The sequence below is a fragment of the Pristiophorus japonicus genome, chromosome 22 (assembly GCF_044704955.1).
Source record: "Pristiophorus japonicus isolate sPriJap1 chromosome 22, sPriJap1.hap1, whole genome shotgun sequence".
NCBI lineage: Eukaryota > Metazoa > Chordata > Chondrichthyes > Pristiophoridae > Pristiophorus > Pristiophorus japonicus.
Window position 1 is genome coordinate 58510314 of NC_091998.1, and position 144179 is coordinate 58654492.

The following is a 144179-nucleotide window of genomic DNA, read 5'->3' on the forward strand; positions in this document are numbered from 1 at the left end:
TCATACGCTTACTGGGGTTTCCCCTGCTGAACTACTGGTGAAGAGAAATCTCAAGACCAAGCTTTCTCTTGTTCATCCTGATTTGAACGATCGTGTTGAAAACAGACGTCAAAGTCAGCAATGGTATCATGATCGTGCTGCTGTGTCACGTGATATTTCTGTTAACGATCCAGTTTATGTATTGAACTATGGTCAAGGTCCAAAGTGGATCGCCGGTACTGTTACAACCAAGGAGGGTAACAGAGTGTTTATTGTCGTGCTCAAGAATTGGCAAACATGCAGGAAACATGTTGACCAGGTAAAACTGTGGCACACGGATGAACTGGAACCGTTTGAGGAAGATGCAGTCGGTGACCAACCAACCAATGTTCATTCATCAGAGGAGTCTGCTGTTGTTCCTGAACCTGGACCTTCAGTCTCTGATGTGGTCACTACCACTCCCATCAGATCTGTTACTCAGCCTTCAGTCACAACTGACTCAGAATGCTTGCCTGGAACTAAAGTTGAACTGACATATGAGTCGAGACTGGATCAACTGGGCCTTTATACACTGGAGTTTAGAAGGATGAGAGGGGATCTCATAGAAACTTATAAGATTCTGACGGGACTGGACAAGTTAGATGCGGGAAGAATGTTCCCGCTGATGGGGAAGTCCAGAACCAGGGGACATAGTCTAAGGATAAGGGGTAAGCCATTTAGGACTGAGATGAGGAGAAACTTCTTCATACAGAGAGTTGTTAACCTGTGGAATTCCCTACCGCAGAGAGTTGTTGATGCCAGTTCATTGGATATGTTCAAGAGGGAGTTAGATATGGTCCTTACGGCTTAAGGGATCAAGAGGTATGGAGAGAAAGCAGGAAAGGGGTACTGAGGGAATGATCAGCCATGATCTTATTGAATGGTGGTGCCATTCGAAGGGCCGAATGGCCTACTCCTGCACCTATTTTCTATGTTTCTATGAGACGATCAACTCATGAACGGAAAGTCCCAGACTGTCTTAATTTGTAAAAAGACTGATATTAAGATCTTGAAAGGGGGATGTTGTTATGTATTGATGCCTGGGGTCACCAGACACCAGAGGGCGCTACTGTCAGAGGTCATCGTGCTGCATGTGCGTGTGCGCGGTCACAGGTGTATATAAAGGCGGGTACTATGTCACGTGGGTACTTTGGGCACGAATAAAGATGGATCAGGTTTACACCTGACGCAGTTTACAGTAACAAGGCTCTTGAGTCATTACAAGGAGAACTGTGAGGAGACTGCCTGCCCCCACTCGAACTCATACAGCTCTGTATAGAGCACACTTACCTGGAAATGTCTGAGGAAAAGTCTGCCCTGGGAATGAAGCCTCACAAACACCCTCTACCACCCTCTCAATATCTCAGCTCGCACATAAAGAAGGGTGATTTGGGCAAGCAAACAGTGTTGTTAAGCAGTAACCCATTGTGCGTTAGCTCCTTTCAGAGCGGAAGAAAATGGATAAAAAAAAAATATTTCTCTGCCCTTGAAACTGATAAACAGAACCAGTCATAGAACGGGGTGACAGTGAAGTCTTTGACAGCATCCTCTGACAGCTCAGGTGTCTCGGTGTCACCAGGCTTATATTCATTGAGAAAATGATGACAAACACTGTTGCATGAGAGGTGTTGCCCACAGACCCTGACGTCCCCTCTCTGCCCTAACATTGCTGTGCACTTTCTTTTTCCTCTTTCATGCAACGTTCAAAGACAGGCAGTGCTCAGGCTCTCTCACTGTTAAAGCTGTTCCCCTTTGTCAGGAAGACAAAGCACATCCCACTTGCATTGTGTCACACTGTCAGGCACAATTATCAGCTGACAGGACAGGACAGCAGGGGGAGATGGGCGCTGAATAGCGCATGATGGAAATAGGCTTTTGAGGAACATGCCGGCACGGGGTTAAAGGGCGAGCAGGGCAGAAGGGAGAGTGGAAATGGGAGGTGGGGAGACAAAAGAGGGGGATGAACCAGGAGCTGACAAGCAGAGGAGAAATAAAAGACAGAGACAGAGCAAAAGACAGAGGAAAGCTTCTGTAGAGAAGGCAAGATGCCCAAGAAGCAGATGGTTCAGAGGCGGACTGATGAGTGAAGAGAAAAAACAAAAACATCAAGGCTGGACATGACAACACAAATAGATTTATAGATTAGGAAATAGACTGCCAGTTCTCCCAGTGACTCAGTTGACACAGGCAGTGAAGAGCTGAGACATTAACGCCAAGAAGTCCCAGGTTTGATTCCAGTCTGTGCTGACTTAGCTGATGCCAGCTGGTGCAGCGGTTTGGATGTGACAATTGGCTTCAACAGCTCTGGGTAGAGAGGTGAAAATCCAGTGAGTCCTGCTGGAGAGTGCGCTTATGTGGACATAGACTGAGGGCAAGATCAGCCTAGATATGATGCCCTTCATGGTTGATAACAATATTCACTGTCTAGGCTCACACATATAGATTGGCTCTTTACATGAGATACTGATGGGCCAGCCGTGCTTATAGTCCAGCAAGAATAACTTCTTCAGAGAGGAGGGGAGAATATGAACAGGGAAAATGTCATTTACATTTTTTTAAAAGAATATTGCGTTAATATATTGATGTGAAATTCTCCTGAATTAAACTTGTCAAGTCAACGAGAAAGCTCTGAAAGCATTTTCCTTCAAAACTGAAGCTCCTTACCTCCCTCAGACTTCCCTCTTCCTTACAGGTTTTTAAAACCAATGTTTAGCATCTTCTAACATCTACTTCCTGATTTACTTCATCATCTCTCCGACTCTTTCAAGCCTTGGTGGTATCCTGTAGTGAGGACCTTTGCACCTCGAATCTCAACGCCGAGAGCATGCAGAAATCAAGTGCAGACAACGGAAAGAGCGTGCGGCAAACAAGCCCCACCCATCCCTTCCCTCAACGACTATCTGTCCCACCTGTGACAGAGTCTGTGGCTCTCGTATTGGACTGTTCAACCACCTAGGAACTCACTTTAGGAGTGGAAGCAAGTCTTCCTCGATTCCGAGGGACTGCCTATGATGATGATGATGACCCGAGATTCTCAATTTAAAAAAACTCACCTCACAGTACCCGTGAGGAGAGTCAGATGCTGACTTAGCAAACAGGTATTCTGTTACATTCTGATTCTCCAATGCTATTGACAGATAGCAAGAGCAATCTGAGAAATGTTACAAAGGTGTAACCACAGAGACTGTGGGAGGGACAGCAGGGGCAATCTGGGAAGTGTAACAGGCAGGAGAGGGTGTCATAACCCATGGTAAAAAAATCCTCCTCCTCCAGAGGTTGCACTGAGGGAGTGCTGCACTGTTGGAAATGCCATCTTCCGGATGAGATGTTAAACCGAGCCTCTGTCTGCTCTCTCAGGTGGATGTAAAAGATCCCATGGAACTACTGGAAGAAGAGCAGGGGAGTTATCTCTGGTGTCCTGGCCAATATTTATCCCTCAATCAACATCACTATACAGATTATATGGTCATTATCACATTGCTGTTTGTGGGAGCTTGCTGTGCGCAAATTGGCCGTGGTGTTTCTTACATTACAACAATGACTACACTCCAAAAGTATTTCATTGGCTGTAAAGTGCCTTCGGGCGTCCGGTGGTTGTGAAAGGCACTATATAAATGTGAGTCTCTTTCTTTCTTTTACCTGTGCAATGCAAGAAAGGGAATTCTCAATTTGGGATTAGGATAGTGTAAGAAGATGTGAAGAAGCTGCAGAAAGACAGAGAAATAAAAGGCTATGATTTATTTTTATTAAGGTAAATAACCTGCTTACAGTGTTAAAAAAAAGAAACTTGGAATGATGCCACCAAACGACTTGGTGCTTTAAGTAAAGTACAAAGGGTCGCTCATCCCTGACTATCATCACTCGTCACCTTGACAAACACGCTGTGCAGGGAGCAGGCCTTGCATCCACCCCCTCCCTGAGGAGCCCGCAGCCCATTCCCAGTTGAAGGGAGGATGCATGAGGGGAGCTGCTGACTGTGATGAGGATGGGATAGCACAGACTGGGGGGGGGTGGGGGGGGAAGAACAGGTGAATAAAGGCATTCCAACAGGAAATAAAGCATCGAATCCCATGCATTTATCAGAAACCTGGGACAACTTGCGCTCAGATTGTAAACACAGTCTTCAGTCCTCTACCAAGACCCTGGAGCTGCTCACCGCTGTCATGTTGTGACAAAATAGACAGTTCCCGGTCTCCTGGTAGCTCAGTGAGTTTATACAGCGAGCCATAGAGAGCAGGAGGATCCCAGGTTCAATCTTTCATCTGCCCTGAGCTAGTTGATCTGTCAGGAGCTCGGCAGTGATCTCTACAATTAGACTCACTGCCCCCGGGATAAACTAAATAAAAATCAACCAGAGTTTCCAATCCTTAAAGAGAATGACAATCAAAATTTTAGCATGAACTGCATAACAGCATATAGTCTAGTTGCTAGAACGTTCTTCCTGCTGGAAAGTGCAGGTGTGGACATCAGGGGAGGACAGGGTAAGGCTCATGTGTTCTGCCTGTTGCAGTGGAATAGCCTGCTGACACTCATTGTCTGGCTCACATATGAAGAATGGTGGCATGCCAGGAAACTGGAAGGTGCCTGGTGTTCATAGAACTGCTTGCCAGCATGACTCAGTGCCATTATATTGGTGCGGTGCTCTATTCAGAGCAGTTCACTAGTGTAGAAACTGAATGGCTCATTTTACATCGCCAGCTGTGATGTGCGATCCAGCCCTGGCTGTTATTATTTTTCCCCAGACTGCGGAGCTGAAGGGGGGTGGAGTGGTGGGTGAATTAGGGGTCATCCTCGTTTTGCTCTTATCAGCTGTGGCTGGGTGTGGAGACACTTAATGCCACTTAATCAAACCTGCCCTCTATTGGCTGAGCATTGAACTGCAAGTTGAAAGGGCTCCTGTCCCGCAGTGATGAATGATTCCAGCTGATGACACACTAAAATTACTGTCTCTCCAACATTAAGCTACAGTGGACTTGACTGAACTCTAAAATTTCACTTCATTACTTCGATATGAACCTGTTTTTATGTGAAACCAGCAAAGTTCATCTGTCAAATGATTCAAACTTGGGATCAGCTGGTATTTTATAGCCAGATCCCAACTGTGCATCATCTTCTGTCTGGACTGAAAAGGTAAAGAGTTCTGGAGTGAGAGAAGCTACAGCAAAAATTGATTGGAATCTTCATCTGTCCTCTGCTATCTCGTTCAATTGGGGAATCACAGGTAAGCCTGATCTTGTCCTTGGTGTATTTCTGAGGGAGTGCTGCACTGTCAGAGGTGCTATCTTTCAGATGATACTTTAAACCAAGCCCCCAACTGCCCACTCATGGCACTATTCGAAGAGCGGGCAAGTTTTCCTGGTGTCTTGGTCAATATTTATCCCTCACCAACATCACAAAAATAGATTGTTGTTTGTGAGAGTTTGCTGTGTGAAAATTGGCTGCTGCATTTCCCACATTACAATATAGGGTGCAAAGAGCTCTGGGATATTATGAGATCATGAAAAGTGTTGTGCAAATGCAAGTCTTCTTTCTTTCTTTCTCATCGGTTATCTAAATACCTATTCCTTCCAGCAGGAGGTACCTCATATTGATCAGGAGCAGGAACCCTGACTGGGGTTTCACTTTCTTTGCCCAGGCCAGATGTAGGGCCTCTCCTGCTGCCCCAACTGAGAGCTACTAACTCAGCAGAGTTCAAGTGTGGAACTTGGGACCTTCCTGCTCATTGCAGCTCATACCACACTGAGGGGTGCATTTACCCACCGAGACACCGATGCGTTTTCTCCCCCATTCCATCACGGAGAGTTCACCATCTACCACAAACTTGGATAGTCAAAGAAAGTTCTGGAAAGACAAATAGTGTCATTACGATATGTGATTCCTCTGTTATCATTATGTAATTATCTGATTCCACTCGACTCACTAACCACAGCAAATCTGTGTTGAAGGAAATTTGTAACATTTGTCATTAAGTGGAATTTAACATACTGTCATTTATCTTCTCACGGCACTTGAGTGACAGGCGGGAGCTGGCAAGCTGATCGGGCGATGTATCATTCACACACACCAACCTGATTAAATAAAGGCGCAAATGAAGAGATACCGTTCAGTGCCAGCTGTTTCTTGAGAATATCAAGTGTGTTGCAATTAGTGATTAATAAACAGAGTGTGTGGAACCAGCACATCTTACAGCACTTTCCCTCCAGTTTGTTTGGCAATGTTTAAAGGGGTAATGTCCTTGCAAAACAGACCTTACTCTCCCCGCCTCTTCCGAAGGTGCTAGGTTCCACTAGTACAAATTACTCTCTAGTATCTAGCCAAAGAAGCCATTGGACAAGTGTGAGGCCAAATAGTGTGTGTCAGCAGGTCATTGTAGCATAGGGGACATGGCAGCCAATCCTCGTCCACGGTCAACGTTCCAGCAGGAGTCACTGGCTTGTGAGCAGGAGCAGGAACCCTGACTGATAGTCACTTTCCCAACCCTGAGACACTAAGGCCAATTGTAGCATCCCACTAACTCAGCACAGACAAGGGAGCAATAGTTCCTGGTCCACATGTCTCAACTGCTCAATGAGAAAACTCATTGAACCATCAAGGAAATGCACTTTCAATTACAGTGTCAGCATTAAGCATACCCAGGTCAGGAAAGACATGGTCATTAAATACAGAGTAAAACTCTTTCTATGCTCTCCCATCAGGCACTCCAAGTCAAGTACAGCACAATTTAAATGTAGAGCTGAGTTCTCTCTACCATGTCCCATTAAGCAGTCTTTAGTTAGGCATTGTACCAATATACTAATGGCTTTTATTGTTCAACAATTTAAAGTGGAGTTAGAGAAATACACAGACTATAGAATATTTCCTAATTCAAAGTATTCACGGAATCAGTCCTAAACCTTTAATCTTGTTCCATTTGTCAATCCGTTTGCAGGGGGTGTTGGCCTCGTGCTCTTTAAGTTCAGAAATATTCTATTGCGTTTGTGCACCAAGTTTTAGAGCAGCGTGACAATGAATGTGGCTCGTGGTGTGTGTGGGAATGACTAGGCCTGAGACTAAGAAAGTGCGGTTGTTGGGCTTTGGAATTATCTGACTCATGAACTAGAAGGATCCATAGGGAAATGACTTGGAACCCCAGTTCTGTGAGACGCTTTTAAGAACAGAGGCTGGTCTACAGAGCACAGGATAATAAATGTGTGTCCCATAGGTTACACACACATCACCGATATAGAGTCTCATTAATTTCTACAGAACATAAAGTCAGAATTTCAAATTTTTAAAAACTTTTTGTTTGTTTATCAAGACGAAGAATGTCAGTGCTGGAATTGGAACACTTTCAATTACAGTGTCAGCATTAAGCATACCCAGGTCAGGAAAGATAGGGTCATTAAATACAGAGTAAAACTCCTTCTATACTCTCCCATCAGGCACTCCAAGTCAAGTACAGCACAATTTAAATGTAGAGCTGAGTTCTCTCTACCATGTCCCATCATGCAGTCCTTAGTTAGGCATTGTACCAATATACTCTCCCAATACAGTCCCCTAAGCCTCCCACAGAAGAATGCCTCCTACACACATTTCTCCATGATTGGCCCCATCCTATGATCCTTGGGCCTCTCTGAGTGAGATTACCTGTTGAGTGTTGAATTAGAGATGGTTTTGTGGCCCAATGCTCATTAGAAACTGGACAGAGAGTACCTAAACACATTTCACATAGGTCCCCTACAGCCAGCAGATAGAGGAGACTTTCAGCCATCAGTCAGGCTTGGTTTTTAGGAAATGAATGCACCACATTTGTAATACTTCCTAATAAATACAGAAACCAGTCAGAAACAGCTATTACTGAGCTTCAAACTTAGATAAAACATGTAAACGAAATATTGTGCTTAACCAAACACCAGAAGCCGTGTAATGTTCTGAGCTCAGGATCGATGACCAAATCTAAACAGGAAAGAGCAGAATTTTTAGGATTTTAATGGCCAGGTCTCACTGATAGCCCAGACAAAACTGGTGCAAAGAGGCAACTAGCTGGCAAAGATCTGGCAGCTTTCAGGTTGCCTGTCGGCACTCAGGTAAGTTGCGGTTAAGGGTTCTGTGGGCGGGAAGAAGGCAGGGGCCCAGACTTTCCTTGTGGAGCCCAGAGAAGCACTCTTGCTCTTCCTGGTCCCTGAAAGAAACATTTTTTTGACTAACCTTTTGAACCCTCCACTGGTCAGAATTTAACTCCCATTCTGCCCTGTTTCTACTGAACGGAAGGGGGTTAACCGTCCCTTTAATTGTTTCTTGACCCCATTGATAGTGTCGGTCTCAATGTTCTTCTTCAAAACATTATTCCATAACTTGATCAACCTTTGGATGAAAAAGTTTTGCCTGAATTCTCTTTTCACTCTTAATTTCCTGATTTTCAACATGTCCCCGGTACTTAAACTCTTCACCACGGTGAATAATTTGTGTGAATCAGTTTTGTTAATTCTATTTATAATCTTGAATACTTAATTAGATCTGCACAACCCGACTCTTTTCCAAAAGAAAGCGTGTAAGTGATTAAAAACAGTTGGATAACTGAGAAGGTTATTGCAACCATTAACAGGCTGTGAAAGTATCAGTGTCACAGTAAAACCGTCCAGTGACTATCCTTCCACTCAGGAAGAGCTTCTTGCTCCATAAACTTCAACCAAAACTCTTCTGCTTGTGCCCTAACTCTCAACAAGTCCCGTTCACCCATCACCCCTGTGCTCTTTGGTCTATATTGGCTACTGATCTGACAATGCTCAATTTAAAATTCTCATCCTTGTGTTCAAATCCCTGCATGGCCTCGCCCCCTCCCTATCTCTATAACCTCCTCCAGCAATAGGTAACGGCATCAAACAGGAAATTAGAAATGCATATAGCAAGGGTACTACAGTAACCATAGGTGACTTTAATCTACATATAGATTGGCCAAACCAAATTAGTAATAATACTGTGGCAGATGAATTCCTGGAGTGTGTACAAGATGTTCTTTTAGACCAGTATATTGAGGAGCCTACTAGGGAACAAGCTATCCTAGATTGGGTATTGTGTAATGAGAAGGGGTTAATTAACAGTCTTGTTGTGCGGGGTCCTTTAGGGAAGAGTGACCATAATATGATTGAATTCTTTATTAAGATGGAAAGTGAAGTAGTCCAATCCGAAACTAGGGCCCTAAATCTAAACAAAGGAAACTACGAAGGTATGAGGAATGAATTGGCTATGACAGATTGGGAAGATTCATTAAAAGGCATAACGGTGAATAGGCAATGGCTAATATTTAAGGAATGAATGGATGAATTGCAACAGTTGTACATTCCTTTCTGGCATAAAAATACAAAAGGAAAAGCGGCCCAACCATGGCTAACAAAAGAAATTAAGGATAGTATTAGATCCAAAGAGGAGTTATACAAAGTTGCCAGAAAAAGTAGCAAGCCTGAGGATTGGGAGCAGCTTATTCAGCAAGAAAGCACCAAGAGATTGATTAAGAGGGGAAAAATAGAATATGAGAGTAAACTTGCAAGGAACATAAAAAGCGATTGCAAAAGTTTCTACAAGTACGTAAAAAAGAAAAAGATTAGTGAAGACAAATGTAGGTCCTTTATAGACAGAAACGGGAGAATTTGTAATGGGTAACAAGGAAATGGCAGAACAATTAAATAAATACTTCAGTTCTGTCTTCACGGAAGAGGACACAAATAACGTTCCAGAAATGCTAGGGAATCAAGGGTCTAGTGAGCAAGAGGAATTAAAGGAAATGATTATTAGTAAGAAAATAGTGCTGGAGAAATTAATTGGTCTGAAGGCAGATAATTCCCCAGGGCCTGATGATCTGTATCACAGAGTACTAAAAGAGGTAGCCATGGAAATAGTAGATGAATTGGTTGTCATCTTCCAAAATTCTATAGATTATGGAACAGTTCCTGCAGATTGGAGAGTGGCAAATGTAACCCCACTATTTAAAAAAGGAGGGAGAGAGAAAACGGGGAACTACTGACATCAGTAGTAGGGAATATGCTGGAGTCTATTCTAAAAGATGTAATAACAACACACTTAGATAATATCAATGGGATTAAACAAAGTCAACATGGATTTATGAAAGCAAAATAATGCTTGACAAACCTACTGGAGTTTTTTTTGAGGATGTAACTGATAGAATAGATAAGGGAGAACCAGTGGATGTAGGATATTTGGATTTTCAGAAGGCCTTTGATAAAGTTCCACATAAGAGGTTAGTGTGCAAAATTAAAGGACATAGGATTGGGTGTAATATATTGGCATGGATTGAAAATTGGTTAACTGACAGGAAACAGAGAGTAGGAATAAACGTTTTTTTTTCGGGGTGGCAGGCAGTGACTAGGGATCAGTGCTTGAGTTCCAGATAGTCACAATATATATAAATGATTTGGATGAGGGAACCAAATGTAATATTTCTAGATTTGCTGACAACACAAAACTAGGTAGGATTGTGAGTTGTGAGGAGGATGCAAAGATGCTGCAAGGTGATTTAGATAGGTTGAGTGAGTGGGCAAACACATGGCAGCGGCAGTATAACGTGGATAAATGTGAAGTTATCCACTTTAGTAGGAAAATCATAAGGACAAAGTATTATTTAAATGGTGATGGCTTAGGAAGTGTCGATGTACAGAGGGACCTGGTGTCCTTGTACACCAGTCATTGAAAGCAAACATGCAGGTGCAGCAAGCAGTTAGGAAGGCAAATGGTATGTTGGCCTTTATTGCAAGAGGATTTGAGTACAGGAGCAAGAATGTCTTACTACAGTTATGCAGGCCTTGGTGAGACCACACCTGGAGTATTGTGTGCAGTTTCGGTCTCCTTACCTAAGAAAGGATATACTTGCCATAGAGGGACTGCAGCGAAGGTTCACCAGACTGATTCCTGGGATGGCAAGACTGTCGTATGATGGGAGATTGCGTCGACTAGGTCTGTATTCATTAGAGTTTAGAAGGATGAGAGGGGATCTCATTGAAACATATAAAATTCTGACTGGGTTGGACAGACTGGATGCGGGGAGGATGTTTCCCCTGGCTGGGAAGTCTAGAAGGGGTCACAGTCTCAGGATACGGGGTAGGAAATTTAGGACCGAGATGAGAATTTTTTCCACTCAGAGGGTGGTGAAGCTGTGGAATTCTCTACCACAGAAGGCTGTGGAGGCCAAGTTACTGAATATATTTAAGAGGGAGACAGATAGATTTCTAGAAACAAAGGGCATCAAGGGGTATGAGGAAAAAGCGGGAATATAGTGTTGAGATAGAGGATCAGCCATGATCATACTGAATGGCGGTGCAGATTCGAAGGGATGAATGGCCAACTACTGCTCTTATTTTTTTCTATGTTTCTACAACCCGAGATGTCTGCACTCCTCCAATTCTGGCCTTTAGTGCATCCCCGAGTTCCATTACCCCACCATTGACGCTGTGCCTTCAACTGCCTGGGCCCTAAATGCTGGAATTCCCTCACCAGTTTTTTTTCCTCCTTTAAGATGCTCCATAAAATCTACCTCTTTGACCAAGCTTTTGGTCACCTGTCCTAATATATGTTTATGTGGCTCGGTGTCAAATTTTGACTGATAATGCTCCTGTGAAGCGCCTTGGGACGTTTTGCTACATCAAAGGCGCTATATAAATAAAAGTTGTTGTTGTTGCTGTGAGCCAACAGAAGACACGCCCATCTCTCAAATAGCTGGGAATAATAATGCCAGATATCATCAGCCACTACAGACATATCAGTGGACACCAGTTCGGGGGGACATCTCCAGAGTCACCTGAAGTGGGAGGGACCGTGTACATTTACAGTTTGTTAGGAAACCAAGGTGAAGGAAAGGTGCAGCACACCGCCAAGGCTGAAAACATTAAACCACAAAACAGCGTCAATCCGAAAGTCGTGGTTAGGTGGCATCAAAAAGTGGAATTTAAAAGGTGTAGAGTGCCAGAGGAAGGGAAGCAGGGAGATGAGGAGTTCCGCCGTTTTGAGGCCTTAGAAAAGAATGAGTTCTCAAGTGATGCAGTGAGACGATTTAAGGACAGGGAGGAGGAAGAGTGTGATTTTAGATCTGAGCAGGAAAGCTTGGCTCAGCACTCGCAATGGTCACAGAGGTTAAACCGAGATATTAGAAAGCTCCCGAGAGAGGAGTCTATGAGATTTTGCGTAATTCTAAGATTCGTCCGTCGGCTATTTTAATGGAGGCTTCTTCACTCGTCTGTTTTAAATTGGTTAATGCGTTCTCTACAAACTTTTAAAGACTGCTCTGTAAGTGCCCCCCGCCCTCCCCACACACACATTTCTAGCCTAATGTGTACATCCAAACTAGGGTCTCCGACCCAAGCATGAAGTGGCCTTTACTCTCTCCAGTATCCAGGCACCTGCTGTGTATTTCCAGCAGTCTTTGGGATTTTACCGTTTGTTCCAGCCGGTAGCAGTCCGAATAGCAACAAAGTACAAGATGCGGTTTGTACAATTCAATTCTCCCTCATTCTAACTTGGATCTCTGAGAGGCCAGTCCAGGGGATCGCACAGAACTTTGCTAAAGTAGAATGAATGTGTACGGAGCCCGCTGTCTCGGTGATTGCTAGTTAATGACACACCAGTATCAATCCCACCACTCTACTTCACAAAATCAACCCGACAGAAACCCTCTGAAGTACAGTAACATCGGCCAACTAGATCGTAGGATCAGAGACAAGCGCCGGAATCGGGAGAAACAAGTTAGAGAATGCAGCAGACAATTTCAACTAAATAATATCGCTGGCCCTCTGTGTTGGGAAGGAGCTGATTATCTTTATTCACCTATCACCGATACACACTCACAAACACACAGTCCCAGGGACACGCATAAAGTTCATCTCTCTCACACACATTCTCATATACACCCGCCTACAATACTGCTTATTGAATATATTGTAACGCCCGTTGCCTTGTGAATGTCATGGTGCAATACAATTCTGGATTATAACCAGTTAGTGTCCCAACTCCCAGATATGATGCGATCCCGAATTCGCACACGCTGCGAACAAGGCCCATTAACACTATCGGGTGCAGGTCAATCTGTAATCAATGAAGTTAACTCGCTGAAAAAGTCGTTTGCTGTCCAATTGCTGAGCACCGGAATCAGTTCTCTGTGAGGGATTTGTATACAGGAATAAGTGAACCATACCTCAGTGAATATAGAGGGCCAAACTGCCCTTCCAAGCTCCACGTAAATATTTCTAATTATTCAATAACCCTTGGAATTGGAATGTGACCTCACTATGTCTCTATTATGAGAGACTTCATTTTACTCAGTGCTGCCTGCTGTATTTGACTCTTTGTACAGCTCATTTGTTTTCGTTCTTATGCATCTTGCTATTTCCTCCCCTCCTTTCTTCCCCCTCTGATCTCCCTCCTGCACACTGTGTTCCAACCTTTACCAGTTTCAGTTCCCAGTGTTTTAGTCTCACTGTTTCCAGCCTCCAGCTCCGGCGGGCTGCGGGTGGGAGACGGAAAGCCCAGCCCAGTGTGCAACCGATCTTGGTCTCAGCAAACAACTAACCAGTCATTGCAGCAGTGTTTCCGATGGTCAGGGTCCCTCCCATTTAAACCCTGCACTTGTCCCGTGTACAGACAGTGCTCTCTCTCTCTCTCTCCATGCAAAGGCTGCTCTCACTGCAAGATAGATTTCAAAAACAACCCGTTTCCGAGTGCTCCCCTGATCAGTGACACTCGCAGCTTGATCGATTATGACTCTTAAATCTAATTTTCGATTGTTTGTGGAGTTTGGATGTATTTAGGATTTATTCAGTGAAAAGTTACACTTGGCATGCGTGGATTCAGGATTGATTCCAGGGAGTCTATTTTAAAAATCTATATGGATATATTGTATCCACTCCCAATCCCAGATCAGATATAAAATACTCTTCAGGTAATTCAGCCTCGGGGATGCTGTGAAGGATTGATGTTAAAAGCTGTTTTGCAAGCTGGAAACTGAATTCTCCTCCTATTCAGGACGGCCCGTCTCCCGCTCGCCAGGACCCACTTCCTTCCTATTTTGCGCCGAATTCATTTTGAAATATCACACGGGATGGCCCGAGAGAAGATTTGAAAGTTGGAGCTTGCTGAGCCTGTGTCTTTAAAGCTCACAGGTTAGTGAAGCATGTCACTGATATACCCAGCCCCTTCCTAAATCCAAAAGCAGGCGAGCAGCCAATCGCAGCTCTCCCTGAATGAGCAGCCGGCTCCTGCACCTCGTCCTGTGGATAAAAGCAGGCGGAAGTTTGCACTCGGTACAGGATCTGAATCGAACCGCTTTTGAGAAAAGAAGCGATTTACCCCCCACTGTAATAGTCAGAGGCAAAGAGACTGGGCGCTAACTGGATTACAGATATGAGTGGATTCGAACTGGCAGCAGGTAAATCATTATAACCTGGCAAACCACCAGAAGGGAGATTCGTCTGATTAAATTCGAAAACGATTTCGTGAGAAAATAATAATGCAAGTGTAACATTAGATTAACAGTGAATAGAATGGGTTTGTAATTATTATCGGGATCGACAGTTAACCATTTCATGTATTAGACAGGAGCTTTGGTGAATTTAAATGATTGCAACGGTGAGAGAGGGGAGGGGGGTCTGCGAAATAGATCGCCAGGGAAAGACTGAAGGAATCAGGAGCTTTAGAGTGAGCTGTAAATCGGGCAATTCGCTCTTACATACCCTCTACTTTCTGTTCCATCTACAGATCTATAGTGTGTCCGCACTTTGTTGTTTAAACGCCTCTCTGTTTGGGTCCCTGGATGCATAGGATACCCAAGTGAGCCTGTTACAGAGGACAGAAACTCCCGGACCCTGTTTAGTAGGCACATCTCTCCGTGTGTTATCTGCTCGGTGGACAGCGCCCAAACCATCTTCACCTTGAAAGAGCAGCAAGGAATGTCCCATAGCACAGGACGCTCAGGTACAGCACCACCTTCCTTTAGTCACAATTTGCACCCGCGACATCCGCACAAACCGTTCCCAAGGCCCACACTTGTACCTATTACTGTATCTCCTTCGTTCCACGGCATGGTCATCCCCCTTCACTTCTCGGTGGCTGTGGTTTGAAATAGGTTATAAATGAATATTACTCCAGTGTAAGTGAGTTAGTTACAGCGCAGCACAGAAAGAACATTGTTTACGGCGTGTGAAAAGAATTAGATTTAAATTGGAGCTTCATAAAAAAATCCAATTCGACTAAAAAGTGATCAGTAATTGCTGTTCGGTTTATGTATTGGTGGTTTGGTGATAGTTACCGAGATTTAGCTCTGCCCGGAGAGAGGTGGAATAATATTAGGAATGTTTAATTTGTATTTTCAGTCAGTACAAGTGAGAAAGTAATACTATTTTATGCAAGGTACAGTGTGTGATTATACCTGATGCCCAGGGCGGGATTGTACCTTATCCCCAGGGCGGGATTGTATCTGATGGCCAGGATATAATTGTACCTGATACCCAGGGTATAATTGTACCTGATGCCCAGGGTATAATTGTATCTGATGCCCAGGGTATAATTGTACCTGATGCCCAGGGTATAATTGTACCTGATGCCCAGGGTATAATTGTACCTGATGCCCAGGGTATAATCGTACCTGATACCCAGGGTATAATTGTACCTGATGCCCAGGTTTTAATTGTACCTGATACCCAGGGTATAGTTGTACCTGATACCCAGAGTATATTGTACCTGATGCCCAGGGTGTGACTGTACCTGATACCCAGGGTATAATTGTACCTGATACCCAGGGTATAATTGTACCTGATACCCAGGGTATAATTGTACCTGATGCCCAAGGTATAATTGTACCTGATGCCCAAGGTATAATTGTACCTGATACCCAGGGTATAATTGTACCGGATGCTCAGGGTATAATTGTACCTGATGCCCAGGGTATAATTGTACCTGATACCCAGGGTATAATTGTACCGGATGCCCAGGGTATCACTGTACCTGATGCCCAAGGTATAATTGTACCTGATGCCCAGGGTATAATTGTACCTGATACCCAGGGTGGGATTGTACCTGATGCCCAGGGTATAACTGTACCTGATGCCCAGGGTATAATTGTGTCTGATACCCAGGGTGGGATTGTACCTGATGCCCAGGGTATAATTGTGCCTGATACCCAGGGTATAATTGTATCTGATGCCCAGGGTATAATTGTACCTGATACCCAGGGTGGGATTGTACCTGATGCCCAGGGTATAATTGTACCTGCTGCCCAGGGTATAATTGTACCTGCTGCCCAGGGTATAATTGTACCTGTTGCCCAGAGTATAATTGTGCCTGATGCCCAGGGTATAATTGTACCTGATGGCCAGGGTGTGATTAGCTCTAGTACAAGTGTGTAATAATTTTATTCGTCGGGCACGGGGTTAGATTGACTCTGGTACAATTGTGTAATAATTGTACTAGTCAGATTCAGGGTGAGATCGATTCTGGTACAAGTGGGTAATAATTTTATTAGTCAGGTACAGGGTTGGCGTGTATCTGATGCTGTGTGTAATAATCTTACAGTCGGGTTCAGTGAAATTGCACCTGTACGCTCAGCCTTAACGTTTTGGAGTCAGGTGATATGGTTCATAATGGCAAGGAAGTGTAGCTTGTTGAGTTCCTGTTTGGTGAATTCTACATTCTGGCATCAATCGTAGCTGCAATTGAAATTCACGGTGGAGTGCAGAATTAAAGTGTAGGTTAAAAATGCTTCACAGCACAGCAAGTGGTTTTTAGTCAGGGAGAACCACAAGTGCTGAATTCCAGCTGATACCCTGTGTGTGTGTGTGTGTGGTGGCGGGGCGTGGGGGGGCGGGGGGGGGGGTCCGTTAAATGAAATCAGCCGCTTTGTAAAAATATTTGTTCTGTAAAGGATTGCTTTCCCCCACTGTTGCATCGGTTTGCGTAATATTCGAGCTGTTGTCTCGATAACACCTTAACCCAAATCACCGCCTGAACAATCCGATTGGGCCCAGTTTGTTTCAGCACTTCGTTTTATTCTTGTTGAGATGTACAGTTGTAACTTTAGGTGAAGTTTTGGACGGGTGAGAGTATAAACATTGGAGTCAGGTCTCCCACTGTCCTCAGTGTCCGTTTACTCCCCGTTTAAGCGGTGATTGATTTGCTAGTTTTGTTGCATGTAAATTCAATTTTAAAATATTACCCTAGAATCCCACCGCATTTTTAAATTGCAACAGCACAATTCTTGCAAACCCTGGCTGTAATGGTGCGAGTTTAGCCTCGCGGCTAGATTGAAACCTCGTGTTAATTTGAGCACAAGCCCCAAGTACTGAGTTTGTGGGTTTGGACGAATTTGTAAGATTTTCCCTCTTTTTTTTCATTAATGATAATAAAACAGTTTCATTTAAAAAACAATAAAGGAACGAAACAATTAGGATAAAGGAATCTTCTTTCTGACTCTAGGAAGGGCTCCAGAGGATAAATATTGTCGCTAACATTTGCAGGGCAGTTTAACAGCTCAAACCTACACTGGCCTCAACAAATAACCACGGCCGCCCTGTAAGATTTGCTCTGCAAGGGTTGATCCTTCGGATGCCGTGCACAGAATGTGTTATGTTCTCTACAAGCAGGGTTTGTTTAAGTAATCTATAATGGAGTTTAAAAAAGCGGCCCCGCAGGGGAGATGCGTCCTCGAGCCCTTCATCGAACGGATGGAACAGGTTTCTGGTGTTGTCCAGCTCCTACCCCGCTCCTGGTTAGATTCAAACACCAAACTGAATAACACTGGCAATACTGCAATGTGAACGCTCTGCCGGCTACCCAGACCCAGAGCGTTGGTGAAGGGATAGGTAAAGTGGGAATGGGCTGATATCTGCTACAGAATGAATGGAAAGAGCCACTGTGTGTAAAGGGAAAGACTGTGGAATGGGCACGGCTCAGATGTGTTCACATTAATAGAAACATCGGGTTAATTCGCCGATATTGAGTACATAAAGCGGATTCACGCTGATTTATTAAACGCTGCCGGCTCACACAGTCCTTGGCTGATATTATGCTAGGTTGAATCAATCAATGTTAAACTGGGTACATGAAAATTAATTAACGATTTTATATTTCATCGTAAAGTCCTCAAATCTCGTTAAAAGTTGTCGAGGTTTTACCGAATTGTTGGCAGAAATACTAACCGACTTGGTTAGGCCTTGGGATTATCTTTTTATTTAAAAAAATAATTTGAGTGTGAAATGAACACCACATAACTGTGAAAAGGCAAGGACCCAAGGTTCCCCGGACTCCAAATATCTGTATTTGGAACCAAACTATAGCCAATTGTGGGGCTGGCAGGGACAGCAGTCCGCGGGCACACTGAAGGGCCAGCTTTCACCTCACTCCCGTGAAACTGCTGCACCACAGCAGGCTTAGTCTAAAGGATCATTTCTGAATTCTACAAGTAATTCTCAGGGACGGGAACGTGGTGTTCCTAGGCTGAACTTGTACCCGGGCGGCCCCGGAGTCCTGGCACTTAATGTTATTTAGACCGGCTTTCCTTATTTTAGTTACTTGCCGGCTTATTTGTAGCAAGTTTGTGGAATTGGACCCAGGGAATCAGTGGGAATGTTGGTAGAAATATTGCAGTCTGTCGGGTTCAATATCGGGCTCCAATGCGGGAGCTTTTGTTTCTGATCAGAAAGGGTAACTGATGTGAAATGCTGGTGCAGGTAGTCCGGCCATGTGAACGGCAGGTACCGGTGTTCACAGCAGATACTCAAACCCTATTAACTGGATCCATGTTTAGAATGTTTCCAGCTGGTTTCCGAATACCTAGCCCTGCTTATTCGGGCTTCAGTTCGTTGTACGAATAGCTGGAATTCTCCCTTTAACAGCCAGTTGTAATTAATGCTAATTTTTATGTACATTTTCGTAATTACAAATTCGTTTGATTAAAAATGTGCGGGCCCCTGCTGGCGGTTTGAATGAGTGGGCTGGGCGAGCCAGGCTTTGCTGTGTGTTTGCAGCCTGGTAAACTGATGGATGGAGGGATGGCTCGGCGGCTCTCTGACAGATCCCGGCTCGGAGAGCAAGGGCCGCTGCAAACTCTGCCACTTACTGTGTTTTTACAGAGTTCATTGCAAATAGCAGTTATTTCAGGAAAGTGACAAAGTGATTGATGATCACGCTGGACCGGTGTTGTATCAGAACAAGCGGGGTTCCTATCCCTCCTAAGCAGACATTTTCTATAAAATAAACTTCAGTTTACAGAAACCAGACTGCCACAATTATTCATTTACCGATTCACGCTCATTGCTTTGCAAACTAAAGCGGGTTTACACGGAGGATTCGTTGACAATGTACCCCTTTCCTCTCAATTTAAACCTGCAACTCGGCCATTTCTCCTTCCTCGCAACTCAGTGAAGTTTGCGTTGGTGAAATGTCGAGTGTTCGGGTCCCAGATGCCGAGGGGGGCTGTTTGAAACATTTAGCTGTTGTCTACCCAGCGCTTTTACTGATACAACACTGAATAGCTTCTAAACGGTGACATTTCGTCAACCAAAGAGCGGCCAGGAGACCCCAAACAAGAACAAACAGATAAAAAATGTTCGATATCGGAAATACAACAGAAGATGCTGAAACTGCGGAGCAGGCCAGGCGGCACCTGCAGGCGACCAGACAGGTCCATATTTCTGGGCTGGCTGTGTTCTAACTGTGAACGGGAAACAAATGGGACTATTTCCAGCGCTTTCTGTCTCTATAACAAGGTGTTCGCCGTTATTAGCCCCATTTCTCTGGGCTTTGCTTTCCTTAGATTCGAGCGGAGAATATTGCAATTCCATTACCCGAATTCGGAAAGTTTAACTGGCTCCGGGACACAGAAAGCGAGCAACAAGTCCCGCTGCTCCGGGAGCTCCGCGTTCCCGGGAAGCTGCCGGGTTCTGGACCTCAGATGCTGACAGATACACCTCGTCCGGTCGGCGAGGCCGGTTGGGGAGATTTCGCAGCCTGCCACTCAATAATGTGTCTTAGCTTCCCACGACTGGTGTCACCAACAGCTTCATTTGATGGAAACCTACCTGCGGGACCATTCTGTACCTCAATCTCTGATCCTCTCTCCAAGAACTCAGCATAGTTATGAATTCTGTATGTTGTCGATTTATTCTAAAAGATCAATTTGAAAACAGGCACTGTTTATCACGGTGAGGTCGTCTGTACCGTGTTTATTATCATTAAACGAGAATAGGCGCCCGAATAGTCTCGCCGTTAGCTACCTGTACAAACACAACTTCATCTATCCACATGCTGTAAATGTAATTACAGTTTCATCTCCAATGTAGAGAATTGCTGAAAATCCTTTACTCCACACGCAAAACAGGATCGAGCAATGTAATTTATATAATAATCCACACCCTCCTAATTCTTTGTGCCAGTTTAAGGAGAAAATGGTCCTATAACGCAAACCCCAACCCGTTCAAATAAATACCCGTTGATTGCGGAGTATAAAATATAGAACAGTAATGGATCATCAGAAGAGATAGGTGTACACATTGGACTGAAGATAGGGAAGGGAACAATGCTACAGTCAGCCGTAGTTCGCAGTTAGAGAAACGATTTAACGAGGAGCTGGGCCTCATGAACAAGGGACTGAGAACTTCGGGTGTCACATAAATAAATATACGCGATAAATCAGCAACATATTTGCTGAAGAATCTTATTTTATTCCAATATAAATAGCGCGGAATAGCAAGTAAAATGATGCGGGATGCAGGGAGGGGAGCGCGGCTTTGGGTTCAGCGCTGCCTGGATTTAAAGTCAATCATAAAGTTTGACCAGAATCTGTGGCCAGTTCTGCCCCCACCCCCTCCCTCTTCCAGTGCCACCTGTACACCCCCAGTGTGTGCTCTGTTCTCCCTCACTGCGCTGCTCGATCCGTGTAAGGAAGCGGTTTAAATATACATTGTGAATTATAATAGAAACGGAATATGTTGGAAATAAGGGGGGGGGGGGGTCGTATCTAAAAGAGGAATGTTAAGTTCTTTTAGTCTCTCAATTCTACACTAATCTATCCCAGAATGATTTCCCGAGCGAGGCGGCGGCACTTTAACGCTTTTCATTTTCACAAATTATGTTTGGAGTAAAAATGTTATAATCTCGGAGTCTGTGTCCGAGTGTGGTAGTCCAGGGCCGGCAGCTTTACTAACAATGCAACAACAGATAGTGGAGTCTTTTCCATGTTTCAGCTTTCCGTTTTTGCCAAGGAATGAAGTTGTGGCCAAGGTAGTTTATACTGGGGTGAACCTTGATCCAAAGCCCTTTCCTGTGTGCAGGATCTGCACCTTTTCCAAGTGGAGTTAGGGAATTTGTTCATGACTATTGATGGGAACAATTCCATCTATCTGCAGTGTATATATTTATACACACACACACACACATACATAGGCAGGGTTATTATCCAAATCTGTCGGGTAGCAGTGAACGGTTGAAACAGATTTAATCCCATTCACAGGATCGCCGGTGTTGGATTTATCGAAAAAACGCACAAGCAGGACACAGTTTTTGTAATAACTGCTTGAAAGGGGAAGGAAGGTATGAGTGGATATCAGGCAGATGGAGCAGGTGTGTGGGGTGGGCAGGAAGCTCAAGCAGAGCTGGTGGCCGGGTCTGAGCTATGCCCAGGGGAAGCTCTCTGTCTCTATTCAGGCCGGCTCCTGTTGCACTGCCCCTGGGGCTCTGGTTTCTTCGCGAGCCCTCTGATTTCTCGACCTTACCATGGGACAAATGACAAGTATCAGGTCAACACAGCCTTTATTTTCCTTTAATTTCCGCCGCGCGATTGAAATGGAAATCAGAGGCGAGCCGCGCAAGAATGGGTTAACGAGGCAGCGGCGGTGAGCAGTGAAGCAGAGAGGACGCAAATCTATCAAAGTGAGAGTAATTATAAAAAAACACAAGGGGGGTGGTGAGGAGGGAGAAACAGAGAGAGACACGGACAGAAACAGAGAAGAGAGCAGAGACAGAGAGAAGAGCAGAGACAGGCAGAGAGAGAGGTGTATGTATGTGTGCAGAGGGTGAGAGCAGATACAGAGGAACAGACACACGGTCAGACAGAGAGAGGTGTGTGTATGTGTGCATAGGGTGAGAGTAGATACAGGGGGACAGACACACGGTCAGATAGAGAGACGTGTGTGTATGTGTGCAGAGGGTGAGAGCAGATACAGATGGACAGACACAAGGTCAGACAGAGACAGAAACAGAGACATAAAGACCAGAGAGAGTGGCCAAATAAAGGTAACAGAGGAATGAAAGGCAATTTGCAAATGAGGTGTGAAGATATAGAAAAGGGGCAGACAGGCAGTAAGAACCCGCAAAATGAAAGAGATAAATAAAAGTGAAAACAAATGAGATAAAACCAAGGATGGAAACATGTATATCATTGGGAAATAGAACCATAGAATGATACAGCACAGGAGACCATTCGGCCCTTCATGCGTGTGCTGGCTCTTTGAACGAGCAATCCAATTAGTCCCACTCCTCACTCTTTCTCCATAGCCCTGCCATTTTCCCCCTTCAAGTATTTGTCCACTTCCCTTTTGAATGTACATCCACCACCCTTTCAGGCAGCGCAGTTCAGATCACAACAACTCACTAAGTACATTTTCCCCCTCATTTCGCTTTTGGTTCTTTTGCTAATTATCTTAAATCTGTGTCCTCTGGTTACCGACCCTTCTGCCACTAGAAACAGTTACTCCACAAAACATTTTATGATTTTGAACACCTCTATTAAATCTCCCTTTAACCTTCTCTGCTTTAAGGAGAACTGTAGGATCTTAGTTTCTAAGAGGAACTTTGTAAACTTTTCAATCAATTCAGATGCCGTTATTACAGCAGATTCCCACCAAGTAGAAACATAGAAATTTACAGCGCAGAAGGAGGCCATTTCGGCCCATCATGTCTGCGCCAGCCGACAAAGAGCCGCATGGCCTTCGGTCTATTTTTATTCCAGTTGATCAGTTTATATACTGAGTAAATCTGTTCAATGTACGTTTTCTGTGACAACAAAGATTTTGTCTCCCCAATAGAAAGGGGCCGCAACCCCACCACTATTTCAAGGGAGTCAGGTTTCATAGTGCTGATTTAATCCTCACCTCAAACTACCGAACATAGATTTTCAATTTTTTTTTGGACCTGATGAAGTTAAGGAGTAAACTAGAAGGCCAACATTTGCAGACAGATTAAGGGTTAGATTAAATGTCGATGTTCATGGTTCTGTATTTCTGATTTTAAATCATATTTAAAATATCCTGACAAACTGATGTCTCCTGTGGTTTTGCATAGCTGAGGTCCTGGGGTCAAGGCCTGTACACAGCCAGGAATGGCTTGTAATGGTCCTGGGGTGGCACCATTTCATAGAGCTTGTTCTGGGCCATAATCATCAGGCAATCAGCTCACCTTGCTGGATGAATACCTTTTAATAATGTGACTAGTAAATTTAATTTAAATTCTTTAACTCTCCTCTCAATTTTCTCCAATTCCCTTCCCTCCAGAAGTTGTTAGCTTGCTAGAGTTTGGTTCTACAGACACAGACAGACCTCCAGTAAATTGCCAGTTGACCATTCTTCATGTGTGAATTCATTTTTGGGAGCATAACATTAGATCCCCATGCCCTGACTGATTTCACCCACTTTTTGAAGCCAAGAGCGAGGAAGCCAACTGCAGTGTCCCTACCAAGACCAACTAATTCAGACCACTCCTCAAGGCTGCTGCCTTCCTGCTCTGCTGTGCTTGCTTGGGTTTATGGGATGTTCTTAACACTGAGGTTATAAATCTACTTCTGAACCTACAATGCTCTAGTTCATATGTGAACAAATTAAACAACACCTAGAAAAGCTGGAGGGAGATATGGTTCAGAGCACTATGCCATAGAAGAGTTGTAGCCAGGGTCAGGCCCTTAACTGTTGTTGGCCCTATTAAGGTTGGTCCCAAATGGAATGCAGGTTGTGCCTCATGGGAAATAGTTGATCACTAGTGTAGTGTGGTGTTTATGTTACTGGACTAGAGGCCTGATTAATAATCTAGAGAATGTGAGTCCCACCATGGCAGCTTGAGAATTTGAATTTAGTTTAAATAATTGGAAAAAAAAATCTGGTTTCAGTAAAAGTGACCCTGAAGCTGTTGGTTTGTTGTTAAAATCCAACTGGTTCACGAATGTCCTTTGGGGAAGGAAATCTGCCATCCTTACCCAGTCTGGATTATATGTGACGCCATCCCACACCAATGTGGTTGATTCTTAACTGCCCTCTGAAGTGATCTAGCAAAACACTCAGTTGTATCAAACCCCGACAAAGAATACAGCAGTTCAAAGTGGTCCGCCACAACCTTCTCAGTACAACTAGGGATGAACAATAATTACTGGCCTTACCAGCGACTCCCGCATCCTGAGAATGAATGAATAAAATAAGTCACTGTAAATTCTAGTAGTAATTCATTCAAGAACAGCATTACCAGCGCACCGGGAATGTAACTTCTGCCATCTGCCCTCTTAGACACGGGGATGTAAGAAGGGGAGGAAGTTCACACTGTTTTTAAAAAAAAAGTTAAAATTAATTCAGTTTAATTATTGGTCAGTGCTCAAGCAGCAGGCAGGTAGATTTGGCCTCACTGTCTCTGGGAGAGGAAAACCAATCAAGTTTCCTGCTGCTGACACACATGATCAACATTAGATCCCCACGCCTAAAGCAGAGATCCTTGATAGTATGTTGAAAGGTCTGTTTTTACATTGAGTTAGGACAGGGTTGTACTCAGCTGCAATGCCTTCCTGCATGATCAAATAGCCTGCTGACACTCGGGGGCTTAAATTTCCCCCCGCCGAAAACGCGGTGCATCTACCAGCAGTAGATGTGGTGGCCTCTTGCGCGAAACTCCGCTCTTCGGCTTTTTTTTCCCGAGCAGTCCGGAAGTCAGTCATAATGGGGGCAGAAGTGCGGCGATGAGCGGAAGTTCGGTAAGTAGAGCGGCGGAAGTGAGGGGCGGGCCGAGTGTCCCCCGCTGTCACTCAACAGCACAGCGCTGATGACATAATCGCGCTGGCGAATCACCACGTCTCTCCCCTTCACTTAAAGGGGCGAGCCGCTGCAAGCTCTGCAATTCTTTAAGTTAGATCCACTGGGCCACCAGGGAGGGTTTTGGCCGGGCCAGCGGCCTGGCACCCAAGACAAGGTGCCAGGCTGCCTGTTGGCAGAAAAAGCTGTCGGTGGAACCGAGCGGCGGGAGCAAGATTTTCAGCGCGAAATTTCGCGTTCGTGGGGGACACATCGGCGGTGCATGCTCTGATGATGCACTTAGAACGGATTGGCAGCGGCGGAGTGGTAGTGGGGGCAGCAGGTTACCACTGGGATAACGCATGAGCGGAATTTTCAAAATGGCAGCCATTCGACGTAAAATCGTCAGCCATTCCATTCTACTGCGTGGCCACCAATTTCCGGCGGTAACAGGCCTTAAGGGAAGGGGCAATTTCAGCCCCTCAGTGCCTAGGCTCACATATGAAGAATGGGCACTTGGAATTGTATCACAGGAAGAGTTACCACCTTCAGCAGAGATGGGGAGAAGACTAGTGGAAAGTGTCTTCAAAAATTAGTTCTAAAAGTTGCTCCAATATATGTCAAAACCACACTGAGTTGAATGTGTGAGTCTGTTGATGCTGAGGCACTACCTGGTGTCTGTGCTATTGAGTGAAAGCTCGAGTTAAGCTGTGTTTAAGATAAATCTCGAGCTGGAAAGTGGTTAACATTTCTAGAACAGCAGCTTCACAAGGGGGAAGGGGATGAAATTCCTGTGTTAATGAAAAATGAGTGATTTACTGTTTTTCTGCATAATTAGTCGCCTGCTAACAAATTATTGCTTTGAAACATGGAATTTCTGAGAACATGGTTTCATTGGTTCAGGGATGTCCATTCTGCAACCCCCCAAGCTCTGGCAATCTGGTCCACAAAGTTCAGTCGTACTTCTCCTTGTACTTCCTATTTCCTGGTTTCCAGTTTTATTCTTGTGGGGACCTGGAGATTTTAAAAAGGGCTGTATATAATCCTGATGCCTCACTGTTAAATAAATTCTCAAAGCCAGATGAATGGAGTTGAGGTAGAGATCATCCATCGATTAATTGACCCGATTTGGAACAGGCTCGAAGGACTGAATGGCCTACTCTGTTCCGAATCAAAACACCAAGATCTGTTAATCATCATCATAGGCAGTCTCTCGGGGTCAAGGATGACTTGCTTCCACACTAAAAATGAGTACTCAGGTGACTGATGAACTCATTTTAAAAGGTGGAAGGTGCCTGTGCATGAATTCTTTTAACGTGAGGTGGCCGTTGCATACCAGCCACTACACGGGTTTGATGGAGCAAGGTCTTAGTCCAGTGGCAAGGGAATCCAAGACGACTGGAGACCAGGCTCCACTGCATGTGCCAATACACAACACATACACACAAACTCAAACATACTCCTACTGTCCTCCTTCCCACGGGACCTCTCTCTACGTGGAATTCATAGTACGCAATGTGAGCCTCACAACCTCACAGCCTCCCTATTGTCCCAAGCTGCGCCTTCCCTTGGTCTTGTCCATGCTGCTCCACCTCTAGGCTCCGACCTCTCTGCTCCTCGTCCGTCCTCTCTGCTTCCGATCTCCGGAAAACACGGCAGCCAATTTGAACATAGCAAGCTCCCACAAAAAGCAATGATATAGAAACATAGAAATTAGGTGCAGGAGCAGGCCATTCGGCCCTTCGAGCCTGCACCGCCATTCAATAAGATCATGACTGATCATTCAACCTCAGTACCCCTTTCCTGCTTTCTCTTCATACCCCTTGATCCCTTTGGCCGTAAGGGCCATATCTAACTCCCTCTTGAATATATCTAACGAACTGGCCTCAACAACTTTCTGCAGTTGAGAATTCCACAGGTTAACCACTCTCTGAGTGAAGAAGTTTCTCCTCATCTCAGTTCTACATGGCTTACCTCTTATTCTTAGACTGTGACCCCTGGTTCTGGAACTCCCCAGCAATGGGAACATTCTTCCTGCCTCTAACCTGTCCAATCCTATCAGAATTTTATATGTTTCTATGAGATCCCCTCTCATTCTTCTAAATTCCAGTGGATACAAGCCCAGTTGATCCAGTCTCTCCTCATATGTCAGTCCTGCCATCTCGGGAATCAGTCTGGTGAACCATCGCTGTACTCCCTCAATAGCAAGAACGTCCTTCCTCAGATTAGGAGAGCAAAACTGAACACAATATTCTAGGTGTGGCCTCACCAAGGCTCTGTACAACTGCAGTAAGACCTCCCTGCTCCTATACTCAAATCCTCTAGCTATGAAGGCCAACATACCATTTGCCTTCTTCCCCACCTGCTGTACCTGCATGCCAACCTTCAATGACTGATGTACCATGACACCCAGCTCTCGTTGCACCTCCCCTTTTCCTAATGTGTCACCATTCAGATAATATTCTGTCTTCCTGTTTTTGCCACCAAAGTGGATAACCTCACATTTATTCACATTATACTGCATCTGCCATGCATTTGCCCACTCACCTAACCTGTCCAAGTCACCCTGCAGCCTCTTAGCATCCTCCTCACAGCTCACACCTCCACCCAGCTTAGTGTCATCTGCAAACTTGGAGATATTACATTCAATTCCTTAATCTAAATCATTGATGTATATTGTAAATAGCTGGGGTCCCAGCACTGAACCCTGTGGCACCCCACTGGTCACTGCCTGCCATTCTGAAAAGGACCCGTTTATTCCGACTCTCTGCTTCCTGTCTGCCAACCAGTTTTTTTATCCACGTCAATACATTACCCCCAATACCATGTGCTTTAATTTTGCACACTAATCTCTTGTGTGGGACCTTGTCAAAAGCCTTTTGAAAGTCCAAATACACCACATCCACTGGTTCTCCCTTGTCCACTCTACTAGTTACATCCTCAAGAAATTCTAGATGATTTGTCAAGCATGATTTCCCTTTCATAAATCCAAGCTAACTTGGACCGATCTTGTCACTGCTTTCCAAATGCGCTGCTATTTCATCTTTAATAACTGAATCCAACATTTTCCCCACCACCGATGTCAGGTTAACCGATTGATAATTCCCTGTTTTCTCTTTCCCTCCTTTTTTAAAAAGTGATGTTACATTAGCTACCCTGCAGTCCATAGGAATTGATCCAGAGTCTATAGAATGTTGGAAAATGATGACCAATATATCCACTATTTCTAGGGCCACTTCCTTAAGTAATCTGGGATGCAGCCTATCAGGCCCTGGGGATTTATCGGCCTTCAATCTCATCAATTTCCCTAACGCAATTTCCTGACTAATAAGGATTTCCTTCAGTTCCTCCTTTTCGCTAGACTCTCGAACTCCTAGTATTTCCGGAAGGTTGTTTGTGTTTTCCTTAGTGAAGACAGATCCAAAATATTTATTCAATTGGTCTGCCATTTCTTTGTTCCCCATTATAAATTCATCTGATTCTGACTGCAAAGGACCTACGTTGGTCTTCACTAATCTTTTTCTCTTCACATATCTATAGAAGCTTTTGCAGTCATATAAATGACCAGATCATTTGTTTTGGGACTTGGTTGAAGGATAAATATAGGCCAGGCTACCAGGGGAACTCTCCTGTTCATAAAGAAAGGAAGAAGAAAGACTTGGATTTAGATAGCGTCTTTCACAACCACTGGACGTCTCAAAGCGCTTTACAGCCAATGAAGTACTGAGGAGGGTGCAGCGATAAGTTGGGTGAAGTCATGGTGGGAAAGGGATTTCTAAACCAGGGCGAGATGTTTGGATTTGAAGTCAACGGAATTTATGAGGAGTTGGTAGTTTGGGACAGGATGGGGGAGCAGAATTTCGGACAAGTTGGAAGTTAGTGTAGGGAGGGGATTGAGAGGCCAGCGGGAAAGGAGTTTAAATAAAGAAGTCTCCAGGTGCCCAAAAGTGATTCCAGTCTACCAAGTTTAACATAACTTAGGACCAAGGAGTAGGCCATTCAGCCCCTCGAGCCTGCTCCACCGCTCAACGAGATAATAGTTAATATATTAATATTATTTGTTAATATCAACAACAAGATCGCAAGATCATAATGGATGAGGAAGACCATTCGACTCATTTTGACTCATCCATCCAGAGAGATCTTAATGTCACCCCACTGTAGCATACAATTGTTTCTTAAGGGAATAAGGGGTTATGGGGAGCGGACAAGGAAGTGGACCCCCCTCCCCTTCCTTCCCTCCTGAGTCCATGATCGGATCAGCCATGATCGTATTAAATGGCAGAGCAGGCTCGAGGGGCCGTATGGCCTACTCCTGCTCCTATTTCTTATGTTCTTATGACTCCAGTGATATTGGCTCAATTTCATTATCTGTAACCTTATTCCATGTGTTGATCTCTCTGTGAAGAAATTCTTCCCGATATCTGTCCTAAAATATCTTTCTCTAGGTTGAACCTGTGTTCCCTTGATCTACTCCTGCAGTTTAATTTAAATTAATATTTTGGGTTAACCTTTTCTATACCCCTAACAACCTTATAAAACTCTAAGATAACCTCTCAGACGCCTCCTTTCCAGGCCAAAAAGCTCAGTCTCTCCTCAGAAAGTGGATCCCTTACACTGGGGTTGAGTCTTGTAGCTCTTCTCTGCACTGCCTCAAGCACTTGAATGTCTCTCTTGTTTCTTGGTGACCAGGATTGGATACAGTATTCAAAATGCAGTCTGACTAGAGTAGACTAGATCATTACCTCCTCTACTGTTTTGACTGTGTGGTTCTACATGATCTTGGCTGTGTTGATTGCTATTCTGCATTGGTTGGACATAATGAACATACAGTCTATTAAGACTGCTAGATCTCTTTCAGCTTCATCTTTAGTTATTTCAACAATGGTGTACTTGTGTTGTCTGTTTTTCTTCCTGTGTGTACCACTTTCCATTTCACTGCATTAAATTTCATCTGCCATCTTTCTGACCATTTACATATTTTGTGCAACTCACTTGGCAGCTTCTGAGCTGCATCTTCCGAATCCACTGCCCCTCCTAGTTTGATATCATCTACAAATTTGACCAATTTGCATTGAATTTATGTAAATTAGAAATAGTGGAGCGGCCCCAGCATAAAGCCCTGAGGCACCCCACCTCATCCCTCCACAACCCCCCCTCATCCCTCCACAGCCGCACCCTCACCCCTCCACAACCCCCTCACCCCTCCACAACCCTCCTCACTCCTCCACAAGCACACCCTCACCCCTCCACAAACACACCCTCACCCCTCCACAACCGCACCCTCACCCCTCCACAACCCTCCTCACACCTCCACAACTCCCCCTCACCCCTCCACAACTCCCCCTCACCCCTCCACAACTCCCCCTCACCCCTCCACAACTCCCCCTCACCCCTCCACAACGCCCCCTCACCCCTCCACAACCCCCCTCACCCCTCCACAACCCCCCTCACCCCTCCACAACCCTCCTCACCCCTCCACAACCCTCCTCACCCCTCCACAACCCCACCTCACCCCTCCACAACCGCACCCTCACCCCTCCACAACCCTCCACAACCCTCCTCACTCCTCCACAACCCCCCCTCATCCCTCCACAACCGCACCCTCACCCCTCCACAACCCCTCACCCCTCCACAACTCCCCCTCACCCCTCCAGAAGCACACCCTCACCCCTCCACAACTGCACTCTCACCCCTCCACAACCGTACCCTCACCCCTCCACAACCGTACCCTCACCTCTCCACAACCGTACCCTCACCCCTCCACAACCGCACCCTCACCCCTCCACAACTGCACTCTCACCCCTCCACAACGCCCCCTCATCCCTCCACAACCACACCCTCACCCCTCCACAACCCCCCTCACCCCTCCACAACCCCCCTCACCCCTCCACAACCCCTCCTCACCCCTCCACAACCCCCCTCACCCCTCCAAAACCCCCCTCTCCCCTCCACAACCGCAACCTCACCCCTCCACAAGCACAACCTCACCCCTCCACAACCGCACTCTCACCCCTCCACAACCCCCCTCACCCCTCCACAACCCCCCTCACCCCTCCACAACCCCCCTCACCCCTCCACAATCCCCCTCACCCCTCCACAACTCCTCCTCACCCCTCCACAACTCCCCTCACCCCTCCACAACTCCTCCTCACCCCTCCACAACCGCACCCTCACCCCTCCACAACCGCACCCTCACCCCTCCACAACCGCACCCTCACCCCTCCACAACCGCACCCTCACCCCTCCACAACCGCACCCTCACCCCTCCACAACTGCACCCTCACCCCTCCACAACCCCCCTCACCCCTCCACAACACCCCTCACCCCATCACTCTGACAATTAATCTGATCCTTCAACTGGTTACTTATCCATTCCCAAGGTCCATCCTGAATCCCCACAGCTTTGAGTTTAATGAATAGCTTTTCAAAGGTTAAAATCCTTTTGGAAGTCAAGGTACAATACATCATGGGGCTTGCCACAGTCCACTTGGGTTGTTATTTTTGTGAAAAAGTCGAGGAGGTTGGCCAGGCAGTATCTTCCCCTTCTGAATCCACACTTACAGCTGATAACTCGGTTATTTGTATACAGATAATCCTCAGGTTTACTCCTGATAATCAATTCCTTTACTTTGCATGGGGTGAAAATGTACAAATTAATTGGAACACAGATTTAAACTTTGCATGTGACTGCTGAGGGTCTATGGGATGCAGCCAAGTGACCACGCTTGGACAACCCTGCATTAGAGGATTATTAATTATGGAGAGAAGTAGGAGCTCTCTCCTCTTTTTATGAAAAGAAGAATTTGGATTTTTGTAAGTCTCTTTCGAGAGAAACATTTAAAAATAATAATTGTATGATTCTGTACATCTCTGTGATTCTAGTTTCTGCTCCTGAGTGCTATGTTTCCACCATAACCGAATGCTGTAAGATAAAATTGTATGTTCAAAGGTTATGGAGCTGCCAATGAGTTAAATGCAGCAAAGTTGGTGGTTGCTTTACTCCATGGCTACCATTTACCAGATAGGAACACCTTCCAAATACTAAATCCTAATGTTGAAATCAACACAGTCTCCAACTCTTAACTCATTCTTGCCTCATCTCCCTCCTGCCATTTGAAGGCATTCAAAACCCAAGCTAGATGTTACTCAATCACTATTTCCTGAAATATATCATCTTCTTTCCTACTTCTTCCAACCTTGCTGATGCCCAGCGCTGTGGGCGTTGGCCCTTTACCTCAGCTTCTCAACTGAAGAGAACTTGTTTGATACTTGACAAAGTGAATTAGAACTGTGGGAGCAAACGTTACTTTATGATTGGTCAAGAACCATCATCAAGCTGATTTATAGCACCGCAGTGTAACCAATAACTCAACCTATAACCAGAGGCAGCTTCTGACCATACAGTCCAGGCTCTGCCTCTCTCTCAGAACTTTTATAGTAATTGAAAAATCCTGAAATAAAAAATATTGTATCTTAACATAATTTTCCCAAATCTGCGGCACAACGCTGAGCAATGACCTGCAGAATAGTTTATTTCAGACAGAAGGAGACCCATGGGATCTTCTTGCAGCCACCCCAGTTCCAGAAGCATCTCAGCAGCTTGCCACCAGTGATCTAGTCTGCAGCCCCACGTGACGAGTGACCCAGTCTCCAGACCCACAGAAGCCAGTGACTAGGGGCTAGATTTTGTGCTTATTGCCCAAAAATGGGTGTTATTTCCGGCGTGGGCGGTAAAAAAGGATTTTCAGATCACTGGCTTTTCATCCACTCAAAGCATCTAGTCTCCATTTTTGAAAATGGGCTTTACCGCGAGCGATATGAAATGCGTGGTAGCGTTAAATCTCGCTGACCTTCTGCCGTAAAGTGTCACCGTCCTTAGCAACGGCATGGAAACGCTCGATTCCCGCGATTCAGGAGGGCACGGGTCATCATGACATGTGCAGAAGAGGAGACAGAGAGAGAGGGAGCTGAGAGGGACTGAAGGCGTGTGTGGCATGGTATGTGCTTGTCTGGCTGTTGTGAGAGGCATGAGGGAGATTCACCAGCAGCAAAAAGCCTACTAATCACCAAGAATGTAGTTGGCACCGAGTTTTTGTCCAACAAATAAGATATAACATGGAAGAGATGGTGGAGGCCCTGGAGCTGGTAGCCAGGAACACTGGTGGCAGAGGGCTCCCAGTGGTCCCGGAAAGCGGCACTGCACCCCAAGGTGCCGCACCTCCATTGCTAACCACACATGAGAGCCAGCAGCAACATCTTGTTTCTGGCTCGGAGCACGTTCCCATCTTGGGACTGTCCTCTCCTGTATCTGTTCAAGCAGCGTTTCGGCCATCATCCCCCCCCCTCCCCCCAATGAAGCATCGCCTGAGGAGTTCCTCGGCCAGGCGACTTGGAGTCAGGAGGAAAAGGGGAAGGGGTAGAGGTGAGGAGGAGAAGCGGGGGGGGGAGGAAGGGTTGGATTTTACAGAAATACTGATGATTTCAGACAAATGTTCGGTTTAAATGTGTTTTATTTAACAAAACCTTGTTGCACATTGGCTCAGATAGCTGCACCGTTACACGCTGGTGATTCCTTAAAGTCAAAGGGTATAATTACAATTAACTTCAATCAACTTAAACATTAACTGTCACCAAGGTGATGCCCACCATTGATGTATCACCTGCACACCCAGCAGTGTGTCAGCCTTGTAAATAACACCAATGTTCTTTCAGGCAAAGCGATCATTGATGAGCTCCTGACGCAAGGCTCTTGCAGCTATCATGCCATCACGGGCCCTTTCATGCGGGGATTGGGGGGGGGGTGGGGGCGGGGGCATGGCTTCAGCGTCAGCCTGATTCTCTGGGCCAATGTCAGCATCTGCCTCCTCGTCCTCCTCTTCCTCTCTCTGGTGAGGTGGACTGTCAGACTCATCAGGCAATTCTTGTCCCCTCCTGATAGCCAAGTTGTGCAGCATGGAGCACACCATCACGAATTGAACTATCTTCTCAGGGTGGTCCAGGCATCAAAAGCGCTGCTTAAGCACTCCAATGGTTTTCTCCATAATATTGCGAGTGGCTCTGTGGCTCTCGTTGTATCGCCTCTCGGCTTCGGTGTGGGTGTCACGCAGGGGGGGTCATCAGCCAGGTGGCGAGGCCATATCCTTTATCACCAAGCATCCAGCATTGACCTTGTGGCTGATTGTTAAACAAGTCAGATACAGTGCTCTTACGCAGGATGTGAGCATCATGGATGCTGCCCGGATATTGAGCATTCACTGCCAGTATAATTTGCTGGTGGTCGACAACCAGTTAGGCATTCAGGGAGTGGAATACCTTGCAGTTCCTGAAAACCTCTGCATCCTGAAAAGGTGCCCGCAGCGCGATGTGCGTACAGTCTATTGCTCCCTGCACCTTGGGGAAGTTTGCAATTCTGGAGAATCCTAGAGCCCTCTCACTCTGTGCCTCCCTGGTCATAGGGAAGTTGATTAAGTCCTCCTGCATGCGTACAGGGCTTCAGTGACCTGTCGAATGCAGCAATGTGTGGCATGCTGAGAAAGTCCGCAAATGTCGCCAGCTGTGGCCTGAAAAAAACCCGAGGCATAGAACGACAGTGCTGCGGTGACTTTGACCTCGACAAACAGTGCAGTACTGATGGTGCTGTCAGGCTGCAGATTTCCCCTTATCAGCTGACATACCTCAGTGATAACCTCTTTGTGGAAGCGCAGTCTCCGAAGGCAGGTGGTGTCGGGCAAGTCGAGGTAAGGCTGCTTCTCCCTGTATTTGCGGGGGGTGTAATGTCTGGTCCTCCTCATCAGTCTGGCACGTCTTACATTGGGCACATAATGCTGTGGAGCGTATCTTTGGGGATCTCAAGTCTGCTGCATGTAATTGGTCATCAAGAGAGGGTGAGAAAGGACTGGCCCCATTGCAATAGCTCTCTGATTTCCACCGATTGATCACAAACAATGATTGTCCCAACGAAGACACCTATTAAATTCCAATCGATCACACTATGGTCAAGATGTTTGTAGAAATGTTCACATCAACTCCAACGACCTCCAGAGTACATCCGAACTCCCCCGAGGTTGAAGCACAGCAGCCTTTTAAAGGATGCAACATGTAATGTAGAACATGGCATCCATAAAGCTGTGATTAGTTCCGGTTAGTTCCACTTTTTCTGGGCGGTTTTTTGGGTGAGTGATATTGTGGGTGATATGTGTGCGAGGTGGTGAAAGTGATTGCATGGCCGCTAGTTTTGGTAAATATGCTCTTTACGACAAAAAAAAGTGGGTGGGCAGTATTATTTTTTCCTGGCGTTAAGCACATGGGGAAAGTAACGCTCGGCGATAGGTTTCCGAAAAATGCCCGTCAGTTTCCATTTTGTGGCTAAATGGACGATATCTGGGCATTATACGTCATTTCAGCGTTAAAATGGGCGTTAAGTGAGCGTTAAGCATGCAAAAAAAGTGGAGGTTCAAGCCCTAGGTCTCTTCACTGGATGTTTTTTAGTGAGATGAAGCACATAATGTTGTGAGAATAATGTTTTTGGAGGTAAAATGAAGTCGGACACTTTAAACACTCAAGATATTTCACTAGTGTACTTACTGAATCAACAAAATTTCAGATCAGTGACTGCAGTCACTCAAAACCTACCAGCCCCAGGGAAACAAACAGTTTGCTATGAATGTTTTTGCTGTAATACCGCTGATGAAATGAGCATTTTACTTTGGCAGTCAATTACATTTTTAGAAAGGTTTGTAAGCAAATTGCTGGTTTGTCACTCCTTTCAGATTATGCAGGAAATACTCATAGAGTTATTATCCTACATCCACTTCCCCCAATTCATCCATCATTCCCGCTCTTCAGTTATGTACAGTGCTTGTAGTTGTGGCAAAATAAGAATATAGTTTGTAACCTTTGGTTAAGTTGCTTTGTGGAGGAAAGGTCGACTGCCAAGGAGTTCATTCAAAGTCTGCTCAGGCACCTATTTTGTGAAGTGAGAGGGTGCGGCTTGACTGGGAAATAGATTTTTTTTGTTTTCTTCGTAGATATACACTCTGAACAAAGTCAATCAGGGAGAGGATTGCAGAGAAAATATACGGAAAGCACTTTGCATGGTAATGTAGTGTGACATGTGTGAATGTTGAACCCCTTTGAATTACTATTTATACCAAATTATTTTCAGAGATTCCAGATGAATTTAAAATCTTTTAATTTTATATTCAGAAGGTTACATAACATTTGGAAATCCACTGTGCAATTGGGAAGGTTCAGTGGTACACTGAGATTGTGGGAGAATTCACTGGTACACTGGGATTGTGGGAGGATCCAGTGCTACACTGGAATTATGGGAAGATTCAGTGGTACACTAGGATTGTGAAAGGATTCACTGGGATTGTGACAGGATTCAGTGAGTCAGTGGGTGAATTCACTGGAACACTGGCATTGTGGGAGGATTCACTGGTACACTGGGATTGCAGGAGGATTTACTGGAATACTGGGATTGTGGGAGGATTCACTGGCATTGTGGGAGGATTCACTGGTACACTGGGATTGCAGGAGGATTTACTGGAACACTGGGATTGTGGGAGGATTCACTGGGTTTGTGGGAGGATTCACAGGGACACTAGGATTGTGGGAGGATTCACTGGGTTTGTGGGAGGATTCACTGGGACACTGAGATTGTGGGAGGATTTATTGGAACACTGGGATTGTTGGATGATTCACTGGAACACTGGGATTGTTGGATGATTCACTCCCCCACCCATATTCATGGCCACTCCCTTAACCATGCCATCTCTCACGGCCTCGCGATTCCTACCTTGTCAATTGCAGATAAGGCCATGTCTGGCCATTTCCTTATAGCGCTGTCCACCAACATCCTTCTGTGTCCGCCCATGGAACAAACTCTCCAAACTCTGTTACAACTGTATATATCAACTCCAAACTGTCCAGCATTTGGTCCTTCATTCACCATGACATTGCTGCTGTCACCGATCTGCTCAACCACACCTTCACCACCATCTTTGATGCCATAGTCCCTATTAAAACCTTACTCTCTCTCACCCTGGCCATTCCCTCTGGTACGGCCCTCATCATCACTCCCTCAAATCCAAGGGGTGCAGACTGAACGGATGTGGCGGACAACTGATTTAGCCATTCACAGCCAGATCTGGCTGGAGCACAAAGCATTTTCGGGTTTTATTCTTGTCTGTCAAAACTGCTCACTATTCCAGGATAATTCTGGAATGCAAAGATAACCCTGGGCTACTATCTCTACTGCGAACTGTTTTCTCAAACCCCTCTCCCCTTTTTCCACCACACTCACCTCCAACAAGTATGAGGAGCTCATGGACCTCTTTGTCTCAAAGACTGAGACCATCCAATCAGCTGCCTTTACCATTTCCCTTTCTTCCCCTAGCCCACCAGGCCAAACTTCCTCTGAGATTTCCCCCTGCCCTAGCCCTGAACTCGCACCTTTCTCCAGTTTCTCTCTGATCTCCCCTCTTGAGCACTCCATCCTCATCTTGTCCTAATCCCTTGACCCTATTCCCAATTAACTGCTGACCACCCAACTTCCTTTTCTGGCTCCCATGTTAACTAACATTATTAACAGTTCTCTCTCCTCTGGTACTGTTCCCCTCTCCTTCAAATCTGCCATAATCAATCCACTCCTCAAAAAACCCAACCCTTGACCCCACTATGCTTGCAAGGTAGCGCCCCATCTCCAACCTCCCTTTCCTCTCCAAAGACCTTGAATGTGTTGTCACCTCCCAAATCTTTGCCCATCTTTCCCAGAACTCCATGCTTGAATCCCTTCAATCTGGTTTCCGCCCCTGCCACAGTACTGAAACGGCTTTTATCAAAGTCACAAGTGACATCCTTTGTGACTGTGACAAAAAGTAAACTATCCATCCTCGTCCTTCTCGACCTGCGTGCAGCCTTTGACATGGTTGACCACTCCATCCTCCTCCAACACCTCTCCACCATCGTCCAGCTGGGTGGAACTGCACTCGTCTGGTTCCATTCTTATCTATCTAATCGTAGCCAGAAAATCACCTGCAATGGCTTCTCTTCTCACTCTGCATCGTTACCTCTGGTGTCCCCCAAGGATCTATCCTTACCCCTCCTATTTCTCATCCATATGCTGCCCCTTGGCGACATCAGCCAAAATCACGGCATCAGTTTCCACATGTACGCTGACGACACCCAGCTCTACCTCACCAACACTTCTCTCAACCCCTCCATGGTCTCTAAATTGTCATACTGCTTGTCTGACATCCAGTGCTGGATGAACAGAAATGTTCTCCAAATTAAATATTTGGAAGACCAAAGTCATTGTTTTTGGTCCCCGCCACAAACTGCGTACCCTAGCCACCGACGCCATCCGTCTCCCTAGCATCTGTCTAAGTGTGAACCAGACTGTTCGCAACCTAGGTGTCATATTTGACCCTGAAATGAGCTTCTGGCCACATATCCGCGGCATAACTAAAATCGCCTATTTCCACCTCCGTAACATTGCCTATTTCCGCCCCTGCCTCAGCTCATCTGCTGCTGTCACCCTCATCCATGCCTTTGTTACCTCTAGACTTGACTACTCCAATGTACTCCTGACTGACCTCCCACATTCTACGCTATGATCACCCCTGTGCTCGCTGACCTACATTGGCTCCCGGTTAAGCAATGCCTCAATTTAAAAATTCTCATCCTTATTTATAAATCTCTCCATGCCCTCACCCCTCCCTATCTCTGTAATCTCCTTCAGCCTCACAACCCCCTGAGATGTCTGCACTCCTCAAATTCTGCCCCTTTGAGCATCCCTGATTGTAATTGCTCAACCATCGGTGGCCGTGCCTTCAGCAGCCTGGGCCCTAAGCTCTGGAACTCCCTCCTGAAACCTCTGTGCCTCTCTACCTCTCTTTCTTCCTTTAAGGCGCTCCTTGAGACCTATCTCTTTGATCAAGCTTGTCAGAAGCTTCACTGGGACAATGGGATTGCGAGAGTATTCACTGGGATTGTGGGAGGATTCACTGGGAATGTAGGTGAATTCACTGGGATTGTGGGATGATTTACTAGGACTATTGGAAGATTCACTGGTACACTGAGATTGTGGGAGGATTCGCTGGGAATGTGGGAACATTCACTGGAATTGTGGGAGGATTCACTGGGACATTTGGATTGAGGGAGGATCACTGGCCCACTTGGATTGTGGGTGGACTCAACGGAACAATGGGATTGTGGGAGGATTCACTGGGAAACTGAGAATTCAGGAGGATTCATTGGGATGTGGGAAGATTCACTGGGACACTGGGAATATGGGAAAATTCAGAGAGATTGTGGAAGGATTCACTGGAATTGTTTGAGGATTCACTGGTACACTGGAAATGTTTGCGGATTCACTGGTACACTGGGATTGTGGGAGGATTCACTTAGATTGCACCGGGATTCACTATACTTTGGGATAGTGGAAAGATTCACTACAATCCTACAATCCCAGTGAATCATCCTTCAATCCCAGTGAATCCTCGCAAAATCCAAGTGGAGTGATTCACTGGGATCATTGGAGGATTCACTGGGATTGTAGGAGAGTTCACTGGGACACTGGGATTGTGGGAGGATTTACTGGATCACTGGGATTGTGGGCGGATTCACCGGAACTATGAGGTAGTGGAAGGATACACTGGGATTGTGCAAGGAATAACAGTCAATGGGATTTTGCAAGGAATAACAGGGATGTGGGAAGATTCGCTGGCACAGTGGGAATGTGGGAAAATTCACTGGGATTGTGGGAAGATTCACTGGGATTGTTTGAGGATTCACTGTCACACTTGGATTGTGGGAGGATTGACTGGGACATTTGGAGGATTCACTGTAACACTAGGATTGTGGGACGATTCAATCTACATGGGATTGTAGATTGCAATGGAATGCAGAACTAAACCGTGGCAGATACTTTCTGGTATTGGAAAGGTTTAGTCCAGAATAAAAAATTGACAGTACTAGAACTCTGGTAATAATTGTGATAGAGGGTTAACATTTTATTGCTACTTGATCAATGTATCAAAGTACATAAATAAACCACAATAAGATACACTTGCTCTTCGGTAAAAAAAATTCTGTTTGATTCACTGGTACAATCTTGGTGAATCATCCCACAATCCTAGTGAATCGTCCCAAAATTTCAGCGGTCTGTAGGTTAATTCACTGGGGCACTGGGATTATGGGAAGACTCACTATTAAACTGGGATTGTGGGATGATATCATGGGAATATTCACTGGTACCCTGGGATTGTGGGAAGATTCACTGGGACTTTGGGATTGTAGGAAGACTTGTTGGGATACTGGGAAGGTGGGAGAAAACAACGGGATAATGTGAAGATTCACTGGGAATGTGGGAGGATTCACTGGTTCACTGGGATTGTGGGAGGATTCACTGGGAATGTCGGAGGATTCACTGGGATTCTGGGAGGATTCACTAGAACACTTGGACTGTGGGAGGATTCACTGGTAAACTACGATTGCTGAAGCATTCACTGGTAGATTGGGATAGTGGGAGGGTTGCAGGAGGATTCACTGGTACACGGATTGTGGGAAGGATCACTGCAACACTTGGACAGTTGGGGGATTCACTAGTACACTGGGATTGTGGGAGGATTCACTGGTACACTGGGGCTGACAGAGGATTCACTGGTATACTGGAATTATGGGAAGATTCACTGGCACACTCGGATTCTGTGAGGATTCACTGGTATACTGGTATTGTGGGAGTATTCACTGGTACACTGGGATTGTGGGAGAATTCACTGGGATTGTGGGAGGATTCACTGGTACACAGGGATTGTGGAAGGATTCACTGGGATTCTGGGTGGATTCACTGGAACCGGGGGAAGATTCACTGCGATTGTTGGAGGATATACTGGGATTGTGGTAGGATTCACTGGGACACTGGGATTGTGTGCGACTTCACTGGTACACTGGGATTGTGGGAGAATTCACTGATACATTGGAATTCTGGAAGGATTCACTGGGACACTGGGACTTTGGGAGGATTCAGTGGTACACTGAGATTATGCAAGGATTCACTGGGACACTGGGACTGTGGAAAGATTCACTGGGAATATGGGAGGATTCACTTGTTCACTGGGATTGTGGGAGGATTCACTGGGATTCTGGGAGGATTCACTGGGACACTGGGAATGTGGGAGGATTCATTGGAATTCTGGGAGGATTCACTGGGACACTGGGATTGTGGGACAATTCATTGGGAATGTGGAAGGATTCATTTGTTCACTGGGATTGTGGGAGGATTCATTGGGATTGTGGGATGATTCATTGGGACACTGGGAATGTGGGAGGATTCATTGGGATTCTGGGAGGATTCACTGGGACATTGGGATTGTGGGAGGATTCACTTGTACACTTGAACCATGGGCGGATTCACTGGGATGCTGGGATTGTAGGACAATTCACTGGGAATGTGAAAAGATTCATTGGTTCACTGGGATTGTGGGAGGATTCACTGAGACACTGGGAATGTGGGAGGATTCATTGGGATTTTGGGAGTATTCACTGGTAAACTGGGATTGTGGGAGGGTTCATTGGTGCAGTGGGATTGTGTGCGGCTTCACTGGTACACTGGGATTATGGGAAGATTCTCTGGCACACTCGGATTCTGTGCGTATTCCCTGGTACACAGATATTGTGGGATGATTCACTGGTACACTGGGATTGTGGGAGGATTCACTGGTACACAGGGATTGTGGGAGGATTCACTGGGATTTGGGAGGATTCACTGGTCCACTGGGATTATGGGAAGATTCACTGGTACATTGGAATTGTGGGAGGATTCACGTACAATGGGATTCCGGGAGGATTCACTGCAATTGTGGGAGGATTCACTGGGATTGTGGTAGGATTCACTGGGACACAGGGATTCTGGGAGGATTCACTGGGACACTGAGATTATGGGAGGATTCACTGGGACACTGGGGCTGTAGAACGATTCACTGGTACACAGAGATTATGGGATGATTCACTGGTACACTGGGATTATGGGAGGATTCACTGGTTCACTATGATTGTGGAGGAATTCATGGGAACACTGAGATTGTAAGAGAATTCACTGGGATTGTGGGATTACTCACTGGGATTGTGGAGGAATTCACGGGTACTCTGGGATTGCGCAAGGATTCACTGGGATTGTGGGAGTATTCACTGGTACACTAGGATTGCGTGCGGCTTCTCTCCTACACTGGGATTGTGGAGTAATTCCCTAGTACACTGGGATTATGGGAGGATTCAGTGGTACACTGGGATTGTGGGAAGATTCACTGGTTCGGTGGGATTCTGGGACAGTTCACTGGTACAGTGCTATTATGGGAGGATTCAGGTGGTCACTGTGATTATTCACTGGGATTGTTAGAGTGTTCACTGGTACACTGGGGTTGTGGGATGATTTACTGGGATTGTGGGAAGAATTCACTGGAAGACTGTGATTGTGGGAGGATTCAACGGTACACTGGGATTATAGGAGGATTCACAGGGACACTGGGATTTTGGGCGGATTCACTGGAACTGTGGGAGTATTCACGAGGATTGTGGGAGAATGCATTGGTACACTGGGATTGTTGGAGGATTCACTGGGACACTGGAATTGTGTGCGGCTTCACTGGTACACTGGGATTGTGGGAGAATTTTCTGGTACACTGGGATTGTAGGAGGATTCACTGGTACACTGGGGTTATGGGATGATTCACTGGTACACTGGGATTGTGGGAGGATTCACTGGTACACTGTGACTGTGGGAGGATTCACTGGTATACTGGAATTGTCGGAGTAGCCACTGGTATACTAGGATTCTGAGATGATTCACTGGTACAGTGCTATTATGGGAGGATTCAGGTGTGAACTGAGATTATTCACTGGGATTGTTAGAGTGTTCACTGGTACACTGGGATTGTGGGAGGATTTACTGGGATTGTGGGAAGAATTCACTGGGAGACTGGGATTGTGGGAGGAGTTAACGGTACACTGGGATTATGGAAGGATTCACAGGGACACTGGGATTGTGGGCAGATTCACTGGAACTGTGGGAGGATTCACTGGGATTGTGGGAGAATGCACTGGTACACTGGGATTGTTGGATGATTCACTGGGGCACAGGGATTGTGTGCGGCTTCACTGGTACACTGGGATTGTGGGAGAATTCACTGGTACACTGGGATTGTGGGAGGATTCACTGGTGCACTGGGGCTGTGGGAGTATTCACTGGCACACTGGGATTGTGGGAGAATTCACTGGTACACTGGGATTGTGGGAGGATTCACTGGTACAGTGCTATTATGGGAGGATTCAGGTGTGCACTGAGATTATTCACTGGGATTGTTAGAGTGTTCACTGGTACACTGGGATTGTGGGAAGAATTCACTGGGAGACTGGGTTTGTGGGAGGATACACTGATACACTGGGATTGTGGGGGGATTCACTGGGATTGTGTGAGAATTCATTGGGAGACAGGGATTGTGGGAGGATTCACTGGTGCACAGGGATTGTAGGAGGATACTCTGGTTCGCTGGGACTGTGGGAGGATTCATTGGTACTCTGGGATTGTGGGAGAATTCACTGTACACTGGGATTGTGGAAGAATTCACTGGGATTGTGTGAGAAGTCATTGGGAGACAGGGATTGTGGGAGGATTCACTGGTACACGGGGATTGTGGGAGCATTCACTGCTACACTGAGATTGTAGGAGGATACCCTGGTTCGCTGGGGTTGTGGGAGGATTCACTGGTACTCTGAGATTGTGGGAGAACTCACTGTACACTGGGATTATGGAATAATTCAATGAGACACTGGAATTGTGGGAGGATTCATTGGGATTATGGGAGGATTCACTGGTACACTGGTACTTTCAGAGGATTTACTATGAATGCTGCAGGATTCACAGGGATTCTGGGAAGATTCACTAGATTGTGCGAGGAATCACTGATAGACTGGGATTGAGGGAGCATTTACTGGGACATTGGGATTGTGGGAGCATTAACTGGGACGCTGGGTTTGTGGGAGGATTCATTAGTACAGACGGAGCATTCACTAGTACACTGGGAGGATTCATTGGTACACTGGGATTGTGGGAGGATTCACTGGGTTTATGGGAGGATTCGCTGGGATTCTGGAAGGATTCACTGGGACACTGTGACTGTGGGAGGATTCAGTGGTACACTGGGATTATGGGAGGATTCACTGGTACACTGGAGTTGTGGAGGAATTCATTGAAACACTACAATTGTGGGAGGATTCATTGGGATTGTGGGATTATTCACTCAGATTGGGGAGGAATTCACAGGTACACTGGGACTGTGGGAGGATTCACTGGTATAAAGGGATTGTTGGAGGATTCACTGGGTCACTTAGATTATTGTAGGGTTCGCTGGTACACTGGGATTGTGCGAGGATTTACTGGGATTGTGGGAAGAATTCACTGGGAGGCTGGGATTGTGAGAGGATTCAATGGTACATTGGGATTATGGGAGGATTCACAGGGACACTGGGATTATGGGAGGATTCACTGGTACACTGGGATTGTTGGCGGATTCACTGGTATCTGGGATTGTGGGAGGATTCACTGGGATTGTGGGAGGTTTCACTGGTACAGAGGAAGCATTCACTGGTACACTGGGATAGTGGGAGGATTCACTGGGATTGTGGGAGGATTCACTGGTACACTGGGATTCTGGAAGGATTCAGTGATACACTGAGATTACGGAAGGATTCACTGGGATACTGGGATTGTGGGAGCATTCACTGGTACTGTGGGAGGCTACATGGGGGATTGTGGGAGAATACACTGGTGCACTGGGATTGTAGGAGAATTCATTGTTACACTGACATTATGGGATGATTCAGTGGCACACTGGGATTGTGGGAGGATTCACTGACACACTGCGTTTGTTGGAGGATTCACTGGGACACTGGGATTGTGTGTGGCTTCACTGGTACACTGGGATTGTGAGAGGATTCACTGCTACGCTGTAATTATGGGATGATTCACTGGTACTCTGGGATTGTGGGATGATTCACTGGGATTGTGGGAGGATTCACTGGTACACTGGGAATTTGGAAGGATTCAGTGATATACTAAGATTATGGAAGGATTCACTGGGACACTTGGAATGTGGGTGGATTCACTGGTACACTGGGATTATGGGAGGTTTCAGTGTTACATTGGTCTGTGGGAAGATGTACTGGTACACTGCGATTATTCACTGGGATTGTGGGAGTAGTCATTGGAACACTAGGGCTGTGGTAGGATTCACTGGCATTGTGGGAGTGTTCATTGGTACACTGGGATTGTGGGATTATTCACTGGGATTGTGGAGGAATTCACAGGTACACTGGGATTGTGGGAGGATTCACTGGTCCACTGGGATTCTGAGAGAATTCACTGGTACACTGGGATGTTGGGAGTATTCACTGTTAACTGGGATTATGGGTGGATTCTCTGGGACACTGGGATTCCAGAAGAATTCACTGGGATTGTGGGAGGATTCACTGACACACTGGGTTTTTGGAGGATTCACTGGGACACTGGGATTGTGTGCGGCTTCACTGGTACACTGGTATTATGGGGGGATTCATTGCTACATTATAATTATGGGATAATTCAGTGGTATTCTGGAATTGTGGCAGGATTCACTGGGATGATGGGATGATTCACTGGTATTGTGGGAGGATTCACTGAGATTGTCACAGGTTTCACTGGTACACTGGGATTATGGGAGGCTTCACTGGCACAGAGGGAGTGTGGGAAGATTCATAGGTACACTGGATTTGTGGGCGGATTCACTGGTATAGCGGGAGGTATTACTGGGATTGTGGGAGCATTCATTGGTACACTTGGATTATGGGAGGATACACTGGCACACTGGGATTGTGAGAGGATTCACTGGTACACTGGGACTGTGGGAGGATTCATTGGTAACACTGAGATCTCCAGAGCATTTACTGGTACACTGGGATTGAGGGAGGATTCTCTAGTGCACTGGGATGGTGGGAGCATTCACTGGTACAATTTGAGTATTCACAGGTACACTGGGATTGCCAGAGCATTTACTGGTACCCTGGGATTGTATGAGAATTCACTTACACATAGGGATTGTGGGAGAATTCACTGGTACACTGGGACTTTGGGAAGATTCGGCAATCATAATGCCATTGAATGTCAAGGCTCAGTGTTTAGACTCCCTTGTTGAGATAGTCATTGCCTGGCACTTGTGTGGCGTGAATGTTACTTGCCACTTATCTGCCCAAGCTTGAATGTCATCCAGGTCTTACTGTATGCAGGAATGGACATGTCCATTATCTGAAGAGTTGTGAATCACAATGACTGAGCAGTGACTGGGGAACTGGGATTGCTGGAGGATTCACTGGGACTGTGGGACGATTCACTGGTACACTGGGAATGTGGGAGTGTACACTGGAACACTGGGATTTTGTGAGAATTCACTGGCACACTAATTGTGGGAGTATACACTGGTACTCTAGGATTGTGGGAGGATTCACTGATACAGTAGCAATGTGGGAGGATTCACTGGAATACAGGGATTGCTGGAGGATTCACTGGCACAATGGGATTGTGGGAGGATTCACTGGTACAGTGAGATTGTGGGAGGATTGACTGGTACACTGGGAGTGTGGTCGGAATCACAGGTACATTGGCATTGTGAGTGGATTGACTGGTACACTGGGATTTTTGGAGGAATCACTGGTACACTTGGATTGTGGGTGCATCCACTGCTAAACTGGGATTATGGGAGGATTCACTGGTATACTGAGATTATGGAGGGAATCAGTGGAACACTGGGTTTGGGGGAGGATTCATTGGGATTTGGGAGGATTTACTGGGATTGTGGGTGGATTCACTGCTACAATGGGATTGTGGGAAGATTCACTGGTGCACTGGGATTGGGGTGGAATCTCTGGTACATTGGGATTGTGGGAAGATTCACTGGTACACTGGGATTGCGGGAGGAATTACTGGTACACTGGGATTGTGGGAGGATTCAGTGGCACAGTGAGATTAGGGTGGATTCACTACTCCTCTGGGATTGTGAGAGGATTCACTGGTACACTGGGATTGTGGGGGGATTCATTGGTAACACTGAGATCACCAGAGCATTTACTGGTACACTGGGATTGAGGGAGGATTCTCCAGTGCACTGGGATGGTGGGAGCATTCACTGGTACAATTTGAGTATTCACAGGTACACTGGGATTGCCAGAGCATTTACTGGTACCCTGGGATTGTATGAGAATTCACTTACACATAGGGATTGTGGGAGAATTCACTGGTACACTGGAGCTTTGGGAAGATTCGGCAATCGTAATGCCGTTGAATGTCAAGGCACAGTGTTTAGACTCCCTTGTTGAGATAGTCATTGCCTGGCACTTGTGTGGCATGAATGTTACTTGCCACTTATCAGCCCAAGCTTGAATGTCATCCAGGTCTTGCTGTATGCAGGATTGGACATGTCCATTATCTGAAGAGTTGTGAATCACAATGACTGAGCAGTGACTGGGGAACTGGGATTGCTGGAGGATTTACTGGTACACTGGGCTTAAGTGGTGAAATCATTGGTACACTGGGACTGTGGGAGACTTCACTGGTGCACTGGGATGGTGAGAGGACTCACTGATACACTGAGAAAGTGAGAGGATTCACTGGTACACTGGGATTGTGAGATGATTCACTGGTACACTGGGACTGTAGGAGATTTCACTGGAATTGTGGGTGGATATACTGGTACAATGGGAGGATTCACTTGTACACTGGGATTGAGGGAGAATTGTGTGGTACATGGGACTGTGGGAGGATTCACTGGCACACTGGGACGATTCACTGGGACAATGAAAATGTGGGAGCATTCATTGGTACACTGGGATTGTGGAACGATTCACTAGTACATCGGGATAGTGGGAGGTGTCACTGAAGCACAGGGATTGTGGGAGGGTTCAGTGGAACTGTAGGCGAATTCATTGGTGCACTGGGATTGTGGGAGGATTCACTGGTACACTGGGATTTTGGGAGGATTCACTGGTACACTGGGATTGTGGGAGGATTCACTGGGGCATGAGACTGTGGATGAAACACAGAAATTAGGTGCAGGAGCAGGCCATTCAGCCCTTCGAGCCTGCAACGCCATTCAATAAGATCCTGCTTTCCTGCTTTCTCTCCATACCCCCTGATCCCTTTGGCCGTAAGGGCCATATCTAACTCCCTTTTGAATATATCTAACGAATTGGCCTCAACAACTTTCTGCGGGAGAGAATTCCACAGGTTAACCACTCTCTGAAGAAGTTTCTCCTCATTTCGGTCCTAAATGACTTACCCTTATTCTTAGACTGTGACCCCTGGTTCTGGAACTCCCCAGCAACGGGAACACTCTTCCTGCCTCTAACCTGTCCAATCCTGTCAGAATTTTATATGTTTCTATGAGATACCCTCTCATTCTTCTAAACTCCAGTGGATACAAGCCCAGTTGATCCAGTCTCTCCTCATATGTCAGTCCTGCCATCCCGGGAATCAGTCTGGTGAACCTTCGCTATACTCCCTCAATAGCAAGAACGTCCTTCCTCAGATTAGGAGACCAAAACTGAACACAATTTTCTAGGTGTGGCCTCACCAAGGCTCTGCACAACTGTAGTAACACCTTCCTGCTCCTATACTCAAATCCTCTAGCTATGAAGGTCAACATGCCATTCTTTACCAAGCCTGCTGGACCTGCATGCCAACCTTCAATGACTGATGTACCATGATCCCCAGGTCTTGTTGCACCTCCCCTTTTCTTAATCTGTCACGATTCAGATAATATTCTGTCTTCCTGTTTTTGCCACCAAAGTGGATAACCTCACATTTATTCACATTATACTGCATCTGCCATGCATTTTCCCTAACCTGTCCAATCATCCTGCAGCCTCTTAGCATCCTCCTCACAGATCACACTGCCACCCAGCTTAGTGTCATCTGCAAACTTGGAGATATTACATTCAATTCCTTCATAGAATCATAGAAAATAGGTGCAGCAGTAGGCCATTCAGCCCTTCGAGGCTGCATCACCATTCAATAAGATCATGGCTGATCATTCACCTCAGTACCCCTTTCCTGCTTTCTCTCCATACCCCTTGATCCCTTTAGCCATAAGGACCATAACTAACACCCTCTTGAATATATCCAATGAACTGGCATCTACAACTCTCTGCGGTAGGGATCATTGATGTATATTGTAAATAGCTGGGGTCCCAGCACTGAACCCTATGGCACCCCACTGGTCACTGCCTGCCATTCTGAAAAGGACCCGTTTATTCCGACTCTCTGCTTCCTGTCTGCCAACCAGCTTTCTATCCACGTCAATACATTACCCCTAATATCATGTGCTTTAATTTTGCACACTAATCTCTTGTGTGGGACCTTGTCAAAAGCCTTTTGAAAGTCCAAATATACCACATCCACTGGTTCTCCCTTGTCCACTCTACTATTTACATCCTCAAAAAATTCTAGAAGATTTGTCAATCATGATTTCACTTTCATAAATCCATGCTGACTTGGGCCGATCCTGTCACTGCTTTCCAAATGCGCTGCTATTTCATCTTTAATAACTGATTCCAACATTTTCTCCACCACCGATGTCAAGCTAACCGGTCTATAATTCCATTTTCTCTCTCCCTCCTTTTAAAAAAAATGATGTTACATTAGCTACCCTCCAGTCGATAGGAACTGATCCAGAGTCAATAGAATGTTGGAAAATGATGACCAATGCATCCACTATTTCTAGGCTGCATCCCAGAGTACTTAAGGATGTGGCCCTATCAGGCCCTGGGGATTTATCGGCCTTCAATCCCATCAATTTCCCTAACACAATTTCCTGACTAATAAGGATTTCCTTCAGTTCCTCCTTTTCGCTAGACCCACAAACCCTTAGTATTCCCAGAAGGTTATCTGTGTCTTCCTTAGTGAAGACAGATCCAAAGTATTTGTTCAATTGGTCTGCCATTTCAGAGGACTCACTGGTAAACGTGGATTGCAGGTTTCCCTGGGATTGTGGGAGGATTCACTGGTACATTGGAAATGTGAGAGGAAGCACTAACGATGTGGGATTGTGGGAGTCTACACTTGAACACTGGGAATTTTGGAGGGACACTGGGAGGAATCACAAGTGCACTGGGATTGCGGGAGGATTCACTGGGATTTTGGGCCAATTCATTGGTACACTGGCATTGTGGGAGGATTCACTGGTACACTGGGATTGTGGGTGGATTCACTGATATACTGGGACTGTGAGAGGATTCACTGGGACAATGAGAGGATTCACTGTACACTGGGATTGTGAGAGGATTCACTGGTACACTCGGGGTGGAATCACTGGAACACTGGGATTGTGAGAGGATTCACTGGTACTCTGGGCTTGTGCGAGGATTCACTGGCACATTGGGATTGTGGAAGAATTCACTGGTACATTGGGATTGTGGGAGGATTCACCAGTACACTAGGATTGTGGGAGGATTCACTGGTACTCTGGGACTGTGGGAGGATTCACTGGAACAATGATATTGTGGAAGGATTCACTGGTACACTGGGCTTGCGGGAAGATTCACGGGGATTGTGGGAGGATTCATTGGTACACTGGCATTGTGGGAGGTTTCGCTGGGATTGTGGGCGGATTGACTGGTACACGGATTGCAGGATCATTTACTGATACACTGGGCTTGAGGGAGAATTCATTGGTCCACTGAGTCTGTGGGACGCTTCACTGGTGCACTGCAATTGTGAGAGGACTCACTGGTACACTGGGAGTGTGAAAGGATTGACGGGTACACTGGGATTGTGAGGGTATTCACTGGTACACTGGAACTGTGAGAGGATTCACTAGACTTGTGGGTGGCTATACTAATACAATGGGAGGATTCACTGGTACACTGGGATTGAGAGAAAATTCTGTGCCACATGGGATTGTGGGAGAATTCACTGGCACAGAGGAAGGATTCACTGGGACAATGAAAATCTGGGAGCATTCACTGGTACACTGGGATTGTGGAATGATTCACTAGTCCATCAGGATAGTGGGAAGATTCACTGATACACCGGGATTGTGGGAGGATTCACTGGTACACTGTGACTGTGGGAGGATTCACTGGGACTCTGGGATTGTGGACGATTCACTGGTACACTGGGGCTTGTGGGAGGATTCACTGGTACACTGGGGCTTGTGGGAGGATTCACTGGTCACTGGGGCTTGTGGGAGGATTCACTGGTAGTGAGATTAGGGGGGATTCACTGTAACTGTGGGCGGAATCACTGGTACTCTGGCATTGTGGGCGGATTCACTGCTACTCTGGGATTGTGGGAGGATTCGCTGGTACTCTGGGATTGTGGGAGGATTCACTGGTACACTGTGATTGTGGGAGGATTCACTGGTACTTGGCATTGTGGGTGGATTCAGTGGGCTTGTGGGTGGATTCACTGGTACACTGGGATTGTGGGAGGATTCATTGGTACAATGGCATTGTGGGAGGTTTCGCTGGGATTATGGGCGGATTCACTGGTACACTGAGATTGCAGGAACATTTACTGGTACACTGGGCTTGAGGGAGAATTCACTGGTGCACTGGGATTGTGAGAGGATTCACTGGTACACTGGGATTGTGAGAGGATTCACTGGTACACTGGGACTGTGGGAGGATTCACTGGAATTGTGGGTGGATATACTGGTACAATGGGAGGATTCGCATGTACACTGCGATTGCCGGAGCATTTGTTGGTACACTGGGATTGAGGGAAAATTCAGTAGTACATGGGACTGTAGGAGGATTCACTTTCACAGTGGGAGGATTCACTGGGACAATGAAACCGTGGGAGCATTCACTGGTACACTGGGATTGTGGAACGATTAACTACTACATCAGGATAGTGGGAGGTGTCACTGAAGCACAGGGATTGTGGGAGGATTCAATGGAACTGTGGGCGAATTCATTGGTGCACTGGGACTGTGGGGAATTCTCTGGGACAATGAAACTGTGGCCGAATTCATTGGTGCACTGGGATTGTGGAACAATTCACTGGTACACCGGGATTGTGGGAGGTTTCGCTGGTGCACAGGGATTGTGGGAGGATTCACTGGAACTGTGGGTGAATTCATTGGTATTATGGGAAGATTCACTGGTACACCGGGATTGCGGTAGAACTGGGACACCGGAACTGTGGAGGACTCACTGAAAAACTCAGATTGTAGGAGATTTCCCTGGGATTGTGGCAGGATTCAGTGGTACACTGGGCTTGCGGGTGGATTCACTGGTACACTGGGATTGTGGGAGAATTCACTGAAAAACTGGTATCGTGGGTGGATTCACTTCTACACTGGGATTGTGGGATGAATCACGGTACGCTGGGATTTGGGATGGTTCGCTGGCACACTGGGATTCTGGCTTTATTCACTGGTTCGCTGGGATTGTGGGAGGATTCACTGGTACACTGGGATTGTGGGAGGATTCACTGGTACACTGGGATTGTGGGAGAATTCACTGATACACTGGGATTGTGGGAGGTTTCACTGGAACTGTTGGCGAATTCATCGGTGTACTGGCATTGTGGGAGGATTCACTGGTATTGTGGGAAGATTCTCTGGTACACAGGGATTGTGGGAGGATTCACTGGCACACTGGGATTGTGGGAGGATTCACTGGTACATTGGGATTGTGGGAGGTTTTGTTGGTATTGTGGGCGGATTCATTGGTACATTGGGATTGAAGGAGGATTCACCGGCACACTGAGCTTGAGGGTGAATTCCTTGGTACATGGGACTTTGAGAGGATTCAATGGCACACTTGGACTCTTGAAGGATTCACTAGTGCACTGGCACAGTGGAAGGAATCACTGGTAATCTGCAATTGCTAGAGTATTCACTGGTGCACTGAGATTGTGGAAGGATTTACTGGCATATAGGGATTGTGGGAGAGATCACTGGAACACTGGGATTGTGGGTGGAGGCATTGCTACATTGGAACAGTGGGAGTATACACTGGAACGGATTGTGGGAGGAATTATAGGGACACTGGGACTGTGGGAGGATTCACTGATACACTGGGACTGTGGGAGGATCCAATGGTTCGCTGGGATTGTGGGAGGATCCACTGGTTCGCTGGGATTGTGGGAAGTTTTGTTCTGATTGTGGGTGGATTCATTGATACAATGGGAGGATTCACTGGGTTTGAAGGAGAAATCCTCGGTACAGTGGGATTATGGGAGGCTTCACTGTGCACTGGGATTGTGGGTGGATTCACTGGTACACTGGGATTGTGGGAGGATTCACTGGTACACTGGGATTGTGGGTGGATTCATTGGTACACTGGGATTGTGGGAGGATTCCCTGGTATTGCGATAGGATTTACTGTGACACTGGGATTGAGAGAGGATTCACTGGTACACTAGGATTGTGGGAGTATTCACTGGTACAGTGAGATTGTGGGTTTATTCACTGGTTTGATGTGATTGTGGGAGGATTCACTGGAACACTTGGATTGTGGGAGTATTCATTGGTTCGTTGGGATTGTGGGAGGATTCTCTGGCAGTCTGGGATTGTGGGAGGATTCACTGGTACATTGGGATTGTGGGAGGATTCACTGGTACACTGGGATTGTGGGAGAGATCACTGGTACACTGGGATTGTGAGAGGATCCACTGGTTCAGTGGGATTGTGGGAGGATCCACTGGTTCGCTGGAATTGTGGGAAGTTTTGTTGGGATTGTGGGTGGATTCATTGGTACAATGGGATGATTCACTAGGTTTGAGGGAGGAATCCTTGGTACAGTGGGATTGTGGGAGGCTTCACTGGTACACGGGAATTGTTGGTGGATTCATTGGTACACTGGGATTGTGGGAGGATTCACTGGTACTGGGATTGTGGGAGGATTCACTGGTACACTGGGATTGTGGGAGGATTCACTGGTATACTGGGACTGTGGGAGGATTCAATGGCACACTTGGACTCTTGAAGGATCCACTAGTGCACTGGCACAGTGGAAGGAATCACTGGTACTCTGCGATTGCTAGAGCATTCACTGGTACACTGGGATTGTGGGAGGATTCACTGGTACACTGGGATTGTGGGGGGATTCATTGGTACACTGGGATTGTGGGAGGATTCACTGGTACACTGGGATTGTGGGAGGATTCACTGGTACACTGGGATTGTGGGTGGATTCATTGGTATACTGGGATTGTGGGAGGATTCACTGGTATACTGGGACTGTGGGAGGATTCACTGATATACTGGGACTGTGGGAGGATTCACTGGTAGACTGTGGGAGGATTCACTCTTACCTTAATAGGGTGTCTCTTTTCAATGGTTTAATCTTTTTTGCATTCCACCTCGAAATTAGTGGAGCAGTGTACTGCCGTTAACACCCACTATTTCCCATTAATTACTGGAGCTCTGAATTGCAGCACACTGAAACAACAAGAACATGAATATTCGGTAAAAATGCTAATAAAAAAAAACCTTTTGTTTTGTGAATTTTATGCTTATTGTGGTGAGGAGTACTGATGCTATGGAATGGAACACTTTCCATTTCAGGAACCAAGTGTCAGCATTAAGCACTCCCATATCAGGAACAGCACAAGAGTGGAAGCAAGTCTTCCTCAATTTTGAGCGACTACCTATGATGATGATGACAGCACAAGCTCCCTCTACACTGTCCCATCAAACACTCCCAGGGCAGGTACACCACGGGTTAGATACAGAGTAAAGCTCCCTCTACACTGTCCCATCAAACATTCCCAGGGCAGGTACACCACGGGTTAGATACAGAGTAAAGCTCCCTCTACACTGTCCCATCAAACATTCCCAGGGCAGGTACACCACGGGTTAGATACAGAGTAAAGCTCGCTCTACACTGTCCCATCAAACACTCCCAGGGCAGGTACAGCACGGGTTAGGTACAGAGTAAAGCTTGCTCTACTTTGATGCAAATTTGTGCCCCAGCTCCAACCTCAGAAGAGTGCACCAGACTACCAGAGACATTTTTCCATTTTCCACACCAGTCATCCTGCAACATATTTGTGTGAAATTACCGATTAGTGTTGAAATTACACAATTTTACACTACATCAATGCTCTGAACAGGTTTGTGCAGGTATTGCTGTGAATGTGAATAATAGGCATCAGTTACCTGTATGGAATTGTTAGAAATAATTTGGTTTCAGTCCACATTGGAGATTTGTAGCCTCAAGAAAGTGTTTTTTAACACTTTAAACTCTTTTGTTCACTTTATGATTTACTGAAAATGATTCATTTATTTTAATTCATTCTGATGTTTCTTAAAATTCATAGCAACTAGAGGTAATTTTCTGACCTTGTACTCCCAGTGGGGAGTTTGTATGTAAGGTTTACACGTTCAAAAATTAATCCTACCAAATGTCCACATTTGCTGAGTTCCAGTGCATGTAGTTTTTAGAGATTAGAAGAGTAATCTATCTACATTGTTTAACAACATATCATGTGAAAGGTATTATTATGTACTATGCTAAAACTGTAATCAGAGTGTGGAGGTTAAACAGGGAATAATGGCTAATTGGGAGTGAATTCCATGGCTATAATCTATTGACATCACAAAGCATTGCCCAAACACAGAGATCAGTTTGCACCCTTCAGCTCCCTCAGGCTGTTACTTTTTGTAATTTTTACTGTTTCAGTTATTGATGGCGATTTGATTGATGTTTGTCAGTTTTCTCCCCTCTACTAGATACCTATAGGCATGCTTATTGGTAGGATATAGTCCCACAGGCCCTTCCAGTACCTCACCCAGGTCTCATTCTTAACATGTGAGCCTACACAGTGAGTAATGACAGGCTTTTCAATTATAGGGAAAATCACAGCTGAACCCAATCCCATCTTCACCTGATGCCCACACACAAACACCTTACAGCAGGAGTACCTGGATAGAGAATAGGTGCAGTAACTCTGGCTGACTTTTCCTTCCCTAAGAGGTGTTATGTAGCACCTGTAAATCTGGTCCAACTGAGATCAGGTACAACAGCACAGACGGGTTGGAAGCTAGGGACTTCCTGGTCTCTGTGTCTCAGCACCACATTACATTAACCAGCTGTGCCATCGGGGAAGCCTTTACTGAGTTTTTAAGCTCTGTTTATCCCAATGACACTACATGTGCTTTATTGAAATGATTCTCAGAAATGATATTACAATGGCTGAATGGTCAATAACCAGAGGGTACAGATTCAAGGTGATTGGCAAAAGAATCAGAGGTGACATGAGGATAAACGTTTTACGCAGTGACTTTTTAGCATTTGGAATGCATTGCCTAATAGGGTGGTGGATAGGAGATCAAATTGCAAGAACATGGGGAAAGAGAGGGTTAGTGGGACTAACTAGATTACATTAAGAACATAAAAAATAGGAACAGGAGTAGGCCATACGGCCCCTCGAGCCTGCTCCGCCATTCAAAAAGATCATGGCTGATCTGATCATGGACTCAGCTCCACTTCCCCGCCCGCTCCCCATAATCCCTTATCATTTAAGAAACTGTCTATTTTTGTCTTAAATTTATTCGATGTCCCAGCTTTCACAGCTCTCGGAGGCAGCGAATTCCACAGATTTACAACTCACTGAGAGAAGAAATTTCTCCTCATCTCTATTTTAAATGGGCGGCCCCTTATTCTAAGATCATGCCCTCTAGTTCTAGTCTCCCCCATCAGTGGAAACATCCTCTCTGAATCCACCTTGTCAAGCCCCCTCATAATCTTATACATTTCGATAAGATCACCTCTCATTCTTCTGAATTCCAATGAGTAGAGGCCCAACCTACTCAACCTTTCCTCGTAAGTCAACCCCCTCATCCCCGGAATCAACCTAATGAACCTTCTCTGAACTGCCTTCACAGCAAGTATATCCTTTCGTAAATATGGAAACCAAAACTGCACGCAGTATTCCAAGTGTGGCAACCAGTAACTAGTGGGGTGCCGCAGGGATCAGTGCTGGGACCCCAACTATTTACAATCTATATTAACGACTTGGAAGAAGGGACTGAGTGTAATGTAGCCAAGTTTGCTGACGATACAAAGATGGGAGGAAAAGCAATGTGTGAGGAGGACACAAAAAATCTGTAAAAGGACATAGACAGGCTAAGTGAGTGGGCATAAATTTGGCAGATGGAGTATAATGTTGTAAAGTGTGAGGTCATGCACTTTGGCAGAAAAAAATCGAAGAGCAAGTTATTATTTAAATGGAGAAAGATTGCAAAGTGCCGCAGTACAGCGGGACCTGGGGGTACTTGTGCATGAAACACAAAAGGATAGTATGCAGGTACAGCAAAAGCCAAATTTTTGCCCACTCACTTAGCCTGTCTATGTCCTTTTGCAGCTGGTGTAGACTCACGCTGTACTATTCTGTGATTCATATGCTTGATGTAAGGTGTCCGCCGGGGCTCAGTGGAGCACTCTCATCGCTGAGTCAGAAAGTTGTGGTTTCAAGTCATACTCCAGAGACTTGAGCACAAAATTCAGGCTATCACTCAGTGTAGTACTGAAGGAGTACTGCACTGTCGGAGCTGCCGTCTTTCGGATGAGATGTTAAACTGAGGCCCTGTCTGCCCTCTGAGCTGGACGTAAAAGATTCCATTGCACTATTTTGAAGAGCAGGCAGTTCTTCCCATTGTCCTGGCCAATATTTATCCCTCAACCAACAAAACAGATTATCTGGTCATTATCGCATTGCTGTTTGTGGGACCTTGCTGTGTGCAAATGTTTGTCACATTTCTACATTACAGCAGTGGCTACACTTCAAAAGTATTTCATTGGCTGTAAAGCGCTTTGGATGTTCTGAGGATGTGAAAGATGCTATATAAATGCAAGTCTTTCTTTCTATTTACTATTTTAAATAATGATGAACATAAAAAGAAATGTTAAAAATAAATCTGGATGATGAGCAGGGTTGTGGGACCAGGTACTACACTGTGTATTGGTGCCAAGTGACTTCCATCATGTCAATTTTCAGTTTGAATCTACCAACATTTACGATGTGCAGTGCTGTTACCAACTTGTTTCGATTTGTCAGTTTCTACACACAAAAGCAGAGCAGTTATTCCATCTGACTCTAAGCACACTTGTTAATCCATCCAGTTTTATTGTAGCTGTAGCAAATGTACTTGGATTATCAAGTCATCCATAGATGACAATTGGTGTGTCAGAAATATTGCTGGCCCTGCGTTCTTTGTTGGTGTCCTGAAGGGAGACAGTCGATGAGTGTTAATTACCCTCACTCCTGCAGTCTTGGATTCACTGATGTGTTCAAGAGCACATTTTAAACTGATTACACTCTGATGTTCTGAGAAGTTAGTAGTGACTCGACCATCTTTGTGGCAGGTTGGACGAACATTAATTCTCCATTCAGATTGACTATTGAACTTTCCCCTGGTTTTCTCAGTCCCTCACATGTCCCATTAGTTCAGGGTTTCTCTGTCACCTGTGATTAAGTCCTTTAACTTCACTGGTTTTCTTTTCCTTAAAGGTTCTGTTGGAATTGATAAAAAAGGTGCAGTGGAATTCAATTATACGTAATAGGAAAGAAAGGAGAAACAAATGCTCCACAGATGGCTCAGTTAGTATATGCACTGCCTGCTAGAAGGTCCTTATTTCTATTCCGGGTGTCTGTTGAATTAGTTGGTTGCAGCCAAGATGGCAGTTGGGCACTATAATTGGCCTGAGTGGCTCTGAGGTAGGGATGGGAAAAAAATCAGCCAGATTAGTCACTCCTGATGGGAATGCATGCATGTTGATGAAGACTGTTTTGGACTTCCCTGTGGTCTAAGAGTATATGAACATTCCCTGACTACAATGGCCACTTAAGCAAGGCCCTGCAGAACTTCCAGCACTGTGGAACCATGCCCCATTAAAGAGTTAGCACCTTCAGGAGGTAGAAATTTGAGTGGTGGGAGCAGGAGTCTCAAACCTGCACAGCGATGATTAAATGTGTTGAAAAACTAATAAAAAGTGGGACTAGTGAGGTTTGGTATTGCCATGAGTGGCGCTCATAATTATCTCACCTCCAGCACATTGTCAAGCATTTTCTTATTTTGTTTGCCTTTCAAAGATAATCTCTTATTTCTTAAGGCTCAGTATCACACTTGGCAGCTAATTTACTATATGAGCACATCATTAATTTTCCAAAACCACAGTTCTGTTCAATATATCTCCCTTTGCTTTAATGACATTTATGGTTGCACGCATGTTGCTGGTGCATGTCTATACTTTATTGCCATATTCTTGTTCCACCTCTGAGAAATTTTCGCAGTGCCTTGGAAATGGCCACATCAGTCGACACAGCATTCCTGCAGTAGGCACTGGCTTATTTTATGGGGATTTATGGAATATGATTCATCCTGATTATTTCCCAGTGGACACTGTCCTAGTAGACTGAATTCTTTATTACTGACAATTTTCAGGCTGCAAATGGCAGTGGAAGCAACAAGAATATGTTGATATTTGTCTATGTATTAATGTATGGTTGGCTCTACTATATATTTACAACTTTTCACTGTAAGGAGATGGACTGAGTAGAGAGGAGGCAGCTGACTCAAGTTGGAACTTTCTTCTCTGTTCTTGGGTGAAAATAGCAGACATCTGATCTTCAGTAGTGGGGACATAAAGGAGGGTTTGAAGTGCTAGGCTCTCCAACCTGGCATCGCTTGTGGTTACTGAGGTCAAAATCATAGGTAGGCAACTTAGATGCTGGAATTATTAATGATTTGCCCTGCAACAAGAAGATCAAATCACAGTTCCTGCCAAATCCTCAAAATGTTCTCAGTTGGTTGAGATGGTCACTTGGTTGCGCCAATAGGTGGAGCTCCATTTAGCAGAACAAATCATGTTATCCATTGTCCAAGAGGAAGCCTGTGTCACAGTTTATTTCCCTTCCAGGCCAGAGAAATGTTTAGCAGTAGGCAAACTGCAAAGGGTAATGTAAATGGGAGACTGAAGAGAGGTGAAGAGTAAAATACAATAATTTGCATGAAATGTGGAAAAACATCACAAAATGCTTCACAGCATTGTCATTTAAAAATAATATATTGCATTATCCACAAATCTTGAGAAAAACAGCTTAATAAATCCAAATAAATCAGGTATAAATTAACTGAGCTATTCTCTTTCAGGACACGGTGGAATAAATCAATTAGGAGGCATGTTTGTGAATGGAAGACCGCTTCCCGACGTGGTAAGGCAGCGGATTGTAGACCTCGCGCATCAAGGAGTGCGGCCATGTGACATTTCTCGACAGCTAAGGGTCAGCCATGGGTGTGTCAGCAAAATCCTTGGCAGGTAAGAGTCAGTATTCATATAAATTAACTTTCAGTGAAATTAATATTCTTAGGTGATGAATGCTGGGGTTGGACAAGAAGTTCCAAAGTATTGCCACCAAAATCTGGATATAACACTGTATTTAAATTGATGGTAAAGGCCAGTGTAGTAATGAAGCATACAGAACAGGATGGTCATCTTGTCCACAAAATCCCCATCCTGATCCTTGACCCTATTCCCACCAAACTGCTGACCATCCAACTTCCTTTTCTGGCTCCCATGTAAGCTGACGTTGTTATCAGTTCTCTTTCCTCAGCTACTGTCCCTCTCCCCCTCAAATCGACCGTCATTACCCTTTTCCTCAAAAAAAAAACAGCTCTTGACCCCTCCGTCCTTGCAACTACGGCCCCATCTTCAACCTCCCTTTCCTCTCCAAAGTCCATGAAGGTGTTGTCACCTCCCAAATCCGTACCCATCTTTCCCGCAACTCCATGTTTGAATCTCTCCAATCAGGTTTCCGCCCCACCACAGTACCAATACGGCTCTCATCAAAGTCACAAATGACATCCTTTGTGACTGTGACAAAGGTAAACTATCTCTCCTCGTCCTTCTGGACCTATCTACAGCCTTTGACACGGTTGACCACTCCATCCTTCTCCAACGCCTCTCCAACGTTGTCCAGTTGGGTGGTGCAGCATTCTTATACATCTCATCGTAGCCAGAGAATCACCTGCAATGGCTTCTCTTCCCACTACCGCATTGTTAGCTCTGGTGTCCCACAAGGATCTATCTCTGGCCCCCCTCCTATTTCTCATCTACATGCTGGCCCTTGGCGACATCACCCGTAAACACAGCATCAGTTCCCACATGTGCGCTGACGACACCCAGATTTGTGCCTGCAGCTTCCCACAGTCACCTCCTTCTTTCAATTATGTCACTTGGCAAGTAGAAGCCAGGTACTACCTCGCAAGATGTAAAAAACTATAGGACTCATTGTTCTATTAAATCTACTCCTTCAGTAACGGTGTAGATGCTGGATTAACTGGCCTTCTAATCACATTCCCTTGCCCTATTTTGCTGATGGCAAGAAAAAGAATGAACTGCATTGAATCGCAGGTCAGTCAGCATCACACATCATGCCACACTGTGAGATGAGGCACATAGACACATGGAGTAGTATGAGGGCCACAAGTGAAGGAGAAGCAGGCTGCAAATGGCCCCAATGCTATGAGTACCATTGCTATAGCAGGAAACACTCTGGATTTGTTGACTTCTGAAAGTTGCAGGTGTGTTAGCTTTTTTGGGAGCTGCGGCACGTAGCAGAGGGCTGGCAACCCTTTCCTGAATAAAGAATAGTTAACCAAGACTGGAGGAAGTGTTTGCATCTACAAGGTCCAGCCACACGCTGAGCTGTTTCATCCTTTGACACTGTACTCTGAAATGTGTCACAGGTACTATGAAACAGGCAGCATTATGCCAGGGGTCATCGGGGGCTCTAAGCCAAAGGTTGCTACGCCAACAGTGGTGGAGAAGATAGCAGAATACAAGCGGCAAAACCCTACGATGTTCGCATGGGAGATCCGGGACCGGCTGCTTGCGGAGGGAGTATGTAATAATGACACGGTGCCCAGTGTCAGCTCCATTAACAGGTAAGAGCTGCAGGTTGCTGGACCCAAGCCCAGCGCATCATCTCTTTTTTTTCTGTAAAATTTGTGCTTAGAAAGGTGAGGGATGTTAGAGCTGAGGAATGGAACACGTTCTACGTGAAAGACTCAGGCAGTATCAATCACTCCCAGATCAGATACTGCAGGAATCTGACACAGAGTGAAGCTCTCTCTACACTGTCCCATCAAACACTCCCAGGTCAGATATAGCAGGGGTTAGATACTGAATAAAGCCTCTTCTACAGTGAAAAATTACCAAGGCTCTTGCTTCTGATCACTATCCCGTGAACTCTGATAAAAATGTGTCTGAACTGAATTGGGCTTGGTTGTGTCAAATAGGCTGCTGACACTCACTGCCTGGACTCACACAGCAAGAATGACTCCTTGGGCAAGGTACTGTCAGTGCCCATGGAACTCATACCCCAGCAAGAGTCCTTCACGAATGTAGAGGAGAACATTGGGAAACAATGGTATCAGATTTATATCTCTTATGGTTGTATTATGTTTTAAAAGTTTAATGTTCATGAGAACTCAGTTTAAAAAGTCTAAATTTCCAAAAAGGCTGTTTTTTGACATTCCGCTGATAGGGCAACAAGTATGGTCTTAGTCAACCCAACACCAGGAATAACTTCACTGCAGAATGGCTGTCAGGTTGTGGAAGGAGCATTTCAACTGCTCACTACCGGTCTTTTTGCTCCTTCTTGTTATAACACCCTGTATGATCAGAAGATAGATCAATGTGTTGCAGTCCCCCATGCAGTGTGAGCATTTATTCAGATGACAAAAGTCAAAGACTTTTGTTGAAAATGAGATTCGATGGCAGTGGCAGAAATGGTTAAAAACTTGGTTCCGATGAGGTTAGAAGTTTGGTCCCAATGGTCCATGCCACTGTGATTGGTTTGTCTCAGATGAGTGCCAGTGCTGGTTGCAGTCCATATGGAGGTGAAGTATTCAAGATGTTACACAGCAGCAGTTCTTTTTGCTGCTAATAGAGCGGGATTGATGTTGAGTGGGGAGACATCTGTGCATGTTCCTGCAAAAGAATGCATGACACAAGTAGTGAAAACTAAGAGGAAAGAAAAAAGAGCAACAGAATAAGGAACAGCAGCTTAATAAGGAGAGCAAAGCGATTGATGAGCTAAAAATAATTATTTTCTGCTTTGTTGTCAGAATTATAAGAACCAAAGTGCAACAGCCATTTCATCTACCTCTCGAAGACCATTCTGGGACGAGACTCAGTCCTGGACACACGCTGGGTAAGTAAAGGCAACATCTTTAAATCAGAGCACATGTTCTAGGGTATTTTATTCTCGAAAAATTACAACAAATTGCTGTATTTCGTGTAATGTTGTGCTCGTAGTGCAGTTAATTTGTGTCGTTACTTTTTTGTGAAAGCGAGCATAAGAAAAAAAATCACGTCTAACCACCTCTAAGCCTTGAAATTACATCAGGTGTCAAGTTTCATGGTGTTTTAAATTTTGCAGCAGATTGGAAACTCCTAAAAATAAGGCCCATTTGAACATTTGTTCAATGTTTCACCATATCCTATATTCACTATCAGTGTGAGTGAGGTTTCTAGGTTGGTAGGAAACCTCTGTGCATTTAGTGGGGTTCCCAAAGTGAGACTGACTGACTGGGCTATGTGCATATTAGACACAGACCCCCAATCACTAAAGGCCTTAGAGGAGCTTTGCGAGAGATGGGTGACAACATCATGTGACTGTATTCCATAGTACCCAGGCTTCCAACCTTGGCCCCTCAATTACATGCTGCCCTTTGGAGATATTATTCATAGACACGAGGTCAGATTTCACATGTATGCTGCTGACGCCCAATTATACCTCATAAGAACATAAGAATTAGGAACAGGAGCAGGCCATCTAGCCCCTCGAGCCTGCTCTGCCATTCAACAAGATCATGGCTGATCTGGTCATGGACTCAGTTCCACTTACCCGTCCGCTCCCCGTAACCCTTAATGGTTAAAATCTATCTATCTGTGACTTGAATACATTCAATGAGCTAGCTTCCTTGGGCAGAGAATTCCACAGATTCACAACCCTCTGGGAGAAGAAATTCCTTCTCAACTCGGTTTTAAATTGGCTCCCCCATATTTTGAGGCTGTGCCCCCTAGTTCTAGTCTCCCCGACCAGTGGAAACAACCTCTCTGCCTCTATCTTGTCTATCCCTTTCATTATTTTAAATGTTTCTATAAGATCACCCCTCATCCTTCTGAACTCCAACGAATAAAGACCCAGTCTACTCAATCTATCATCATAAGGTAACCCCCTCATCTCCGGAATCAGCCAAGTGAATCGTCTCTGTAGCCCCTCCAAAGCTAGTATATCCTTCCTTAAGTAAGGTGACCAAAACTGCACACAGTACTCCAGGTGCGGCCTCACCAATACCCTATACAGTTGCAGCAGGACCTCCCTGCTTTTGTACTCCATCCCTCTCGCAATGAAGGCCAACAGTCCATTCGCCTTTCTGATTACCTGCTGCACCTGCAAACTAACCTTTTGGGATTCATGCACAAGGACCCCCAGGTCCCTCTGCACCGCAGCATGTTGTAATTTCTCCCCATTCAAATAATATTCCCTTTTACTGTTTTTTTTCCCAGGGTGGATGACCTCACACTTTCCGACATTGTATTCCATCTGCCAAACCTTAGCCCATTCGCTTAACCTATCTAAATCTCTTTGCAGCCTCTCTGTGTCCTCTACACAACCCGCTTTCCCACTAATCTTAGTGTCATCTGCAAATTTTGTTACACTACACTCTGTCCCCTCTTCCAGGTCATCTATGCATATTGTAAACAGTTGTGGTCCCAGCACCGATTCCTGTGGCACACCACTAACCACCGATTTCCAACCCGAAAAGGACCCATTTATCCCGACTCTCTGTTTTCTGTTAGCCAGCCAATTCTCTATCCATGCTAATACATTTCCTCTGACACCACGTACCTTTATCTTCTGCAGTAACCCTTTGTGTGGCACCTTATCGAATGCCTTTTGGAAATCTAAATACACCACATCCATCGGTACACCTCTATCCACCATGCTCATTATATCCTCAAAGAATTCCAGTAAATTAGTTAAACATGATTTCCCCTTCATGAATCCATGTTGCGTCTGCTTGATTGCACTATTCCTATCTCGATGTCCCGCTATTTCTTCCTTAATGATAGTTTTAAGCTTTTTCCCCACTACAGATGTTAAACTAACCGGTCTATAGTTACCTGCCTTTTGTCTGCCCCCTTTTTTAAACAGAGGCGTTACATTAGCTGCTTTCCAATCCGCTGGTACCTCCCCAGAGTCCAGAGAATTTTGGTAGATTATAACGAATGCATCTGCTATAACTTCCGCCATCTCTTTTAATACCCTGGGATGCATTTCATCAGGACCAGGGGACTTGTCTACCTTGAGTCCCATTAACCTGTCCAGCACTACTCGCCGAGTGATAGTGATTGTCTCAAGGTCCTCCCTTCCCACATTCCTGTGACCAGCAATTTTTGGCATGGTTTTTGTGTCTTCCACTGTGAAGACCGAAGCAAAATAATTGTTTAAGGTCTCAGCCATTTCCACATTTCCCATTATTAAATCCCCCTTCTCATCTTCTAAGGGACCAACATTTACTTTAGTCACTCTTTTCCGTTTTATATATCGGTAAAAGCTTTCACTATCTGTTTTGATGTTTTGTGCAAGTTACTTTCGTAATCTATCTTTCCTTTCATTATTGCTTTCTTAGTCATTCTTTGCTGTCGTTTAAAATTTTCCCAATCTTCTAGTTTCCCACTAACCTTGGCCACCTTATACGCATTGGATACCTCTCTATCACCATCTTGATTCCACAACCATCTGTATGTTGTCAAACTGCCTATCTGACATCAAGTCGCAGATGAGCTAGACCTTTTTCCAACTGAACACTGAGAAAACTGTTGCCCTCTTACTCAGCTCCCACCTAAAACTCCATACCATTCCTCCTGACTGCATCCTCCTCTCTGGCCATTCACTCAGGTTCATGAAATGATGTGGAACCTTGGTGTCCTGTCCTGACACTTCAAAGCCCATAACCAATTCATCATTAAGCCCACATACTTCTGCCTTTGGTCCTACCTCAATTAGAAGCAGGGCTTTCAGCTGTCACAGTTCTACTCCCTGTAACTTCCTTCCAAAGCCTCCCACCCCATGCTACTTCTCTCTCTACATTAAAAGCCTCCTCAAAACCGAATTTTTGGACCATCTTTTGGCCAGCTCTCCTAATTTTCCTACTTGGTTCATTCTCTCCTGTGTGAAGGCCCTTAGTTATGTTAAAGGTGAATTTTCAGCATTAGTCACTGATTATCAGGCTGTGCTATTCATAGATCAAACACTGAATCCCATGTTTCTGTTTTCTGATTTATCATAGAAATCAATTTTGCAGGTGTGTATTGGCCCCAAAATTAGAACAGATTAAACTTGCAGATACAGATTGTTGGATCAGTATTGAAGAATATTTCATCTGGCAGTTTACAGGTGCAGAGTAAATTTATATAAAGACAAGATTTATATCAGAGGCTGGAAGCCTGGAAACTCCCAGCATTGGCAGTAGGTGCTTTCGGGTCTTGCATCATGGTACTGTTTAACTGCCAGAAAGACCTGGACCTGGACTGACCTGTGAACGCAGACATTGCAAACAGATTCCTGCAGTCAGGCCGTGCAGTTCCTTAACAAAAACAATCTGTTTACAACCACAAAAGAGAAGAATTTATTAAAATTAATTTTGATTGCTGTGGATATACTTAATAATATACTTTAATAGGGCTGTGGTTTTCCACTTTAACAGAATCCCACTGTAAATTAGGTGAGGACAGGAGTTCTGTGCCCACTCTCCCAGTGGCCCAGAAATTAAAACATTTTCCAAAAAAGTGCTTTAGCCTATGCGATTGTTTGCACAGGCTCAGCTACCCCTTTAATTTTTAAATACACGGCCGTCAAAGCTGCTCCTAGTTCTAGGCATTGCTAGGGCACAAATGATATAAAATACATTGGATGGCATATTCGCAGCATTTGCATGGCTCATATTTAGGAACAGAGGAGGGCATTCAGCCCCTCATGCCTGTTCCGCTATTCAATTAGATCATGGCTGATTTGTATCTTAACTCCATTTACCCGTCTTGTTTCCATATCGCTTGATAACCTTACCTAACAAAATCTATCAATCTCAGTTTTGACATTTTCATTGACCAAGCCTCAATAGCTTTCTGGGTAGAGTTCCTGAATTCCACGACCTTTGCGCCAAGAAGTGCTTCCTGACATCACCCCTGAACAGCTTAGCTCTAATTTTAAGATTATGCCCTCTTGTTCTGAACTCCCTCCAGAGAAAATAGTTTCTCTCTATCTATCTGATCAAATCCTTTAATCACCCTAAACACCTCAATTAGATCATCCCTTAATCTTTTAAACTCAAGTAGCCCCAGTATAATTGTGGCGACTCTGCACTGCACCCTCCCCAAGGCCAATACATCGTACACTCGATGTGCCTTACAGCAGGAAGTCCCAGCTAAATAAGAGTTAGAGGGTTGTGCTGTGGGTTGGTTCACAAATGTGTCGCACCACAGAGCTGAAGTGACCAATCCATGCTTGCAACAATATTAATATATTTGTATACTGCATGGAATAGAAATTGTTGTGTTCTGGGGTCAATTTGTATTGTCTAGTAGCTAAAAAGGTTATCAACTTATTGTGATTGAGCACACGCAGTTAGAACAAGCTCCTTATAAGTAGTACTGAGCCTTGCTGAAATATAGGAAATTGGAGCAGTTCATTGGCCTGGAAATCCCGGCCTCCCCGGGTCCATACAGAGTACCTACGGACCCAGGAAGTCATCCAATGACAGATCCAATGCATATCGGGAGCGAGGACATTTTCAAGGGCAAGATTGCGGGATTTACCCATATCTTTCCCAGCAAATGTCCTCAAAACTCTTGCGCCTGAAAAAAACAGGCACATAGCCTACTTTTACAGGCGTTAAGTGTTTTAAAACATCCAAAAATATAGTAAAATTAAATTAAAAAAACACATTTTATTGTTAAAAACCCTGCCCACTAAGATAAGTTTATTTTTAACTCTAATTACAAAACTTTTTTAAAAATCGGAAAAATATATTTTTTTCTAAGGCATTTAACTTTAATTTCAATTCATTTTAATTATGTGGGGTGTGTTTTTTATTTTTTATTATGGTGTTTAGTGTGTTTGTTTTTTTCCCCTCATTAATAACAATGAGAACTCGTAGATACGGAGTTCTCATTGCTACTAATGAGAAAGCTGTGGAATACTGTACCTGATTGGTTGTGCAGTCACACATGATTGCACCTTCTACGTGGGAACCTGGACCGTGGGAGCGCGCTTCGCATCGTGGGAAGAGAAGGCCTCCCCAAGGGAATCCCACGCTCCTCCAGGACTACCAGGTAGATTCGTTGAAATTTTTCAGGTCGGAGACATCCGCCCGCGGGAAGCATCCGACCGCAATTTCTGGGCCAATGTCTTGGTTAGGTGACTGAGAAGAATTGCCAAATAGAGCCCAGATGTTTCCCACAGGGAGGGAGAAAGAAAGATTGATTGATTGATGTCACCTAGACTTATCTTGGTGCAATTTTGGCAAGTTAGAGAACAGAATAGGGAGATGTAAGGGAGCAGGCATCGACTGCCCTGTGCCAGAGAATATTGCTATTTTGGTGGGTCCAAAGTATTGGAAGCTAAAATAACGTAGGATTGGCAAGGTTACCAATAAAATCAGTAAGCATGAAGGGACATTGCTGGTATCTTCACTAGCATATTTATAATAAACCTGTTGGCACGCCTTACTGATGGATATTGGTCAAGAACAGTTGGCACCAGTGACTCCTTCTGCTCTTGTTTCTGGTGGTTGTTCTGAAATAGACTGAATGGGGTAATTCTACTGTACTGGCAGCGAACAATATCCTTCCATTCTGATACCACCGAGGTTACTTTACATCAATTACAACTATCAACAGTGGACTTGGGGAGATGAAAGCACAAAGGAACGGGAGAGATTACCCACCCCCCCTCAGCCCCAATGGCTCTGTGGATAAATGTACCACCTCGTGTGATAGTGAGTCTTACCAGATGATCCCCGGTCTGTGCTGAGTTAGCTACGTTCAGCAAGGGAGATGAGAAGTGCATTACAATTGGTGTCAGTGCCCCCGGAATAGGAAGGCGAAAAATGAGCTCCCATTCTGATCACTATCCACAACTCCTGGAGAAAAGTGTGCCTGTGTGGAAATCAGGTACGGACAGGATTAGGCATAGCCACAGTTGACCAGCCCATTTGTAGTCATAATTTAGGCTGACAATTGAAGGTAGCCCCTTGGGTGATTGTGAAGAAAGCATAATTTTAATATTTAACTCTGTTGCTCTTTTCCTCCAGTTCCCAACTCGACAGTTACACCACCTGAATCTCCTCCACCCAGTGATTCCCTAGGCTCATCCTATTCCATTAATGGTCTTCTTGGGATCGTACAGTCCAGCAATGAAACCAAGAGGAAAATGGCTGAAAGTAAGGAAACCAGACTGGGGCTCGTGAAATACACCTGTAGTGCTCTTTGCACTGTAATTTCTCAGTCTGATCACTAACTGCTGCTGTTCTGTTTGCCAGTTTATTTTTAAGCTGCTAATTATGTTGCTAGCATCTATCTGAGGCTAAAACCAGACTGTTCACAACCTAGGCGTCATATTTGACCCTGAAATGTGCTTCCGCGGCATAACTAAAACTGCCTATTTCCACCTCTGTAACATTGCCCGCCTCTGCCCCTGCCTCAGCTCATCTGCTGCTGAAGCCCTCATCCATGCCTCTGTTACCTCTAGACTTGACTACTCCAACGCACTCTTGGTTGGCTTCCCACATTCTACCCTACGTAAACTTGAGGTCATCCAAAACTCGGCAGCCCATGTCCTAACTTGCACCAAGTCCCGATCACCCATCTCTGTGCTCGCTGACCTACATTGGCTCCCGGTTAAGCAATGCCTCGATTTCAAAATTCTCATCCTTGTTTTCAAATCCCTCCATTGCCTCGCCCCTCCCTATCTCTGTAATCACTTTTAGCCTCACAACCCCACGAGATGTCTGCACTCCTCAAATTCTGTCCACTTGAACATCCCTGATTATAATCGCTCAACCATCTATCGGTGGCCGTGCCTTCAGCTGCTTGGGCTAAGCTCTGGAACACCTTCCCTAAAACATTACGCCTCTCTTTCCTCCTTTAAGATGCTCCTTAAAACCTACCTCTTTGACCAAGCTTTTGGTCATCTGCTGTAATTTCTTCTGATGTGGCTCAGTGTCAAATGTATCAGTTTTGTCTTATATCACTGTTATGAAGGGCCCTTGGACATTTTACTATGTTAAAGGTGCTATATGAATAATAGTTGTTGTTGTTGCTAATATGGTGATTTTCCTCATGGAGTGATGTGGTGCCATGAAAGTTCGTAAATTATAACTGGACAAAGGTGGGGATTTGAAATCTTATCCCAGATGTGAGTGGGATTGCCATAATTTCTCAAATCAGAACTGGACTGTGGGCTGGGCGGGGAGGGATGTGATCATGTGGCTGGAGTGTTGATAAATTGTTTAAAACCTTTAATATCTAATGTCTCCATATAATGTGACACAAGGCAAATGGACTTAGACATTTTAAAAACTACAAAACAAAATACTGCTGATACTGAAAATCTAAAACAAAAACAGAAAATGCTAGAAACATAGAAGGTCACACAGGCTGGCCGGCTGAGTGTTTCCAGCATTTTCTGTTTTGAAAACTGGACCTCGTGTGTCCAGTTTTCATTTTAGACATTTCTGAGGCTAAACCAGACTGTTCGCAATCTAGGTGTCATCTTTGATCCTGGTCCACGATAGAACATGTGGCAGCCCTAGTGGTGAGTTAAAATTGAAGCTTTGTCTTTAATTGGAACTGATCATCCTCCTTTCATTGCTGCTAATCAGAATGTATGTATTCGTCCCTCTGGTGGTACGGGTGCTTCAGTCAGCAATCAGGGTCTCAAAGCTGCTCCCTGATTCTGATTATTAAAAGTATTGTAATAAATTACTTGGTTAATACCTAGGGAACACATTACTTCCCTCATTCTTCCTGTCCCCTAATAACATAAAACCTTATCACCATTTCCCAATTCACCTCATTTTATCTCTTAACTATCAATTTGGATGACAGAGTCACAAATTAAATCAAACAATGAAATCTTACTTTTTTTCATCCTTGGTGATATCTTGTACTCTGGACTTTGGCCCTTCACTATGATTTCTCAATGCACTTCCCATTAGATTTGAGCGATATGGAAATCGGTTTTCACCCACAATCCAATCTCATCTGCAGCACCTTTTGTGATCAATTATGCTCCTTGAACCAGGAACAGCCCTGATATAGGTGCTTAAAGTCATACAAGGTTTAGCTGGAGTATATAAAGAGAAACTGTTTGCAATGGCTGGAAGGTTGATAACAAGAGGATACAGATTTAATGTGATTGGTAAAAGAACCGGAGGTGAAATGAGGAAAAACTCTTTTTACGCAATGAGTAGTTTGGATTTGGAATGCACTGCCTGGTAGGGAGGTGGATAGAGATTCAATACTAGCCTTCAATAGGTAATTGGATAAATACTTAAAGGAGAAAACATTTCAGAGATATGGAGAAATGGCAGGGAACTGGGACTAACTCTAATGGATTGCTCTTCAAAAGGGCCATTGCAGACTCGATGGGTCGAATGGCTTCCTTCTGTGCTGTACTATTCTATGATTCTATATGTTCACAATTATTCAATCTTCAAAATTAACTCCCCACCTCTCCTGAAAATGTTGACTCTTTGCTAGAGTGCAGGAATCCTGGATGATTTTCCCTTTTGTAGTTTATAGTGTTGAGGCCAAATGTAATGCTTTTGCTGCCAGCCTGGCTAAGATCAGCGAATGCAGCATGGGATCAAAGCTGAGGCCTGCCTAGTTTGTACGGCTTAGCATACATCAAGAGGCACATTTACCAACTGACCATCTAAGTGAAGCCCCTTTAATACAGCTGTAATTAAGATGTCATTGGTAGCATGGTGCAGAGTGCAATCAAATTAAATGAGCAAAGGGCAGAGTTAGATTTTCATTTTCTAGTCATGGTGACTATCTATGATTCCAGGGGAATTAGCAGACTGATGATTAAACTGCAGGTTTGCTGGGTTCATGAAACATGTTTGATTTAACTGACCTAATCCTTTGAGTCAGCAGTACTGACTCAGAATTACAACTAACAATTATTCAAATAAGAAAGGAGCTTCCTTTCTCTTATGCACCCAGCTTATGTTTTGTAGGTTACTCCCAATGTCGTGCAACTTTATTCTGAGACTCCAATAAATGTCCATGTCTATAAATCTACAGTGTGATTTTCAGTACAGTTGGACCTCTCCAGTCCGGCACCCTTGGGACCTGACTGGTGCCAGACCAGAGAATCTTCCGGACCATGGGAGGTCACGCCGACCCTAGACTTAACCGGTCCTGATGACAGCGCTCGGGCTCCTGAATGACTCGGCCACTCCAGCTGCAAAACTCGGGTCTTGCTCCCTCTCCGCGCCGACCCGACCTAGGAGGGTACACTGGAGGCAGCGGAGATAAGAGGAGCAGCCAGCTCTAGGACACAGAGCGCCGACCCGACCTAGGAGGAAACACCGGAGGAGCAGCGGGGATAAGAAGAGCAGCCGACCTGACCTAGGAGGGAACACCGAAGGCAGTGGGGATAACAGGAGCAGCCTTACCTCCATGAACAGCGCGGGACGCCACCCCCTGACGGGAATTATGCCGGACCAGGGATGTTTCCAGACTAAAGAGTCCCGGACTAGAGAGGTACAACTTGTATTAGAGTTCCAAAAAGTTGTTTTTAGCTGGTAGTTTATGAATGAAAAGTAAGAAACCAGGTGAAAGACCAAAGCCCAAAGTGCAGGTCACCATTAAGACTGAAGAGTAAAAGGGAAGGCAAGCTTATAACTGCTAAGGCTCTCCCCAACACCTTTCTACTATATTCACAGATCATGGACAGTTTGTATAAGTAAACAACGAATAAACATATGAAATAAAAAGTACTGAAAATACTCAGCAGGTCAAGCAGCATCTGTCGAGAGAAACAGAGTTAACGTTTCAGGTCGATGACCATTCAAAAAGTCTCTCCGCATAACTGAAGTCCCTCATCCCTAGTACCATTCAGGTAAATCTCCTCTGGACCCTCGCCAAGGCCTGGACATCCTTCCAAAAGTGCAGTGCCCAGAATTGCACACAATACTCCAGTGTAATTTCCTTGCCTTTGTACTCTTATGGTAACACCACTGTATACTTCACTCCAGTCTGGAAAAAAAAATGTTCACCACTACTCTCTGCTTTCTGTCGCTTAGCCAGTTTTGTATTCATGCTGCCATTGTCCCTCTAATTGGCTCTAACCCTAACCCTAACTTGTCAAACACCGTTTGAAAGTCCATATACACAACAACAACTGCACTACCTCATCAACCCTCTCCATTACTTCATCAAATAATTTGATCAAGTTAGTCAAACACGATTTGTCTTTAACAAATCTGTGCTGACTTTCATTTATTTTCTTATACTTTTCCAAATACATCTTGTTCTGGATTATTGTCTCTAAAAGTTTCCCTATCGCCGACATTAGTTTGACTGACCTGTAGTTGCTGAATTTATTCCTCTCCCCTTTTTTAAACAGGGGTGTAACATTTGCAATCCCCCAGTCCTCTGGCATCACTCCCATGTCCAAAAAGAATTGGAAGATTGTAGCCAGAGCCTTCACAATGTCCATCTTTACTTCCCTCAGTAACATAGGATGCATCCGGACCCAGTGGCTTTTCTACTTTGAGGACTGCCAACCTTTTCAGTACATCCTCTTTATCTATCTTTATCCTAACCAATATCACTACTGCCCTCTCTTTCACTGCTAAATTGGCAGCAGCATCTTCTCTAGTGAAGTAAGATACTGTCATGTATGCACATGCTGTTTATAGACACCAGATGGTGCCATTGTTGGAGGCCACTGAGCAGCTCGCACAGGGGCTGCTCTGGTATAAAAGGCCAGCCATTTTGTGAGTCAGACACTTTGGGCCTAAATAAAGCAGAGCAAGGTTGTACCTTGCTTAGTTAAACAGTACTCAGTTTGAACCTTTATTGCATACATAATATTTGGCGATGAGAATGCAAGAACTTTTGTTTGCAAAATGAGCATGATTTAGATTTTTAGAGCGATTCATGGAGGGAGAAGATTGGGCAGACTTTGTGAGTCGTTTGAACCAGTACTTCGTGGCCAACAAAATGGAAGGGGTCGACGATGCAGATCGGCGCCGGGCCGTGTTCCTCACTATGTGTGGTTCAAAGATCTACGGTCTGATAAAGAATCTACTCATGCCTAGTGATCTAACAGAGCAAACGTACGAGTTGTGTACATTGGTACGGGAGCACCTCAAGCCAGACGATGGCATCATCATCTCGAGATACAGGTTTTATACACACGTTCGATCGGAGGGCCAGAGCGCGGCGGAATTCGTTGCTGACCTGAGACGTCTAGCGAGACCGTGCAAGTTCGGGACAGCGTTGGCGGACATGCTGCGGGACTTCTTTGTTATCAGTATCAACTACGAGGTGATCCTGCGCAAACTTCTGGCGGTGGAGGAGTTGGATTTAAAAAGGGCCATCCAGATCGCTCAATCATGTATGATGACGGACAGGAGTTTAAAGCAAATATCGGTGAAGAACCGAACCTTGGCAAGTACTGTAAATGCGATTGATTTGGCATTCGGCAGAGCGGCACATGGCAGGGCCTATCCGGCTGCATTCACAAAACCTGTGGCTGCCCAAAGTCTGCCAGAGAGAATGTATCCGACTTCTCCGTGTTGGCGTTGTGGGGGAAATCATCGACACCAGCAGTGTCGATTTAAGCAATATAGTTGCAAAGGCTGTCTGAGAGTGGGGCATCTCCAGTGCAAGTGTCCACAGATGAGCAAGCGAGCTGCGACACATCACGTGGAGGATGAGAGTCAGACTAGCGCAGATCCGGAAATGCAATCCGAGATGCCAGAGGAGGAAGTGTATGGACTGTACTCTTTCATAACCAAGAGTAAACCAATTTTGATTAATGTGAAGTTTAACGGGATACCAATATCGATGGAACTGAACACAGAGGCGAGTCAATCGATCATGAACGAGAGGGCATTTAATAAGCTGTGGGATACTAAGAGTGTGAGGCCCAAGCTGAGCCCTGTTAACGCCAAGCTGTGCACGTACACTAAAGAACTGATAGTGATTGGCAGTGCACAAATTAATGTGTCACATAACGGTGCGGTACACGAGTTACCGCTGTGGATTGTTCCAGGCAATGGCCCAATGCTGCTCGGCAGGAGCTGGTTGGAGAAAATCAGATGAGATTGGAACAACATAAAGGCGTTGTCGTTGGAGGAAGATACATGGGCCCAAGTAGTTCCCCTCGCTGTTCGAACCGGGTATTGGCAACTTCACGGGAGCCAAGGTGCAGATCCACGTGGACTCAGATGCAAGACCCGTCCATCATAAAGCTCGGGCAATGCCGTATATGAGGAAGGAGAAGGTCGAAATTGAGCTGGACAGACTCTAGCGTGAAGGGATCATATCACCGGTCGAATTTAATGAATGGGCCAGCCCCATTGTTCTGGTGCTGAAAAGTGATGGAATAGTCAGAATCTGTGGAGACAACAAGGCTACGATCAACCGGGTTTCAAAACAAGATCAGTACCCGTTACCGAAGGCTGATGACTTGTTTGCGACGCGAGCCGGACAGAAGTCGTTCACAAAACTGGACTTGACGTCGGCCTATATGACGCAGGAATTGGTCGAGATGTCAAAGAGACTTACGTGATTAACATGCACAAAGGACTGTTTATTTACCAGTTTGGAATTCGCTCGGCTGCAGCAATATTCCAGAGGAATATGGAAAGTCTACTGAAGTCTGTTCTCAGAACTGTTGTCTTCCAAGATGACATCCTGATCACCGGTCCGTGACTCCAAGGAACATCTGAACAACCTGGAAGAGGTTCTACTGCGTTTGGACAGAGTGGGACTCAGACTTAAACGCTCAAAGTGCATCTTCATGGCACCGGAGGTCGAATTCCTCAGGAGGAAAATCGCCGCTGATGGCATCAGACCTACTGACATGAAAACCAAAGCCATCAAGAATGCACCCAAGCCGCAGAACGTGACGGAGCTGCGTTCGTTCCTGGGTCTACTCAACTACTTTGGTAACTTCCTACCTAAATTGAGCACCTCACTTGAACCACTGCACATGCTATTGAGAAAAAGCAACAAGACAGAGCTTTCGATAAAGCCACCAATCTGCTTTGCTCGAACAAGCTGCTGGTACATTATGACCCATGTAAACGTTTAGTTTTGGCCTGTGACGCATCGTCATATGGAATTGGTTGCGTGTTACAACAAGCCAATTAGTCGGGGAAACTTCTACCTGTCGCGTATATATCCAAAAGTTTGTCTAAAGCAGAAAGAGCCTACAGTATGGTAGAAAAAGAAGCTTTAGCGTGTGTGTATGGTGTTAAAAAGATGCATCAAATCTGTTCGGTCTGAGGTTCGAATTAGAGACCGATCACAAGCCGCTCATTTCGTTATTTTATGAGAGCAAAGGTATCAATACCAACGCTTCATCCCGCATCCAAAAGTGGGCACTGACACTATCTGTCTATGATTATGTCATTTGCCACAGGCCTGGCTCAGAGAATTGTGCCGATGCTTTGAGCTGGTTGCAGTTGTCCACACTGGAGGTGGAAACGCCACAACCGGCAGATTTAATGTTAATCATGGATGCTTTTGTGGGGTGAAGGTATCACCGTCACGGCTCAACAATTAAAGACCTGGACGAACCAGGACACGATATTATCGGTGGTAATGGGTTGCACCCTCAAAGGGGATTGGTCTGCTATACCTAAGCAAACGTGCGAGGAGGCCAAACCGTATATTTGTCGCAAGGACGAACTGTCTATTCAAGCAGATTGCATATTGTGGGGCAATCGAGTTGTAATGCCTAAGAAAGGGAGAGAGAAGTTTGTGCGTGAGTTACACAGCACACATCCTGGTATAGTGATTATGAAGGCCATCGCCAGGTTCCACGTATGGTGGCCAGGAATTGATTCTGAACTGGAAGTATGTGTGCATCAGTGTAACACCTGCATGCAGCTCAGCAAAGCACCAGCGGAATCACTGCTGAGTTTGTGGTCATGGCCATCCAAACCTTGATCCAGGATCCATGTAGATTTTGCAGGTCCCTTCCTGGGCAAGATGTTTTTAGTGATGGTGGATGCTTATTCGAAATGGATAGAATGCATAATCATGTCATCCAGTACGTCCATGGCAACCATAGAGAATCTCAATGTCATGTTCGCGACACATGGTCTGCCTGACATAGTGGTGAGCGACAATGGGTCGTGCTTCACCAGTCAGGAGTTTCAGGAGTTTGTAAAACTTAACGGCATAAAACATGTAAGGTCAGCACCATTCAAGCCTGCGTCCAACGGGTAAGCAGAACGTGCAGTACAAATTATCAAGCAAAGCATGAGGAGAGTAACCCAAGGGTCACTGCAGACCCGCTTGTCCTGCATACTGCTGAATTACAGGACAAGACCCCACACACTCAGGGGTCTCGCCTGCTGAACTCAAGATGAAAAGAGGTCTTAAGACCAAGTTACTCTTGTACACCCGGATTTAAGTATCATGTTGAATACAGAAGACAGAGTCAACAAGGGTACCACAATCACCCAACTGTGTCACGCGATATTTCTGTTAATGATCCTGGATATGTGTTGAATTATGGTCAGGGTCCCAAATGGATCACTGGTACGGTCATGGCCAAGGAGGGCAATAGAGTATTTGTTATTAAGCTCAAGAATGGGCAAACTTGCAGGAAACACATGGATCAAACAAAGCTGAGGCACACAGACGAGCCAGAGCAGTCGGACGAAGAAACCGTCGACGACCAACCAACCTACCAGCAGCCTTCAGTGGACTCAAGGGTCATCAGTGAACCCGGAATTTCCATCACAGACTTGTTCAATAAAAATGGACTTACAATTCCTGACATGGCCACTGCAACCCCCAACAAGTCAGTCATTCAGCCACCAGCCACAATAGACTCCGCACATTCACCCAAGGCCTGAATTGAACTGAGACGGTCAACCCGGGAGTGTAAAGCACTGGACCGTCTCAACCTGTGAAAGACTGTGATAAGATCTCGGGGGTGGGAATTGTCATGTATGTACATGCTGTTTGTAGCCACCAGATGGTGTCATTGTTGGAGGCCACTGAGCAGCATGCACATGGTGCTGCTCTGGTATTAAAGGCCAGCCATTTTGTGAGTCAGACACTTTGGGCTTAAATAAAGCAGAGCAAGGTTGTACCTTGCTTAGTTAAAACAGTACTCAATTTGAAGCTTTATTGCATACATAACACATACAAAGAACTCAGCCATGCCCTCTGCCTCCACAAGAAGATCTCCTTTATGATCCTTAATCGGCCCGCCCTTCATTTGACTACCCTCTACATGTTTTAAATTAGGTTTTAGTTTGATTGCCCTTTTTTGCATTGCTGGAAATTCTTGCTGCAGTGATCAGAACTGTACTCAGTGTTCCAGATGTGGCTGTACATGCCTTACTAAATAATAACCAGAATCCAAATGACACAGCAAGGTACTGCAACAGCAAAACTTAAAAACAATAAAATTAGGAACAGTTCACCAGGGGTTAATATTCCCTTGCCAGGACTAATAAGCATCAGGACTTTTGGTTAAAACTTTCACAGACTTTCACTATGCACTATTTTATATGCCATTCTGGCCTCTTGAGTATCCCTGATTTCCTTTGCTCCACCATTAGCAACCATGACTTCAGCTGTCTAGACCCAAAGCTCTGGAGTTCCCTACCTAAATCTCTCAGCCCCTCTCCCCTCCTTGTAAGATGCTCCTATATCTTTGATCAAGCTTTTGCTCACCTGTCCAAAAGTTTGTTTCTTTGGCTCAGTGCCAACCTGTGTCTGATAATGCTCCTGTGAAGCACCTTGGGCTGTTTTAGTACATTAAAGGCACTATATAGGTCATGTATTCAACTGTCATTGTAATCCATGTATAAACTGACTAAATTGTACACTGTGAGAACACTGACCACTAAGTGGTGAACTTGTGGGAGACAGTCCTAACCTAGAACTTCAGATATAAAAGGGGAAGCTCCACCCACTTCCAGCCCTTGAGTGCTAAGGAATAAAGGACAGGTCACAGAGTGACCTCTCAAGCATGGGCCTCGTGTGCATTTATACTGTAAAGAAGGGTAACTTTGAAGGTATGAGGCGTGAATTGGCAAGGATAGATTGGCGAATGATACTTAAGGGGTTGACTGTGGATGGACAATGGCAGACATTTAGAGACCGCATGGATGAACTACAACAATTGTACATTCCTGTCTGGCGTAAAAATCAAAAAGGGAAGGTGGCTCAACCGTGGCTATCAAGGGAAATCAGGGATAGTATTAAAGCCAAGGAAGTGGCATACAAATTGGCCAGAAATAGCAGCGAACCCAGGGACTGGGAGAAATTTAGAACTCAGCAGAGGAGGACAAAGGGTTTGATTAGGGCAGGGAAAATGGAGTACGAGAAGAAGCTTGCAGGGAACATTAAGGCGGATTGCAAAAGTTTCTATAGATATGTAAAGAGAAAAAGGTTAGTAAAGACAAACGTAGGTCCCCTGCAGTCAGAATCAGGGGAAGTCATAACGGGGAACAAAGAAATGGCAGACCAATTGAACAAGTACTTTGGTTCGGTATTCATTGATGAGGACACAAACAACCTTCCAGATATAAAAGGGGTCAGAGGGTCGAGTAAGGAGGAGGAACTGAGGGAAATCCTTATTAGTCTGGAAATTGTGTTGGGGAAATTGATGGGATTGAAGGCCGATAAATCCCCAGGGCCTGATGGACTGCATCCCAGAGTACTTAAGGAGGTGGCCTTGGAAATAGCGGATGCATTGACAGTCATTTTCCAACATTCCATAGACTCTGAATCAGTTCCTATCGAGTGGAGGGTAGCCAATGTAACCCCACTTTTTAAAAAAGGAGGGAGAGAGAAAACAGGGAATTATAGACCGGTCAGCCTGACCTCAGTAGTGGGTAAAATGATGGAATCAATTATTAAGGATGTCATAGCAGCGCATTTGGAAAATGGTGACATGATAGGTCCAAGTCAGCATGGATTTGTGAAAGGGAAATCATGCTTGACAAATCTTCTGGAATTTTTTGAGGATGTTTCCAGTAAAGTGGACAAAGGAGAACCAGTTGATGTGGTATATTTGGACTTTCAGAAGGCTTTCGACAAGGTCCCACACAAGAGATTAATGTGCAAAGTTAAAGCACATGGGATTGGGGGTAGTGTGCTGACGTGGATTGAGAACTGGTTGTCAGACAGGAAGCAAAGAGTAGGAGTAAATGGGTACTTTTCAGAATGGCAGGCAGTGACTAGTGGGGTACCGCAAGGTTCTGTGCTGGGGCCCCAGCTGTTTACATTGTACATTAATGATTTAGACGAGGGGATTAAATGTAGTATCTCCAAATTTGCGGATGACACTAAGTTGGGTGGCAGAGTGAGCTGCGAGGAGGATGCTATGAGGCTGCAGAGTGACTTAGATAGGTTAGGTAAGTGGGCAAATGCATGGCAGATGAAGTATAATGTGGATAAATGTGAGGTTATCCACTTTGGTGGTAAAAACAGAGAGACAGACTATTATCTGAATATTGACAGATTAGGAAAAGGGGAGGTGCAACGAGACCTGGGTGTCATGGTACATCAGTCATTGAAGGTTGGCATGCAGGTACAGCAGGCGGTTAAGAAAGCAAATGGCATGTTGGCCTTCATAGCGAGGGGATTTGAGTACAGGGGCAGGAAGGTGTTGCTACAGTTGTACAGGGCCTTGGTGAGGCCACACCTGGAGTATTGTGTACAGTTTTGGTCTCCTAACTTGAGGAAGGACATTCTTGCTATTGAGGGAGTGCAGCGAAGATTCACCAGACTGATTCCCGGGATGGCGGGACTGACCTATCAAGAAAGACTGGATCAACTGGGCTTGTATCCACTGGAGTTCAGAAGAATGAGAGGGGACCTCATAGAAACGTTTAAAATTCTGACGGGTTTAGACACGTTAGATGCAGGAAGAATGTTCCCAATGTTGGGGAAGTCCAGAACCAGGGGTCACAGTCTAAGGATAAGGGGTAAGCCATTTAGAACCGAGATGAGGAGAAACTTCTTCACTCAGAGAGTGGTGAACCTGTGGAATTCTCTACCACAGAAAGTAGTTGAGGCCAATTCACTAAGTATATTCAAAAGGGAGTTAGATGAAGTACTTACGACTCGGGGGATCAAGGGGTATGGCGAGAAAGCAGGAATGGGGTACTGAAGTTGCATGTTCAGCCATGAACTCATTGAATGGCGGTGCAGGCTAGAAGGGCTGAATGGCCTACTCCTGCACCTATTTTCTATGTTTCTATGTTTCTATGTATAGTAAGGACGTATCAATGGCGACAAGAAACTGGGATTTAAACCACGCGAGCATGGCCACTAGCAGAACAGACGAGAGGTACTGTGTTAAGGAATGGTTGGGACAGAGATTCAACATTGTTAAAGCAGCACACAGTTCTCCAGGCAGACACAGGGGCAGTCAGGGACGATCGACTGGCAAGGGACCTTTTGTTTCAAACAGCAGCTCATGCTGGAGGCGTGGAGGCACACACTCAGCCGGAGTTTGCAGAGATGAGCAAAATACCTGCAGAAATTGCAGAAATGAACGCTGGGGAAATCGCTGGAAGCTGAAGTTCAGCGAGTTCATGTGGAGCACGTATACAGTTCATACACCAGGACGCCACCGATAATGATGAAAGTGCTCCTCAATAGCATCCCAGTATCAATGGAGCTAGACACGGAGGCCAGCCAGTCCCTGATGGGTATCAAACAGTTCAAAAAGTTGTGGGCGTCCAAGGCCAGGAGGCCAAAATTATCGCCGATTGACGCACAGCTACGGACTTACACAAAGAGATCATTCCGGTGCTAGGCTGCGCCACGGTAGTCGTGACCCACAAAGATTCGGAGAACAGACTGCCACTCTGGATTGTCCCAGGGGACGGTCCCGCACTACTGGGGAGGAGTTGGCTTGCTGTCATGAACTGGAAATGGAGTGATGTCAATGCAATTTCCTCTGTGGAGCGAATATCATGCTCACAGATCCTGGACAAATTTGACTCATTATTTCAACCCAGCATTGGCACTTTCATGGGGGCCAAGGTAGTGATTTATATAAACCCGGACGCCAGGCCAGTACACCACAAGGCCAGAGCGGTGCTGTACGTGATGTGGGAAAAGATAGAAGGTGAATTGGACCGCCTGCTGAGGGAAGGCATCATCTTGCCAGTCGAATTCAGTGACTGGGCGAGCCCGATTGTGCTGGTGCTCAAGGCGGATGGGTCGGTCAGGATATGTGGCGATTACAAGGCCACCATCAATCGGGTGTCACTCCAAGACCAGTACCCGCTACCGAGAGCGGAGGACCTCTTTGCGACGCTATCCGGTGGCAAACTTTTTTCAAAATTGGACCTGACCTCAGCTTACATGACCCAGGAGCTGGCGAGTGAGTCGAAGAAGCTGACCGTCATCACGACACACAAGGGGTTGTTTGAGTACAACAGATGTCCGTTCGAGATTCACTCGGCCGCCGCGATCTTCCAATGAAATATGGAAAGCCTCCTCAACTCGATTCCAGGGACGGTGGTTTTTCAGGACGACATCCTCATTACGGGTTACGATACTGAAGAACACCTCCACAACCTGGAAGAGGTGCTATGCAGACTGGACCGGGTAGGGCTGCGACTGAAAAAGGCGAAGTGCGTCTTCCTAGCTCCAGAGGTAGAGTTCCTGGGGATGAGGGTAGCAGCAGACGGGATCAGCCTTACTGCATCCAAGACGGAAGCGATCCAGAGAGCACCCAGACCCCGTAACACGGCGGAGCTGCGTTCATTCCTGGGACTTCTGAACTATTTTGGTAACTTTCTTCCCAAATTGAGCACGCTGCTAGAGCTGCTACACGTGCTCCTACGCAAAGGTCGCGAATGGGTCTGGGGGGACAGCCAGGAAAGGGCTTTTAATAGAGCACGCAATTTGTTATGTTCCAACAATCTGTTAACGCTATATGACCCATGTAAGAAGCTTGTGTTAACGTGCGATGCGTCGTCCTATGGTGTCGGGTGTGTGTTGCAGCATGTCAATGCCAAGGGTCAATTACAGCCGGTAGCTTATGCCTCCAGATGTCTGTCCCAAGCAGAAAGGGGCTATGGGATGGTAGAAAAGGAGGTGCTCGCATGTGTATATGTGAAAATGCACCAGTACCTGTTTGGCAGGAAATTTGAACTGGAGACAGATCACAAACCCCTAACGTCCCTTTTGGCCGACAACAAGGCCATAAATGCAAACGCATCGGCCCGCATACAGAGGTGGGCACTCACGTTAGCCGCTTATGACTACACAATTCGGCACAGACCGGGCACCGAAAACTGCGCCGATGCACTCAGCAGGCTCCCACTAGCCACCACTGAGGGGGCTACCGAGCATGCTGCTGAGATGGTCATGGCTGTTGAAGCTTTCGGAAGCGAAGGCTCACCCGTGACAGCCCGTCAGATTAAAGTCTGGACAAATAGAGACCTGCTATTGTCTCTAGTCAAGAAATGTGTCTTGAATGGGGACTGGGCAGCCACGTACAGGGCATGCCCTGAGAAATTTAAACCATTTCACAGGCGCAGGGATGAACTCTCGATTCAGGCCGATTGCCTACTGTGGGGAAACCGCGTAGTCATGCCCCAGATGGGCAGAGAGGTGTTCATCAGAGAACTCCACAATGGGCACCCGGGCATTGTCACGATGAAGGCAATTGCCAGGTCACACGTTTGGTGGCCAGGGATAGACGCAGATCTGGAATTTTGTGTTCGCAGGTGCAACACATGTGCCCAGCTGGGCAATGCGCCCAGGGAAGCCCCCCTTAGCCCCTGGCCATGGCCCGCCAAGCCTTGGTCACGCATCCATGTGGACTACGCAGGTCCTTTCATGGGGAAAATGTTTTTGGTTGTAGTAGACGCCTACTCCAAATGGATCGAGTGTGACATTTTAAATTCAAGCACATCCTCTGCCATGGTAGAAAGTCTACGGGCAATGTTCACCGCCCACGGTCTACCGCACATCTTTGTCAGCGATAATGGCCCATGCTTCACAAGCACTGAATTCCAGGACTTCATGGCAGGCAATGGAATTAACCATGTTAGAACGGCACCGTTCAAGCCGGCCTCAAACGGCCAGGCAGAACGAGCAGTGCAGATAATCAAACAGGGGATGCTCAGAATCAAAGGGGGTTCCCTACAATGCCGCTTATCACGCCTCCTGTTGGCCTTCAGATCCTGACCACACTCGCTCACAGGGGTTCCACCCGCAGAGCTGCTAATGAAAAGGACACTCAAAACCTGGTTATCCCTTATACACCCCACCATGAAAGAAATTGTCGAGAGCAGGCGCCATGACAGGAATGCAAGGGCGCGATGTATTGATGTAAATGACCCTGTTTTTGTCCTCAACTATGCTGCAGGGCCCAAATGGCTCGCAGGCACTGTGGTTGCCAAAGAGGGAAATAGGATTCTGGTAGTTAAACTTACCAATGGACAAATCTGCCGCAAACACGTGGATCAAACAAAAAGGAGGTTCAGCAACCCCATAGAAGAAGCAGAGGAAGAACATGATGTAGAGTTCACTCCATCACAGGTGACGGAACACAGGAACCAAAGAGAGGAGAGCCCAGTCACTGTGGGCAGTCCGGACAGGCCTGAGGCACCGCAAACAGCAGACACTCAGGCCAGCGCCCAACAACCGGAGCCCCAACTCAGGCGCTCTACAAGGGAGCGTAAACTACCAGAGAGACTTAACCTGTGATCCCAATAAGACTTTGGGGGGGGGAGGTGATGTCATGTATTCAACTGTCATTGTAATCCATGTATAAACTGACCTAAGTTGTACACTGTGAGAACACTGACCACTAGGTGGTGAACTTGTGGGAGCCACTCCTAACGTAGACCTTCAGATATAAAAGGGGAAGCTCCAACCACTTCCAGCACTTGAATGCTAAAGAATAAAGGACAGGTCACAGACTGACCTTCTCTCAAGCATGGGCCTCATGTGCATTTATACTGTATAGTAAGGACGTATCAATATACATACAAGTTCTAGTTGTATTGTGAATGAAGGGAAGTTCCAGTTCACTGATGGAGTTTGGCTCTTTTGCCAAAACAATACAGGAGAATGCCATAATTTTTATACAGTTTTAAGGGCCTGGAAAGACTGCTGCCAATTAGCCAAGTTCAAAGATTTAATAAATAGAGTCTACTGTCTATCATGTCAATACCATCATCTCAGTTTGAAATACCTGCTAATATCTTGACAATAAATGATTCACTTTGCAACCAGAACAAAACTTCTGTATTCTGACTAATTTACAGAACCATCAACCTGGTTTAGTTCCCATCCTCCATTTTGAACCCTAGAGAAGAAGGTAAGTTTCCATTTTAAAAGAGAGAGTTTTGGTTTCACTACCAGAGTGGTAATCTGGCGGAGTGGAGTGCCCACCACTCGGGCTCAGGTTCTACATGTACGCTGGTGACACGCAGCTTTATTTTTCCTGACCCATCCACTGCATCTGTGTTGTCTGACATCAGTCCCAGATAAGTCATATTTCTTCCAGTCTTTTGCCCCCACCACAATCTCCGTACCTTCTTCACCAATTTCATCCCCCTCCCTGGCTGGTGTCTCAGGTTGAACCAGACTGTTCGCAACTTCAGTGACCTATTTGACCCCAAGCTAAGCTTCGGAAGCCATATCCTTTCTATCACCAAGATCACCTACTTCTATCTCTGTAACATCGCCTGTGTCTGTCCATCTGGTGATAAAACTCTCATCCATGCCTGTCTACTTCAAACTCAACGAGGTGGATCTTAACTTTGTGTAATAATGTAAAATGAGTGATAATCTCTCCCGATTTTTATTTGCATTGACTTCACCCGTTCACCCACAGACACACAAATTCAAAATCAACTCCAACTATTCTAATATTCTCTTGGTCAGCATCCTATCATTTACCCTCCATAAATTTCAGCTCATCCAAAACTCTGCTGCCTGTATCCTAACCCGCACCAAGTCTCGCTCACCCATCACTCCTGTGCTTGCTAACCTACATTGGCTTCCTGTCCTCCCAACACCTCAAAGTTAAAATTCTCATCCTCTTCATGGCCTCGTCCCTCCATAGCTGGTCCAGAACTACAATCCTCCAAGAACTCTGCACTCCTCCATCTTTAGCTTCTTGTGTATTCCCCACTCCCTTCATTGGTGACCGTGCCTTCCACCGTCTATGCCCTGTAATTCCCTCCCTAAATCTCTCTGCTTCACTGCCTCTTTCTCTTCCATTTAGATCCCCCTTAAAACCGACTTCCTTGACCAAACTTTTAGTCACCTCCTAATTTTATCTCCTACTTTGGCTCGGCATTGATTTCTGTCTGATTACACTTCTGTAAAGTGCCTTGATAGGTTATTCTATACTAAAAGTTCTATATAAATGCTAGTCATTGTTCTTGTTATATAAAAATTATGGAATAAAAATCAGGCAAATTCTACAATGGGTGGGTGATCCGTTCTGCCCAGATTAGTTGGCGAAGACAAAAATCTATACTCATGAAATAAATATAGAAATTTCCCTTCATCAGAAGTAAATCAAGAAGAAATAATTAGGCGACAGCAAGCTCAGGATTTTATAAACTTGCAGAATGAGGGAGAAAGGGATGAATGAAGAGGTAAGAAGTTCCTCACATAGGCCCTGAAATACCATGGGGTCCACCAGTCTCCTGTGGTCATTCTGGTGACAGACCAGCGGACCTCCCCAAGGAAAGGGGAAGAACCCAGTTACGGACAAGTTTATTTATACTGCAGAAATGGCCACCATGCTCCACCCTTTGTCTATGATTGGTCCCCTTGGAGGATAAGCCACATCCTGAAGTTTCACAGGAATGTGTAACTAGAACCGCCCATCTCAAGGTCTCATTGACTCTGCAAATTGTAACTCGATCCACTTTGACTTCCTGAATCGGCAGAGGACAGAGCTCCTTAGAAGACAGCAAGGGCCAGCCAAAGTGCCTTACCCCAGTCCAAGTGCATGCCTCCCCAGCCGAAGTACCGTACCCTAGTCCAAGTACATCCTTTCCCCAACTGAAGTCCCATACCCCAGTCCAAGTACATCCCTCCCCCAGCTGAAGTGCCTTATCCCAGTCCAAGTACATCCCTCCTGCAGCCAAAGTGCCTTACCCCAGTCCAAGTGCAGCCCTCCCCAGCCAAAGTGTTTTACCCCAGTCCAAGTGCATGCCTCCCCCAGCCGAAGTGCCTTACCCCAGCGCAAGTATATCCTCTGGATAGCATCCACTCCAATGATGTCCCTTGTAGGGGGTTGGAAGAACATGATCCATCTTCCCTCTCTCCCCCCGCCCCAGCCTCTCACTTTCTCCCCCCAGCCTCTCTCTCTCTCTCTCTCCCCTAGCTTCTCTCTCTCCCAGCCTCTCTCTCTCTCCCCCCAGTCTCTCTCTCTTCCAATCTCCTCTGAGCCCTCTGCCGCTTCTCTGCCCGCTGCCGTCGCTCCTGGACCCTGCTGCCGCACACCAGCCCTCTTGGCCCCCGGCCACCGCTCTCGGCACCCTGGCCACTGCTCTTGGTCCCCTGGTCGCTGCTCTCGGGGCCCCCCCTCCCCGAGGAAGAGTTGGGGGGGGGGAAGAGAGTCGGGGCCGCGGCCTGAGCGGGCGAAGAGAGTTGGGGGGGGAGAGTGTCGGGGGGGAAGAGAATCGGGGAGGGGGAGAGAGTTCCTGCTTCTCGGCACCACGTGGAGGGAATGAATCGGGGCCAGGACGGGGGTGGAGTTGACAGGGGGCGGGGCCTGACAGACACGGCATGGGGTGTGGGGCTTGACAGACATGTCTGTCAAAAAAAGTGTAGTACAAATAGTTACATTGCCCAATTACACGGGTCTCTGTCAAATCTGCCAGTCTCTACATTTTAAAGGGTGAAACTTCTGCCTTCCTTTTACAAGGGCGAGGCCAGGGACTTGCTAAACCAGCAGTCCCTGCTACTGAGCCAGATTTGAGACCTGTGTTTCAGTGGCAAGGTAGCACATGAAGCCGATTGGTGGGATCCAGATGCTGCAAGGGGTTTGGATCCATTACTTGGTCCCCTTGGACAGAGGCCAATTGGAGATATGGGCAGGGGTCTGGACAATCGCCACCCCCTCCACCAATTGACGGATGGCCAACCCAGCTTCTGGGCACATGGAGTAGGTGGATGCCAAATAATCACTCCAAGTGGCACTTCTGCCTACTAGCAAATGAAGTGCTTTCCTACTGAAGCAAACTCTTGCCAGGGCAACAACCAGGATAACAGCCCATGGAAAATGAGTTGGAGCAGGGCAATCGGATTTTTGAATTGTGTAATGTTGGGTGTGTGAAATTTTCACACTTGAAGTCGAAAAACACCAGTGAAGTAGTTATAAATTATGCCCTTCCCAACTTGGGCTGTTTCTGGACATAGCATTTTGAGCTGTATAGCACTGGGGAGAAACTGATGGTTCCAGGTCTGTTATTGAGAGCCATTCGAGGCAATGAATTAAGAGCATTGCATAAGAAGTATATTGGCACATTAAAGTGTGGTTTTAGTGTGAGTTTTTTTATATATAGTGTATTGAAAGGGATACAGTAAATAAGCCCAGTAACAGCACTGTAGGAGACTGCGAAATTGATATCAACACAGACTGCAGAGATGAGGAAGTGCACATAGAATAGCATATTTGATTTTAGTATTAATAAGTTGTTTTGCTGCTAAATAAGCAGCAAGGGTAAATGCAAATAGTGTTGACAAATACAAGGATTTGTTTTTTTTGCAGGTGAGCAGGACAATTGTGTGATCAGTGCCGAGTCCCAGAGCAGTGGGGTTCCCCGGAAGCAGCTCCGCACGGAGGCCTTTGCCCAGCAGCTCGAGGCCCTGGACTGCGCTTTTGAACGGCAGCATTATGCAGAGGTCTTTGCAACTGCCAACCATAACAAAGGAGAACAGGTGAGTGAAGAGCAGCCAGCAGCCCTGGCACAGTCTTCGAAATAATGGTTAGTTATTGAAATTCAAAAGATGCCATTGTGTTGAAGTTTAGTACACCAGGATATACGTCCTGTGTGAACTCAGCTGAATTGGCTGGCCACCATTCCAGTCACTTGACACTTGCATGCTTTGGAAAACAGCATTTATCAGAACAAATTGGTAAACTCTGCTTTAGTTGTATAATGGTTGTCCATTCTTCTCCCTCATCGAGCACTGTTTTGAATTATTCAGCAAAACTATTCCAACAAGGCTCCGAGAGCTCTGTGTACACCTGACACCACACGTGGCCTTGATGTGACTATGTCTACAGAAAATACACTGACTTTTTTTTAGTGAATTATGAGGAGATAACTGTAAAAGTGAGTTATTGCTACATGGCATCTTGCCTGACATGGTGTGATCTCACAAAGGCCTTTGACACTTAACTGCGAGGGACTATGGAGCGTTCTCCTCCGTTTCGGCTGCCCCCAAAAGTTTGTTGCATCCTCCGCCTGCTCCAGGACGACATGCAAGCCGTGATCCTGACCAACCGATCCACCACAGACCCAATCCACATCTGGACCGGGGTCAAGCAGGGCTGTGTTATCACGCCAACCCTCTTCTCAAACTTCCTCGCTGCAATGCTCCACCTCACACTCAACAAGCTCCCCACTGGAGTGGAACTAAACTATAGAACCAGTGGGAACTTGTTCAACCTTTGTCGCCTCCAGGCTAGATCCAAGACCGTCCCATCCTCTGTCTTTGAACTACAGTACGTGGACGACACTTGTGTCTACGCACATTCAGAGGCTGAACTCCAAGCCATCGTCAACATCTTCATCGAGGCATACAAAAGCATGGGCGTTACACTAAACATCCATAAGATAAAGGTCCTCCACCAACCTGACCCTGCCACACAGCATTGCCCCCCCCGGTCATCAAAATTCACGGCGCGGCCTTGGACAACCTGGACCGCTTTCCATACCTTGGGAGCCTACTATCAGCAAGGGCAGACATTGACGACGAGGTCCAACATTGCCTCCAATGCGCCAGCGCAGCCTTCGGCCATTTGAAGAAGAGAGTCTTTGAAGATCAGGCCCTCAAATCTGGCACCAAGCTTATGGTCTCCAGGGCTGTAGTGATACCTGCCCTCCTGTATGGCTCAGAGACGTAGACCATGTACAGTAGTCACCTCAAATCGCTGGAGAAATACCACCAACGATGTCTCCGCAAGATCCTGCAAATCCCCTGGGAGGATAGACGCACCGACGTCAGTGCTCTTGACCAGGCCAACATCCCCAGCATCGAAGCACTGACCCCACTCGACCAGCTCTGTTGGGCGGGCCATATTGTCTGCATGCCCGACACAAGACTCCCAAAGCAAGCGCTCTACTCGGAACTCCTACACGGCAAGCGAGCCCCAGGTGGGCAGAGGAAATGTTTCTAGGACCACCTCAAAGCCTCCTTGATAAAGTGCAACACCTGGGAATCCCTGGCCAAAGACCGCCCTAAGTGGAGGAAGAGCATCCGGGCGGGCGCTGAGCACCTCGTCTTGTCGCCGAGAGGATGCAGAAAACAAGCACAGGCAGCGGAAGGAGCGTGCGGCAAACCAGACTCCCCACCTACCCTTTCCTTCAACCACTGCCTGTCCCACCTGTGACAGAGACTGTAATTCCTGTATTGGACTGTAAAGTCACCTGAGAACTCACTTTTAGAGTGGAAGCAAGTCTTCCTCGATTTCAAGGGACTGCCTATGGTGTTAAAGAAGTAACTTTGCTGCCCTAATATAAATAGGGTCTTGGCAGCTGGTGGGGGAAGGTGTCAGTGGAGCCCAGTGTGAAACAGAAGGTCATCTCCCTGTCACACCTTGGCAGAAGCCTGGGAGCAGATACTTCCTCAATCTGTCTCTCAGTCACACAAGCTGTGTCCCTGGTAAAGAAGAAAATATGGGAGGGGTATATGATATTATTCCGTAAAAGAATTTTCTCAAAAACCCATCAAAGAGAGACCTTTTTTTCCATGGGCTGGACTCATGTGGCTGTCTGTGACTGTCCATCATTGGTAATGTGATCAACAGCCCCACCACAAGGAGAAACTGTCTGCTTTAAAAGGAACCAGGGATTACAGTGAACTAAGATGGAGGCGATCTTAGGTGAACCAGCTTCCTTTTGTTTGAAGCAGGCTGTGAATCTCTTTGCTTATCCTTTAGACAACGGCACTGCCGAGGGCCATTATGTTGGAATGGGATTGAAGAACGTGCGAGAAGGGGTGGCGATGGGGGTTGATCTTTGAAAAAAGGATGGGGTTGTTGGACCTAGTGGTCCTCTGGCTGTTTTTCTTCCTCTCGCAGAATGTCCTGGACCGATTCAGGATATCACTGAACGGGTGCAGGAAATTCTGTAAGGAGAAAGGGAACAGCCAGAAGTCCTGGTCCATGTGACATAGGTAGGAAAATGGTTGAGGTCCTACAGGCAAAGTTTCAGGAACTAGGAAAAAGATTTTAGAACAGGACCTCAAAAGGTGGTAATCTTTGGATTACTGCAGTGCCACATGCGAGTGAGTACAGAAACAGAAAGATAGTGCAGGTGAATGTGTGGCTGGAGAAGTGGTGCAGGAGGGAGGGTTTCAGATTCCTGGGGCATTAAGAACAGGTCTGTACAAGCTGGATGGATCAGAATAGCGTAGAAAGAGCAGGAATTAGATGGAGGAAAAAAGCAAAGCCGACTAGCATGGTGTTGGAATGCATGTGTGAAAATGCAAGGAGTGTTACAAATAAATTTCATGAGCTACAGGTGCAAGTTGCCATGTGGTTATGATAGATATAGTGGCTATAATGGAGACCTGGCTTAAACATGGACCGGAATGGGAACTAAACATTCCTGGCCACAATGTACAGGAGGGATAGGGAAGGAAAAAAGACAGCATGGGGAGTGGCAGTATTGATCAAGGATAATATTACAGTTGCTGCAATACAGCGGGACCTGAAGGTACTTGTGCATGAAACACAAAAGGATAGTATGCAGGTACAGCAAAAGATCAGGAAGGCCAATGGTATCTTGGCCTTTATTGCAAAGGGGATGGAGTATAAAAGCAGGGAAGTCTTGCTACAGCTATATAAGGTTTTGGTAAGGCTACACCTGGAATACTGGGTGCAGTTTTGGTTTTCATATTTACGAAAGGATATACTTGCTTTGGAGGCAGTTCAAAGAAGGTTCACTAGGTTGATTCCGGAGATGAGGTGGTTGACTTACGAGGAAAGTTTGAGTAGGTTGGGCCTCTACTCATTGGAGTTCAGAAGAATGAGAGGTGATTTTATCGAAATATATAAGATTATGAGGGAGTTCAACAAGGTGGATGCAGAGAGGATGTTTCTACTGATGGGGGAGACTAGAACTAGAGGGCATGATCTTAGAATAACGGGCCGCCCATTTAAAACAGAGATGAGGAGAAATTTCTTCTCTCAGAGGGTTGTAAATCTGTGGAATTCGCTGCCTTCGAGAGCTGTGGAAGCCGGGACATTGAATAAATTTAAGACAGAAATAGACAGTTTCTTAAACGATAAGGGATTAATGGTTATGGCGAGCGGGCAGGGAAGTGGAGTTGAGTCCATGATCAGGTCAGCCATGATCTTATTGAATGGCAGAGCAGGCTCGAGGGGCCGTATTATGGCCTACTCCTGTTCCTATTTCTTATGTTCTACAGAGGGACGATATATTAGAGTGTTTAAAGACTGAATCTATTTGGTTAGTGTTAAGTAACAGAAAATGAGCTGTTACATTGCTGGTTATTTAATAGAGACCCCCAAATAGTGAGAAGGAGATAGTGGAGGAAATCTGTTGGAAAATTTCAGAGAAATGTAAAAATAGAAATACAGTAATAGTAGGAGACTTCAATTACCCTAACATAGACTGGGTAAAAACAGTGTAAAGGGCAAGGAGGGTGAAGAATTCCTAAAATGTGTACAGGAGAACTTCCTTAATCAATATGTTTCTAGTCCAACGAGGAAGGAAGCAGTTTTGGATCTACTTCTGGGGAATGAAGTAGGGCAAGTGTATTACAGTGGGAGAACATCTAGGTAATAGTGATCATAATATAATTAGGTTTAAAGCAGTTATGAAAAGGGACAAAGAAAAATCAAAGGTAACAATATTCAACTGGAAGAGAGCCAATTTCAGTGATTTGAGAAGGGATCTAGCACAGGTGGACTGGAAACAAAGATTGACCAGGAAAACAGTGAATGAGAAACGGCAGGTCTTTAAGGCAGAGATAGTTCGGGTACAAAGCAAGCATATTCCCATAAGGAGGAAAGACGGGGCATCCAAAGCTAGCGCTCTTTGGATGACAAAGGAAATAGAGGTTCAAATATAAGAAAAAGGAAGCTTATGACAACTTTCAGGTACAGAAAACCACACAGAATATAGAGTACAGAGGGAAATTGAAAAAGGGCATAGAGAGCTTATGAGAAAAGATTAGCAGGGAACATAAAAGGGAACTGAAAAATCTTTTCTAAACATATAAAAAATAAAAAGATAGTTAGAGGAATGGTGGGGCAGATTAGGGACAAAAAAAATAAATCTTCTTGTGGAGGCAGATGGCATGACTGAGATACTGAATGTGCACTTTGTATCTGACTTCACAAAAGAGCAAGACTTTAATGTTGCAGTAGAAGAGGGAGAAGTCGAGATACTGAATAGGATAAAAATTGATAGGAGGTGCTAAATAGATTGATATCATTCAAAGTTAAGTAGTCACCCGGTCCCGATGGAATGCATCCAAGGTTGCTGAGGTAAGCTCGGGTGGAGATAGCAGAAACTCCCACTGTAATTTTTTAATCCTCCTTGGATATGGGAATGGTGCCAGAGGACTGGAGGATTGCAAATGTTACCCCTGTTTGGAAAAGGTCAGATAGATAAACCTGGTAACTACAGGCTAATCAGTCTAACATCGCTGGTGGGAAAACTACTAGAGACTATTGGCAAGAATAACATTAATTCTCATTTGAAAGAGCACTGGTTAATAAGGGACAGCCAGCATGGATTTGTTAAAGTCAAATTGTGTCTGACTAACTTGATTGAGGTGTTGATGTTGTATATATGTACTTTCAAAAGGCCTTTGACAAAGTACAACATAACAGACTTATTTGAAAAATGGAAGCACATGGTATTAAAGGAACGGTGGTAATGTGGGTACAAATTTGGCTAAGGGATAGGAGTAAGAGAGTAGTGGTGAATGGATGTTTGTCTGAATGGAGAGAATTATGCAGTGGGGTCCCCCAGGGGTCAGTATTAGGACCATTGCTTTTCTTGTTATATATAACAGAGTGACTGCTGTCAACGAACCGGAAGCTACCGGAAGCTGTGCAGAAGCATTCTGCACATAAATTTTAAAAATGAACGTTCACAACAGACGAAGGATCTGAGAAGTACTGAAGCACACCACTAATAAAGTTTCATTAATGTTAGGGATTCCCAATCTACCGTCCTTGCGACTGTTACAGGAATCTCCGAATGCTTCTAGTCTCAGAACAGTACTTGGCAAAATATCAACAAACCTAACCGTTGACAAAATAGATGGTGCTGGGGCAAAACTAGCCCTCACTTGAAAACTGCCGACTCTGACTAACCACAATTTGGTGCACCAACAAATGGCTCATACCTGAATAAGTTCTACAATTCACACAATTAATAAATGAAACTACAACTGAACAAGAGTTTTTTAGCTGCTTCTTTATTCCTCATTTTGGGAAGTCCGGCAACAAACAAAAATACTGGAACTGCGCATGTGCAACTACTTCCGGTGTGTTGGCAGCAGTTGCGTCTGATATATAAATGACCTGGACTTCGATATAGGGAGTACAGTTTTGAAGGTTGCGAATGATGCAAAACGTGGCAACGTAGTAAATACTGAACAGGATAGTAACAAACTTCAGGAGGACATAGACTGGTAAACTGGGCAGGCATATGGCAAATGCAATTTAATGCAGATAAGTGTGAAGTGATGCACTTTGTGAGGAACAACAGGGAGAGGCAAGATAATTTAAATGGTACTATTTTGAAGGGGGTAGAAGATCAGAGAAATCTCGGGGTGCACATTCACAAATCCTTGAAGGTGGCAGGGCGTGTTGATAAGGCGGCTAAGAAAGAGTATGGAAAACATGGCTTTGTAAATGGGAGCACTGAATTCAAAAATAAGGAGGTCATGCTAAACTGTTACAAATCACTAGTCAGGCTTCAGCTGGAGTATTTTGTACAATTCTGGGCACCACATTTTCAGAAGGATATCAAGGCCTTGGAGAGGATGCAGAGGAGGTTTACCAGGATGAAGGACTTCAGTTATGTAGAGATTGGAAAAGCTGAGATTGCTCTCCTTACAGCAGAGGTTAAGGGGAGACCTAATAGAGGTATGCAAAATTATGTGCGGTTTTGATAGAGCAAGTAGGGAGAAACTCTTTCCTCTGGCAAGCGGGTTGGTAACCAAAGGTCATATATTTAAAATAATTGGCAAAAGAACTACAGGGGAATTTTTTTTCACACAAAGGGAACATACTACCTGAAAGCATGGTAGAATCAGATTTCACAGGACTATTTAAAAGGCAATTAGGCATGTATGTGAACAGGTTATTGGGAAAAAGCTGCAGTGTGGGACTAAATTGGACAGCTCTTTCAAAGACACAGGCACTATGGGCCGAATGGTCTCCTTCTATGTTGTTAGATATTGTGGTTCTTGTTCGTAACATTTTTTCTGCCTCTCAGTGACTGAAGTAGTTCTTCTAATGCCTGGCAATAGCTTTGCCAGTTTCTTATACTCTCAGGATGGAGTGGTTGGCTCATTGCCATCAACACAGACCCATCTAGCAAGGAGGCCATTGAGAGCAGGCAACTTCAAAAACATCAAGGTAGTAATGAGTTCGTAACACAGGTACAATGCAGCTATCAGCCGATGATCACCCTCGGTAGCAAGCATCGTAAACCGCAATCTTGTTGTATGATTCATGTTACAGACCCCGCTGTATCCACTTTCATCATTAAACAATGGAATGGATGAAGGGAAGCCAAGCTTGTCCTCTTCGGGCACTCCAATTGGCAGGAATATCTCTGGATCACAGGCATACTCAGTGGTGACAGGTGAGTACGTTTTGTAAAGAGCTCTGTGATGTAATGGCCAAGCAATTGGAATGGAAAAAATATGGAAATGAGAGTGCCCAACAATAGCTGAGACATCATTGTGACTGGTAGAAAATTGAACATGGAATGCTTAATAATTAAATTACAGTATACACTACGCTGCAATAAGTACACGGTATTCATTTAAGACTGTCTTTTGACTCATTTAAAGTTAGATTGAAAGTATATTATTCCTTTCAAGGGATTGAGTTAAATATCTACACAAGAGATTGTTGATGCCAAATTAAGGTTTCATTTAGATTCCCTGTAGAATCATAGAAATTTACAACAAGGAAGGAGACCATTTCAGCCCATTGTATCCGTGCCGGCCAACAAGAGGCTATCCAGCCTAATCCCACTTTCCAGCACTAGGTTACAGCACTTTAAGCAGCTATGGCTATATAATTATGAAAAGCTGACAATGAAAGATCATAGGTACTGGCCCACTAGCAGGTGAAGTTGAAAGGTTGTACAGTTGTACAGGGCCTTGGTGAGGCCACACCTGGAGTATTGTGTACAGTTTTGGTCTCCTAACTTGAGGAAGGACATTTTTGCTATTGAGGGAGTGCAGCGAAGATTCACCAGACTGATTCCCGGGATGGTGGGACTGACCTATCAAGAAAGACTGGATCAACTGGGCTTGTATTCACTGGAGTTCAGAAGAATGAGGGGGGACCTCATAGAAACGTTTAAAATTCTGACGGGTTTAGATAGGTTAGATGCAGGAAGAATGTTCCCAATGTTGGGGAAGTCCAGAACCAGGGGTCACAGTCTAAGGATAAGGGGTAAGCCATTTAGGACCGAGATGAGGAGAAACCTCTTCACCCAGAGAGTGGTGAACCTGTGGAATTCTCTACCACAGAAAGTAGTTGAGGCCAATTCACTAAATATATTCAAAAGGGAGTTAGATGAAGTCCTTACTACTCGGGGGATCAAGGGGAATGGCGAGAAAGCAGGAAGGGGGTACTGAAGTTGCATGTTCAGCCATGAACTCATTGAATGGCGGTGCAGGTTAGAAGGGCTGAATGGCCTACTCCTGCACCTATTTTCTATGTTTCTATGCTTTCAATACTTGAATCCCCACTGTAGAATTCTTCATCTCAATCGTGCCACTGTGAGAAGTGCCAGGTGGAGGGTGTGTGAGGGAGGCAAGCGTGAGGGAAGAGTTACTGCTAACATAGCTCAACAATCAACCTTATCAATGCTGAGAAAGTTACCCACAGACCAGCACTCTTCACCAGGAAAAACTATTGTTATAAATGTATATTACTCCTTTCACCTCTGAGGTCTGGATCAAAATTCAACCCTACAGATGGAATTAAAATCTTTTCCCTGCTAGTTGTAAGGGAACTATTTAAAATCAGTTTGGACAGTCTGAACCCAGCTCTTAGTGCATAGACTTGCAGCTCAAAACTGCCCCTGCTTCAGCACTAAGTTGGCAATCACACTCAGAGAGGCTATAGGATAGCTGGTGCAGGAAATGGAAAAATGTCACACTGCAATGTAGAGGGCGTTTTACTCTGCATCTAACCCATGCTGTTGCTGATCTGGGAGAGCTTGATGTTGACACCTAGTGCCTGAAAGGGAAAGTGTTTCATTCACCAGCAATCATATCACTCATCTAGTTGTATGAAAAATTTACAAAAACAATATAAGTAAGTTACATTATATTTTAATATATATACAATATTATATCAGATTTGGAAATCAAATTTTATGAGTGAAAACAAATAAAGTTGCCATTTATTTTGTTATCTATTCTGTCATGGTCTGGAAAATGATCCATGCTTGGTGAATTTTTGTCAGCTCTGCATTGACAGTCTATCACTCATTACCTGCTAGTATTAAGCAATAGCCCATGGAAGCATCCACATCATCTGTACCACTGGCTCACTGGCAGGCCCAATGCTCCTTGGAGGAGGAGGATTTTCTGGAGTGCATAAGGGATGGTTTTTTAGACCAATATGTCGAGGAACCAACTAGGGGGGAGGCCATCTTAGACTGGGTGTTATGTAATGAGAGAGGATTAATTAGCAATCTCGTTGTGCGAGGCCCCTTGGGGAAGAGTGACCATAATATGGTGGAATTCTGCATTGGGATGGAGAATGAAACAGTTAATTCAGAGACCATGGTCCAGAACTTAAAGAAGGCTAACTTTGAAGGTATGAGGCGTGAATTGGCTGGGATGGATTGGCGAATGATACTTAAGGGGTTGACTGTGGATGGGCAATGGCAGACATTTAGAGACCGCATGGATGAACTACAACAATTGTACATTCCTGTCTGGCATAAAAATAAAAAAGGGAAGGTGGCTCAACCGTGGCTATCAAGGGAAATCAGGGATAGTATTAAAGCCAAGGAAGTGGCATACAAATTGGCCAGAAATAGCAGCGAACCTGGGGACTGGGAGAAATTTAGAACTCAGCAGAGGAGGACAAAGGGTTTGATTAGGGCAGGGAAAATGGAGTATGAGAAGAAGCTTGCAGGGAACATTAAGACGGATTGCAAAAGTTTCTATAGATATGTAAAGAGAAAAAGGTTAGTAAAGACAAACGTAGGTCCTCTGCAGTCAGAATCAGGGGAAGTCATAACGGGGAACAAAGAAATGGCGGACCAATTGAACAAGTACTTTGGTTCGGTATTCACGAAGGAGGACACGAACAACCTTCCGGTTATAAAAGGGGTCGGGGGGTCTAGTAAGGAGGAGGAACTGAGGGAAATCCTTATTAGCCGGGAAATTGTGTTGGGGAAATTGATGGGATTGAAGGCCGATAAATCCCCAGGGCCTAATCGACTGCATCCCAGAGTACTTAAGGAGGTGGCCTTGGAAATAGTGGATGCGTTGACAGTCATTTTCCAACATTCCATTGACTCTGGATCAGTTCCTATGGAGTGGAGGGTAGCCAATGTAACCCCACTTTTTAAAAAAGGAGAGAGAAAACAGGGAATTATAGACCGGTCAGCCTGACATCGGTAGTGGGTAAAATGATGGAATCAATTATTAAGGATGTCATAGCAGTGCATTTGGAAAGAGGTGACATGATAGGTCCAAGTCAGCATGGATTTGTGAAAGGGAAATCATGCTTGACAAATCTTCTGGAATTTTTTGAGGATGTTTCCAGTAGAGTGGATAAGGGAGAACCAGTTGATGTGGTATATTTGGACTTTCAAAAGGCGTTCGACAAGGTCCCACACAAGAGATTGATGTGCAAAGTTAGAGCACATGGGATTGGGGGTAGTGTACTGACATGGATTGAGAACTGGTTGTCAGACAGGAAGCAAAGAGTAGGAGTGAATGGGTACTTTTCAGAATGGCAGGCAGTGACTAGTGGGGTACCGCAAGGTTCTGTGCTGGGGCCCCAGCTGTTTACACTGTACATTAATGATTTAGATGAGGGGATTAAATGTAGTATCTCCAAATTTGCGGATGACACTAAGTTGGGTGGCAGTGTGAGCTGCGAGGAGGATGCTGTGAGGCTGCAGAGCGACTTGGATAGGTTAGGTGAGTGGGCAAATGCATGGCAGATGAAGTATAATGTGGATAAATGTGAGGTTATCCACTTTGGTGGTAAAAACAGAGAGACAGACTATTATCTGAATGGTGACAGATTAGGAAAAGGGGAGGTGCAAAGAGACCTGGGTGTCATGGTACATCAGTCATTGAAGGTTGGCATGCAGGTGCAGCAGGCGGTTAAGAAAGCAAATGGCATGTTGGCCTTCATAGCGAGGGGATTTGAGTACAGGGGCAGGGAGGTGTTGCTACAGTTGTACAGGGCATTGGTGAGGCCACACCTGGAGTATTGTGTACAGTTTTGGTCTCCTAACCTGAGGAAGGACATTCTTGCTATTGAGGGAGTGCAGCGAAGGTTCACCAGACTGATTCCCGGGATGGCGGGACTGACCTATCAAGAAAGACTGGATCAACTGGGCTTGTATTCACTGGAGTTCAGAAGAATGAGAGGGGACCTCATAGAAACATTGAAAATTCTGACGGGGTTAGACAGGTTAGATGCAGGAAGAATGTTCCCAATGTTGGGGAAGTCCAGAACCAGAGGTCACAGTCTAAGGATAAGGGGTAAGCCATTTAGGACCGAGATGCGGAGGAACTTCTTCACCCAGAGAGTGGTGAACCTGTGGAATTCTCTACCACAGAAAGTTGTTGAGGCCAATTCACTAAATATATTCAAAAAGGAGTTAGATGAGGTCCTTACTACTAGGGGGATCAAGGGGTATGGCGAGAAAGCAGGAATGGGGTACTGAAGTTGAATGTTCAGCCATGAACTCATTGAATGGCGGTGCAGGCTAGAAGGGCCGAATGGCCTACTCCTGCACCTATTTTCTATGTTTCTATGTTTCTAACTGCACCCCATTTAGAAATCTGTGTCTGTACGCAGCACACTGTCCCTCTTTATCCCACCAACCACCTGCATAAGGCTAGTTTGCGAGCTAGACTGTTCACCTGGTATGGTAACACGATTTGTTTAAACAACTCTCTCTCCTATCACAGTTCACCTCAGGCTTCTACTAAATGTTGCTGTTGGGTTGGCTGCCAGTAGATCAGCACCTCCCAACAGCCCAGAGGATATTGGTAATTGACTGAATGGGGAATTGGAGATGCAATCCAACATCCTAGTATTCTGTGGGAGCCACGGGCAAGACTTTGCCTCAGCTATCTATCTCCAGGTACTGCTTTGACCACATTAACGCAGCACACAAGAATGACACCACAGCAGGATCAAGAAATCATCTATCCTGTGACCTCTGCTAGAAAGTATGTGAATGTTGGGTGAGGACAGAATTGGGTTTAGCGATGATGGAAAAGCAAAGATATATGGTCACTTTGTTGAGGGTACACAGCACCCATGTCATTGACTTCAGGAGAGGAAGGGAGAAAGGGGGAAAATAATATCCCCAAACATTTTAACACACTTGAAATGAATTTGACACCTCCAATTTCATTGATACATACTGTGGATCAATTCACCAACCTTCTGGTCAGATATTCCAGAGCTCCTCTCTAATGTTTGGTTTAGAGACTGACAAGAACCAAAGAGTGTGGTATAGTTATCAACAGCAAGAGATCGGCAAGAGTCACAAAGTGTCTGAATTTAGAGTGCTTCATGTAGATTCTCTAGTTGCAAGATGGCCAGAAAAATTGACAATGAAGAGATGTTATATCTGTTAGTTTTCTCTTCCCCTGAAGATGCCTACTTTGCTGGTGTACGGTTCCATGGATTCCAGCAGTTCTACAGTTCCCTGTTCAAGGTCTCAGATTTGATCACTGGCTTATACTTAGTTAACTGATCTCAGCCAGGGTAACAGTAAGGCACTATAATTGGCTTCAATGTCTTGGGCTTGGAAAGTAAAACTCAGTTAATATTTCGGTTCCTGATAGCTATCCAGTGACACCTTGCTGGAAAGTTCATGTGCGCATACATTGGATAAAATAGATGAGATGTCTCAATTGTTGAATAATTTGCTATCTATGCTCACCAAAAGGATAGTCACAGACAAGGTCCTGGAGGGTAGCTGCCACCTATGGAACGGTACCCAGTAAGAATCAATGCCTTCAGAGAGAAAATTGTTGGGGGGAAAAAGCAAAATTTAAAAAGAATGCTTTATTTAAACATAATAACCCTATGGCGTTGAAGTGATTAAACAAGTAAGACAGAACTTTAAATGATAACGCCCCATCTCCAACCTCCCTTTCCACTCCAAAGTGTTTGAACGTGTTTTCGCCTCCCAAATCCGTGCCTATCATTCCCGCAATTCCATGTTTGAATCTTTCCAATCCAATTTCTGCGCCTCCCACAGTACCAAAATGGCTCTCATCACAGTCACAAATGACATCCTTTGTGACTTTGACAAAGGCAAACAATTCCTCCTCATCCTTCTCGACTTGTCTGCAGCCTTTGACATGGTTGATCACTCTATCCTTCTCCAACCCCTCCACCATCGTCCAGCTGGGGGAGACTGCACTCGCCTGGTTCCATCCTTATCTATCTAATCGTAGCCAGAGTATAACCTTCCCGCCCCAACATCGTTACCTCTGGTGTCCCTCAAGGATCTATCCTTGGCCCCCTCCTATTTCTCATCTACATGTTTCCTCTTGGTGACATAATCCGAAAACAGCATCAGTTTCCAAGGGTACACTGATGACACCCGGCTCTATCTCACTACGGTCTCTAAATTGTCAGACTGCTTGTCCGACACCCAATTCTAGATGAGCAAAAATTTTCTCCAATGGAATATTGGAAAGATCGAAGCCATTGTTTTCGGTCCCCGGCACAAACTTCGTTCTCTAGCCACTGACTTCATGCCTCTCCCCAATTTCTGTCTGAGGCTGAACCAGACTGTTCGCAACCTTGGTGTCATATTTGACCCTGAAATGAGCTTTCAACCACATATCCGCAGCATAACTAAGACTGTCTATTTCCACCTCCGTAACATCATCCGCCTCCGCCTTTACCTCAGCTCATCTGCTGCTGAAACCCTCATCCATGCCTTTGTTACCTCTAGACTTGACTATTTCAACACACTCCTGGCTGGCCTCCCACATTTTATCCTACGTAAAATAGAGGTGATCCAAAACTCGACTGCCCATGTCCTAACTCGCACCAAGTCTCGCTCACCCATCAACTCATGTGCTCGCTGATCTACATTGGCTTGATTTCAAAATTCTCATCCTTATTTTCAAATCCCTCCGTGGCCTCGCCTCTCCCTAGCTCTAATTTCCTCTAGCCCCACAATCCCCCCAGAGATGTCTGCGTTCCTCTAATTCTGCCCTCTTGAGCATTCTTGATTAAAATCGCTATACCACTGGTGGCCGTGCCTTCTGTTGCCTAGGCCCTAAGCTCTGGAATTCCCTGCCTAAACTTCTCCGCCTCTCTTTCCTCCTTAAAGACGCTCCTTAAAACCTATCTTTTTGACCAAGCTTTTGGTCACCTGCCCTAATTTCTCCTTATGTGGCTCAGTGTCAATTTTTTTTATCTCATAATACTCCTGTGAAGTGCCTTGGGACATGTCACTACGTTAAAGGCACTATACAAATACAAGTTGTTGTTGTTTTCTAGGACGTGAGATGGTAAGCTCGACACTGCCAGGATACCCGCCTCACATTCCTGCAAATAGCCAGGGCAGTTACACGTCATCTGCCATCGCTGGAATGGTGTCCGGTAAGCACACTGTGGCATTCTGCTTTGGCTTATGTCCAGTTGTTAACGGAACATTCACCTGGCCTCAGTACTTTTGTTCTCAGTAGCCCAGGCATGCATCCTGCACCCAGGTAAATGATTGCACAGAGAGTTTTCTGCAGCAGTGACAATAAAGAAAGAATGAACTTGCATCTACACAGCACCTTGTGTCCTCAAACGCTTCACAGCAATGAATTTATTTTGAAGTGCAGTCGCTGTTGTTATATCAGCAAAACTTCATGTTATTTTCTAATATTTAACTGAAAACTCACTTTCTGCACCTTTTAAAGCTAAATGTTCTTTTGTTTCCTCCCTCTAATTTTCTCCCCTTTTCTCCAAAAGGTGCTCTGAAACCTGGTTCACGACTGGTATCTTCTTTTCCCAGTGCCTGGCTATATGTTTCACCACATTCCCCAACCAGACTGCTGTGGCTCTCATCGTCGGGTCTCGCCCTCACCTGACCCTTATTCTTCTGGCTCTTTCCTCCCTTTGAACCACCTCATACATTGCCACCTCTCCTTTTTCAAGGTCTTTATTGACTACCTCGAACCCCTTTGGTGATTTCCTCACTGAAATCTCCCTAATTTCTTCTCTCGGTCTTTTTACTAAGCAATTACCTATCCTTGGTGACTCATCAATCTACACCTAAATTCCATTCCCTGTTCTGATTTCTCAGCGACTTCTATCCTCACCCTGCAAATCAACTCTCTCACTCATAGCCATGACCACCCCAGATCTCACCACGACATGAAGCCTTGCCCCCTCCAAAGTTTCTATCAACTGAAAAGAACATTTCCAACCCTTTACTTGATTTCTTTGCTAACCGTCCTTTGTCCAAGTCCAACTCTACTATCACCATCTGCCATTCCTGGAAAAAACCTTCCAGCTTTTTTATTTGTTCTCGGGTTGTGGGGGCTGCTGGCAAGGCCGCAATTATTGTCCATTCCTAGTTACCCTGAGAAGGTAATGTTAAGCCTTCTTCCTGACCTGCCCAGTCCTTATGATGGTGCTCTCATGATGGCGGTGTTGTTCATATGGATGGTCCAGTTCAGTCTTTGGGCAGCGTGATCCCCAAGACGTTGATGTTGTGAGACATAGCCATGAAAGTTGGATGAGGTGGCTGGACATTCTCTAGTTGGACATGGCTATTTGCTGGTACTTACATGGCACGAATGTTACATGCCTCATGCAGCCTAAGCCTGAAATTATCCAAGCTTTGATGTAGGTTGGCATTTGCTGATTCATTATCGGAGGAGTTGTGAATGGAGCTGAACACCATGGAATCACCAGGAAACAGCCTCACTTCAGACTTTATGCTGGCGGTATGGCCATCAGCTGAAATGTTTGGGTCAAAGACGCGTCGCTGTGATGCGGAAGCTCCTTTGAGGTTGAGGCACATTGTTGGGACAGTGTAAAGGGATCTTCACTCGGCAACTAACTTGTTCTGTTCCTGACCCAGGAGTATTTAATGGGAAAGTATAAAGGAAGCTTTATTCTAGACCTGACACATGCTGTACCTGAACTGGGAGTGTTTGGTGTGACAGTGTAGAAGCTTTACCCTGCATCCGTACTGTACCTGACCTGGGAGTGTTTGATTGGTGCAGTGTAGAGGGAGCTTTACTCTGCCTCTAACTCTGACTTACTGGTGTTAGCCATGGGTCAATTGGTCTCTGGGTTCAAGTCATACTCCGGAGACTTGAGCAGATAACCTATGCTGACATTTCAGTGTCGTACTGAAGGAGTGCTGCACTGTCGGATGTGCTGTCTTTTGGATGAGACATTAACTCTATGTCCCGACTGCCCTCTCAGGTGGATATAAACAATCCCATGGCACTATTTTGAAGAAAAGCAGGGATGTTCTCCCTACTGTCCTGGCCAATATTTATCCCTCAACCAACATCACTAAAAACAGATTATCTGGTCATTATCACATTGCTGTTTGTGGGACCTGGCTGTGCACAAATTAACTGGCATGTTTCCCTGTATTGCAACAGTGACTATACTTCAAAATTACTTCATTGGCTGTAAAGCGCTTTCGGATATCTGAAGGTCGTAAAGTTGCTCTATAAATGGAAGTTCATTCTTTGTCCTAGGAGTGCTTGATACTCACACCAGGTGCCTGAAATACGTGTTCATATTCTAGTTTTGACATCTTTTACCTTGATCAGCATAATTCACTCAAAAACAGTTCAGGAGTGCTGGTAATGTTTAATGATCGAATTCGAGATAGTCAAGAAAGTAGATTCTATGGGGTGTCCCAAGACTCCTCAGATTTCCTAAGTAGGAATAAGACTACTTTGTTTATCGGGATGAATAAAATGGGTTTGATACCATTTACTGCATCTATTTTAGATTACAGATGCTAATTTTAGATGCTAATTATTGTGTTCCTAACACAGATGAGGCTGCACACAGGGAGGTTACAGTAACTGTGACCTCAGTCTTTAATAAGACAATCCAGAGTGAGGAACAGGCCTTAGGGGCCGGCTTATATACAGTGCTCCCAAGGGATGCTGGGATCCCTTGGGACTTCAAGGGATGAACTCCCTGGTGGCAGAACATGGGAGTGCATGCTTTACAGATACACAACATCATTCCCCTTCCCGCCCAAAGTCAAAGTGAAAACTATTTACAAGGTGAGGCGGTTGGGAGCCTTTCTTTCCCTGGTGGACCGCCTGGGTACAAATATCTGTTCTGGCGTGTTGTTGGCCCAGCAGGGCTGCTAGGTGAGCCTGACCTTGCTAGGCTTTTGGGCGTGATGGATTTGATTTCCTGTTCTGGCATGGTGTCGTTGATCCTTTGGGTGTGTGTTGTGGGCTCGAAAAAGGTGGTGTCTGCTGTAGGTTGTTCAGGGTAGTCTTTGAACCGCAGCCTCGTTTGGTCCAGGTGCTTTCTGCAAATTTGGCCATTGTCTAGTTTGACTGCAAACACCCTATTCCCTTCTTTAGCTATCACCGTGCCCGCGATCCACTTGGGACCATGTCCATAGTTTAGCACATACACAGGGTCATTCAGATCAATTTCCTGTGACACAGTGGCGCGACCATCGTTTACATTTTGTTGTTGCCGCCTACTCTTTACCTGATCATTCAGGTTGGGGTGAACCAGCGAGAGTCTGGTTTTAAGTGTCCTTTTCATGAGTAGCTGAGCTGGGGGCACCCCTGTGAGCGAGTGGGGTCTCGTGCGGTAGCTGAGCAGTACTCGGGACAGGCGGGTTTGGAGTGAGCCTTCTTTGACTCGTTTAAGGCTCTGTTTGATAGTTTGTACTGCCCGCTCTGCCTGCCCATTGGAGGCTGGTTTAAACGGGACCGAGGTGACATGTTTGATCCCATTGCGGGTTATGAATTCTTTAAATTCGGCATTGGTGAAACATGGCCCGTTGTCACTGACCAGTATGTCAGGCAGGCCGTGGGTGGCAAACATGGCCCTCATGCTTTCAATGGTGGCAGTGGTGGTGCTTCCCATCATTATTTCATATTCAATCCATTTTGAAAATGCATCCACCACCACCAGAAACATTTTACCGAGAAACGGGCCCGCATAGTCGACATGGATCCTCGACCATGGTCTGGAGGGCCAGGACCACAAACTTAGTGGTGCCTCTCTGGGCGCGTTGCTCAACTGAGCACATACGCTGCATTGCCGTACAGAGGACTCAAAGTCAGAGTCTATACCGGGCTACCACACGTGGGATCTGGCTATCGCTTTCATCATTACTATACCCGGGTGTGTGCTGTGGAGATCCGAGATGAACGTCTCCCTGCCCTTTTTTGGTAGCACTACGTGGTTACCCCACAACAGGCAGTCTGCCTGAATGGACAGCTCGTCCTTTCGCCGCTGGAATGGCTTGATTGGCTCTTGCATTTCAACGGGGATGCTGGCCCAGCTCCCATGCAGTACACAGTTTTTTACTAGGGACAGCAGAGGATCTTGGCCTGGTCCAAGCCCTAATCTGGCGGGCCTTGACAGGTGATTTATCATTTTCAAATGCTTCCATGACCATCAACAAGTCTGCGGGCTGCACCACCATCAACAAGTTTGCAGGCTGCGCCATTTCCACCCTCGTGGTGGGCAATGGTAGCCGACTGAAAGCATCCGCACAGTTCTCGGTGCCTGGCCTGTGGCGGATCATAGCGCGAGTGTCCACCTTTGTATGCGGGCTGAGGCATAAGTATTTATCCCCTTGTTTTCAGCGAACAGGGATGTGAGGGGCTTGTGATCGGTTTCCAGCTCAAATTTGAGGCCAACCAAGTACTGATGCATTTTCTTTACCCCGAACACACACGCTAATGCCTCTTTCTCAATCATGCTGTTGGCCCTCTCGGCCTTAGACAAGCTCCTGGAAGCACAGGCGACAGGTTGCAACTTCCCCGCAATGTTAGCTTGTTGTAATACACACCCGACTCCGTACAACGACGCATCACATGCTAGCACAAGTCTTTTACACGGGTTATACAATACAAGCAGCTTGTTGGAGCATAAAATGTTTCTGGCTTTCTCAAAAGCAATTACTTTTTTTTTCCCCATACCCAGTTCTCACTTTTAACACATATAGGGGCTCTAAGAGGGTGCTTAACCCCGGTAGGAAGTTACCAAAATAGTTGAGGAGTCCCAGGAACGACCGCAGCTCCATGACGTTCTATGGCCTGGGCGCGTTCCTGATAGCCTCTGTCTTGACATCTGTGGGCAGAATGCTGTCCGCCGCGATCTTTCTCCCCAAAAACTCCACTTCCGTTGCCGTGAAGACGCATTTCGACCTCTTCAGCCGCAGCCCTACGTGATCCAGACGCTGGAGGACCTCCTCCAGGTTTTGTAGGTGCTCGACAGTGTCCCGACGTGACCAAAATGTCGTCCTGAAAGACCACCGTGCGTGGTACCGACTTGAGTAGGCTCTCCATGTTTCTCTGGAAGATCGCTGCAGCCGACCGAATTCCAAACGGGCATCTGTTGTAGATGAACAGTCCCTTGTGCTTGCTGATGCAGGTGAGGCTCTTCGAAGACTCCTCCAGCTCCTGCGTCGTGTAGGCCGAAGTCAGGTCGAGCTTGGTGAACATCTTGCCGCCTCCTGCCAGCGTCGCAAATAGGTCGTCTGCCTTAGGTAGCGGGTATTGGTCCTGTAGCGAGAAAAGATTAATAGTTACTTTATAATCGCCGCAAATCCTGACCATGCCATCACTTTTGAGTACTGGAACAATCGGGCTGGTCCATTCGCTGAATTCCACTGGGGAGATGATGCCCTCGTGTTGCAGCCTGTCTAGCTCGATTTCCACTCTCTCCCTCATCATGTGAGGTACCACTCGCGCATTGTGGTGAATGGGTCATGCCTCTGGGACCAAGTGGATCCGCACCTTCGCCCCAGAAAAGTTTCCAATGCCTGGCTCAAAAAGGGAAGGAAATTTGTTAAGAACCTAGGTACGTGAGGCCTCATCGACATGTGATAGCGTTTGGATGTCATCCCAGTTCCAGCGGATTTTGCCCAGCCAGCTCCTTCCAAGCAGTGTGGGGCCATCGCCTGGGACAATCCAGAGTGGCAGTTCATGCACCATGCCCTCGTAGGTGGCCTTGACCATGGCCCTGCCCAGGACAGTGATAAGCTCTTTGGTGTACGTTTTCAGTTACGTGTGAATGGGGCTCAGGGCTGATCTGAATGCCTTGTTGCACCACAGTCTCTCAAACATCTTTTTACTCATGATGGATTGGCTAGCGTCAGTATCCAGTTCCATGGCTAAGGGTAAGCCATTCAATTTTACATTTAGCATTATAGGTGGACATTTCGTCAAATGTGTGCATCCCGTGTACTTCAGCATCTGTCTCCCCTCTCTGAGGCTCAAAATTGCTTTGATCCACTATGGACCGATCTTCCTCTGCCACGTGGTGGTTAGCAGGTTTTGCAGAGCTTACAGCTCGTTTGCAAGCTCGTTGGAGGTGCCCCATTGTTCCTCAGCTCTTGCAAACATACCCTTTGAAGCGGCATGAATAGGCTGAATGGAAGCCTCCACAACGCCAACAAGGTGTGAATTGCTTTGCATTCATCCTTTGTTGGGGACTCTGAGTCATCTGGGTCACCTGAGGCCTGCTGGCAGTTGCAGGCTCGTGGGTTCTGCCCTGTACAGTTCTGCTCACAAACACAATTCCAGTTAATTTATATATATAGCTAGCACTTGTGTGCTGAGAGAATTGTTTGGTGTTATCACTGGTGGACATAAACGCCTGTGCTATCGCAATGGCCTTCCTGAGGGTCAGTGTCTCTACAGTCAAAAGTTTTCGTAGGATGGTCTCGTGGCCAATGCCCACTACAAAAAAGTCTCTGAGCATTTGCTCCAGGTTGCCATCAAACTCACATTGTCCTGCAAGTCGCCTTAGCTCGGTGACATAGCTCACCACTTCCTGACCTTCAGATCGCTGGCATGTGTAGAACTGATACCTCGCCATCAGCACACTCTCCCTCGGGTTAGGATGCTCCCGAACCAGTGTACACAGCTCCTCATATGACTTATCTGTGGGTTTCACCGGAGCCAGAAGATTCTTCATGAGGCTGTAGGTCGGTGCCCCGCAGACTGTGAGGAGGACCGCTCTCCTTTTTGCAGCGCTGCCTTCTCCGTCCAGCTCTTTAGCTACAAAGTACTGGTCTAGCCGTTCGACATAGGCTTCCCAGTCCTCACCTTCCGAGAACTTCTCCAGGATGCCCACAGTTTGCTGCATCTTTACGTTGGATTCATATTCTCGTCGCCAGTTATTGTGTTCCTAACACAGATGAGGCTGCACACAGGGAGGTTAAAGTAACAGTGACCTCAGTCTTTAATAAGACACTTCAGAGTGAGGAATAGGCCTTAGGGGCCGGCTTATATGCAGTGCTCCCAAGGGATGCTGGGATCCCTTGGGACTTCAGGGGATGAGCTCCCTGCTGGTGGAACATGGGAGTGCATGCTTTACAGATACACAACACTAATCTACCCTTGGAGCCTTGTGGTTTAACCCTTACTTACCTTTAACAGTGGGCAAAATCTCCCCAAGGGATGAGGCAGTACTTGGTGTGGGACGGAGCCAAACTGACCAGGGGGTCCCACATTTAATCTTTAGTTTGTGCTGATTTATCTCTCAGCTAGGGAGCTGTTGGGCGCTATAAATGGCCTCAGTGCCCTGAGGGGGGAAAAACAGTCAGGGTTCCTACTCCTGATCATTTCCTAGTGCCCTATGCTCTCAAGTACATCACGTAAGTCTTGTGTGTAAATCAGGATCACTCGGCTCTAAGCTCCCTGCGTGGTTGAGTATCCTGCTGAAGTTCACTGACTACACTCAAACATGAATAATGCCCACTTAGGTGAGGTAATACAGGGTGGCTGATGCTGTGGAACCAATCCTGATGAGAATTAGCGCTTTCAGGGGACGAGGGGAAAATACTGGCAAAATAAAAAAGCGAATTACATTGTATTTAATGAAATGGCTAGGAATGATTTAAAGAGAGTTTCAAGCTACAAAAAAAATTATAAACGGATTCTGTTTAAAATTGATCATTAATTCGAAAGTCACTTTCCTCCCACTCCCAGCAATAATTGTCATTAATCGGAGCTTCCACTCCACAACAGGCAGTTAATGATTGAACAGGCCTTTTGCTGACCTGTTGACTTTTGTTTTGATGCGATTAAGAATTTTTGCAATGAGACAAGATGAAACATGCATGTACTGGGCAGAAGATGTTCCCCTTGTTCCTGCTGACCTGGATTGTTGTTGCGTTGCTTTGGTAACTCAATATGCTTCTCTCAGCCATGAAGTATGATGGTCAGTTTGCACATCAGAAAGAGACAAAAAACACCCCCAGGCTGGGCTATTCTATTAGTTACTAGTTAATCAAAACGCAACCACATTTTGCTCAGTGCTTGTTATAATTAAAAGAATTTTATTTATTATTCTGATTCCAGGAAGTGAATATTCAGGAAGCCCTTATACTCACTCCCACTACACATCTTATAACGATGCTTGGCGCTTTACCAACTCTGGATTAATAAGTAAGCATCACTGGAATTTACCTGTTAAATTTTGATTTCTTTTTAACTAGTCGTTTGACTATGTATCTTTTACTGTCATTCTATGTATGTGTCACTTGTTTTTCTGATTTTGTTTTGACTTTTCAGTGCTACATTTCCTTTATGGCTTTCAAACCATGCACTTTTCGGGTAATCTTGCAAGCTGATTGTTTGAACTAGATTGCGAGGAGTGTGTATAAGAAGTGCTTGTAGCATCATTCTGAGAAACAAATAAAAGTAGTCATACATGTTGAAATAGCCGGTGTCAGCCAGGATGGTAGTAAATGTGCTATAATGTGTAAGAGCTCATTGCCTTCTGGGTATGGAGGGGAAAATCATCTTGGGTTCCCACTGCAGGTCACTATCCAGTGGATTCTCCTGGAAAGTACCTGTATGTGGACGTTGGACGCGAACAGGATTGAGCTCCGCCAAGATGGCCCCCAATAGAATAGCCTGCCATCACTCACTGTCTGGGTACGTCAATAAAAAATGGTATCCAAGTGAGGTACTGGAGAATTCCTGAGACCTGTGGAAACGTACACCAATGTAGGAAAGAAATGTGTGTGGGGAAAAAAAGCAGGTTTATAGATACAATAGCTTTTTCTTGCTACAGTAATGATGATAGAAAGCGCCCAGTGAGTGCCATCTCTTCAAATCAGTTGAGGATGCTGCAATTTTCGGTTTCTAGAGTTTAACCATTAAAAAGGTACTTAAAGTAGCTTCAGCTTTGCCACGAAATCTGAGTGATGTTAAGACCTTTGTTTTTTTTCATTGTTATGTTCTTCCAACCGTCTTTTCTTCTTGTCCGTTAACTTTCAGGTTCCCCTTATTATTATAGTTCCGCACCAAGGACCAGCGCACCTCCCGCTGCTGCGGCTGCCTACGACCACCTCTAGTTTCCACAGCAACCAGGGAACTATGCAGAGCGATGCCCTGGGGATTCATGTTCTGTCAGTCTAATTGATTTGAGCACAAAGGAATGTGGAAAACTCTATTTATGAATGAAATATGAAGGACGGGCAATAATTTCACCACCGGATGTTTCCATAACATGCCAGACAGGATCCCACAATCAGTTCAGCAGGGAATTGCCTTCTCTTTCCCATTCTGGATTTACAGATAATTCACAAGAACAAAAAGCCATCGGCCATGGCTAGATATAAATTGCTTTTGAACAATAAGGAATGCAAATGCACTATTAGTATCGTAAATTATACATGGATTTTGCATATTACACTCAGTATGGGCCACAGAAAATGTGTATACCAGGCTGTAATAGGCTCATTTCGTGACTTTAATTATGAGTGTGATGAGTTGAAGAAACAATGTGAAGGGGGATCCTTCCTTAGTTAAACATGGAGCCACAATTAACAGTAACTGAATGTTACAGTGCATAGCTTCAGCAGACTAGTAAAAGAACTTCTGAAAATTACACAAAGCTTACCCACTTTCTAAAGAGAAATACTGGCAATCTTCATTACAGACTGAGTAAGAAATCCAATGTACCACAGAGGCATCATTATCATCCCTGCCACTCAACAGGAGACCGTGACGAGGAAACAGGCACTTCAACCAATCAAATGTCTCTTTACAGAAAGCCTTTACTGGGTAGAAGCAGTTTCTCAGTGTCTCCAACACTGCTTAAGACTTTACAGTGAAAATATGAATAGTTTAGAGACGCTGATACTAACAAAGAAAGAATTTCTTAAATTTTGTCTTGAAGATTCAACTTGTATTTGAACCTGGCCCTGTGGCTGGGCTGAACCTTTGATTTTCCTGCTCGGTATGAGTTACCCATTTTGCTTGTACTTGACTTTTCAAAAAGCAGAAAAATATCAGGATGAACAAAATAAAAATCAATAAATGCATTACACTTAGTTTGCCTATGTGTGTCATATTTAAGATAAATCTGTTTAATTCTTTGATATTTAAATGGCCTGATTTGCAGATTACATGCTACATCTACCACATGCTGGAATTACATCTTTATACATTATGGATACTAGTTTTGGATACTTAATGAAATGTGTAATATATAACTCTAAGCTACTACAGACTGACAGCCCAACCTGCAGCTGCCCATATCCAATACTAGTATCTCTTTGTCTTGTTTTACAACAGCTCATTCATTTTGGAAGGACCTGACTATGCCACACAGGCATGGGATTTTTCATTCGCTATGTATGTATGTAAACTATGAAACTATCAAAGAAAAATATTTTAATTCAGTGTAGCATGATTTCAAATCTTGGAAATAAAATTTGTTGACTGTAAAAATTGGTTGAGAATTTATTTTGTTGTGTTCCTGCTGCCAGTGTCTGAGTGCATATGATGTTTGACAAGAAAAGCCCTAATTATGTGAACCTTACTGATCACACAAACCGGGTTTGGGTGGTAAAATACCATTGAATTCTCAGACTCATGGTCAAGTACTGGCCACTGCTGGGATTCGAGCTGCACCAGCAATCATTTCTCCAAGGTTAAAATTCATATTCCAAACTTTCTGCCATTCGCATTAACTTTAGGGCCAGATCAACGTCAAGTACTCTGTATATTTCAATAAGTTTGATTCTTAGGTTTGGAACACAAAAAAAAATACAGTTCGTTGTTGGAATAACTGGTAAACTATACATTATGAAGAGTTGAGTTTTGATAGCTTTGAAAATCTCTGCACAGCCCAAGAAACAGAAATGCTAAAGTCTCAATTCATGTCTTGTTGGACTAATTTTGTTTTATAGGGCATTAAACAATGCAAACTTTGGTTGGACCACCCCCTCTTTTCTCCACTCCTCCAAATGATAAAACAAACACACCTACCACTCAGCTGTAACCTTGCCATCCTTACCCATTAAACTCATCGTCACTGAGAATGGCAGATGATGACAGCAGCCAATAGAATCAGGCCAGAAACATCCATCAATGTGACTCCCACTTTACACGTTATCCTTGTAGCAATTTTTAGGGACTAAGAATTCTACAGAGAGACAATGCTCTGAAAAGGTTACTATTGTAATTTCTTATTTCAATCAGTCTTGTAAACCAATGTTAAATCAACAGAGCTACTACTCAGAGGCAGCTGGAACATAGGATAATCCAAATTATATATCATCAAGAATTTTAGCATTGTTAAACAGTTTCATTCCTCCCTCAATTTTTTCCTCAGCTTTAAGAATGGCATAAGAACCTAAGAATTAGGAGCAGGAATAGACTATACTGCCCTTCAAGCCTGCTCTGCCATTCAGTAAGATTATGGCTGATCTTCGACCTTAACTGGACGATTTCCAAAAAAAACCAAGGACAGCAGGTAGGTGATTGGTTTGTGAGTATTAAGGTTTTTTTTGTCTCTCTTTTCTCACTAACTTGGATTGTGGTTTAAACTAGGTGTGGGAAACTATAAAGTACTGTATTAAACTTATAGCTTAACTAGTTACACTCATTAATGTAACTATAAATAATCATTGAATAAAAACTTTAACTAAATATTTAAATAAAATAAGGCTACACTAAGTTTTGGCAGAGCAGGTTATGTGTCTGGAGTGCAGTATGTAGAAGTTTGTGGACAGTGAGATGGTCCCGAGCAAACATGTCTGCAGGAGATGTCTCCATCTCGAATCTCTCCGGCTCAGAGTCATTGAGCTGGAGTGAGAGTTGGAGACATCACGACACATAGGGGAGGGGGAGGAATTTCTGGACAGTTTTATCCAGAATACAGTCACACCCCCGAGGAAAGTTCAGGTTCAGGAACGGGAGGGTGTGACTGTTAGGGTGTCGGGTAGCGGGGATTTAGGAGAGGTTGAGAAGGAGGTCCTGCAGACATTGGTCCTATCCAACTGATACGATGTACTCGCTACCTGTGAGGACAAGGAGAAAGACTGCAGGGAGGATAACCACAGTGCGACCAAGGCACCGTGGCTCAGAAGGGGATGGGGATAGAATAGAAATGTGGTAGTGATAGCGGACTCTATAATTAGGGGAATAGATTGCGTCTTCTGCAGCCAAGAACCAGAATTCCGAAGGGTCTGTTGCCTACCCGGTGCAAGGGTAAGGGATATCTCACGGCAGCTCGAGAGGAACTTGGAAAGCGAAGGAGTAAATCCAGTTGTCGTGGTCCATGCTGCAAAAAACGACATGGGTAGGAAAAGGGAGCAGGTCCTGCTGAAACAGTATCAGGAGTTGAGCTCTAAATTAAAAAGCAGGACCTCGAGGGTAATGATTTCTGGATTATTGCCCGGGACACATGCAAATTGGCACAGAAGTAGGCAGATCAGGAAAATTAACACGTGGCTAAAGGGCTAGTGTGGGAAAGAGAGGTTCCTTTTCATGGGATATGGGCACCAGTTCTGGGACAGGAAGGAGCTGTACCGATGGGACGACTCCACTTGAACTGGGATGGGATCCGTGTCCTAGCGAAAAGGGTAAATAGGGAGGTAGCAAAGGTTTTAAACTAGTAAGGGGGGGGAGGGATCTACAAGAAACGTAATCAGCCTAAATGTAAACAAAATAGGAAGAGAGAGCATAGGAAAGAATAAAGTAAGGGAGGACTGGGACAGTGATGGCAAGGGAATAAATAGAGTTATAGAACAGGAGTCTAAAAAGATGGTTCATCATCATAGGCAGTCCCTCGGAGTCGAGGATGACTTGCTTCCACTCTAAAAGTGAGTTCTCAGGTGACCGAGGAGTTCAATGCGGGACCTACAGTCTCTGTCACAGATGGGGCAGACGGTGGTTGAAGGAAAGGGTGGGTGGGGAGCCTTGGTTGACGCACACTCCTTTCGCTATCTATGCTTGGTTTCTGCTTGCTCTCGGCGATGAGACTAGAGGTGCTCAGCGCCCTCCCGGATGCTCTTCCTCCACTTTGGGCAGTCGTAGGCCAGGAATTCCCAGGTGCCGGTGGAGATATTGCACTTTATCAAGGAGGCTTTGAGGGTGTTCTTGAAGTGTTTCCTCTGCCCGCCTGTGGCTCGCTTGCCATGTTGAAGCTCCGAGTAGAGCTCTTGCTTTGGGAGTCTCGTGTCTGGCATGCGGACAATGTGGCCCGCCCACCAGAGCTGATCGAGTGTGGTCAATGCTTTGATGCTGGGGATTTTGGCCTGAGCGAGAACACTGACGTTGGTGCATCTATACTGCCAATGGATTTTCAGGATCTTGCAGAGGCAGCACTGGTGGTACTTCTCCAGCGTTTTAAGGTGTCTGCTGTATATAGTCCATTTCTCTGAGCCATATAGGAGGGCGGGTATCACTACTGCCCTGTAAACCATAAGCTTGGTGCCAGATTTGAGGTCCTGGTCTTCAAACACTCTCTTCTTCCTCAGGTGACCGAAGGCTGCGCTGGCACACTGAAGGCGGTGTTGGACCTCGTCACCAATGCCCGTCCTTGCTGACAGTAGGCTCCCGAGGTATGGAAAATGGTCCACGTTGTCCAAGGCTTCGTCGTGGATTTTGATAACCGGGGGGCAATGTCAGGTTGAATCAAAAAGATGATTAAGCGTAAAGCGAGAGGAAATCCTATTAAAAATCAGCTAAACTGTCTGTACAGCAATGCACACAGTGTCCATAATAAAACAGGGGAGCTGGAGGCAATCATGCGTTGTGAGGAACCAGACATGGTAGGGATTACTGTGACATGACCACAGAAAAATTAGGATTGGGAATTAAACATTGCAGAGTATAACATATTTAGAAAAGAGAGGGAAAATGGGGAGGTGAAGTAGCTGCCCTTAATAGGGATAACATAATGGCAGTAGAAAAAAGGGACGCACCTATCAGTAAGTCAAAAACAGAATCCATATGGGTAGAGATAAAAGATAAAAGATCACATGGCTCCGGTTGGGGTGGAGTGTAGAATGTTTTAGTATAAGGGATGTTGCAGTTGTAGTGAGGTGGACTGGTTGGGCTGGGTGCTCTTTGCCTTTCCGTCATTGTTCATAGGTTTATATGTAACCTTTAGGGCTGCTGACCAAGGGCCGTGTGGCTCTTTGTCGGCCGGCACGGACACGATGGGCCGAAATAGCCTCCTTCTGAGCTGTAAATTTCTATGTTTCTATAATAAAGGATCAAATCACACTGATAGTTACAGTCTACAGACCACTTAAAAGTGGAAGGGCGGTGGGGGAAGAAATATGAAGACAAATTAGGGAAATTAGTAAAACAAAACATAGAATAATAATCATGGGGGATTTCAACTACCCTGATATTAATTGGACAGAAGAGATAGGTAAAGGGGATAAGGGAATGGAGTTCCTACAATGTGTACAGGACTCCTCTCTAACTTAATATGTAAAAAACCCAACAAGGGAGGATTCGCTATTGGATCTAGTAATGGGGAATGAACCAGAGCAGATAAGAGAAGTAAAAGTAGGGGAACATCTAGCAAATAGTGACCATAATATAATACGCTTTAAGATGATAATTGAGAAGGACGAGTATGCGTATGCACGGCAAGGACAAAAACCAGGGTAATAGATTGGAGAAAAGCTGATTTTGAGGGACTGAGTATAGAACTTGGGAAAATAAAATGGGCAACAATATTGGCAAAATAAACAATGTATAACAGCAATGGGAAACATTTAAAACAGTGTTCAACGGAGTACAGGAACAATATATTCTGCTAAAAGGAAAGGACAAACTGAACACTAATGAGACTCAATGAACGAATAAAGCCATAAGGGAACAATTGAGGGTAAGGAAATAGGTATGCATTAAGTACATAGACAGCAGGGTAATGCATGATAAGGGAGAATATGAAAAGATTAGGAGAGAAGTCAAAAAAAACAATGAGGAAGGCAAAGAGGAACTATGAAATTAAATTATCAAGGAACATAAAACAAAAAATAAAACATGTTACAGGCACATCAATAAAAAAGGAAGGTTGGGATGGGACTAGGGCCATTAATGGATAGACAGGATAATACCACAGGTAACTACAGAGAGATGGCAGAAATATTAAATAATTATTTTGCTTCAGTATTTACCAGGGAGTTAGATCAGGGAGAGATGACATTGAGATTAGTAATGAGATAAGTACATTTAAAATAAAAAGAGGCGATATAGTAAATAAATGAATCAAACACAAAGAGGATAAAACCTCTGGTCCGGATGGATTGCATTTTAAAAGAATCTAGGGAAGAGATAGCAGAGGCATTACTACACATATTTAATCATTTGTTAGAAAAGGGTGTAATGCCAGAGGACTGGCGGATAGCTAATGTAATACCTATATTTAAGAAGGGGGATAGAACATGTCCAGGGAATCATCCTTAACATCGGTGGTAGGAAAAATAATGGAATCCCGAGCAAAGGAGAAGCGCCAACAAGGGTGATCATCATTTCCGTTCATGCCGCTTCAAAGGGTACATTTGCAAGGACTGTGGAACAATGGGACATCTCCAACGTATGTGCAGGCGAGCTGCAAACCCTGCTAATCCTGCAAACCACCATGTTGCAGCGGAGGACAGATCCACGGTGGATCATGACGAACCAGAGCCTCAGACCGAGGAGGCAGAAGTATATGGGGTGCACACATTTACCACCCTTGTATTCACCACCCTTGATGGCAGACTCTGAGTCATCTGCGGACATGCAGTTACAGGCGTGCAAGTCCTGCCATGTACATTTCGATTAAAAATCAACGCTACTTTGTTCACAGTACTTGCAGCAGCCTTAGTGAGCTGGGAAATTTGTTTGGTATTGTCACTGGTGGAGATAAATGCCTGGGCTATCGCTATGGCTTTACTCAAGGTTGGGTTCTCTACAGTCAAAAGTTTTCGAAGTATTACTTCATGGCCAGTGCCAAGTACAAAGAAGTCCCTGAGCATGTGCTCCAAGTGTCCTTCAAATTCTCAATGTCCTGCAAGGCGCCTTAGCTCGGCGACGTAGCTCGCCACTTCCTGGCCTTCAGACCTCTTGTATGTGTAGAACCGATACCTCGCCATCAGAACGCTTTCCTTCGGGTTTAGATGTTCCCGGACCAGTGTGCACAACTCATCGTATGACTTGTCTGTGGGTTTTGTTGGAGCGAGCAGGTGTTTCATGAGGCCATACGTTGATGCCCCGCAAACGGTGAGGAGGATCGCCCTTCGTTTGGCAGCGTTTGCTTCTCCTTCCAGCTCGTTGGCCACGAAGTATTGGTCAAGTCGCTCCACGAAGGTTTCCCAATCATCTCCCTCTGAAAATTTCTCCAGGATGCCCACAGTTCTCTGCACTGTTGAGTTGGGGTTCGTTATCTGTATCTCATCGCCAGTTGTTATGTCTTGGATAAAGAGTCAAACTAGATACCGCAAGCTCAAAGTAAGTGTGACCGTAGACCTTTAACACAGATCTCAGAGTGCCTCTCCAGCCTGTGAGGCCTCCTTATATACAAGTGCTCCCAAGGGATTGTGGGATCCCTTGTGACTCCAGGGGATAAGCCCTCTGGTAGGTTTACATACATAACAGTAATGCCCCTATTTAAAAAAGGAGGCAGACAGAAAGCAGGAAACTACAGTGAGCCTTACATCTGTTGTTGGGAAAATGCTGGAGTTCATTATTAAGGAAGCAATAGCAGGACATTTGGAAAAGCATAATTCAATCAAACAGAGTCAGCATGATTTTATGAAAGGGCAATCATGTTTGACAAATTTGCTGGAGTTCTTTGAGGATGCAACGAGCAGGGTGGATAAGGGGGAACCAGTGGATGTGGTACATTTGGATTTCTAGAAGGCATTCGATAAGGTGCCACATAAAAGGTGCACAAGATAAAAGTTCATGGGGTTGGGGGTAATATATTAGCATGGATAGAGGATTGGCTAACTAACAGAAAACAGAGAGTCGCGATAAATGGGTCATTTTCCTGTTGGCAAACAGTAACTAGTGGGGTGCCACAGGAATTGGTGCTGGGGCCTCAACTATTTACAATCTATATTAATGACTAGGATGAAGGGATCGAGTGTAATGTAGATAAGTTTGCTGATGATACAAAGATGGGTGGGAAAGCAAATTGTGAGGAGGACACAAAAAACCTGCGAAGGGATATAGACAGGCTAAATGAGTGGGCAAACATTTGGCAGATGGAGTATAATGTGGAAAAATGTGAGGTTATCCACTTTGGCAGAAAAAATAGAAAAGCATATTATAATTTAAATGGAGAAAAATTACAAAGTGCTGCAGTACAGAGGGACCTGGGGGTCTTTGTGCATGAAACAAGTACAACAAGTAATCAGCGAGGCAACTGGAATGTTGACCTTTATTGCAAGGGGGATAGAGTATAAAAGCAGAGAAGTCCTGCTACAATTGTACAGGGTATTGGTGAGGCCACATCTCGAGTACTGCGTACAGTTTTGGTCTACGAATTTAAGGATGGATATAATTGCATTGGAGGATGTCCAGAGAAGGTTCACTAGGTTGGTTCCAGAAATGAGGGGATTGACTTATGAAGATAGGTTGAGTAGGTTGGGCCTATGCTCATTGGAGTTCAGAAGAATGAGAGGTGATCTTATCGAAACATATAAAATAATGAGGGGGCTCGACAATGTGGATGCAGAGAGGATATTTCTACTCATAGGGGAAACTAAATCTAGGAGACATAGTCTCAGAATAAGGGGCCGCCCATTTAAAACTGAGATGAAGAGGAATTTCTTCTGAGGGTTGTAAATCTGTGGAATTTTCTGTCCCAGAGAGCTATGGAGGTTGGGTCATTGAATATATTTAAGGCGGTGATAGACAGATTTTTGAGCGATAAGGGAATAAAGGGTTATGTGGAGCGGGCAGGGAAGTGGAGCTGAATCCATGTGATCAGCCATGATCTTATTAAATGGTGGAGCAGGCTCAAGGGGCCAAATGGCCTACTCCTGCTCCTATTTCTTATGTACTGACTTTTGCTACTCTCTTCCTTTTTACATACTTGTGGAAGCTCTTACAATCTGTTTTGTGTTTCTTGCTAATGTACACTCATATTTTATTTTCTCCCTTTTAATCATTGTTTTGGTGATCCTTTGCAACTTTCTGAAACTCTCCCAATCCTCAGGCTTATGACTATTCTTCACAACATTATAAACATCTTCTTTAATCTAGTACTTCTTTAGTTAGCCATGATGGATCACTTTTCACATGGAGTTTTTAATTTCTCAATGGAATGTATCTTCGTTGAGAATTTTGGAATATTTCTTTAAATATTTGCCACTGCTTATCTACTGTCATATCCTTTAATCTAATTTCCCAATCTACCTTAGCCAACTCGCCCCTCATACCTAAGTAATTTGTTTTATTTAAGTTTAAGGCTCTAGTTTCGGACTTACTGTGAAATTCTCTCACATTGGCGCTGAAATTCCAGTCGGAGGCTTCTTTCGGATGAATGCCTCTGACCAGAGTATTTTCCAAAAGTACCTGGTGGTTCCGGAGGAGCCTGCGATTCTGGTGGGGAGGCCTTCTCTTCCCATGCTTCAGAGCGCGCTCCCGTCCTCCAGATTCGGACGCAGAAGGTGCAGTCACGTGTGAGTGCACAATCAATCAGGTACAGTATTCCACAGCATTCCCATTAATAGAGATGAGAACTCCGTGTCTATGAGTTCTCAACGCTATTAATGAGAAAAAAAACAAACACACTAAGCACCATAATAAAAAATAAAAAATACACCTCACATAATTAAAATTAATTGAAATTAAGGTTAATAAATGTCTTCGAAAAAAGAACCAGTTCCGATTTAAAAAAAAAGTTTTTTTGAATTATGGTTTAAAATAAACTTACCATAATGTGTTTTTAAAATTTTATTATATTATATTTTTGTGTGTTTTAAAACTCTTATGCCTGTAAAAGTAGGCTATGCGCATGCTTTTATCAGACGCAAGAGTTTTCAGGACATCTGCTGGGCAAGATATGGGTAAATCCCGTAATCTTGCCCATGCGAATGTCCTCGCTCCCGAGATGCGGAGGATCTGTCAAGCTGGAGCTTGATACATCGGAAAAGCCAGCTTTCAGCGCATGCACATTGTGCGCTGAAAACCGGCTTTTGAGATGCCTTCCTGGGTCCGTAGACACTCCGTATGGACCCGGGGAGGCCTGGATTTCAGGGCCATTATGATCACTCTTTCCCAGAGGATCATTTACTATGAGATTACTAATTAACCCTATCTTATTACACAATATAAGATTTGAAATAGCCTGTTTCCTGGTTGCTTCCATGATGTATTGTTCGAGCAAACTGTCTTAAATGCATTCCATGGACTCGTCCTCCAGACTACCTTTGCCAATTTAATTTGCCCGGTCTATACGAAGACTAAAGTCCCCCACGATTATTGTATTACCTTTGTTACAAGCACCTATTCTTTGTTGATTAATAATCTATCCAACAATAGAGCTGTTTGGGGGGACCTATAAACTACTTCCCGTAAGCTCGGTGCTGAGCAACACCCTTCGGTGATAGTGAGAGATCCGAGGCATGGAAAGTGGGAGATTTGAGGTATCAGCTCCTGACTGAGGGCAGGCATTGGGAATGCAAGAGGTCCACTTCATAGAAGGAGGAGAGGTCAGAGTGGCCACAGCCATTGTGCACATCACGTGCTCGATAGAGGCTCCGCAGTTGAGTGGGACCAGGAGCCGGGGAGAGGCCAGCACGACGCCGGAGGCAGGAAGGCCAGGACATCGGCGGAGGGGTGGAGGCCCGAACGTCACTGGAGGGAGGAAGGAAGGCCAGGACGTCACCGGAGGGATGGCGGCCCGAACGTCACTGGAGGGAGGAAGGAAGGCCAGGACGTCACCGGAGGGATGGCGGCCCGAACGTCGCCAGAGAGGTGAAGGCCCGAACGTCGCTGGTGGAGTGGAGGCCCGAACGTCGCCGGAGAGGTAAAGGCCCGAACGTCACCGGAAGGAGGAAGGCTCGAACGTCGCCGGAGGGAGACAGGTCCGAACGTCGCCGGAGGGAGGGAGGTCCGAGCGTCGCCGGAAGGAGGGAGGCCCGAACGTCGCCGGAGGGAGGGAGGCCTGAACGTCGCCGGAGAGGTGAAGGCCCGAACGTCGCCAGAGGGAGGCAGGCCCAAACGTCGCCGGAAGGAGGTCCGAATGTCGCCGGAGGGAGAGAGGCCCGAACGTCGCCGGAGGGAGGGAGGCCCGAACGTCGCCGGAGGGAGGGAGGCCCGAACGTCGCCGGAGGGAAGGAGGCCCGAACGTCGCCGGAGGGAAGGAGGCCCGAACGTCGCTGGAGGGAGGGAGGCCCGAACATCGCCGGAGGGAGGGAGGTCCGAACGTCGCCGGAAGGAGGGAAGTCCGAACGTCGCCTGAAGGAGGCAGGCCCGAACGTTGCCGGAGGGAGGGAGGTCCGAACGTCGCCGGAGGGAGGGAGGTCCGAACGTCGCCGGAGGGAGGGAGGTCCGAACGTCGCCGGAGGGAGGGAGGTCCGAATGTCGCCGGAAGGAGGGAGGCCCGAACGTCGCCGGAGGGAGACAGGTCCGAACGTCGCCGGAGGGAGGGAGGCCTGAACGTCGCCGGAGAGGTGAAGGCCCGAACGTCGCCGGAGGGAGGCAGGTCCGAACGTCGCCGGAGGGAGGGAGGTCAAAGCGTCGCCGGAAGGAGGGAGGCCCGAACGTCGCCGGAAGGAGGGAGGCCCGAACGTCACCGGAGAGGTGAAGGCCCGAACGTCGCCAGAGGAAGGCAGGCCCGAACGTCGCCGGAAGGAGGTCCGAATGTCGCCAGAGGGAGAGAGGCCCGAACGTCGGCGGAGGGAGGAAGGTTCATGCGTGTGGGTGAAGAGTGAAAGTAAGGCCCAAACTTGCAGTAGGAGCTGGTCTGAGGCTCACCGTCGTCGGGGATCGGGTGGAGCAGCTGAGTCGGCCATGTCCAGTGGGGAGCGAAAAGTGAAGGTCCAGTTGGAAGGTCTTGGCAGCAGGGCGGTCGAACTGGAAGGTAAGTCTTGACTGGGGATTGGGCAGTGGGCCCAGGCAGCTGCCCTTGCAGCACGGGTTTAGGGGTAAGGGATATATTTTGGGGGTGGGAAATGCACCCACTATTAGGGCTGGGGGGGGTTGGGTGCTTAAACAGTGGCGGCGTGGGGAGGTGGGGGGGATTGAGGGAGAGAAGGGTGAAACATGGCAGCAGATGACAGGGGGGAAGTTTGTTCGGGGAGAGCTCCCTAGGGAGCTGCCATCCCATCCGCCACCATCCGAGCAAGGGACCGCAAGAACATGCGCAACACCCATGCCATGATAGGAGCCGACGACTGCTGGACGGACCACAACCTAATCCGTTCCGTCATCAACATTAATATAGTCCCAAAGCGACGACAACAACCGAAGCAGTGCCACAGAAAAGTCAAGAGAGCCCTATATAGCCAGCACCACACGGCCAACTTGGCGACCCTCGATGACCCCGAGACACAGATGCCCACAGCGCTTGGTCTGCCCACGAGGCCACCATAACCAATGCCTGCGAAGAGACGCTCGGTCACTCAACCAGGAAACACCAGGACTGGTTTGATGAGAATGACCAAGAGATCCAGGAGCTAATAAACCGCAAGCGCACACTCAGAGTCTGAACTCCAAGTCATTGTCAACACCTTCACCAAGGCGTACGAAAGCTTGGGCCTTACATTAAACATCCGTAAGACAAAGGTCCTCCACCAACCTGACCCCACCACAAAGCACTGCAACCCGGCCATCATAACCACGGCGCGGCCTTGGACAATGTGGACCATTTTCCATACCTCGGGAGCCTACTATCAGCAAAGGCAGGCATCGACAATGAGGTCCAATACCACCTCCAGTGCGCCAGTGCAGCCCTTGGTCGCCAGAGGAAGAGAGTGTTTGAGGATCAGGCCCTCAAATCTGGCACCAAGCTTATAGTCTACAGGGCTATAGTGATATCCACCCTCCTATATGGTTCAGAGATGTGGACCATATATAGTAGACACCCCAAAGCGCTGGAGAAATACCACCAGCACTGCCTCCGCAAGATCCTGTAAATCCACTGGGAGGATAGATGCACCAACATCAGTGCTCTCGCTCAGGCCAACATCCCCAGCATCGAAGCACTGACCACATTCGACCAGCTCCGTTGGCGGGCCACATTGTCTGCATGCTCGACACGAGACTCCTAAAGCAAGTGCTCTATTCGGAACTCCTACATGGCAAGCAAGCCCCAGGTAGGCAGAGGAAACGTTTCAAGGACACCCTCAAAGCCTCCCCGATAAAGTGCAATATCCCCACCAGCACCTGGCCCAAGACCGCCCTAAGTGGAGGAAGAGCATGCGGGTGGGCGCTGAGCACCTAGAATCTCGTTGCCGAGAGCAGGCAGAAACTAAGCGCAGACAGCGGAAGGAACGTGCGGCAAACCAGACTCCCCACCCACCCTTTCCTTCAATGATTAGCTGGACTGTACAGTCACCTGAGAACTTTTAGAGTGGAAGCAAGTCTTCCTCGATTTCGAGGGACTGCCTTTGATGATGAAACTACTCCCACCAGTGTTTTCTGCCCCTTGTTATTTTTTATCTCCACCCATACTGATTCTACTTCCTGATCTTCTGAGCCACTATTGTCCTTAAGGCATTTGCTGAGGTAATGGTTCCAGCAATCTAGTGGTACTTCAAATTTGGTCATTCTTCATGTGTGAGCCTGCATAGTGGGGTAAAGCTACCTTTGGCAGGGGTACAAAACATGTGATAGCAGACAAGTTATCTATTATACACCCCACCCGATTTTCCATTCCATTTACTTTATTAAATGTATTAAGGGTGGCTGATTTGCAACCGCCCGTTTAGCACTGTGCAGAAGTTGGCTTTACCCCCCAATGTGTATGGGGGTTAACTATGGAGAATATCAAAGCTGAACCAGATTCTACCTTCACCCAATGTCCACACATGTGTAAACCCAGCAGGTTCAATAGATAGTTCCCCCTACCCCAACTCCCTCTGAAATCCAGTGGGTGCTGAGGCCAACTTATCTCTTCCAATATAAGTATAATGAGTGACTTAGTATCTCTGGAATGTTATCTTAATATATATGATGAATACTTGTAATAACTTCAAAGGAACAGCAGTCAAGGAAACAGTGTTATCACTTCTCAGACCTGGAAACTAATCTGTACGCAATGACTGAAGTGATTCACAAATACAGTGAAGAATCAGGAGATGAAATTAAAGAAGATAGCGGGAAATTTGTAATCCTTTAAGTATCCAGAAAAATCTAGGTATGGAATTCGCAATGATTCCTATATCCAACATGTCTATTTGCAACAAAAGTAAATATGGTGAAAAGCAGCAAGTTACATCTGTCACATGGGCACTGGGATCAGCCAAGTGCTATTACTAGAACTTTCTTCTTGCTAATTACCCTCTTTTCCAAATCTTTTTTTTCTCTTCACAGTGCACCCATGCCTGTAATTGGAGTTACAAGCCTTTTCTCGCGTTCTCCAGTGATTGCATGTGTGACTGCCATCTCGTGCAAATCTCTCACTGATGTGGGAACTCGTAGAACCATTTTAACATATAGATCATATGAAAATGTACAACATTCTAGGAAAAAAAAGGATGACATTTCCTGTGTAACAAAATCTTAAATCTGCTCATCAAATAGCATTTTTTTGTTACTTGTACTGGACAAAGGAAATCTTCTAGTGATAATAAGGGGCAGTGTGCAGCTGTTAATGTGGGCATTGCTGAGACAGGAGGAATGGAGAATGCTCACTGCAGCAAGTTCCTCAATGACTTCACAGAATGGATCCAATCCAGAAGAGAAATGCTGCCTGATGTTAAATGATGCGCTGGTGATCAGCAAGGAAGAACAGCCAATAAGAGAAGTGCAGGGAAATGTAACATTGTGTTTTCATCATTGCGTTAGTGTTTGGCAAATACTGAAGAAAGATTTTCCGGCTGTTTTTCAACAAAGACAGTGCAGTCTGTTTTCAGCTGTGGGCAATGTAAATGGGTTTTACCATCAGGAATTGGTCTTCACCCAGGCATTCCCTGCTGTGAAATACTGAATTAATACACCCCAGCAGAAATCATGCATTTAATGTCTGAAAATATGGTTCTTGCTATTGCTGAAGGAGAATTCCAACACCAGGCTGGAAGCTTTCCTTTCGGAAAAAAAGTCCTTGTCCCTACAGAGAAAACATGGACGCAAGCCTATCCCACAGAAAATCACACGGAGTAAGAACACTAGGTAGGTAGTGCAGGAGTCCCCCTGTGAGTCCATCTCGCTTTCCAACCGATATTCTCTTCGGAGCACCAGTGAGGGCGATGGTGCCTCTGGGGAGTGCAGCCAGAGCCAAGTCTAAGGCACCACAGATGGCTCAGCTGCACAGGGGGGAGGGACGAAGAATAAAAGTGCTGTAGTGGTAGGGGTTTCAATAGTTAGGGGAACAGAGGGGCGTTTCTGCAGCCATAGACGTGACTCCAGGATGGTATGGTGCCTCCCTGGTGCCAAGGTCAAGGATGTCACAGAATGGATGCAGGGCATTCTGGGGGGGAGAGGGTAAACAGCTAGAGATCCTGGTCCATATCGGGACCGACGACAGAGGTAGAAAGAGGGATGAGGTCCTGCAGGCAGAATTTAGGAAGTTAGGACAAAAATTAAAAGGTAGGACCTCAAAGGTAGTAATCTCTAGGTTACTACCGGTGCCACGTGCTAATGAATATAAGAATAGAAGGATAGAGAGGATGAACGCGAGGCTGGAGAGTTAGTGTAGAAGGGAGGGCTTTAAATTCTTGAGGCATTGGGACCGCTTCTGGCGGAGATGGGACCTGTACAAACCAAACGGGTTGCACCCCAACAATGCCAGGACCAATATCCTCGCGGGTAATTTTGCTAGTGCTGGTGGGGAGAGTTTAAATTAGCTTGGCAGGGGGATGGGAATCTGAGAACAAATTCAATAGGGAAGGAAGTAAAGCTGAAGTTGGGTAGCAAGAATTTAGAAGGTGAATCTGTAAGACAGAGGAAACAACGGTTAGTAAGTAGTAATCAAAGATGTTTTCCTGTGTTAAATGGTATATACTTTATTGCAAGGAGTATAGCGAATAAGGAGCTAAGAGCATAGGTAGACACTTGGGAGTATGACATTATAGCCATTACAGAGACATGGCTGAAACAGAGACAGGTTTGGCAGCTCAATATTCCTCGTTGCAGGATTTTTAGACAAGACAGAGAGAGGGGGTAAAAAGGGAGGGTGTTTGCGGTATTGATTAAAGAAACTATTACAACGTGAGGAGGGATGATATGTTAGAGAGATCATCAAATGAGGCCATATGAGTCAAATTGAAAAATAAAAAAGGGGTGATAGGGGAGCAAATATGTAGGCAAATTACTGTGAAGTCCAAAAACCATAGGACAGTAATAGTATTGAATTTTAAGTATCCTAATATTGATTGGGACAAATATAGCGTGAAGGGTATAGAGGGTGCAGAATTCTTAAAATGCATTCAAGAGAACTTCTTTACTCAGTAGGTAACAAGCCCAGCAAGATAAGGGGCGGTTTTGGATTTAGTTTTGGGGAACGAAGCTGGGCAGGTGGAAGGGGTATTAGTGGGAGAACACCTGGGTACCAGTTACTATAATTGAGTCAGATTCAAGTTAGTTATGGATAAGGACAAGGATAGACCAGGAATAAAAGTTCCAAATTGGGGAAAAGCTAACTTTACTAAGTTGAGCAGTGATTTGGCCACAGTGCACTGGAAACAGCTACTTGTAGGTAAATCAGTGTCAGAACAGTGGGAGGCATTCAAGGGGAAGATCTGGAAGGCTCAGGTCAAACATGTGCCCTTAAACAAAAAGGGTGGGAATAACAATTCTAGAGCTCCCTGGATGTATAGGGATTTAAGAAAAAAAGGGAAGTTTATGTCATATGCCAGTGGCCAAATACTGTAGAATCTTTGGAGGAATATAGAAAGTTCAGAGGTAAAATTTAAAAAGATATTAAGAATGCTAAGAGAGTGCATGAAAAATTCTTGGCAAGTAAAATTAAAGAAAACTCAAAGATATTCTATAAACATATTAAGAGCAAGAGGAGAACTAAAGACCATGAGGGTAATCTTTGTGTGGAGATGGAACATGTTGGTATGGTTCTTAATGAATACTTTGCGTCTGGTTTCACAAAGGAAAAGGGCAATACAGATACTGCTATCGAGGAGGAGTGTGGAATACTGAATGAAATAAACATAGTGAGAGAGGAGGTATGAAAGGGTTTAGCAGCTTTGAAAGTCCCCAGGCCTGGATGAAATGCATCCCAGGCTGTTGAGTGAAGTAAAAGAGGAAATATCAGAAGACTTGACCATCATTTTCCAGTCCTCTTTGGATCTGGGCATGGTGTCGGAGGACTGCTAATGTGGTACCCTTGTTTAAGGAGGGAGAAAGGGATAGGTTGAGTAATTACAAACCTGTCAGTGGTGGGAAAATTATCGGAAAAAATCCTGAAAGATAGGATAAATCTGCATTTCGAAATGCAAGGATTAGAAACAGTCAGCATGGATTTGTTAAGGGAAGATCGTGTTTGACTAACCTGATTGAATTTTTTGAGGAGGTAATCAGGAGGGTCGATGAGGGTAATGCGTACAGTGTAGTGTATATGGACTTTAGCAAAGCTTTTGATAAGGTCCTACATGGTAGACTAGTCACGAATGGGATCCAGGGCAAAGTGGCAAGTTGGATCCAAAATTGGCTTAGAGGTAGGAAGCAAAGGGTAATGGTTGATGGATGTTTTTGTGACTGGTAGAATGTTTCCAGTGGAGTTCTGCAGGGCTCAGTACTGGGTCCCTTGCTTTTTGTGGTATACATCAATGAGCTAGATTGGAATTAACTAAGATGACTGGAGACCTGCTCTGCTGCACAGACCTAGTGCGCACACATATCGCAGTGTGGGCTGGCCTGTGCTGCCCCTGGGCCCTCGCCTCTTCTGGCCCCGAACTCATGCCTCCCCGATCACATCCCCCTACAATCTCTCGCCGCTCCTTCACCCTGACCTCACAGCTCCTGCTGTACCTGCCCACGCTCCAATTACTGCATTCAATCGTCTTGGCTAATCCTTGCCACTGGACCAAGACCTAGCTCTGTCAAGTCCATGTGGTGGCTGGTGTGCAATGGCCACCACACATTAAAAAAATCCACGTACAGGCATCTTGCACCCTTCAAGATTTAGTTCGGGATCTGGAATTTTAGGTCCTTCATTGAAACACCTGTGAACTTTTTGACGTGGAAGCAAGTCATCCTCGATTCGAGGGACTGCCTATGATGATGATGATGAGATTGGAATATAGGGAATATGATTAAGAAGTTTGCAGATGACACTAAATTTGGTTGTGTGGTTGATAATGAAGAGGAAAGTCATGGACTGCAGGAGGATATCAATCTACTGGTTAGGCGGGCAGAACAGTGGCAAATGGAATTTAATTTGGAGAAGTGTGAGGTAATGCACTTGGGGAGGGCTAATAAGGAAAGGGTATACACATTAAATGGTAGGCCACTTAAAAGTGCTCGTCCACAGATCCCTGAAAGTAGCAGGCCAGGTGGATAAGGTGGTTAAAAAGGCATACGGAATGCTTGCCTTTATTGGCCGAGGCATAGAATACAAGAGCAGGGAGGTTATGCTTAAATTGTATGATACTCAGGTTAGGCCGCAGCTGGAGTACTGCGTGCAGTTCTGGTCGTTGTATTATAGAAAGGACGTGATTGCACTAGAGAGGATGCAGAGGAGATTTACTAGGATGCTGCCTGGAATGGAGAATCTTAGCTATGAGAACAGATTTGATAGGCTGGGTTTGTTCTCATTGGAACAGAGGAGGGTGAGCGGAGAACTCATTGAAGTGAATAAAATTTTGAGGTGCCTAGATATAGCAAGGGCCTATTTCCCTTGGTGGAGGGGTCAATTACGAGGGGGCATAGTTTTAAGGTGGTTGGTGGAAGGTTCAGAGGGGATTTGAGGGGAGGTTTCTTCACGCAGCCGCCCCCCAGTCATCAAGATCCACGGCACGGCCCTGGACATCGTGGACCATTTCCCACACCTCAGGAGCCTCTTACCAACAAGGGCAGTCACTGATGATGAGATTCAGCACTGCCTCCAGTGCATCAGTGCAGCCTTCGGCTGCCTGAGGAAAAGAGTGTTCCAAGACCAGGCCCTCAAATCTACCACCAAGCTCATAGTCTACAGGGCTGTAGTAATACCCGCCCTCCTGTATGGCTCAGAGACATGGACCATGTACAGTAGACACCTCCAGTCGCTGGAGAAATACCATCAACGATGTCTCCGCAAGATCCTGCAAATCTCATGGGAGGACAGACGCACCAACATTAGCATCCTCGACCATGCCAACATCCCCAGCATTGAAGCACTGACCACACTCGATCAGCTCCGCTGGGCAGGCCACATTGTTCGCATGCCTGACTCGAGACTTCCAAAGCAAGCACTCTACTCGGAACTCCTTCACGGCAAACGAGCCAAAGGTGGGCAGAGGAAACGTTTCAAGGACTGCCCTCAAAGCCTCCTTGATGAAGTGAAACATCACCACCGACACCTGGGAGTCTCTGGCCAAAGACCACTCTAAGTGGAGGAAGTGCATCCGGGAGGGTGCTGAGCACCTCGAGTCTCATCATCGAGAGCATGCAGAAACCAAGCGTAGGCAGCGGAAAGAGCGTGCGGCAAACCAGTCCCACTCACCTGTTCCCTCAACGACTGTCTGTCCCACTTGTGACAGGGACTGTGGTTCTCGTATTGGAACTCATTTTTAGGATAGAAGCAAGTCTTGCTTGACTCCGAGAGACAGCCTATGGTGATAATCTTCACACAGAGGGTTGTGGGGTCTGGAACTCACTGCCTGGAAGGGTGGTGGATGCAGAAACCCTCACCATATTTAAAAGGTGCTTTGATGGGCACTTGAAGTGCCGTAACCTGCAGGGTTACGGACCTAGAGCTGGTAAGTGTGATTAGACTAGATAACCTCTTGTTGGCTGGCGCAGATACAATGGTAAGTATTGCAGGGAATCAAATATGGCCAGGATGATCTCCTGGACTAGTTTCGATCGCCTGGATGGGTCCCAGATTTTTTTCCCCAATTGGCCTGTTTTTAAAAATCTGGTATTTTGCCTCTCCCAGGAGATCACATAGCTCCGGTTGGGGTGGAGTGTAGAATGTTGCGGTGCAGGGGGTGTTGCAGTTGTGTGGGGTGGACTGGTTGGGCCAGATGTTCTTTACCTTTCTGCCATTGTTCATTGGTTTATATGTAAACTTCAGGGCTGCTGACAGAGGGCCATGTGGCTCTTTGTCGGCAGGCACGGATACGATGGGCCGAAATGGCCTCCTTCTGCGCTGTAGATTTCTATGTTTCTATCACTGGATGTCAATTATTGCCATTCATCCATTTTACATAAAGCACCAAGCAGTAACTGATATATGGGGAGAGTTCGATAGTGGCTGGAAAACTCATTGGCCCAGCTTTTGCAATCAGCAGTGAAGAAACGGAGTTTACCATTCACCTCGCTGACAGGTACCTGCAAAGTTTTTGCGGGCCTGAGAGCGGGACTTACTCTAATCTGCCGTCTGATCCATCGGGGCGCTGTCTACAGGACATCTGTGGTGTTTGTGAGCAGGTCAAAAACAGCGAGACTCTTGAACCAATCGGATTCAACAATTAATTACCTTTTTGGAATGATTGTGGTATAGAGAAAAGCGTAGCAAATGAAGAGCATGGACGAAGAAAGACCGAGGTCCATCTAGTTCTCCATGTACCATCCTGCTAGTTATGTGACACAATAATGATGTTGTTCACCAATCACAGCAGGCAATCTATATCAATTAGTCCATGACAGATCCAGATACGAGGCGAGGAAAATCCCAGTGGTGGAGAGCTTTGGGAACTATAGGTCCAAAGTCACCTGTTCCTCCCAAGCCTGCTACAGTCACAACCATGCCTCAAATTACTCAGATACTGTATCCCAAAATGGTGTTTTCTGAAGGAAATCTATCTAATTTGCATTACTGCTAACTGCTCTCTAAGGATCCTGTTCCACAGATTGACAACTCACTCACTGAAATATTGGCCCTGAATTTGTGGTTGGAGGTTCCCGCGGGGAAATGCCTCCGATCTGCAAATAAAATGCCCGTGTACCTGGTGGTTGGGAGCTGCGGAGACCCACGGTCCTGGGCCTCTCCAGGTAGAGGTCCAAGTATTGCAGGGGTGCATGCAGTTCGTGAGCACCCCTGTGATCACGTGGGCTGGCCCAACGAATGAAAGAAGGGGATCCCCATAAGCATGAATGGGAATACCCCCAAAAATATATCTACACATTAAATTTAAAAATTACATATTTAAAAATAATTAAAACACCATTTAATTAAATATTTAAAACAAAAATTAAATATTTTGAAAAATAAATCTAAATGCTTTAAAGGGACAAAAAATAACAATTGTACAGGTTTTTGAATGTTTAAATGATTGAAAAAATTGTTTTTTCAAATATTTTTTTTAACTGTTACGCTGGTAAAAGCAGGCCTTACGCCAGGTATAAGAATTTCAGGGGCATTCACTGGGCAGAAGTTGAACAAATAGCCCAGCTGTCCGCCTGCGGATGCCCTTTTCCCAGGGATGATTCTTGACAGATCTCAAGTTGCGGGTTTTCGCACATGCTTTGCGCACGCACCTCGTACACACCCGTAGGAGCCGCAAATTTTGGGCCATTGTTTTTGCAGATTAGCTTTGAATTTCAAGTGCAGGCTGTGTTGTCTGGTTCTACTGTTCTGGACAAGGTGAAATAGCATGTCATAGTTTATATTATCTAGTCCCTCTAGAATCCTAAAAACAGCAATCAGATCATCTCTCAAACTTCTCTTTTCTAGTCAGAACATGCCCAATTCACATAATTGGTAACAATAATCTTATTGACAACGCACTAATTCCTATATACAAACAGTAAGTAGTTTAACTACCAACAGAAATGGCGTTAGCACCAAGAGAAAAGGCTATTTGGTCCATTAAGCCTGTTCCTTTCTAACACCATGTGCAATATTCCCTAAAATTTCATAAAGATTCCTAACTGTGAAACAGTTGAAAAATCATCAGCATTAAAAAGTGGGGCAAGATTGCCCCCTCCCCCCCCCCCCCCCCCATTGACTCACATAGTGAATGTGCCCGGTGTAGTATTAAATTAAACAGATCTGTACCAGGTTCAGTCCTTGGTCAGAGTTGAGTTAGCTAATTACAGCCAGGTTTGCAGTTGGTGTATTACATACAGCATCAGTTACCCTGCGCTGAAGGAGAGAAGAAATCAGCAAAGTTTCCAGCTCCTGATCACTAATCTTTGACCCCTATCAGAAAGTGTGCGTTTAGAATGCTAGGTGAAGGCCAGAATTGTACCCAAGCATAGAGTAAACACACTCCAAAGAGAAGGGCAGAAAACAGGAAAAACGAAGTGGGCAGAGCTTTTCTGCCACCACCATTGATATGACTGCTGTGCATAAAGTTTTAAAAAATTAAGGTAAATCATTAACAGTGCAATATTGGAGCACAGGACAAATTATGCAGTAGGGTTTCAGTCTATATTTATGTAATTAGGAACAGAGGAACATAGGAATTAGGAACAGGAGTAGGCCATCTAGCCCCTCGAGCCTGCTCTGCCATTCAATAAGATCATGGCAGATCTGGTCGTGGACTCAGCTCCACTTACCCGCCCTCTCCCCATAACCCTTAATTCCCTTATTGCTTAAAAATCTATTTATCTTTGACTTGAAAACATTCAATGAGCCAGCCTCAACTGCTTCCTTGGGCAGAGAATTCCACAGATTCACAACCCTCTGGGAGAAGAAATTCTTTCTCAACTCGGTTTTAAATTGGCTCCTCCGTATTTTGAGACTGTGCCCCCTAGTTCTAGTCTCCCCCACCAATGGAAACAACCTCTCTGCCTCTATCTTGTCTATCCCTTTCATGATTTTAAATGTTTCTATAAGATCACCCCTCATCCTTCTGAACTCCAAGGAGTAAAGACCCAGTCTACTCAATCTATCATCATAAGGTAACCCCCTCATTTCTCGAATCAGCCTAGTGAATCGTCTCTGTACCCCTTCCAAAGCTAGTATATCCTTCCTTAAGTAAGGTGACCAAAACTGCATGCAGTACTCCAGGTGCAGCCTTACCAATACCCTATACAGTTGCAGCAACACCTCCCTGCTTTTGTACTCCATCCCTTTCGCAATGAAGGCCAACATTCCATTTGCCTTCCTGATTACCTGCTGCACCTGCAAACTAACCTTTTGGGATTCATGCACAAGGAACTCAAAAGAGTTTCATGCACAAGGACCCCCAGGTCCCTCTGCACCACAGCATGTTGTAATTTCTCCCCATTCAAATAATATTCCCTTTTACTGTTTTTTTTCCCCCAAGGTGGATGACCTCACACTTTCCGACATTGTATTCCATCTGCCAAACCTTAGCCCATTCGCTTAACCTATCCAAATCTCCTTGCAGCCTCTCTGAGTCCTCTACACAACCCGCTTTCCCACTAATCTTAGTGTCATCTGCAAATTTTGTTGCACTACACTCTGTCCCCTCTTCCAGGTCATCTATGTATATTGTAAACAGTTGTGGTCCCAGCACTGATCCCTGTGGCACACCACTAACCACTGATTTCCAATTCAAAGGACCCATTTATCCCGACTCTCTGCTTTCTGTTCGCCAGCCAATTCTCTATCCATGCTAATACATTTCCTGTGACTCCGCGTACCTTTATCTTCTGCAGTAACCTTTTGTGTGGCACCTTATCGAATGCCTTTTGGAAATCTAAATACACCACATCCATCGGTACACATCTATCCACCATGCTCGTTATATCCTCAAAGAATTCCAGTAAGTTAGTTAAACATGATTTCCCTTTCATGAATCCATGATGCGTCTGCTTGATTGCACTATTCCTATCCAGATGTCCCGCTATTTCTTCCTTAATGATAGTTTCAAGCATTTTCCCCACTACAGATGTTAAACTAACCGGCCTATAGTTACCTGCCTTTTGCCTGCCCCCTTTTTTAAACAGAGACGTTACATTAGCTGCTCTCCAATCCGCTGGTACCTCCTCAGAGTCCAGAGAATTTTGGTAGATTATAACAAATGCATCTGCTATAACTTCCGCCATCTCTTTTAATACCCTGGGATGCATTTCATCAGGACCAGGGGACTTGTCTACCTTCAACCCCATTAGTCTGTCCAGCACTACCTCCCTAGTGATAGTGATCATCTCAAGGACCTCCCTTCCCACATTCTATGACCAGCAATTTTTGGCATGGTTTTTGTGTCTTCCACTGTGAAGACGGAAGCAAAATTATTGTTTAAGGTCTCAGCCATTTCCACATTTCCCATTATTAAATCCCCCTTTTCATCTTCTAAGGGACCAACATTTACTTTAGTCACTCTTTTCCGTTTTATATATCTGTAAAAGCTTTTACTATCTGTTTTTATGTTTTGCGCAAGTTTACCTTCGTAATCTATCTTCCCTTTCTTTATTGCTTTTTTAGTCATTCTTTGCTGTTGCTTAAAATCTTCCCAATCCTCTAGTTTCCCACTAACCTTGGCCACCTTATACGCATTGGTCTTTGATTTGATACTTTCCTTTATTTCCTTGGTTATCCACGGCTGGTTATCTCTTCTCTTGCCGCCCTTCTTTTTCACTGGAATATATTTTTGTTGCGCATTTTGAAAGAGCTCCTTAAAAGTCTTCCACTGTTCCTCAATTGTGCCACCATTTAGTCCTTGTTTCCAGTCTACTTTAGCCAACTCTGCCCTCATCCCACTGTAGTCCTCTTTGTTTAAGCATAGTACGCTCGTTTCTGACACAACTTCCTCATCCCCAATCTGTATTACAAATTCAACCATATTGTGATCACTCATTCCGAGAGGATCTTTTACTAGGAGATCGTTTATTTTTCCTGTCTCGTTACACAGGACCAGATCCAAAATGGCTTGCTCCCTTGTAGGCTCTGTTACATACTGTTCTAAGAAACAATCCCGTATGCATTCTATGAATTCCTCCTCCAGGCTACCCCCTGCGATTTGATTTGACCAATCGATATGTAGGTTAAAATCCCCCATAACTACTGCCGTTCCTTTTTCACATGCCTCCATTATTCCCTTGATTATTGCCCGCCCCACCATGAAGTTATTATTTGGGGGCCTATAAACTACGCCGACCAATGACTTTTTCCCCTTACTATCTCTAATCTCCACCCACAATGATTCAACATTTTGTTCATTGGAGCCAATATCATCCCTCACAACTGTCCTGATATCATCCCTTATTAACAGAGCTACCCCACCTCCCTTCCCTTCCTGCCTATCTTTCCGAATCGTCAGATACCCCTGTACATTTAATTCCCAGTCCTGGCCACCTTGCAACCATGTCTCTGTAATGGCCACCAAATCATACCCATTTGTAATGATTTGTGCCGTCAACTCATTTACTTTATTTCTAATGCTGCGTGCATTTAGGTAGAGTGTTTTCATCCTACTTTTTAAACCATGATTTTTAGTTTTTACCTCTCCTGCAGCCCTTTTATATTCAGTGGCCCTTTTTGTTTCTTGCCTTTGGTTTCTTTGCCCTCCACTTTTACTCATCTCTTTTCTGTCTTTTGTTTTTGTCTCCTTTTTGTTTCCCTCTGTCTCCCTGTATTGGTTCCCATCCCCCTGCCATATTAGTTTAACTCCTCACCATCCCTCCCTGCTGCACCACTGCTCAAGCCACGTATTCATCTGTGCTATCCTGCAATTCCTACTCTGACTAGCACGTGGCACTGGTAGCAATCCTGAGATTACTACTTTTGAGGTCCTACTTTTTAATTTAACTCCTAGCTCCTTAAATTCGTCTCGTAGGACCTTATCCCTTTTTTTTACCTATGTCGTTGGTACCAATGTGCACCACGACAACTGGCTGTTCTCCATCCCATTTCAGAATGTCCTGCACTCGCTCGGAGACATCCTTGACCCTTGCACCAGGGAGGCAACATACCATCCGGGAGTCTCGATTGCGGCCGCAGAAACGCCTATCTATTCCCCTTATGATTGAATCCCCTAACACTATCGCTCTCCCACTCTTTTTTATGCCCTCCTGTACAACAGAGCCAGCCATGGTGCCATGAACTTGGCTGCTGTTGCTCTCCCCTAATGAGTCATCTCCCTCAACAGCACTCAAAACAGTGTATTTTTTTGCAGGGGAATGACCAGATGGGACCCCTGCGCTACCTTCTTTGTACTACTCTTCCTGCTGGTCTTCCATTCCCTAGCTGGCTGTGAATCCTCTCATGCGGTAAGACCAACTCACTACACGTGCCACTTATGTCATTCTCAGCATCGTGGATGCTCCAGAGTGAATCCACCCTCAGCTCCAATTCCGCAACGCGGTCCATCAGGAGATGGAGGCGGATACACTTCTTACACACGTCGTCATCAGGGACACCGGAAGCGTCCCTGAGTTCCCACATGGCACAGGAGGAGCATATCACGTGACCGATCTCTCCTGCCATGCCTTAACCCTTAGATACCCTTAAATTGGTAATAACAATGTTACAGTTTACTTACTGATATAAAAATAAAAAGAAAAGCTACTCACCAATCACCAGCCAATCACTTACCCCATTGGCTGTGACGTTACCTTTTGATTCCTTTCTACTTCTTTTTTGCTTTCTCTCCCGCTGTAACTGCACAAGTACGCCTTTTATAGGCCGCTCCGACGCTGCTCCCACCTCTCGCCAACTGCCGCTGAATCTCGAGCTCCCGCTGGGCCTTTTATAGGCCGCTCCGACGCTGCTCCCACCTCTCGCCAACTGCCGCTGACTCTCGAGCTCCTGCTGGGCCTTTTATAGGCCGCTCCGACGCTGCTCCCACCTCTCGTAAATCTCTTCTGCACCCTCTCTAAGGCCTACCCATAATTGTATGCATCCAGCAGAGGGAGTTTAGTCCTGGAGGTAATACTGTTATTGTCATCATTTGGTAAGATCCTGGCTGGGATGTAGAGTGTGATTATGGGCAACTTTGATTGCCATCCCTGGGCAGGAATGGGACAGTAGCATTCTAAAAATCATGGTGCTGAATTTACCGCCCTATTCCCGGTCCATTATTTCCAACCTGTCCTGGAAATGGGTGACCACCTACTTCAGTTATGATACGTTTGACCCTGATAACATTTTCAGGTATCAATAGGCGTAGCGTGTGCAAATGCTTGCTCTGTCCATTGATACCAGATCTAGAGCATCTTAACCAGCATTGCTGAAAGAGACAGCTGCAGGCTGCTCACATCAACAATGGGTTGGAAATGGAACCTCCTGTTTCAACTGTTTTCTGGGTGTAAAACCTGGTAAAAAAAAAATTACCAATTTTTGGGGCTGTGCTCCATGCCCCAAGGATGTCTGAAATTATGCCCGTCGCCATATTGGATTTGTCAATGTTTATACGACCCGGTTGGCCACCTTAAACAGGTGTTAGACTCCCTTGCATATGCTAAAGATGGAGAGGCGTCTAATGCCTGTTTAAGGAACATGATCAGCATGCGCCAAGTATACTGCCACTCAGGTTTTCCAGCGATTGCTGTGACCTAACCACAAGTTTTTTATTAGGCCCCAGGCTCTGAATTGCCTGCCCAAGTCGCTCTACTTCGCCCCCTTCCTCCCGACCTTTATGACCCTGCTTAAAATCTTTCTTTATGACCAAGCTTTTGGTCACTCCTCCTAATATCTCCTTCTTTGGGTCAGTGTTCATTTATTTCTAATTATGTTTCTGTGAAGTATATTGGGGCATTCTTCATCATTAAAGGTGCTGTACAATTGCAATTTGTTGTTGATGAATTTAAATTACTTTAAATTTACTAGTTATGTTTTTTGAGATTGGAATAAAAGGTCCTGTTGAATTTTTAAAAATAGTGTATGCGAAAGAACTTTGAGCAATTTTCTAACGTACAGGTTGCTGAGCTGGAGAGGTCGCTGACTGTGCGCCCAAGTTGAACATTAAAAGCATTTGGACGGGATATAATTTACGATGCATTGCCACGTAAACATGTTTTCTTTCACAAAGGGTTCTGTAAAATTGTAACTAGATCACTAACTGTATGGGTGAGAGACAATGAAAAGGGGTTGTACTTTGAAAAATGCTTTTAAAGGGTCCATGTTATCTTGCAAGCAACGTGTCACATTATGTGTGGCAGATTTGCATTTCTAGCAGGACCAGATGGTCACAAAGTGTTATTTGATATTAACAATGTTGGAAACGGTTTCCTATCCCCAAGTTTTTTTGCATTTGCAATATAAAGCAAACTAATAGTCATACTGATTATCATGGTTTAACTCGCTGTGTGACATTGGGCAAGAGAATCACTAGAGGATGCTTACCAGGGTCAGTCTCTGAGTGAGGTGGTACATCAGTTACTGTGACATTCGAGGCTGCCCATTAATCCAACCAAAATGGCTGTTTGAGGATTATTAAGGAATCTGACTGACAATATCCGTCAGCATCACACAGGAGGGCAGCTGGTTGTGAAACAATATTGTCATCAAAGTAACTACAAAGCCAACCTATTTGGGAACTGTGACACAGAACTTGCAGATGGTAAGACAGCCTGCAAGGCATCAAAAATACTCAGTGGCCTGAGGCTGCAAGTTACTCTCTATCGCCTGCCATCTCAAGGTGTATGGCGGGGGGAAAAGATTGGCTAAGTGTTGTCCTTTTGTGAGGAACCTGCGTTGGAGCTGATGAACTTCCTGCTTTTACTTCTTTCTATATTACAACAACAAAAATTAAATGTTTGATACTGTTGAGGCAGAAAATTATTTAAAAGGAAACTGGATAAGTAATTGAAAAGAGTATCAAAGGAAAGGGCAGGAAAATGGGATGAAAGTAGACAACTCCAGTTGAATAGCCAGCACTGGTTCAGGCATGAAATGTTAAAACTGATTAATGTGCAGAATTCCAATAAAGGTTTGGCTGGGTGGTGTAAATGCAATGTCAGTGGTAAATTAGCATGTGAGACAGCAGGAAGCACTGTAGTAATGGTTCACAGTAAGTAGATGTGGTATATGCACACTTACCACCAAAACGTCTTAAGTGCCACAGAGTGCACAAATCTGGTCTTTGACATGAAAATTAAAACATTCAATCCAGCTTTTCTAAACACAGAAAATCATTTAAATATTATTTATTATTTATTAATTGATCTTAGCCAGGTCTGAGTGCTCCTGCGTTGGGGAAGGGAAATAAATCTGCAAGGGTTCCTTCTCCTGAGCATTAGCCAATGGATGTCCAGTGAGAACAGGATCAGACTTCAACTCAAATATCAAACTTCAACTCACACAAATATCCTGTTAACACTCATGGACTGAAATTCAAACTATTTGGTAGGATGCAAACCTGGTGGATTGAACTGGGGGAGAAAGGCAGAATATTGGACTAAGAGGGGATCTGTCAATTATACTCCACTTTTAAGTTCCGCCCTAAATTCCACTGGAAGTGAGTGAGGGTACAAGTTAACTCCATCCTAGCTAAAGTGCAGCCATGAAAATAATGGGTTTAGATCAGATGACATCATGGGATTTCCTTCAATTTAATGCCTGTTTTGGGGCACAAAACGGAGCATAATCGGGCAGTAATGATTATTGCCTGAAATCATCGGCGAAAGAATTGCAACCCAGTTATCCTCTGAAAAGCAAATCTTTCCACTTTATCACTCATGGGTATGCCGTCCCATTACATTTAAATAGCATCAAGTGGCTGTTACTATCCCACTGTTCAATTTTCCCCAATTTTAACCGCAACTTATTACCGCCACTATACAAGTGGGAGCCTCGGGAACAGGCATTGACGACGAGATCCAACACCACCTCCAGTGCGCCAGTGCAGCCTACGGCCACCTGAGGAAAAGAGTGTTTGAAGACCAGGCCCTCAAAACTGCCACCAAGCTCATGGTCTACAGGATTATAGTAATACCCGCCCTCCTGTATGGCTCAGAGACATGGATTATGTACAGTAGACACCTCAAGCTGGAAAAATATCACCAACTATGTCTCCGCAAGATCCTACAAATCCCCTGGGAGGACAGACGCACCAACATCAGCGTCCTCGTCTAGGCTAACATTCCCAGCATTGAAGCACTGACCACACTCAATCAGCTCCGCTGGGCAGGCCACATAGTTCGCATGCCAGACACGAGACTCCCAAAGCAAGTGCTCTATCAGAGCTCCTTCACGGCAAACGAAACAAAAGTGGGCAGCGGAAACGTTTCAAGGACATCCTCAAAGCCTCCCTGATAAAGTGCGACTGACACCTGGGAGTCCCTGGCCAAAGACCGCCCTAAGTGGAGGAAGTGCATCCGGGAGGGCGCTGAGCACCTTGAGTCTCATCGGTGAGAGCATGCAGAAATCAAGCGCAGGCAGCGGAAAGAGCGAGCGGCAAACCAGTCCCACCCACCCCTTCCCTCAACGACTATCTGTCCCACCTGTGACAAAGTCTGTGGCTCTCGTATAGGACTGTTCAGCCACCAAAGAACTCACTTGAGGAGTTGAAGCAAGTCTTCCTCAATTCCGAGGGACTGCCTAGGATGATGATGATGGTGGTATAAGCTGAGGAATAGTATCCCCGTGGCAAATGTTGCATTGAGGAGACCATTTTGATTACTACCGCTGCAGGTTGATTCTACTTTGCCTACACGTTAATTTTAGTAGTTAGGTGCTCTGAAGGGTGCGTCGGGACTTTTACTGCCCTGTTTAGTCCGTTCTACAGAAAGTACAGTTTTGTACTGGGGACATGGATTTCCCAATAGAAATCCCTCTATCCCGGTGTAATGAAGAGGTGGTTGAGGGCATGGAAGAGCATAGATTATAGGTTCCAGAGTGAGGCATCAGGGAAGGCATATCTTCCTATACTCACTCACAAGATCATCTCAATTAGAATTTTCTGAATGTCAGTGCCTCAGAGGCTACTAGAGCGAGATTAATCAACTGCTGGTGAAGACAGCATAATTCCACAGGGAGAACACTCCATTAGTCAAATTCACCACGGCCTTCAATTTCTTAGTATCTGGTGACCTTTGCCACATTCTCTTCTTCGGCAGTTCCTCGGGGTCGAGGATGACTTGCTTCCACATTAAAAATAAGTTCTCAGGTGACTGCTGAGTCCGATGCGGGACCTACAGTCTCTGTCACAGGTGGGGCAGACAGTGGTTGAAGGGATGTTGGTTGTATGGTGGGTGGGTGGGGTGCTTGGGTTGTGGCGCGCTCCTTCCGCTGTTTGCGCTTGGCCTCCGCTTGCTCCTGGCCGAGAGATTCAAGGTTTTTGGCGCCTTCCCGGATGCTTCTCCTCCACTTTGAGCAGTCTTGGGCCAGGGATTCCCAGGTATCGGTGGTGATGTTGTACCTTTTCAAGAAGGCTTTGAAGGTGTCCTTGAAGCACTTCCTTGGCCCACCTGGGGCTCGCTTGCCATGTTGGAGCTCCGAGTAGAGCGCTTGCTTTGGGAGTCTCATATCGGGCATGCAGACTGATAAGCTCATAATAAAGGATGAAACTGAGTACTGTG

General features: G+C 45.5%; 1 protein-coding gene across 1 annotated transcript; it reads left to right on the forward strand.

The window, feature by feature from the left end:
• The first annotated feature begins 11736 nt into the window (after positions 1-11736).
• On the forward strand, positions 11737-112661 carry LOC139234639 (paired box protein Pax-8-like). Its single transcript, XM_070865325.1, has 11 exons — positions 11737-12048; positions 19805-19979; positions 60227-60392; positions 61823-62020; positions 63206-63291; positions 69461-69589; positions 89134-89303; positions 96322-96445; positions 103558-103659; positions 111597-111683; positions 112540-112661. The coding sequence occupies exons 1-11, from the start codon at positions 11737-11739 to the stop codon at positions 112659-112661; spliced, it is 1671 nt and encodes a 556-aa protein (XP_070721426.1).
• The last annotated feature ends 31518 nt before the right edge of the window (positions 112662-144179 follow it).

Excerpts from the sequence above, each read along its gene's own strand:
- LOC139234639 (XM_070865325.1), top strand. The coding sequence starts at position 11,737 with ATGCCAGATATCATCAGCCACTACAGACATATCAGTGGACACCAGTTC. Across the intron at positions 19,980-60,226 it reads TCGTCCGGTCGGCGAGGCCG|GACACGGTGGAATAAATCAA; the intron begins GTTGGGGAGATT and ends ATTCTCTTTCAG. Across the intron at positions 63,292-69,460 it reads CAGTCCTGGACACACGCTGG|TTCCCAACTCGACAGTTACA; the intron begins GTAAGTAAAGGC and ends CTTTTCCTCCAG.